Source organism: Ptychodera flava, chromosome 7 (genome assembly GCF_041260155.1).
Source record: "Ptychodera flava strain L36383 chromosome 7, AS_Pfla_20210202, whole genome shotgun sequence".
Taxonomy (NCBI): Eukaryota; Metazoa; Hemichordata; class Enteropneusta; family Ptychoderidae; genus Ptychodera; species Ptychodera flava.
In genome coordinates, this window is record NC_091934.1 from 11,231,194 (window position 1) to 11,375,372 (window position 144,179).

The 144,179-nt window shown below is 36.5% G+C and overlaps 3 protein-coding genes and 1 long non-coding RNA gene across 4 annotated transcripts; 1 reads left to right on the forward strand and 3 right to left on the reverse strand.

Annotated features, from left to right (window-relative positions):
* Positions 1-7,681: 7,681 nt before the first annotated feature.
* Positions 7,682-32,937, reverse strand: LOC139137815 (neurotrypsin-like). Its single transcript, XM_070706082.1, has 5 exons — positions 32,871-32,937; positions 13,830-13,968; positions 12,309-12,632; positions 8,366-8,704; positions 7,682-7,980 (listed from the first exon to the last, which is right to left on the reverse strand). Exons 1-5 carry the CDS (start codon positions 32,935-32,937, stop codon positions 7,857-7,859), a joined length of 993 nt encoding a protein of 330 aa, XP_070562183.1. The 3' UTR covers positions 7,682-7,856.
* A 5,485-nt stretch (positions 32,938-38,422) lies between these two features.
* LOC139137816 (neuronal acetylcholine receptor subunit alpha-10-like) lies at positions 38,423-56,728 on the reverse strand. The gene is made up of 8 exons (XM_070706083.1): positions 56,506-56,728; positions 51,089-51,225; positions 46,319-46,363; positions 45,847-45,956; positions 40,565-40,706; positions 40,194-40,350; positions 39,008-39,250; positions 38,423-38,568 (listed from the first exon to the last, which is right to left on the reverse strand). Exons 1-8 carry the CDS (start codon positions 56,579-56,581, stop codon positions 38,423-38,425), a joined length of 1,056 nt encoding a protein of 351 aa, XP_070562184.1. The 5' UTR covers positions 56,582-56,728.
* Positions 56,729-62,643: 5,915 nt separating this feature from the next.
* On the forward strand, positions 62,644-65,877 carry LOC139136781 (uncharacterized). The gene is made up of 2 exons (XR_011553241.1): positions 62,644-63,250; positions 63,791-65,877. It is a non-coding gene; the product is annotated as an uncharacterized lncRNA (long non-coding RNA).
* A 6,838-nt stretch (positions 65,878-72,715) lies between these two features.
* Positions 72,716-106,410, reverse strand: LOC139136782 (probable serine/threonine-protein kinase pats1). The gene is made up of 7 exons (XM_070704617.1): positions 106,217-106,410; positions 95,289-95,563; positions 81,744-81,849; positions 81,332-81,477; positions 78,347-79,607; positions 76,597-76,650; positions 72,716-75,426 (listed from the first exon to the last, which is right to left on the reverse strand). The coding sequence occupies exons 1-7, from the start codon at positions 106,350-106,352 to the stop codon at positions 75,161-75,163; spliced, it is 2,244 nt and encodes a 747-aa protein (XP_070560718.1). The 5' UTR covers positions 106,353-106,410; the 3' UTR covers positions 72,716-75,160.
* Between the last annotated feature and the right edge of the window lie 37,769 nt (positions 106,411-144,179).

Consider the following 144,179-nt stretch of genomic DNA (forward strand, 5'->3'; position numbering starts at 1 on the left):
TATCTATCTATCTATCTATCTATCTATCTATCTATCTATCTATCTATCTATCTATCTATCTATCTATCTATCTATCTATCTATCTATCTATCTATCTATCTATCTATCTATCTATCTATCTATCTATGTACTTACGTACGTCGTACGTACATACGTACGTACGTACGTAAGTACATAGATAGATAGATAGATAGATAGATAGATAGATAGATAGATAGATAGATAGGTAGATAGATAGATAGATACATACATACAACATACATACATACATACATACATACGTACGTACATATGTGCATAGATACATATATACATAGATACATATATTCATTCACACATTCATCCATTCATTGCCTGTCTGTATAATTTTAAATTGACACCGTTAGTGTTCTCGGGATAGTGATCTTTCTATGCCAATACTAAAGTTTTTCTAACAATTGTCAATCTCTTTTTCCGAGACAGGAGGTTTTGAGTGTTTTCCAAACCAAAGATTAAATGATCCATTTCGTGTGTATTATAGGAAGAAAACGCATGTGATGAATATGCAAGTGCACACTGTTAGATGCTTTCGTAGGGAAAACAGAAAATGATTTTCAGTCAACATCCGAGGCATGCGTACAAACATGCAACTACACCAGCGGATGCGTGATACAAACAGTCAGATAGTACCAGGAAATCACAAAGAAAGGAGAGAAACAAAGAGCCCACCATCAGGTTGGTGTCCTGTCTCTCATCTGGTAGACTTCAAGCACATACTAACAGGACATAATTATTAGCTTATTTCCAAACGTTCTCATCACACAGTGTAGCATTATAGTAGATAAATTTCCTGTCGTAAGACCCTGGGGTGCAGCCGTTGCCCTTTTCCCTGGCCCTTGAAGTCGTCAGAACATGGACATCAGATTATCGGTTGTAATAATACCAAGATAGCTGGTTCCTCATACCTATACGCACATCTTGAAATACCATCACAGGTTGGTGATAGTAACCATATATTAGGTATACGAATCGATTTTTTTTGCACTGAGAAAATTATTGAAATTAGGAGGGGATCTTAATGTTCCCTCACTTTTAGACAATTTTTTTCTCTCTCTCTCGCCACTCCCGAGCACCGTAGCATCAATGGCTAGTCACAGAATGAAGTCATGTTGTAATAATATAAAGATAGCTGCACTTTATTTTATTCCTGGATCAGCTTTGAATGCTTCTCCTAGACATATTTCACAGACAACAACAACCTTTCCGTTTTGTCACGGACAGCATATTATGGTTCTCATTTCTGCCCTCAAACTCCTGTCCTCTGTATTCTTTTTCTGATCTCAAACTCCTCTCCTCATATACACCGTTCTGTTCCCATACAATGTATTGACTAAGGCCCCTCCCGTAAGTATCGCACAACTCTCTCTCGCCTAATACGCTTGTAAGGACGTCTCGTCCGTATATAACTGTATTTTGTGATAACTCCATTTCGAACAATTTTCTATGCGCACATACGTACAATGGGTATTGCTATAGCGCAGTCACCTGTAAAGTTTGATAAAGCATGACATTTCGTAAAATGTTGGTTTATGATACTTTATTTTCAGGAAGAAAACAAATACATAGTTTTACACAAGTAGACTTTGCAGAACGACATACCAGTATATTGTAAAACGACAGATCTAACCATCTTTTTTTCTTTTAGGACTGTTTGCCAACGAGTCCTTAAATCCTAATCAAAAGATTAAAGATTAAGACTTAGATTAAAGATTACAGATTTAAGAGCACACAGAAAACGCTGTCATATCCAGCTGGCACAAGCTAGGTTTTCTATGTTTTATAGTATTTCTTGGTTTAATCGTCTAAGCGGCCATGACTTCCACCTCACACAAATGCAACATCTGGGTCTTGTCGATCAGCTGCAACCGATACATAGCGCCCTCTCATTGGTGTCTCACAACCACATCGTATTGGAATGGCATCTGCTTTAGCCATTTTTCCAATCACCATCATCCCACACACAGGGTTATCTTCATGTTTTCACTCTTACCGACACGGACCTGGGCATTCTTCAGACGATGAGCTGAAAAGATTCAGGAGCAAAGTTAAGAAATTTTCATTTTAATTTACGATTGTAATGAAGTGAAAATTTTGATCACACATTTCCATGTTATTTAGAAGTAAATGATCTCAGTCTGTGATACTAGAGTCAAAATATGTATTGTGAATTACCCCTGTAAAACATTAATTCAAGGCCGACAACTATGGAGGCAACATTAAAAGTGATTCATTTCAGAGAGATGTTAGCTATAGAGACATACATCCAGACAGCATATGTGTTGGCAGGCAGTTTCGATTTCGCAGAAACAAAAATTATTGAAAATAATTGAGATTGGTAGCTTTGGTTCGTCATTCTTTGTTCTGGCTAAACAATTTATATTCGGCTCTTTTGACCAGCATCCGAAGATTTACCATTACAATTTTTCGGTGTGACGCTAATCACATCCAATATTACACTACCTCTAAAAGGGTGCGAATGATCTGAGGTGATGATTATGTTTTAATTGATGACCCTACTCTAGTGAGCACACAACCATTTACTTACTACAGCAATCCTGTCTATTAGTGAGAATAACCTCGTATATGCTGTATACTCTTCTCAAATCTACTTTCCAATAAGGCTGGTATTCGTTTGCAGTCCAAGTACAAGATCCACCATTTATCAAGTCACTGTCCTTATTTCCGTCTACAGCCTTCTCAGAGCCGCCATCTTGTCTTGGTTTGTCTGAGCTCTGAGAGGTAGGCTTGCCTTCTGCAACATTATGCAAGGCAACAGGATACTCGCAGGCTGAAATTCAATTTGAAATATCAGTATACAAATAATATGAGGTTTCCCACGATATCAGCGCTTGGTTGGGACGTATTGCCACGAGTGGGGGTGCGAGCCGCATCACACGAGTCGAAGACGAGTGTGATGCGGCGCGCACCCTCACGAGTGGCAATACGTCCCAACCAAGCGCTGATATCGTGGGATAACGGATTTATCATATGCCCATGACCGTACACTAATGTAAAGGTAATTAAAAATAAAGAAATTTTATTAGTTTTTGTCAGTCTTTCGAAGGAACTATGTTTTTATTTTCTGCCGCTGGTCTGAGCGCATTGATACATGTTTGTTTACAACAGCTGATCAAGTCGTCGATCGCATCGTGTCGAGTGTATACAGTCTAAACAGGATTATTTCAGCGCAATTTATCGCAGTTCAGAAAAGGAATGGAGCCAATTTACTAATTCTGGTCACTGTCCCGGTGTTCTGGTGGATAATTATTACACGGACAATATTGTAAGTTTGAATTCACTTTAATTACTCTTGCTGGAATATGGCTGACGTGAACAGGAACGACGAAGTAGCGCGAAATACAACAGATTGTAACATCAACTTTTAATTTTCTACAACAACCTGTCCTGTAACTCTCTTTAGATCTGAATAAAGGAACGTTAAATTCATATGTACTAGTATTATGTTCGTTTTATATCGGTAAATTTTGATTGAAGTGAAAAGATGGATTTGATCATAACATCAAATCGGAAATAAACAACAATTGATGACGTATAACGTGCCGTATCAGACTGATGTTTTACGTTCCACGTCACGACGCGTCAGAGGAGACACGGATACGGTCATGGGTATATGATAATACATGAAATCAGATAATTCGAAATTCAATATGCTCCAGGAGACGTTATTCGTCTTATTGATGAATCTAATTTCAATTTTCCATCATAGGTCGGTAGACAGGGCCAAGTCTTGGAATGAGAAGCATGCTGTACCCTGTAAAGCTGATTCATTTCCCGTGTTTATAGGTTTTCTGAGCAGAATGACTGATGAGTGACTTATAATCCAATAAAATTAATTTGTGTGAGTTATTTGAATTCACTAGTTAGCTTTCCCCTTACTTATAAAAAATGAAACCTTGCAACGTCCATAGCCATATTATATATGTTCTGGTACATTTAGAGCGAGCATATTCTTTAGTTATTTTTCTTTCTGTAGTCGCATCTTTGTTATGATCAACACCATTAACAAAAAATCAATTTGATGCAGCCATTCATGAGCTAAATGTAACCAAGAACAATTTTAGCCGTATCCAATTAACACATTATTTTATATATTTTTCACATACAAAAATTGGCAATATATTCCTAAAAGTCGTACTGGGAGAAGCACAAAGATCGTGTCATAGTATATCTCACCTGCCAAAGTTGGAATGACAGTAGCTAAATGAAAAGATAAAGGAAAAAACAGCAGTATTATAGATCACGGCTATATACCAGTCGAAAGTATCACATCAACCTATCGAAAGGACATCGATCAGTGGACATAAACTTTCTAACCAAACATATGTGAATAAGTAAGTAAATCTAATGAAACGTTAAAGGAATGAATGTAGTAGAAGCTGTTATTTTTCCTTTCGCCACTTGGTCAAGTAAACAGAGAGAAACAGCGAAAGATAAAAACTGCCATACGCTATTTAAACACTTCATACTATCAATGAGACTTCATCTTGCAATATGCAATCGTAAAGCGACAAGTAAAAGTGCAGTGTCTACACTTGGCATTGCTATATAGCGTTTGAAAACGGTACAGTTTAATGTGTTACCCATCCCCTTATGAAAGGGTATCTGCCAACAACATCACTTAGGCAACACAAATATGGGAGCTATGCAATTGACCCTCAAGAAAACATGAAAATTGTGTGACAGATCTGCCAAACCTATCCTTGTATGACATATTCCCAATCATGGTCTTGGATGCAAGTAGTTTCGTGTTGGTCACTTACTTTTAACATACAAGAGATACTATCAGATTACATTTTCTGTCGAAAAATAATGTCTAGATTTTGATATTGGAAACAATAGAAAATTTTGATTTAGGATACTTACACCAGGGCTCGATGGTTTTAGGTAGTGGTGCAAGAGTGGGTGGAGCAAGTGTTTTTGGTGCTTCTGTTTTCGGTGCAGCTCCTATCGCCAATGTAATAGATATGCACAACAGAGAAATAATAAAACGGATTACCCACGATTTGGACAGTAAGTGCGTACAAGGCATTGTCATCAAGATTACACCACATTTCAAGAGGCACATGTCTTACATTATGTCTATCATCAGGAAGAAAGGAAAACCATTCTGTTGAAAGCTAGAGAATATTCATAATTCTTCGATAAATAGGTCATAGAACAAGGGCATTAGAGGTCAACATGCTTTCCATGATATTTATTGTTACATGCATTTAAATGTTCGGCACACAAGGGCTGTTTTCGAAAGTGCTATTCATACTTTGTAACTTACAGGTACGTTGGTAGAGGTATTTTAATATAGATAGATATTAAGATAATTAAGATAGATATATATAATTAAGATATACATTTAGAAAAACCAATATACGATAGATGCACAGTTACTCACCTAGAAAGGTTCACAGATAAGTACGTTTACCATAAATATGTAAACATATACACACATAGACACAAATGCATGCATGCATGCATACATTTTACAATACATACATACATACATACATACATACATACATACATACATACATACATACATACATACATACATACATACATACATACAGACAGACAGACAGAGAGACAGACAGACAGACAGACAGACAGACAGACAGACAGACAGACACATTCATATATTCATCGAGGCAGGTAGACATACTAAAAGACAATTGTTGTCCCGATGGTAAGGTAGAATAACCCTCGGGAATAGGTATTCAGACTCTCAACTTCTTAAGATTTTTGATTACTGTTTTTGTTTACTGCTTGTGAGGCTCATTTAAAGTGGAAGGAAGGAAGGAAAAGTCACTGTATCGTCGGTTTGTTGAAAAATGAAACTGCCTTTTTTGCTCATAGCGTTATAGCCATAATAATGGCCACTGTTTTGAATTGCAGATATCGGTTAACTTAGGTGCTTTCTTTCTATGTACAAAACTTAGCATAGTTATCCTGACTTTATATTTGTTTTTTGGTGAGTTTGAGCAAAAATATAAGTACTCTACTTTCAAGGCGCGTACTACCATAAAACGTAACTCCGTTTTTCTGCTAAGTTTTGAACCATAAATAAGGAGGCGATGTTGCTTAAATAGTTAACTTTCATCTCAGAAATAAAAATGAATCAATCAACAAAAAGGTCTCTATTAGTTTTTAAAGTGCGTTTTTATGAATTGTTCAAGACTAACAGGTTGAGAACTTATTCGAGCTATACTATAAATAACATAATTTGAAAATGACCGCCTTTAGAATTTTGAAATTGAAGAAAGAGCTGCGTAATAAAAGTAAACAAAATGAACTGTCAAGTACAGTCTGCGAAAGGCCTGGTATACTGCTATTGACTTTTCCTGTTGACAAGTTTGGTATATTTTTGTTTTTTCTAGGAAAGGTAAGTTATAACCTGTCTTTACTTACAATACTTAAGACATCTCTCAACATCTCTGCCATCACTTTTCACTGTGAAGCAAAGTAACAAATGCAGCAGTAACCCACCTGTACAAGATACGCCAACATCTTCGCTATGTTTACAATTGCTTACTCCCCAACCGGGATTACCACAGTCACTTAAACGAATTTCATTTCCAGTACAAGCTACTCGTCCAGCCATATTTCGCCTTTACCTTCTCCAAAACGTGCCCCCTGATATGACGTGCCACCACTGTTGGAGAAGAATATATGTGTAGTTGAATACGATGCAAACGATTTACCGTATGAATTAAAGTTATCTAAGAGAAAAATTATCGTGTTATCTTACTAGTATACCTTTGATATGTGCTGGTTAATTTTTAGAATCATTTTTGTAAATAACATACGCCTTGTGTATTATAATTTGTGTTGTTTCAAATGTAAGTTTGAAATACCTGAATCCAAGCTCTCGACAGACCACTGCTGCATCAATGTCTTCAAAGGAATCATCACAAACAGTACCCCATTCATTTGAATGCCATATTTCGACACGTCCTTCATATTTGGAAGAACCATCCACAAGGCGAATTTGAGCCTGGCAGGCAACGCCAACATCTTCGCTGTGTTTACAATTGCTTTCACCCCAGCCTGGATTACTGCAGTCACTCAAACGACTTTCATCTCCAGTACAAGCTACGTCGTCCAGCCATATTGGACCTGTCCCTTCTCCAAAATGTGCACCCTGATATTGAGTACCGCCACTGTTGGTACAAAATTCGTTTATATATATATATATATATATATATATATATATATATATATATATATATATATATATATATATATATATATATATATAATATATATATAAAATAATATATATAATATAATATATATAATATATATATAGACCCGCCAGACAAAATATAATATATATATATAATATAATATAATATAATATAATATAATATAATATATATATATATATATATATATATATATATATATATATATATATATACAGTATAATATTTCATAGACTATTAGTTTTCTTAGATATCGTCGCCTATTGTCTCCTGTTGTGTGATATGAAGAAACTGTCGACGCGAAAGGCTCTAAATAACAAAAACTATCATATTTACTTCTACTTTTTCGGTCCTCTCTCAATAAAAAGAATGAATCCGTACTCGTTAATATTCATGATCATTCAATCATAGTGACATACCTGAATCCAAGCTCTCGACAGACCACTGCTGCATCAATATCTTCAAAGGAATCGTCACAAACAGTGCCCCATTCATTTGAATGCCATATTTCGACACGTCCTTCATATTTGGAAGTACCATCCACAAGGCGAATTTGAGCCTGGCAGGCAACGCCAACATCTTCGCTGTGTTTACAATTGCTTACACCCAGCCTGGATTACCGCAGTCACTCAAACGACTTTCATCTCCAGTACAAGCTACGTCGTCCAGCCATATTTCTCCAGTACCTTCTCCAAAGTGTGCGGCTTCATATCGGGTTCCACCACTGTGGATGAAAATGAATATTAGTCGAACATTTTGCAGCCTATCGTTACTTTGTACTGAATTCATTACCTGTGAGAGATGACATTTCTGGAGAGGACATTTGTGAAGAAATCAAAATTGGTTTAATGTTGTAGAATCACTTCTTAGTTTTGGGAAAAAGTTTATTTGTGTGTAGATTGGAAAACAATGTCACTTCATTTACATTCGATGCTTTCATTTTTAAAGAAAATTCGTTGTCTTTAATGACTCTTCAATATTTTCAAAGACAAAAATGATTTTACTGACCCAAAGGGTTATGAACTATTTATTGTCTAGATTTTCGCTTTCTAAATACAGCAAACGTCTCTCATTTAGGCACTTAAGGGTTTGTGATTACAGTTGAATACCTGTATCCAAGTTCTCGACAGACCACAGTTGCATCGATGTCTTCAAAGTCATCATCACAAACAGTACCCCACTGATTAGCGTGGAAAATTTCGACACGTCCCTCATATTGAGAGGAACCGCCAACTAAACGAATCTGAGCTCCTGCAGATTGGTAGACTCCGGACGCAGAATCGTAGCAGGCAACGCCGACATCTTTGCTGTGCTCACAATTGTGAACACCCCATCCCGCACTCCCGCAGTCTCTCAAATGAGTTTCCGTGCCCCAGCAAGTTGTTTCATCCATCCATATCGGTCCTGTGCCTTCTCCAAAATATGCTGATGAAAATGGGATGCCGCAACTGTAAGTAAATAATATAGAATAATTGAATAACAACAGTACATGTAAAGCACGATGGGATTTTGTTTAGTTACAGTCGTATATAGATTTACCTGTGACCAGGCTGTGTTCACAATCACTTTGGGTGCTCGAGATTTCATTAGAGATTTGAAAAAAACTTGAAATTGACATTTCAAAGGGGGACTTATAATTTGTTTTGATATCATATTCCCTTTCTAATAACTTCTGGCACTTTCACTTCCTACCATTTCCAATTTCGCCGCACCATTAGGGCGCACATTTTAGGGTATATTAAACAATTCATTGATGCCCCAACAGCCAACTCGAGGCAAATAATGTAGGTTCTCATGATTTCTACTTACCAAACCCATCCGTTATGCGCTGTTAGCGTTCAAAAAGTCCTCTGTAATGACTTAAAGTTTCACTTTGAGTAACCTTTCAATAATAATTTGGGAGCTCATTCCTTCTTTGAAAATAATCTCTCACTGTCAATACAGTCTGTAATACACTCTGTAAATATATATATATATATATATATATAGTCTGTCAATACTGATATATATATATATATATATATATATATATATATATATATATATATATATATATATATATATATATACTGTAATACATATATACGTCAGTGTCAAAGGATAATGTCGCCGTATGAACATTTTATAGGACTTTGACAGAATGCAAACTAATTAGAATAGTGCATAGTGCCATTAACAGAAACTGGAGGATTCAGATCAAACAGCCTTTGAATAACAATTTGGGAGATGGTGACCTACATGTATGAGCCCCAACCCTCCCATAGACAATATCGTACTCAATCAGTATAGAACGACGTTCCCTAGGGTGAGCAAGGAGAACAGCAGGACATATAGAGATGGTCTTTATTTCACTCTACATGTTATATTGTCATTCACGCCTGTAAAATTAGATCTATAGAAAGTAGAGGCTTATGGCAAAACAGCCACTCTTTCCCTGTTTCATTTCCAAAATCAGGGATGGTACTCTGGTCATGCAATTATTCATTTATATTTGAAGTCCTTGCTCTACCGCACTAAGGTATGGTGCTATAAACGAATGTAACTTAATTTCACAAACTTATGGTAGGGGCTTATACATAGAAAGGGGACTATACTCAGTTGAGTACGATACATGTGCCTAGTCGATGTCAAATGTTCATCTTAACCGATGAAGATCTTCCTTTCTAGAGAACTCAAAACAGAAGACGTAAAATTTAGAAAACTACATAGTGTCATCAACAACAACAGAAAGTTTCAACTCGAATAACGTTCAATAATAATTTAAGAGATGATAACCTGTATGTCAAAATCCTCGTGAAATTTACTCAAGCCGGAAAAATGAATGACTAATGTCCCTTCACGAAGGATCGTGACCCTTCAAAGCGTTTGTAAGAATAAGAATGATCCTTCCTAATTTTCATGCGCAAAAACACTGACCCTCCCCTGCATGTCCCAGTCCGAATCAAGAATATCTCAATTGACATATCATTTCTCATTTGATCTTTGAACTTTCATAGAATACCTTTTAACCTCTACAAATAATCACTGGGTTGAAATTAAATATCACATTTGTTATTCACATCTGCTCTACCAAACATCGTATTCCCATCATGTACATTGATATAATTGTCCAACATTTATAAAAGCACAGGCTTAACTAGTTTTGTACTGTAAAGAAATTATTTGTACTTTCCTCATAGACTACTATATATGATGAATTAACATTATCAGTGAAATTCCCAATGGAATTTCTTGCACACACATGCACTTGTGACTACCTCTGTCTACACAAGTACAATAGTATCAATAATCAAGTATCTACAAATACATAGATTTAGTTAGTTTTGTATTGTAAAAATATTTCCATAGTTTTCTCATAGACTAAAATGTATAGTGAATCAAAATTCTACTGAAATTCCAAAATTAAACTTCCTGTGCAAGTATCCACTTGTAACCGTCCAATTCTTACGTACAAAGAACATGCACATTTACATCAATTATCAAACACATAGATAAGTGTACAGATATAGCTTGTTTTGTAGGTGAAAATTGTTAATATTTTCCCAATAGATTCCAATGGATTATGATTTTGACTTTTGGGTGAAGCGCTATATCGGCCACATCATACCTTCTTATAGTTGCGATATTTCCTCAAAAATTATGACCCTCCCCTAAGGTATGCATGAAATTTCATGACCCTTTATAATGCTTTTGCACAAAACAGCGACCCATCCAAAACACTAGCCCTTCCCCCGTAATATCTGTTCAGTTATTTACTCAAAAGAGTAGTTGTATCATAATCATAATGCTTACTTAATATACTGTTATTGCATCACATTTCATGCAATTTGCAGTGTGAACAGGCTCCTACAAAACATTTGCTGAGTGTTAACTTACGAGACATACCTTGATATTTGAACGATTTTCATATTCTTCGGGAACACAATGTCGGAAGGTTTGGTAGGGTACTTGAAATTTTCAATAGTGAGAAGGAGGATTTAATTTTTTTGGGGGGGTTTGCTTGTTTAACAAATTTTGAAAGATTCTCCCCAGAAGAGTTTGTGAACGCAGCCTAATTCAAATAATTCTTTAGAGACATTTTCCGAGTAATTGCATGATTTTTAAGTTAAGTTGACTGAGTTTACAAATGTTGTATATATTGTTATTTCAAACTATCATTGATGCATAGAAAGTATATATAAAAATTATGTTTGCATTTAGTGACCCAAAAGTGTTGTGATGACGTAGGTTTTTTGATATGAGCTGTTTATTCCTTAGGCTATACTTAATGTCTAAAGCAAACGTTTTATAAATTGAAATTCGTTGGGTTTTTTTGAAGTTAGATACCTGTATCCAAGTTCTCGGCACGCTACAGTGGCATCAACGTGTTCAAAGGAATCATCGCAAACGGTACCCCACTGATCAGAATGTAATAATTCGACTCGTCCTTCAGATTGAGAAGAACCTTCCACTAAGCGTATCTGGGCTTCTGCAGATTGGTCAACTCCAGACGCAGAATCGTAGCAGGCAACGCCGACATCTTGGCTGTGTTCACAATTGTGAACACCCCATCCCGCACTCCCGCAGTCTCTCAAACGATTTTCTGTCCCCCAGCAAGTCGTTTCATCCATCCATATTTGTCCTGTGCCTTCTCCAAATGTGCTGACTTATATACGAGTCCACAGCTATTAGTAAATAATATTTAACCAAAATTAATACTACAATGTATGAATATAAATGTATGAGTAGATTGTTGAGGACATTTCTGAAAAGCTTTTGTGTAACGCACTTTTTCAAATGAGTGAATGGCGTTCACTTAGTTGAACAAGTTTACCAAATCGTTGAGTGTTATTAAGTTATTGCTCGATTTCTTGGTTTCGCTCGAAATTATATCAAAGTTTGAGTACCGTATCGAGAACCAATTGTCGAAGGGAAAACACTCGAAAACCCGAAATTCTTGCGATGACCTAAATTTTTGATGATACTAATTTTACTAATTTCCACTCTTACTTCTCTGTATAGAGCTAGCGTCTTGTGTTATAGATCGTTGGGTGCGTGATTATAGTTAAATACCTGTATCCAAGTTCTCTGCAGGCCACAGTCGCATCAACGTTTTCAAAGAAATCATCACACACAGTGCCCCATTCGTTTGCATAAAAAATTTCAACACGACCTTCAGATGGAATTGCACCACCAACTAAGCGAATTCCGAGACCACTTTCGGTGGGAGGGCCATCGCAAGCAACCCCAGCATCGCGTTCATGTCCACAACCACTATACCAACCACTGTGACTACAGTCATTCAAGCTAGCTTCATTTCCATTGCACTCTAAACCGACCAGCCATTTACTTCCTACTGCTTCTCCAAAATAGGCTGAGCCATACGCGGTACCGCCACTGGTGACAGAGCAGAAATAGGTTGAATGTTATGGGGGTGATCACTAAAACGTCTCAACAATTACCATAATGTAGATTTCATTTCTTGATTAAAAAGTCATTCATTACGTTATGCGACAATAACTGCAATAACGCATTTATCTATTTATAAAGCTGCTTAGAAACGTTCTAGTGAAGAAGTTGAGAACTGTACACAAGAAGAATTTAGCTTAGAAATTTAACGTAGAAATAATTTGTATCGTTACTAAGCTACCATTGAGCACATAATATTTAACATTCCTTTCCATTTTACGTATTGTTCAAAACCACTGTTGTCTAAGACAGTTCACATATTATCGACGGGAAAAGACATGTCTCTTTTCAAGGAAAAATGTCATGTCTTATAATGTTTTATGTGTATTTTCTCAGCTTCTGATAGAACATATACACCTGGATGCATGTATTTGCAACATACTTTATATATGGTAACTTTTCAAAGTAAAGGGTTCACTGTATTTATTAAGTGTCAAGTAACCAGATAAGCTTATTATTATAATTGTAGTTTAGTTTGTTTATACTTTTTTATGACTTGTAGCAAATTCAATGTAATCTCCGAAGGGAATGATATTACATAAAAATTTCTGTCCTTTGTAAATATGATGCAATTTTCGAGGAAAAGCTTTTGTCGCGTGTGTACTATTTGCATAACAGCCTATGATAATGAATGTTGCCACTATTCGAAATTACAATATCCCGATTTTTACTGATTAAATAACCAATCAACTTATTTGAATATACAAATGACATGCCTCTTGTAAATAGCAGTTCCGTCTTGCGATTTATCTTTGGAAAACGTTACGGTAAAGTGGAATGTCGTCCGTCTTTTGATCGTTTGCTTACTCTCTGTTACTAAGTTTTGTTGCACACTACTTCACCGATTGTCTGATACAGGAGGCAGATTGTTTCAATGAGAAAACTATTCAATGAATGAAAAATCGAGTGATGACAAATGCTACACACACACGCATATATATATATATATATATATATATATATATATATATATATATATATATATATATATATATATATATATATCTGTGTGTGTGTGAATGTCTGTGTATGTTTGTATATATTATATTTCTCAACTTCTGTCTAATATGGAACGAAACAATGTTTTATTAATCAAATACACAACTTTATAAATCCTTTACTTACCTGTATCCAAGTTCTCTACAAAGCACAGTGGCATCGGTGTCATCAAAGAAACTATCACAAATAGTACACCATGTATAATCATGATATATTCTGACGGTGCCTTCGTATGGGTTTGAGCCGCCTTCTAAGATGATAAGATCTGCTTAGAGAGGGAATAAAATCATGTACTTGAGTAACAATGAAAATATGAACCATAAATAATCATTTATAGTCTTTACTCGATCTATTAAAATGAATGAATTAATGCATGAATAAAATGAATGAATGAATAAATAAATAAATGAATGAATGGGTGGATGAATGAATGAATGAATTAGTACTCCATCCGTTATTATGATGTGTGATAACCGTGCCTTCGTACCGGTTTGAACAAGCTTCAATCTCAGAAATAAGATCTGCTTGAAAAGGGAATGAAATCACGTAACTAAGTAATACACGAAAGGTCATTTCTTAAATATATATTAACAGTGACTTGTTATGTCTGCTAAATAAATAATTATAGTTGAATGAATGCAATGAATAAAGAATGAATGACGACCGAACGAAAGACTACTGTTGCCGAGTGTTTAATCTATTACAATTTACACCTATGCTAATGTAAATTAAGCAAAGGTAACCTCCGGTTTTATGTTATACCAATATGAACGGGATAAATTTAAAGCAATCTGATAGGTAGAGAAGCGAAAAGAATAACACTATCAGATTGTATATACCACAGTTTGACTCGGTCGGAGTGGCTCTCAGCATGAATTTCTTTTCGAAAATGTAATTTCTCTATCAGTAAATTATAAAGGATTCTAGAAAAGAAATGAATCATCGATTCACTGTATGAAATTAAATAAAAACATATTAACAGTATGCCTGTATTGATGTACATACAAGCATTATTGTTATATCTGATGTCGTTTGCAGTGTCGTTACTTCAATTGATAGGTATTCCGTGTGCAGAAAAAATATATTTGCTTTATGTTTACCTCGGTGCCAATATTATACACCAATTTTTTTCGATGTTCAAGTTATAAAATTCATGATGAGACCCAGAATTTTACCGATCAAAAACCCAAGCGAGTATTTTAAAGTTGGTTTTGAATGAAGAGCTTTGTCGAAAACTGGTCAAAAATATGATGTATTCCTGTCGCTTAGGTTTATCGCTGTAACAACTTTAAATTTGTCAGATCTGTTCAACAATGTCGCAGATTCGCTGTTCTTGTATAACCGATAATACAGAAAACGAAAATTTTTATGTTGGCGAGATTACTTTTCGTGACCGTGTAATAATTATTCTGGCTCCTTTTGATTTGCATGTCTCTTATTTTGCGTGACCAGGGTTTATTGATGACTGTCGTTCGAACAGGAAATGTCTTCGGGATTCCGTTTTCCGTGTTGCTAATATTGTATATGTTCTGATGCAAGAAGTAGAAACTCCATAGATGAATAGGAGCTTCCGTGTTGCAGAATTCCATTCGAGAACTCCGTCGAAACGTCACGTGACCGGTGTACGAAACGCACGCAAAATCTCCACTGGCCAAGCTGGCCAGCAACTTTAAAAAATCACAGGCCCTGAAGAAAATCTATTGGTCCGATTACCAGGTCAAACACAGACAAACCCAAATATAATGCACATTTTTCACCTGCGCTCATTTTGGGGATCTAGAACATTTGAATACACCACTTCAACATCCTAACATTATTTTTTGTGCTTTTTAATTCTTTTGAAAGAGAGCCAATGAAGTTGATTATCAGAACCAAACTTTGGGCAACTTATCTCAGTGCAAAAACATGAAATTAGCGAAAGGTTAAAAAAACACATAAACTCATCTTATTTGCTTACCGTGTGAACCGGCAACTTTTGAGGCTGCTACGATAGCACAGAGAGCTTTAACCAAACACTTTGTAGAAACGCCATCAGCAATACCTTTTGTGAAAACGAGAACATGTTAAAATGGCGGTCATAAATACACAACGGACGTTCTGTCCGACTCTATTTAAAAGACGTTGAAAGCAACCCATAGGTGCTGATAATTTGTAAAATTTATTAAAAATAAATTTATCTATAACAAAAACCGGTGTTCATAGCTTGAGCACTATGGCGTCAACTTCATCATCCAAAAAAGCAAACTTGTGGGGCATTGACAACCGGAGCACATTGTTTTTTTATCAAACAGCTTTGACCTGAAAGCCGTAATGTGCTGAAGAAATGCGCCGGAGTTTGGCAAATTGTTCACTTCATTGACGACGAAAAAAGTTGGTTGGTTCTTGATCACGTTCGCTTGTTTAATAAAATGCATCGAAGACATGTTTCGTTTAACGTATTCGAATATTCCGATACCGCGGGAAAGGCTAGCCACTTTTAAAGTGTAAATTAATAATTATGATGACTAGAATAAGCACTCCAAATACTTTAATAATGATTTAACACTTTCGGAGCAGTCTATCCATAAACATGGTGATAGATACATGCTGAGTATCAGTGATAATAGCCATTAAACTAGATAAATTCAACTGAAATCCTCTTATCCTAGTATCCTGTTCTTTTCCCAAGTGCTTGTCGTTGGTTAGTAAAGTTCTAGGCAAGTTAAGAACATGCGACCCCTGTTTGATGTACATAGCTGATACAACAAATGTCTGAGATCATCAAATATGTGCATGATGTGGTGAGCTTCCCCGTATAAACCATAATTACCATGAACTAATACCACCACCATTATTACAATAGAAAATGTGAGCCACCTTTTACTTATTTGTCTTTGTTTGTCTCAATCTATGGATTTTATTTCCGAAATAAATTTTAGTGCATCTCATGATACTTTAGCTTATCGGTGTTGTGGTAAGAAGCGCCTTGGCGCAACACCTATACGGTATACAAGAAGTCCGAAAAAGTGAATCACCAACATAACATACATATGGAACGCTCATACCATAAGATACAAAAGAGGGTCAACAGAATTCAATAAATGCATACATGATTATGCAACACAATACCGCACCGCTTTTAAACTTATACTTGGATAGCCGAAACCTGGACGGCCATTCTGCGTATAAACATAGTATTAACTCATCTAGCAAAGCAATGAAGGGTTGGTGGGAAGTTTGGTAGCAATCTTGGTTTAGATACTGTCATTTAGGCATAAAGTAAATGGTAGAAAACACATATACCAGCAGACCCCCTCAGAGAGCGCTAAATGTCAAGTTTGCAATTATACCAATGTTATTTCTGTACAGAGAGTGGCAAAATACGTCGTCGTTCAAAAGGTAATACGACATCGGCATCTTTCAAACTGTTTGCATGTGATGGGAACCTTTTCGGTCATTTACCCCTCAGCTATAACGCTGACACGATGATATAGATAGACACATTAATAGTGCGTGTGTATTTGTGCATGTACGATTTAAAAAAGTCTAAGAGCAGAATTGATAGAACTAAACCTCGGCAATGCCGTTGGAAACAGCTGTGAGAAGCGATATCAAATATGAAACTTATTTGATAATCAGATTATCGAATTCAAAATTTTGACCACACATGGTATCCTGCTACTGTTATTTAGAGAACAGTCAGAGAGCAGTACGCTTTTCAGTTTATTTCCATAGAACAATCGGTCTTGATAGTTTTTATTCTATTTATTAGTATAAATAAAGCTACTACGCCCAATCTCGAATGCAAAGGCTGTTTAACGTCATTATTATGCCATTAATTTAGCTCAGGATGTACATTTGTTCATAGTATATGGAATAAAAAAATTCAAGAGATTCGAACCTCTCTGCCAAGAATTGGCACTATAATACAATTTAGTGAATATTGAACACGATTAAAACTAATTTGGGATAATGGGATCTTCATATTTTTCAGATTTCTCAAAAATGTTAGGTATTCTATAGTTCAATGTTGCAATATCACAATTGAATTATAAAAACAAATGTGTAACGTAAAAAGAAAAGCAGATGAGGTTACATTTGTAGATGAATTTGATATTACTTTACCATCCAATTATCCCAAATTAGTTCTAATCGTGTTATTGAAAAGCCTCATCACTAAGCCCATCTGTATGGAGTAAAATATTTTTTATTTGTGAAACAATCTGAATAAATCATTCTATTAGATCAAATACATGAAAACAAAACATTTTTATGGTGGCTTTGGCTTTTGCTGATAATAATGGACAGTGAAATTGATCTAAATGTCATGACACTTGTGTAATTGGTTTGTAACATTGTTTCAGAATTTACTACAGGATCTGTAATTTTAGTTGAGTTGCGGCAAACAACAAACGGATGATATAGTTGTTTTACAGTAGGCTTCCACTGTAATTGTTGAGATAAAGCAATAAAGCCTGTCGGCCGGTAGAAACTGATTGGTGTCTGTGAGTTTGGGGTAAAGACTTCCCCACTTTCCATACCCTTACATTGCGACAACTTTCTCACGTACTGCTTCTGACGAATGTACACCTCATTCCTTGTGGATCAGCATTATTTTTTGCCAAAGAACTTCATACAATGCAGAGGCAACAAGAGTCTAATGACAACTAGACTCTTATAACTCAGCTGTGATACAATATAACTCAGAGTGGCCGTATATAAGGAATGTATATGAGTCTGTGTGTGTGAAGTCAAGGTGTTCTTTTAATAGATGTATATCAGCAATGTTACGACATTAACATAATAGGGCTTGGTGTTGACTTGTTTACATCTTTAATCAGCTACATGCTCTCAGTTATACAACACACTAAGGCCACTCCACACAAGTCAGACAGAGAAACATAAGCAAACCACCGCACTTTGCATTGTCATGTACGTTTTTGTTTTATTACTGATGAACAAGTGAGGGTGAAAGTTCAGGGAAAGTTTTGAAATTTTCGCTTGTCCAGTCTCAGTAAATCTTAATTTTAAACAATTTTGAACATTCCTGATTGGACACAATGACATGCTTTCTGTTACTAACAACGGTCTCATAATTGTGGTCCTTGTTCTTACAAATGAAACAAATGATGAAATACGGCGTAATACGGAACATTCTTATCACAGCATACCTCTAAAACAGAACGTAAAAGTGCTGTTACAACATTTCAAAAAACCTTAAAGCCACAAACAGAAACATTAGTGAATAAATAATTTTTTATAGTTGCATTCAGCAACAAAAATCTAAGCGGTAGAAAGGAATGGGGTAGAAGAAACATAACACGACATAATTACACCTATGCTATTGATCATTTATTCAAGGACGACCAAGGTCGTTGAAAACGGAAAAATATCCTAAAGAAGTAATCGTCTTTGACGTCTCATGATATGAGATAATATCCATATCAATGAGAGACTGGCAGAAAGAAAAGTGATTACAGAATAAACAAGACAACTTCAAATGTGAGTTGAAAAATTAAAAAGACGTTAATACAAATGCACATAGATAAGTGCATTATTCAAACGAGGGAAAAGCCGGTATACATATAGTGATACCGTATCTCTCGTCGGTCATAGAGAGAAAGCACTGAGCACTGAAAAAAGAAACCGGACATTCGACCTTATTTCAAATTCTAAGGTGCGTTTTCAAATAATACATATGGATATTTTGCAGCAACTCATGAGCATTAGTCATTTCCAAGCTTTGAAAATACTTAAGTCGTTGTTTCATCAGAAGAATTCATCACTCGTTAGTACAAGCATTTTCACTGATAGAGAAGAAATACTACTTGCCATAATAGCTCTTTAAAACTTATAGGGCTTCTTGAGTTGTAAGTAAACAAAACACATTCTGTCACGTTTTTCCTATATTTTACTTTAACCAATAAAATCTGAAATCGGTTAGTTTAATTGTTTACTTTTACATCTATATTGTTTTTACAATTTCGAGCATCGTTGTTTCATTATGTTTGCGAGTGTTTTATTAATAGAAATGCTTTGTAACAAACCGTATTTGATTTTCTTTCGTTTATTAATTAGGATCGCAATGTTGGAAAGGTTCTTGCAAAACAAAACATACCGTTCAGTACGATCAGTAATTCACAAATATTTTGAGCATGTAAGATTTATATGATATTCGTCCAGCCGATGAATTCCCAAAGATACCTGAACTTTCACGCTCACGTAATCAGAAATGAAGAAGAAACATACATGGAAAGGCAAAGTGGGGTGATTTGTTCATGTTCTCTGTTTCTGTCTGACGTGTGTTACTGAGAGCGCATGTAACTGATTAAAGATGTAAACAAGACCACACCAAGCCTGCTATGTTAATGTCGTAAAAGTCACCGATACACGTCGATTAAAATAACACCTTGGCCACTGAAGTTTTGCAGATTGATCGAATTTGAGTGTAACAAGTCAGTGCAACTTTTGAGGCAAGTTTTGGAACAACTTTACAAACCAATTACAAAAGTGTTACGACATTAAGATCAATATCACTGTCCTTTATATTAAAATTTTACATATCAGTGTAAAACAACAGTTAAGTATCTCGAAAACCTATATTAAAAGATTTAGAAATGAGATTCATAACTTGAAGTATTGTTGCATTTCACGATGTGTAAAGGAAAATAAAACATTTCCAGGTATAATTCAAATATTATTAGTTTAATCCAAAACGCAGGACACCTTCAGGGGTGTTCAATGCTCTGGATTCAACCAAATTTGTTCAAAACTCAGAATAGTTAGATTAATTATGTTACAATCACTGAAATATTTAGACATAAATTCGGGTGTGATTAAGCATAATGGTATTCATGAGCCATAATTCAAATATTATTAGTTTAATCCAAAACGCGGGACACTTCAGGGGTGTTCAATGCTCTGGATTCAACCAAACTTGTTCAAAACGCAGAATAGTTAGATAAATTCTGCTACAATCACTGAAATATTTAGACATAAATTCGGTGTGATTAAGCATAATGGTATTCATTAGCCATTAGCTAGACTACGTTTATTTAAGTTATCATTTATGTCTTTTTTCAGTACAGCATGGCTTAGTGGAGGTAAAATGTTGTGAACTGAGAGTACACTAAATATAGCAGACATTTTCGTTGTAAAACGTTTATCGTAAGTCTATGGTGGATATTTGTTCAGTCTTTTATCCGCCATCAAACTGCATGAATACCAACCATTATTTTACTCGACGATTCGTAAAGCACAAAGAGCATATGAGATGTGACAATTTAAAGCTCATGAAAATCTTTGGGACCACGGCTGTTTATAAGAAACGCACCATTCTTAGTTAGAGTCTGTAGGTTTTCATCTCAATGGATTTGCCTTTGTATTACTGTGTGTATGATACGAGTGTATCTTTCGATAAGACGAAGTATAAATAAGATAGTGTGCTTTTCAGCACAATTAAAACAACAAGGAAGGCTTTTCCACTTAGAAAGAATGACTATACAGACGAATACTTTGGAAAATTGAGGGCTCCGATGTAAATTACAATTACTTTGTAAATCAGACTACTCTCTTCAAATAAAATGTAGAAGAATATATAAAAGAAACTTAATACACTTGCAACTTGAGACGCTGTAAATTTAGAGTTTGTGGCACTTCTCTTTCAAGAAGAGGTAATGTGCTTACCTTGTGTCCAAATCGCCGATGCTGAGCTACAGTATGTCAAAAATCACAACGAATGTACGTTATATTGTTTCCAAATTCAAAAATAGTTTCAACAGAGGTCTAACTCTATTTATAGTGCGAAATAAGGAGCAAACATACAGCGAATGCTATGAGGTCGCCTTAGCTGATCAAAATTATTCCAATATATTCTTAGCCTCCAATTAAACGTTTGGAAATAAAACACTAAACATTAACACATGCATTGTAAGGTTTACTCAAGACAAGGGGCGAGGACTGCCTAATCACAAATGTTACAATGTGCACTCTGACAATATATGCTACGCTTGGGAACATAGCTATCAAAGCGAATAAGTAACAAATCACCAATTACAATCGTTTGAAATTCGCTGAAAATGGATATTTATCAGACAGACATGATTTTAATCCTTGATTTGGCAAATATGGTTCGAGGACTTTTTGAAATATTTGCACAAATCATAAAAAGAAGGGAAAACATTCGATGGGCACACACTTCTTTACCGATAGCTCTGCTTTTCATAAATTTGTAAACGTTGCCACAGAAAATTTAGTGACGATGAGAGTATCGCCGTGTTTTGGCAAAAGAGCCAACTTGAGATTTATGTTCATCAAAAATACTCTGCTGAACATAAACACAGGACCAAAGTTACTGGTATCCTTATATCTTGTTGGTTTGAACTTGTGTATATATCGTTATCGATGACCAGAGCCAGTGCATTCTACGCCAAAATGTGTTTATTTTGTTTGCAATTCATGTTTTCTCGTTTTTATTCTATTTACCTAAATGTTATTGAAATTACACAGTACTGGAATGTCTATAGGGATCTGAGAAAGCCACTAAATGCGACTGCAAATGCGATATAAATAGATTGCAATTGATTGCTATTAAATATGTAAGCAGTCTATTAGTCGCTTGTTCTTTTATGTATGTTCTGATGTAACATTATATATACATTTAGAGTAACATTTAATCGTTTTTTTAAGAGATAATAATGTTCGATGACTGAAATCATATATATTGTACTCCCATTCAACATAACTTTGCATTTCGACATATATTCGTAAAGATTGTGTGGCTGCTCATTCACGGTATTGTGTTGACTTCAGCGTTACGTTATTACTCTTCAGCTTGAATAAGTTGATCAAGTAGTGTTAAAATCAGACAAAAATCGCAAAACAGTAAGAGACGATCGGGCTTCTCAGATCACAACTACATGAGTGATTATATTTTATGGCCGTTTTTCAGTGGATATATCACGTTTCATGTGTATGTTAACGTTCACACAGAACCAAAAACTTTTTGACGCTAAAATCACTGATGACGTAGACGTGTTGTAATGACTTTGAATAGCCGAAGTAAACATCTGCTGTTGCTTTTATCAAGAGAGAATGATTACCCCTGTGTATGTTATAACTGCATTGTACCATAAAGATACAGTTTTTCATAGACTTAAAATGTAGCGGTGGAATAGGACGAATGTTCATTACAAGTTTTCACGTATGATTCACTTTAAAGGTAAACTTTCGACAGTTTCTGTAGTTACAATATGGATCCAAGATGTACGTTTGGCAAAAAAATTATTTCGAGATGAAAACAAAAGATATTTAATTTATTGAATTCGATTACAGTAATGGATTGCTATTGAATATGTAAGCAGTCTGAGAAGCTGTATATAGGGGTCTTGCAGATGTTGAACAGTTTGCTCGTTTGTAATGTTGCTGTACGTTGCAGTAGAATCCGGTTGAAAGCAGCCAAAGTCGAGGAATTAATGTTAATATAAAATTTTTGACCTATGGAAGGGTGGTGTTGTTGTGTTGTTGTAGCCTATGAAATTTATGGTTTCTAAAATCACAAAGCTGGCACAGAGGAAAACAATGATTGATACCTCTGTTAGTTTTAGTTTGAGCTTACATGCAAAACTAAATCAGTTGCTAAAGCTATTGCTCCCACAACTTGAGCCCCGGACTTTGCGGTTGCAAAGTACTTAATCACATTTGGTACACTTCAGTTTAGCGCACCGTCACTTTTCCTCACTTGTTCATTGTAATGGCCATTACAAGTAAACAATTGTTATAAAAACAGCACATACCACATAGTTGCAGTAAAGTTCCTCAGATATAGCAGGTTATCTGTTTATACTCATCTCCCCCCCCTCTCTCTTCTCTCTCTCTAAAACTGGCTCATCAGTTGGTCCCCATCATATGTAACATATTCCAAACAAACTTTCGCTGTCCGTTGTGTGCGAGTACGCCGAATTTCCCTTGCTTGCTCTCTTCTTACAGTTAATGCAAATGCATAGTCTGAAACCTATATTAACAAAATCCGTACCCATGACTGTCTACCCTCAGTATTAATTTAAAAGATAGAACAAGAATTGCAAAGAATCTAATTAATATTTATGCAGATAGCATGCCTACATTTCGACCTAAGGCCTTTTATCGTGTTCAAATTAAACAGTTAATGTTATTAGATAGACCTTTCTTCTGAGCTTATGAAATAGAAAACAAATAAGTGGACACGCCTACATTAGGGTTCACCCAAGGATGACGTCGTCGGAGACATAGTTCACATAATATTATTTTAAAAATTTATCCTGAGACTGTGGTAGACTCAATAAAATATTAACTATTGTATCCTGCATCACAGATCATAATTAAAATATCCCTTTACTCGACATTTGATTAAGATCGGCCACACGAAATAATACAAATTACACATTTGTGACAACAAGAAGCTTGTTGAAACATTCAGTTCCTTTTGTACAAAAAACAAGAAATGTTTGATCTTAAATGTATAGGCAAAGCGGCTATGAGATGTCAACAGTCCTTTCGTTGAACCACAAATAGGATGTTAGACATATATAATATACGGCAGCACGAGCAGAAACAAACTTTAAACATTGCCATGGCGAATGTACTTTTCTTTATACAGCTAGGTTGAGAGCATAAAATTGTAAGTTCAATATCCGTTGAACATTTGCACACAACATGGTTGGAAATAATTTGGGAGAAGTGGATCATATTATAGTTTAAATTTATCAAAATTGTGAGGTGTCTTATAGCTTAAAGTTGCAATGTTGCAAATTGCCCATGAAACTAGTGTATTGCAAACGAAGGAAAAGGATGAGCCTACATTTGGTAAATAAATCAACATGAATACGATATCCAATTATCCGAATTAGTTCCAACTTGTTACACCCAAATACTGAAATACACAGCGGGAACATGGACGACTCGGTGGAGATTGTTTTTACAGGACTTCGGAACAATATGCATTTGGCTTTGATTTGATGAAAACCTGAATTATTCATGTCTACGTCTGCTTGGCAGCCGAGCTATTGTACAACCAAAATCACTTTGCCAATTAAGAGCAAGTGCTCACACAAACCTATTGGAAATTATTGTGTACATAATGTAAGGTGATTTAAATTTCGAGTTTCTTGCACTATATGGGATACGTTACAATTCGATGGACGAAAACATACTGAAAATACGAATGTCGGACTCATGGTGATAGTATTTGTAAACATTACAACAAATTACATTTTATTGTTTTTTTTCAATTTCTACAAAATTGGCAATACAATTGCCTATCTCTACAGCAGAATATAAATGGAAACTGAATAAATATCTGACGAGTACTTTTAGAAAAGAAGGCATTTGACCACGTGTTTCATTGCAGGATGGCATTTGATCTCTAGCAAGGCATAATTATTTCCAGCATTTTCTAGATAAACGGCTGTAAAAAAGAAACGCGGGCAAATAATGAAAAAGGACGAATCGATGATTTTAGTGAGTTACCAATCAGTTACCAATCAGTTTGATTGGTAACTTTTGCAACCCTTGAAAAGAGATCAGAAGTGACACACATAATTACGGCATTTTATAGACTTTTCGAAACGAGGTGTGTGCATTACTAAATATCAAATGCTATAATATGATTTGTCACGCACGCAGCTATGCTTGTGAGGAAAACTATCATTCTATATCCGCGATCGGTCATGCGATGTGGTGTGATCGCCATGAAAATCATCACAAATACTAAGTATTATAAACAAATAAACATAGTAAATAATTTTCAGGCAGACATGTTGTCCGTGGTTCGGGAAATGTAGTTCTTAGAGGCTGGGCATAAATAATTTCTATTTCATGCATTCGTTATGTACATCACAAGCTATGTCGACTCCAGTAAATTTTTATATTATTTGTATTAAGTTTCATTAAGTTTTAGATAGTAGTATTTACAAATAAACATCTTGATAAGCATTAGTCAACGAGAATGTTATGTTCTCTCTTGCTACTAGCCCTGATATTTATAAATTTGAAAAAAAGATGAAAACATGTAGCAACAATATGGCTACACATGATACAGTCGGTTTTGGCATGTGAACTTTTAGATTTATGGGCACTAAAATCGTCAAGATGAACACAAAGCGGAAAAAATATTACAGGTACCCTTGTCTCTTGTTGGTTAAACTTCCATGTATAGCGTTGCCTGTGGCCTAAGTTTATACCTTCTTCGACTTAATGTTCTTGTTCTCCCACCATTTCTTCTTACTTAATTTTTGTATTCTCTCTAATGATACGTTATTAAAATGCCATGGTACCAAGAGAGTGATCTTGATTAATGGAAGACATCGCAGACACAGATTATGATAGTTCTGTTATGTATACTGTGATAAAGAATAAATGTTAATGTAACATTTTAGTCATATTTTGTGGAAACAGTATAAGGTTTAAGTTTAATGTTTTCAGCGTGGTTCTTATTAAAAAGACTGTGTGACTATTGCTCTGCTGTATTCTATCCTTAGTAGCGTTCTCTTAAAGGTATACTGTCACCTGTTCCAATTTTGCCACAGTTACCATAGAAAGAAAAAATCTAACCAATCACGGATTTTAAGCGGGTGGCCGCTTTTAAAAGCAGAGCCCTCATATGGGCATTTTGAATACAAGGAACGCCCCTTGACCATATATGGGCATATTTAGATTACAGATGACTGTATACCTTTAGGCTGGAAGTAGTTGATCAAATAGTGGTAGATTCCAAACAGTTACGCGGTTATATACGGTCAATCATGAAGGGTATAGTTTACTAACTATTACCCTCTGCAATTAGGTTTCAGGGCCCATAGCATAGTGATCATATCTATGAGCAGTTCAAATCTATACTCAAATCTTACTTTGTCAGTCCATTGATAAAGAAACGAACACTAATATTTGTTTGGCAACAGTGTAGAACGTACCTATTGGTTGTCAATTACCGAAAGCGAGATACTTTTCTAATTGGACAATGTTTTTTTTTGATAGACGGATATCAATTATTTTGTTTGTATCCTATAGATCCAATATATATGGTGTCTTTCTTACACAATCAGTGTTTCATCACAGACAAAAAGATACTTAGCTCACCGTCACACTGCAACATAAGTGGTAATAATTGTTTTCTTGTCACCGACATGCAACGGAAAGAACATGGGGTCGTAAAAAATTCTCGAAGATAGTTATGTTTGTAATCTTATTTTTTTCCGGGTTTACTCGTCAGTATTGTTTATCACTAAGATATGAAAATAGTAACAGAACCGACAATTTCCTATTCCTTAAAAAACTGTGATCTTAATACGCTTGCCTCTGATATATTACAAGACAATTATGACTTTTCCAAAAAAATTTCATAAGCTTTAAATATTGAACAATGCAAACGAAATTCTCTTTAATTTCCCTTCATACGCTACATTTATCGTTCAAGGTATTTTCCATCTTCACAGATTGTCCCCGTCAAGGATTTGTAGGAAAATATTAAAATCCAAACGAACCTCAATATCACTAAACTAATAAAAAGAATATTTCAACGTCGAAGTGACAAAAAGTTTTATTGCCTACATTGCAAGATACTACTAAGTGATTTGTTTCATGTAAATTTAAATTTTGAACACTGCAATTGAAAGGAAAAGTTGAATGAGCACACAGACAAAGAAACTATATTTAACTACGACTCACCTTATGTAGTACTGATACGCTTGTCACATGATAACAAAGTAATGAAAACAAGTGTATTGCACAAAAAGAAAAGTAGATGAGCTTACATTAAATCAACAATAATACATGATTCAGTCAACATGAATACAATATCATATAACTAACCCAATTAGTTCCAACTGTTACACCTAAATACGGAAATACACGGCGGGAACATGGACCACTCGGTGGAGATTTGTATTATAGGACATCGGAGATCAGAAGTGATGCTCTTAATTACGTGCACTTAATAGACTTTTCGAAACGAGGTGTGCGCATTACTAAATATCAAATGTAATGATATGATTATTTACTCAGGCAGCTATGCTTGTGAGGAGAACCATCATTCTATATCCGCGATCGGTCATGCGATGTGGTGTGATCGCCATGAAAGTCATCACAAATAGTTAATAGTGTAAACAAATAAAGAAATAGTAACTAATTTTCAGGCAGACATGTTTGTCCGTGGTTCGGGAAATGCAATTCTTAGAGACCGGGCATAAATAATTTCTATTCGATGCATTGTCGACTCAGTAAATATATACTATTTGTATTAAGTTTCATTAGGTTTTACTTTCGTAGTATCTACATCTTGATAAGTATCAGTCAACAAGGATGTTATGTTTTACTAACCTGATATTTATAAATTTGTATAAAAGATGAAAACATGTAGCAACCATATGGCAACACATGATACAGTCGGTTTTTGACATGTGAATTTTAGATTTATGGTCACTAAAAACGTCAAGATAAACACAAAGCGGAAAAAAAATATTACCGGTATCCTTGTCTCTTGTTGGATAGCGTTACATACGGCCTAAGCTTGTGCCTCCTTCGACTTAATATTCTTATTATTATACTCTGCCATTTCATCTTACAGAATTTTTGCAAAGCTTAAATGTTAATGTAACATTCAGTCATTTTTGTGGAAACAGAATAAGGTTTAAGCTTAATCTTTCAGCATGGTTCTTATAAAACAAGACTATGTGACTATTGCTCTATGGTAGTGTGCACCGTCCTCTTAAGCTTGAAGTAGTTGATCAAATAAGCTTTAAATATTGAACATGCAAAAAAAAATTCTCTTTAATTTCCCTTCATACGCTACATTTACTGATCAAAGTATTTTCCATTACCATTTTGGGAGTAGAATAAGAATTTACAATTCAAAATATACCAAAATCATCAAAACAAGCATTACTGGCCCTTTAGATTTTGTAATGGTGTTTTCAAAACAGGCATCATAATAACCTCACGGCCTTACGCAAAGATACTTTTCGTAGAGAGGGACACAATAGATCACTTTTGCAACATAATGTAACAAATATGATAAATACAAACTAAATCAAAAAAAATTTGACATTCATTAAACTATTCTATCAATAGCATGATTCATGACAAGGTAATATAATGAAAATTAGACATTAAACAGGACATCTGTAGCTTTTTTATTCAGAGAGATTTATTGGTAATAGTAGTGAAAAGTTACAGCTCATGGTCAAAGATGGAAGAGTGGAATTCAAAATTTTAAGTATATTGCTGATAACATTTTCATCCATTTTATTTCTTTCCATATAACTGTATATTATATATTATATGGCAGTGATATTTTGCCTGGAACAGATGCATAGCAATTTTTTCATTTTCATGTTAGACTCAATCGTTTTGCCGTTTGTATGACATATTTGAAAATAACCTGAGCATGCACCTGTGCCTGCAAAAGGCTACATAACGAAGGCTGGGTCTAACAAAAATAGCAGACTCTTTGTAGAAATTACGAAACTCGTCCCAAAAAGTATAAAACAATGTACATTAAAGAAAATAATTGTAACAGAAAGAATAGCGGTATGTGTGATGATCTATACATCTTAGAAATATAAATTTCTTTGCAACATATGTTGCAATATTCACAATTGAAATTGACTAGTTTTTGTATCAATGGCCACTCTGAATGGTGATTAGTAAGTAATAGCCAAGGCTGATCTACCTAACCCGAAAACACTTTCAAAATCAGTTTATTCCTGACTTTAGATGATCCTTTCTGTAACTTTTTTGTTGAGTTTATTGACTCCAATACAATTACAGCCATAGTAACAATTAGCTCGTGCTTTCACGGCGTTTCAAAGAGTTCGACTCTCAACCATTTTGGAGAAAGAAACTTAATAATTTCACGCAGATAAAATATTTATATTAAGAATTTCAGTTAGGAGTACCTCCAAAGACAGATATCAATTTCTAGCGATCAGAATAGCAACACAGTAGAACCGTTTTTGCATTTTCGGTATAATCCTTGAAAGGGAAATAATTCAAAATTTGTTCAGTGATTGTTTAATGCTTGGCAACATGACTTGTGTTCAAATAGCATAAAACGTAATCACCATAGCGAGTATTTGTAAGACTGTACTTCACCATCAAAGGGCCAACGAAATGGCCATAAAGCTAACCCTGGGATCGCTCCCGGTAGTCCCTTTATGTTTCTCCGTGGTCGTTCATCGCGCGCGTTCGTTAAAAATAGACCAATCAAAGTTTGAAAAGTTTGAAAGTCGACTTTTTTCGACCGGTCTGAAGATTGCTTCTTCGTTGAGAATGTATATTAATAAAGTATTCACCTCCCCTCAGTGTGACATGGACAACGGGGCCTCCGTTTTAACTAAATCGTAAGGTTGCTTGAGGTGAGCCATTTCAGTTTTATTTATGGTCCGCTATATGAATAGGGTTCATGACATGCTTTGTGGTCCACTACCGCCAGCAGAATCACACTGAATGCTCTATCTGGTGGCAAAAACAGTCGATATGAGGTGTCGTCAAATAAATCAAGGATTTGAAGGCGAAGACACGTTGTGGCAAAGTGCCGTCGTAAATACTTCCTATGAGGTTATTCGGACCCACATATACAAACACAAGATAACGTTGACCCTTAAAAATGCTTCTTACATTACTATATAGGAAAAAATACGGCAATTCATAGGAACTTTTCTCTAACATTCGATTTATTACTTAGCTTACAATATTGAAGTTTTTATTGCTGGAGTTCATTTACTAACAATGAAGTTAAGCAATGACAGTTTACAATTACTTAGATTTGCCTATAAAATGTTCCTACAGGTGTCGTATTCATAGATGGCAACATTAAACTAAATCAGTATCCGAGGAATGTAGACTTTATCAGAATTTGTCGAAAGTTTTTGCTTTATTGTAAAATCGCAATTAACAGCGATGGCAGAATCCCATTAAAACAGAATAAGCAAAGGAACTAGTATAGCGTGCAGTGTATGATTTACGAGAAAGCATTTCCTTGTGGGTGCCACAAACCTGAGATATTTCTGCTCAACGACAATAACTAGTACGCTTATCACTTTGCTGCTGTTTTGTTTAATGCAAAGCGTTAACAATCAATTTGAGCTTGTGTCTTCTTCAGCAATCTTCATCTTATTTTGACTTAATGTCAATAGAAAATTTAATAGTGACATGTCTAATGTAGCATCGAAGTACAGCCCTGGAATTCACACACATATACATTCATCAAGTTCTTTAATCAACAACCGGCTGGAAAGATTACACAGAAACAGAAACTACAAAAGATTTCTATCATACACTAAAAAGATTGTTTTCTTGCTTTCAGGAGAATTTGGACGTGGATTAAAAACCTACCTAATTGCGAGTCTCAGTGCAAAACGTTGTTTCACTTTCTTCTGTGTATTTTATTTAATTCACATTGTAATAATAGCCGTTGGTGCAATACGTAAAAACCAATGAAACAAAAGAATTAATAGGAATCATATTCCGAAGCTAAAATTAAGGTCTTAAGAAGGTACTGGTTTCCAAACTTTGTTTATACACTGGGTATGCATTTTTGAAAATGCCATTGCAATTACAAGGTAATAATTAATTTTACAAATGTGAGCCCTGAAATAAAAAAACAGACTGCAATGTGGTATTTTATATCCCTTATTTTAACTTGCTGTCAACAATAACATTTCATTGCATGGGTGTTTTCTAGTACAGTGGAACAACGGCACTTGTCAGTACAATTTGAAATTCCTAAATGGTACTGATTGTAAAAATCACTTTTGCTTGCTTAATGTGCGATTGGTGATGAGCAATGATGCCAGCAGTATCACTGAAGGTTTTAATTATAGAACGACACTCTTGATTTCAAGGGGTATTTTGGTAGTGCAGTGTGTTGGCTATGAGATTTATGGTAACCAAAAAAGTGTAGCTAAATAGGGACGCAGATGCAAAATTACTGGTACATGTACGTTGTATATTGAAAAAGTGAGTTTATACTGTATGTATCGGCGCTATGAATCCGTTTTCAAGGTCATTGCTTGGTCATATATAAGACTGACACACTTTCATATCATTTATAGCTTTTTCGAACACAAAAGTACTGCTACAGAATACATGGCATGTAAAACACTATTTATATATTCAAAATGTTCATTAAGAAAGTCAGGTATACCAAAGGACTACAATTGACAGTCTGACTGATGTGCGAGACCACATCCAAAAGACAACAAGATTATTTTATTCGCGTATTCACATAGTCTGAGCCAAGCCAATATTGTTATCAATATTGTTATTGTTATCGGCCACGTTAAAGGAATACTTAACAAAAGGGACACAATTATGAGCCAATATTTCAAATATTCCAATCATTGGTGCCTGCCACGGTCGCCATAGTAAAATAGGTTGAACGATCTGGACGTTCTGAAAAAGACAAATTCTGAAACTATCTACAGAGTACAGCCATTTATTTTCAACATTTTGACGCAAGGTATCCATACTTAAAATGGAGCCATGTTTTATTTAATGTTGATGATCTCGTTGATCACTGAAACTGAAATCGTGAAACAACTAAAGTACTGCCTTTTTGTAATTCAGTGCTTTGATCCGAGATCAAGAATGAAAATACATTGCTCTTTTACATTTTTCTGATGTAGTTGTACATTTTAAATACTGACGTAATATCAAGTCGCAGTCTTCTTTTAGCGAAAACCTTCTGGTACTGGACGGTTTAACAGTTGATATTCGATGTAAATACTTCCGACTGTAGTCTACAGTGGTGTAAACCTGCGCAATATGTACAAGCACAACCGAGGTACAGACAAAATAAATGTAAATTAATCCCACAGGCACTTCTAAAAATTTTCTAATGGGTTGTGACAAATGTATTTAGTGTTTTAATAAGACAATTTAATATAGATTTTAGACCTGGTGAAATTTAGTAATAACCTCCTCCGCAGGGTGGGGGTAGGCGTGGGGATTACCGAAATTTGAGGGAAACGTGCAACATCTAGCACCAGTCGCAAGGGTAGCGCTATGTGATTTAAACCACTAGTGATATACAAGTGAAAGGCCTCTCAACCAGCATACAACAAGGTTGATGTAGAAAACGAACGAATTGAATGACCAATGGTAGAATACATGCAGACAATGTAAAGAACTTTTGAAATTTTGCTTTTAAATTGCCTGCTTGAGAGCGTTTAGCCTGCTTTATAGTTGTCGCTATTGTCTGCTGTTTAGCTTCCACTGTCATGGCTAAGTGCGCATGCTCCGTATTCCCCTCGTTAATAATACTTTGTACTGGTCGCTGAATATCGTTAGACGGCGCTCTTGGAGCTTCAAAATCTGCTCTCTAAATTTTAAATAAACTATATACAGGAAATCTACTTTATATAAACCTAGAAACACATGTTAACAACACAAGAGCGATACCACACCCGGGTACCGCAGGCGGAGATAGCTCGAGGGGGTACACAACTCAATGTGGCAAGTACCTTATGGCCTATGCTGTATACCATGCATTATGCCAAGATCTTGTGTATACAGGTTTGTTGCAGGGGTTATTGTCCAATTTCATCATTTAATTGAGGCCTCTAAGACAATGGTACAGGTGCAGCCAAAGAAGCTGTTCATCGAAAAAGCTATTCCGGGAGCAATTTTTTAAAGGCTGGGAAAATCTTAATTTTGCTTGGGCAGGGGACATATTTTTATCGGACAGGGTAGATATTGGTTGATTGGCCTTGGGACCGGGATTTGGGAAAAATTAGGAGAGGAGAAATTACTTGTAAAACGGGGACAGGATAAGTTGAACTTATTTATAAAATTAAATATGGGTATGGTGTTTCCGGGGAGGGGACACAGGGCAAGTGCTTATGCCTGTTACGAAATTTGTTTACAGGGCAGGGAAAAATCGACAGGTTTTTTTCATCACAGACAGGGAAGCTTCATATTTGCAGGGAAATGATAACTTTTTAAGGGGTAATTTTTTTTCCAAGGCGGAGGAAATCGACAATTTTTTCGCCTTAGGGCAGGGGAACTTCAAAATTCACAGTGAGGTGGGAAAACAGGCAAAAATACGTGGAGAGTGGGTAAAGATGAAGTTTAAGTGCAGGAGGGTAAGTCGAACAATTTTCAGTTGGAGGGCAGATTATGAACAGCAAATTAATTACCCTCAGGACTTTAAATTAGGAAGTTCATATTACTTGTCCTGCACGATATATCTCATCATAATAAGCACCCCTTTAACAGTGCATTGTTCATTGGCTTCAACTGCTAGTATACGCTATGTTACCACAGACGCGTTAGCATTGGTCCCATCGGATGCAGACTGATCTAGAACGGCGCATTCATTTACATTTTTGACACAATGTGTGTGTTTCATATCACATATGTTCGAACCACCCAAGCCTTCCTGAGTTTTTCAATCGAATTTTAGCTCTTAAATGTACAACAGATTCTAACTTAGGACACGTTGTTACAAACAACAACAGTGCACACTCTGACCATTGAGCATGATTAAACGGGCCCGCAGCCGTCTTAACAAATCTTGTTTCGGCTCGCTTGACCAGAAATACTTGACTTCTCACTGTGTTGCGCTAGATTTAACATTTATCATCAACCCTTTGCCTGAAATTATCTGAAAGTACGGATTCAATTATGTGAAAGCATAGCCTCGACCTAGGGTCTATGATTTAAGTCAGGAGAATGCGTCGAAAATACATACACTCGTGAATTATGATGATTGCTTTGATTCGGGCTGTCACGGTGATTACAAGAACAATTGGTAATGGTATGTTAATGTTGCCCTCAAGTTTTGATCATTGCTACAATATGATGAATTATTGAAACAGTACAGGTAATGTATCTTACATACGATGCAAGTATAGCCGATGCATTTTGAATATTGCAACTGTAGAATGCTCATTAAATATGACAATCGTTAATATTGACCTTAGTATGGGATGTGCATATATGACGAATTTGTTCTAAACATCGTTACTGAATAATGATGATATCATGTATACATGTATTTCACTTACGATTAGGGGATATGTATCATATTGTCTAACTGGTTGAAATTTCCTGGAATGATACTACAATATTGCAAGAAAAAAATATTCAGGAAAGTCTACAACTCAGCTAATTGCTAACGATTACTGAAACTCGCTTTGTTACAAAGATTGTACATCACAAGTGAAAGCGTTCTTTAAACCGCTAGAGAATGCATAAACGCATCTGGACATATGACGCTAGCGTAGCCAATCAAAGGTCCTTGTGCTGTTATGTATAAAGCGTTGATCTCCTTTTCTAAAGATCATTGTGATCTTTGCAAATTAGAAAATAGTGCCACGCTCACATGATCATCATATTTACCCGTACGTGAGAACACTGACAGAACATGTCCACATGTGTACTGATGAAAGGACATTATTCTGTATTCCATGTCGCCGATGAAAGACATGGAATTACGAACTCCTCAAGGCAATAAGTTTTCCTTCTCGTCCGCACAATTCATTGGTGCTGGGGAAAATTAGAACAGGCTCCCAGATCATGAAATTCCTGACTGCTTTCGTGCAATGTGAATCACTACCGCATTGGAGAGCATTCGGTTTTTACGTTGGGGGGGGGGGTGGTAGGTGGATATCAATATCAAAGGGGGGATTAACTTTCACAAAACTGTTTTTAGGTTTGGTCCAATTTTACAGTCAATGATTGGAGGGGGTCAAACATTATGAAGGTCTGTATGGAGTTATGGAAAAGACAATCGAATATAATTGACTAAAATGTATATCAAAAACAGAATTCGAACATGGCTTTATTCTGTCTGACATGTGATAACAAGCAGAAAAGAGCCCTGTGTTTCACAAAAATAGAATTTTCATTTGACCAATAAAATGTAAGTGTTTTGCTATGTTTACAATTAACTTCTATAACACTTTGAATACTGGGAAAAATTTTTTTGAAAATATCTTGTGAAGATTTTTTGGACTTTGTAATTATAACGCTTACAGGCAAGCTTTGCCACTTCGATGCCTGGTATGCATGTTTTTTACACACACTAAACTGTTTTCATGTAATTAACAGGAAGGAACCTAATGACTGGATTGTTTGTACAGGATAAACAACAGAAAACCGACATCGAAATATATCTGACATGTAAGCCTTGAGACAGATTACTATCACCAGTCTGGGGTGCAAATTAATGTCCTTACGACCAGATAGCTATTGACTCACACACATCCAAATTAAAGTCAGGCACACTATTACAAACAATCCCGTCATTAGGTTCCTTCCTGTTAATGATATGAAAACGTTTAGGGTGTGTAAAAAACATGCATACCAGGCATCGAAGTGGCAAGGCTTGCCTGTAAGCGCTGTAAATACATTTAAACATGAAATTTGATTTTGGAATTTCACTGAAATGTCGATTCACAAAAGACATATTGTAGTCAAAGAGGTAACTATGAACGCTCTTTTTTCAATATAAAACTAGTTTAATCTGTCTATTTCTAGACACCTGATAATTGATGTTAATGTACTTGATTAGACTAGGGTGGTTACAGGTTCATGTCTCTGCAAGAGATTTGTTTTTGGAATTTCATTATACATTGTAGTCTGTAGGGAAAATATGAATAATTTTTTTACAATACAAAACTAGCTAAAGTTGAACTTTTATAAATGTTTGACAATTGATATAAAATGTACGTGATGAGTCTTTGAAAGAGCAGATGTGACACAAATAATATTGGAATTTCGCATAAGTGATTATTCGTAAACTTCAAAAAGGATTCTTTGAATGATCAAAGGTCAAATGAGACATTATATGTCTATAAAGATGTTATTGATACGGACTGTGACACCTTGGGAGGGCCACTGTTTTTTGTGCCATAACATTGGGGAGGGTCACTCTTTTTCTTGCTAACACGTTTGAAGGGTCAATATTTTTCACATTTTCATCCGGGCCTTAGGCTGCAAAGGGTTAATGAATCAAATCAGATGAAATTTTTCGGGGGTCATATTTTACAAATTACGAATGGTGGTCACATTTTAGAAAATAATTTTTGCATATTACTTGTACCTTAAGTTCCATCGGACCCCCCTCCCCGTAAAAAAACGAATGTTCCCTTACGTCGAGAAATGTAATGCGTATCATACATTATCCGTCACACGGATAAACTTATCACGGATAAACTTATCACGGATAAACTTATCAGTCAAACGCTTTTAGCATAGCAACTAAACTCATCGTAAATGAAGTAAATTAAAATCGGAAACCCATTGTGTCTTGTTTCAAGGAATTTTCAGAATAAACTGTTCCTTAAAGTTTGAATTATCGCAGACGCCTGTGACGCTCAAACAACCAATGCTTATTTATTTTTCGAATCCGCCAATGACCCTATTACGTGTGATCAACAAATCTTTACTCTTCGTCTTCATTTGCAATAAGTAGACTCTGCAATTCAACAGATGGCACGTGCAAATAAATCCTCTTTGCGAACATCAACTCATGCATTCATACGGTCGGCGTTGACTTTTCGTTACATGCATGATGCAGCACGGTCTTCGCATCCATGGCATCTGTTGACTTACATAATGTTCCAGGAATCGGTATTATTGAAGTTTGCATACGAGTCTACAAAGACATGTGCTCTGTGCACTGTATAGCTGTTAACAACTACTATTTCAATCAGGTAACCCACTAGAAAAAACCTGTCCAGCATTTTCGCCACCATTTTCCATTCTCCATCTACACGTGCTTTCTGCGAGTCAGATCGCTCCTGTTTGAGTAACGTATCTGATATGCCTTCTGTAATGGCCTCGATGTTGACTAGTGTATGCTCCAATGGCGTGTGTTCTCGGGTAGACTCGACGGACTGTCGTCGCATCCGCATGGCAGAGTGATTGGTTAGTTTACCTTCAAAGCTTGCTGTCTGTCTTCCTTTACCGACGTTTTGGCACGACGAGTCAATACAAAACATTTTACGGATCAAACAAGGCACCTAAAGATCATTAAAAGTATAGCAGCACTGTTATTATCATCTTGCATAACTAGTTTTCTATCAGCCACATTGAATTGTTTTCTTTTTACTAATTTATTCCTAATATCTACAGAGTTTGGAAATTGTGTTAATACCGGGCCTTTCTTACAAACGACATTTACTGGGAATGTATCTGTTTAGTAATTTGTAACTTCACGAGTGAAGATTTTTATATCGTACTTCCCCAAATAAAATAGTTATGTTAAGAAGTCAAATATTAAGCACGGGTTTTCCGACAGTAAATCACTCCGCGATATAGGCAAACAAACTGCTGTTGCAATTCTCGACGAACAACCTTGGCAAGCATATCTTGGAGGCGAACATTTAGAGAGAATCGTTTAAAGAATTCCAAGGTCATGATCGATTTCCAGGTGTTAATCTTACGTTATTGATGAGAAAAATATATCAACAAAATCGCCCAGTGACCTACTTTGATAGTGTTCAAAATAAATAAGCTGAATATAGCGCACGGACAGCACATCGTGTCAATAATTGATAAAAATTGCTCAGATAAGCTGTGCAGCCGAAGCAAGCATTACTAATGCTAAATCTCATGAAATGTCAGCACGTCTGAACGCTATACGCTCAAGTGCAAGATTAGATATACTTGAGATTGTCAGTGGACGCCATCTATATAAGTCGGTGTGCCACGCTCTGATACACCAGTCAGATATGTTGGTTAGCGGAAACAACACATGACTATCTTGGTAATGTTGCGAAGAAGAAATAATAAATAAGACGCACCTCTCGTTTACCGTTTCGTCCACTATGAGCGACTATCAGTGAAAAGACATTTAGCAGAGTGCCAGATGAAAGAACCATCAACATCGAAAGGTAATACTCGCCTGCAATTAAAATGTCGATTGTCATTTACAAAACACTAGAGATTCTTGTTATCTGCAAATAAGCCGTCACTCATACTATGGATAGGCAGGTAATGTCAAATCCTAACTAATTTCTCTCTACTTTATTCATAATTTATCGACTGAGTGACGAACTTATTCGTTCATTCAAAGTGAAAAATATCAATCTTTATCTATATTATGCTAGCACATCGTTTAAGTCACATCTTTCGCTACAGGCAGGCCTACAACATTTGCAATGTCCGTAGTCTGTACAGAATCGACTAAAAGACAAGCCTGATGCTAAATTTATCAGCCGCTTTCATAGTGAGAGATGGCGCCCTTCAAAGAGAGATGAGAGGTCTTATGACTACATGGCTTTCTGTGAAGTTTGTCTTTCGTTATGAGAAAGTCCAAGTGCTTTAGGTTTCGCTGTACTTACTCAGAAGTATTTGCTGATCAGTTGTGGCCGGTAAAATCTTGATAAGTGACTGCAAGTAGACGATGCCAGTGAGAAATAATGTAACTCCCATGCTTATCTTCTGAACTCCATATTGGTAAGGGATTATGAAACTAATCACCATCATCAAATCGATGAGGATGCACGGGATTAGATAACAGGTGATGTATAGCTGCTGCTTCCGCTTCAGAATGACTGTTGTGTGGACAACCCTGAACGCACGACCTGAGATCAGAAGAAATAAACAAAAAGCCCACTGAAAAAAAATGGATTATGTTGTACTAGCAAAACGAACTAACTACTCCATTATGAGTACCGGCCACTCTGCTGATTCGGTCGTATCTGTTTGACATATACCAAATATCCCACTTTTGAACGAGATGGCATTTAATTTGATAGAAGAATTACTTTAAGCTGACAGAAATATGTAACGCTATAACAACAGTTCTCACTGTTGCTACACTAAAGTGTCAAAATATTCCATACAGATAAGAAATTTTAGCTCATCCCCCTTGAAAATGTAGACGTTGCCATGTATAGTTGTTTCTCGATAGTGTCTTGAAGTTCTGTCGATAAGGAATCTCCAGTCGGTAAAAGAATGTTGATCCTAAGAATAGCTGTTTTTAGCGTTACCCCTCCGTTAAGAGCACGGTGTTAATGTTGTCTAGTTCTCCCTTTTTACTTTTAAATAATCTTACATTCCTTTGAAGTGTTATGGCAGTGATCAACCCTCGGTAATCGGTCACAACAAAGTGTACGATGAACTTGTCATGTGACAGTGTGTCTCTATAGACGCCCTCTTGCTTTAGCATATCTCCACTTCATGACGGCAGGAACATGCCATAGAACAGTACTGTCTCCTTTACCGCGTTATACCGGAGAATGCTCTTGTGCCACATCAAAGACAATCTTTACATGATTTTGGCATGCAGGTCGATCTCAGCGTACATGGCTGAAGGCCGAGCTTGGGATTACGCTAGCAAACGATAGTAAAGTATCATTTTCAAGTTCACGTTCAACCGTACTCATAGTTTCCTTGTTCCTGCCTCTAATTCAAGGACCAATAATCCCATTGTCCCTGCGTTGCGCACTGAGACGCAAGCTGCTGAACAGTTTCCTGTCTTGAGGGAGAGATGAGTTACGTCATATGGACTGATATGGTACTTACCGTCGTTTGCAAGTTTTAGACTTGTTCTAGAGGCAATGTTACCAATAGTGAACTCCCCAAGGTCATTGAAATCTGACACGTTGGCAGTGCGGGGACCGGGTCGTATGTCTAATTGGGTGACGTCGTATGCCCATGAACCGAACGGAATGTCACACACCTGCTCCAGGAAAAGAATAAAACAAGTTTTCATCAGTAAACAGGGTTAACATTGAGGCAGATTGTCCCATTAAAATCTATAGAACATATGTTTGAAGATTTCAACAGCTGCGCCGGATTTCTACATGTGACTTATCATATTCGCTCCCAGATTTTCCACACACAATATTTAGTTTTACAGTGACAAACATACTGGAAGAAAACTATAAGCCTACCTGAGAATCTAACGGGAATGACCGAACAGAGACTCGGCATGCAATTTCCACGAACAGAGGCCGCCATGCCAATGTTACCATTCCGTTGGATTTGACACTCACCAACACATTAGCAGCAGTATTGTCGACGCTGTCTGCAACACTAAGAAACGATATGTACAACAAGGGGAGCACAGTTAAGGTTAACGTCAAAAATTAGTGCGTGATGTGATGTGATGTGATGTGATGTGATGTGATGTGATGTGATGTGATGTGATGTGATGTAATGTAATGTGATGTGATGTAATGTGATGTGATGTGATGTGTCAGGCGATATCATGTCATGTGATATTTTGATTTGAAACTGAGTATTTCGACATAATACGGAATCGCCCTAAATCGACCTTAAGGTGACTGCAAAAACTGTACCATTTTGCTTATCCTATCTCACATATGCTTATCATGATAAAAACAATTGTCGGTGATGTGAAAAATTAATCGGATTTCTCGAAAATGTAGTTGGGTGTCAGCCCCACCCGCAAAACGCAATTTGAAAAGCCCGCAAACGTCCTTACTTCCGGTTCTGTGGTCAGTGACGTCATGTAAGTCAAACACAAGTGGCATGCTTGCTATTCACGGCGGCGGTCTAGCAGAGTGTACAGGTCATTTAGGTTGATCGTTTACACTCGCATGTTCATCGCACATGTTTTCTTCTAAAGTACACACAGAATGTGTTGATAAGCCAGACATCAACGTTGCCGACTCATTAATCATTGTGTGTGAGTGGTCAATTTGCATTTGTATGAATAGTCTGAACCGTTCTCGCTGTCACTGAGCGATATATTATTTGACTCATACGACGTCCCTTAACGCCCTCTGGTAGCGAATTTGAGGAATCGATTGACAAACTGATTCTAGGTCAGTCTTGCAGATCGAGTTTTTGGCGAAACGAAAGGGTGTTTTCTAGATGTTTTCTTTGTACTTTTTTTATCTCAAAACTTCTTGTACATACTTGATAGGTAGAACAGGGTAATTTTTTGGCTAACTTTTTTTCTTTTATTTCATCTTTAAAATCGTTTGTCAGAAATTTTAACTTTCGCCTGGACTGACTGATGAGCATAATAAAGTGAGAGAAGAAAAAGAAATACTATTAAAGTATTTCTAACACGATAGGAACTAATTTGGGATAATTGGATTTTTATATTTTTTAATTTCTCCAAAGTGTTAGGTGCCGTATAGCTGAATGTTGCAATAATACAGATTACTCATTAAAAAACGAGTGTACAATGTAAAAACAGAAGCAGATGAGATTACATTTGTACATTAAATCGGCATTAATTCACCATCCAATTATTCCGAATTAGTTCCAATAATTTTTTCTCTTTGTAGAGTCTCCAAAATATTGTAAATCAAAGTTTTGAAGGTAGTAGTTTCGTTTTATCTTTGAAGCTTTTAAACTCGTCGAATATATAAATAAACCTAGATGTTCCTTTGTTTCGATAACGTATAGTACATTGGCCTTCGAATTTAAGTAGTAAATGTCCGTCGTACTCAGTACTAATGATTTGTCATTTCATGCTTAACTTTGGTTTAGTTTACAGTTACGGTTACGCAAAAACAGTATCTACGCTAGTTTTGTCCACCCGCATTGCAATATAACCAAATTGAAATCCATATCAAATTTTAAAGCGAATGTTTGTTCAAAGTATCACGCCGTGGCCATCAAACATTCTGAAACGTAAGTTGTTAAAGTCCAAAGGTGCTGTCTATTCACCTTGCATTTCTGAATATGTGTATGTATGCTACTTGAACGTTGGCATTTACAGACCTATTTTAATTTAAAAATCGTGCTAATTTGCTTACACATCAAGTGCATACTGTTTAAGTAAGTTACGTAAGTTACGTATATCACCTTCAATGATAAATCTCTGTCTAATCACAAAGACATTGTAAACGCCTTCAATGCTTATTTTACTAGTATTGTTGTTAAGTATCGCCATAGTCTTCCTGATAATTCAGACTTGGTTGTTACGCTGTTGTTTTCAATTGTTGTTGTCAATTCACAAATGGGTTCAATTTCACTTTCTTTTCAGTTGCCAAAAATCTCACTTAATTTTGTATTGGAGCAACTTTCATCGTTAGATGCTACCAAATCATGTGGTTATGATAATGTCTCCCCTAAACTTCTTAAAATTGGGGCAAATAGTATTACAGAAATCATTACCAATATGTTTAATGTGTCAATAGTAAATGGTACTTTCCCGGATTGCTTTAATTGGCCAGAGTTGTACCAATACACAAGGGCGGACCTAAGCATGTCATTAGTAATTACAGACCTATTCCAATACTGCCAGCTTTAGAAAAGCCTTGAAATAACAAAACATACCACTGATATTCAGTAAAATTATTTTATTTTACAATACACAAAAATTCCTTGAGTAAAATATCATTATTTAGTGTAAATTTGGCAAATAAACATGGCCACTTTCATAAGTTTGTCAGAGGAAAACATCAACGGTGTTAACACCTTCCTATCAACATATAAACAAAAGAAAATCTACATAAACACTGTAGATCGTTTTCAAACAATATGAACAAAGTAATGACAAAACAGATTTTACTTAAATATTGTGGATTACGTTATATTTTCATACTTGTAAACATACAAAAAAACATCTGTTCTGAAAAAGCTCAAAATTTGGTTTACTTGAATATATCACATCAAAGTTCTTATGTCTTAAAAATGTCTGAAATGTCTTAATGTCTCAAAAATACAAATTTGCGTATTTCATCATAACTGTACATATATGATTAGGATAATCCCTTGAAACCTGTCTACCAAATATTAAAGGAATCGTGTGGCCAGTTTGAAGAAAAAGCTTGTGATGTAAAAAGTTGAGGACACACATTCACACACATTCACCTATGATATAAGCTCTGCGTCCTTAACGGCAAAGCTAAAAAGTAACAAATCGAGAACAAAAGACGTGTTGATCTACAATACAAGATTTGGTAGCATGCCATGATCGACTAAATATTACTGGATCATAAGCCTTCAAAGACGTGACGTCTCCTTCATCAGATGCAAGGCTGGAATGAAGATTTGAAGCAGAAAACGACAGAAAATTCAGAGTGAAAATTTCAGAAAATTCAGAAATTCAGAGTGTACAATTTTCACTTTGAATTTTACGCCACTTTCTGCTTAAATTCTTCATTCTACCTTGCATCTGATAAGGGAGACAACACGTATTTGAAAGCTCATTCTCCAGTAACATTTCGTTGATCATAGCGTTCTACCAAAGCTCAGATAAATTCAGAACAAAAATACAGAAACTTATCATAATTCAGTTACTGAGCCTCGAAAGTTTCAATCAACATTAGAGATGAACTGAGGTTCTCAAGCTTGTTTCCAGACAGCTACCTGTACACTCATGTTCTTTAATTTCTGTACCATCAGCTTCTGTAACAACTCTTCGATTTCACGTTAATCCAACTTTTCACATCCTGAAAATAATGCAACAATAGGTAATATGGCGACATGAGACTTCAAATGAAAGACAAGGTGGCCTTATTAGGTCAAGGAAAAGGGAAGACTTTGGTATACCATGCCTCGCTTCAATAATGTTACAAAATTGGCTTCTTCTTGTCATCAACTGATGAAAAGTAAAAGAAAAGCCAACTCTCATATGCTGAAACAATAGAGTGTACACTTTGCGATGTTTAACTAATGTTTTAAATTTACATGCGATTGTGATTACTAAAAGACATATGTTAGCTGTGAATACGCAGCGGTAATGTGGCATATCGATCGCGCTCGGGGCAAGGGTCATCGCTACAGTTCTGCCGTGATGACCCTTGACCCGAGTGTGATCGATACGCCATGGCCCAAAACACCGCTGCGTATTCACAGCTAGTGTATGGTCTACCACTGTAGTACCAGCCACTGAAAGAAAAAAAAGGATTCTTCACGTATTTTAGCTATTCAAAAGTACTATACAAATAATTTCAAAGGATAATAACACAGATGCTTCATAATTTAACACCTTTTACTATTTTGGAGAGAAAACTTACCCTTTCTAGTCTTGCTTCCGTACGATCACGACTTCAGCGTGCGTTTTCAAGAAAAATGTCGCAACTGCCGTTTTGATGCATGACGGGATAAGAAAAGGCACCAAACTTGAACACCAAGTGTTTAGATGTAGAACGCCTCTTGCACGCCGATGTTAAAATTAAAACGTTCATGGTGGTTATCTGATTTTCTTTTCAAAATTTCAAAATTTCAACCCGTAATAAACGTGTAAAATTATTTTGTATACTTCCTTTTTCAGAGAAAACATGCTTTCAGCAATTTTAGACCGGAGATATTTTTCACGTAGTGGGAAATTCGTTTCATCAAAGTCCGTGTACGTTTGCCGGACAGCGAGGCAGTAGTACATTTAATATAGCCACAGTAAAGTGAAAAACACAAAAGATTGTTAATTGTTTCACAGTATTGTAAAATTTCTGTAAGGCTGAGTTTTTGAACACTTGAAGGAGATGGTTGTTAACACACAGTGTTTAGGTTTTGAACATCAGTGTTAATAATATGAACACTAGTGTTAACAGTATGAACACTCGCAGTTCAAATTTGAACACCGAAATTTACATTTTGAACGCGTAAAGACGCGTCTGGCGTCCGCTATTTTTACAGTGTGGACAGAGAACTTTTGCGTTTCGTGCAGCGAACATCTGGAATGATATTCCTTTTTCCATAAGAAATACGGAAAGCCTTTCTCAATTCAAGGCTCAGATACGTAGTTTTCAACACACTTAATTTATAAATGAAGGCTCTTCACTGGACTAGATTTGCTCAGACTTTAGAAAGTTGTCATATTTTCTCACTGTATTGTTACTATTTTTAATAATTATTTATTTTATCCTGTATTTTCAGGGCTCTGGTGTGAATTACAAATCACTTTGAAACTCAGACTACCCTCTGAAAATTAAGTATAATAGTACTCGACCAAACCGGTAATACTGCATCCATCTCTCTCTCTCTCTCTCTCTCTCGCCTGATTCATGCGCCTTTTTCTTCCTTCTGTTTAAGTCTGTAAAGCTACATGTCATAAATCAATGGTTTAGTAGGAGAATAACTCGTTCAAATTTGTGCTCAAAATGTATACAACACTGCAATAATACATTTGACACTCTATATCACCACGTCTAGTGCCAATCTTTCTGTTCAAGAACATTATGCAATCTGTTTGTATCTATTTCACTAAGCTGCAATGAAGTTAACGATCGAGTTATAAGAGTGACAACACCTGTTCCAGAGTCTTATATCTGGAATCCATATATCTGAAGCCGGAACAACGATCCTATCCACATTGCCATAGTCAGGAGGATACCAATGGAGATGTTCATCTTCCCAAACCTATTTTGGAATAACAATGATTATCGGAATTCATTAAATGATACATAGTTGGTGTATAACTAGTATTTAAGTCGATGTCGCCCTTATTTCAACTTCTGAACTAGACAAGACCTTTTGCAGAACTACTGTCACTCAGTCTATAACTTGAATAAAAGTTAACGCACTGGAAACGTAGTTGGTTAGTAAAATGGATTGGGTCAGATCCTGATTTCATTTTGCGTGCATCACAATTGTAAAAAGGATTCTACTATCATAACAAAAAGATAAGCTAAAAATTTAGAACGTGAAACCATAATAAATACGATATTTACAGTGCAACACATGGACGCAAAACTGAAGAGAGGTACTCGACTTGGACTTACCAATGTCATGTATACCAACATATTTAAGACTTGCTTCTTGTTTTGCTGTGACATATTGAAAAGAACAAAAGATGCAAATATTTTAACGTTCAATGTGTAATGATTGAACATCAAACATTTTTATTTCACTGAAAAATACTCACACTAATGGTCGTTATTCTCTCTTGTACACTTCCATTAAACTTTCCGTTTGTATATGGAGTAAGGAGCAGAAAAAATGCCATCAATGATAAATTAATAACATTATATTTGATTAAAAATTTCGAAATTCCTATTCTGTTTTGGTTTACTTGTTCGCCAACTCTACACTCGTGTAAACTCCGTGGTATTTTTGAAAACTTATTGCAGCATGTCCATAGGTGTATGGGTAACTAGATAGGTATGTAGGTAGGTTAATTTGCGCTTTGGTTGTTCTGTGGTTGTGTAAATAGATAGGTTGGTCGGTGGATGGATGATTAGGTCGATATGTACTTTTCCAAACAACTATGACTGTAGGTTAAATCATCGAAGTGTATTTAAAATTGGTGAAACGTTCGTTTGAGTGTCATACACTACATGGGATATTTATTGGCCCGATATTTACTCTTACATTGACAACCATTTAGTAGATATATAACTTAAAATGTGTGCAATCCGTCGAGTAAAGTTCAATGTTTCAGTTGTTCTTTAACGTTAATTTACTGTTTTGCAACATATGGTGGGCAGATTTTTTAAAAATATGGCAACTTGCTAGACTTTGTGACAATGGCTTAGCCTGCTAAGACCAAACCTGGATCCAGCCATTTCATGCTTTTAAATGACTGTCTTTTACTCAGCGAGGGCTTCTCGGACCGCACACTTATCAAATTTTCGTCCATATACTTTTCATTACCATAAATATGTTTCGAGAGCTCGTATGATATTTATTCATTTATATTTATCCAGTAATGCATCTTCAGGTCACATTGATAGACCACTCTAATGTTAACGCTAAGGAAAAGAAATTCTCTAATCATGTTAACACGTTATGCCGTCTCATAAGTAATTTCTAGTGATTTAACGGGAAGCGATGTTTGATATACTTGTTTGAAATTTCATCCTAAGTGAAGTCAATGCAACATATCTGCAGAATCTTTTCCAACCTGCAAACGTCCGTTTGTCAACGTCAATGCGCTCAATGCCGATAAACAATTTGGATTTGCCAAAAATTAGAACCGAAATCAAGAGAAAAAGCCTTATTCAGGTGCTCTTTTCTGGAACGACCTCCCTTTGTCTTTAAAAATAGCCCAAACCTTAAGTGTTTCAAGTCGCATTTTTATAAAAGTCTCAATTGATAAGCTTAACTTGTATTTTTCTTCTGCTTTGTTGTCGTATTTACTGTTTCTCTCTTGTACGTTTTCTGGTGTGTTGTCGTTTGTTTTGATACTTTTATTGTTCTTTTAACTTTTGTGGAATATCGGCCTTATTGACCGAACAAGTTATCGGCACTAAATAAAGTTTCATAAATAATAAATGCCATCTATGAACTCCTTACTATACAAAATGACTGACATTATCATCATTGTCATCATCACCAGTATTTGCAACTCTATGATGAATTATCTCGAACACAAATGAAATTAATTTAGAAAGAAATTCTTTCTAGAAGACATGTTGGTTTATTCAAACATCGACGTCTCTTTGCTTGATTTCAATGTTTAAGGAATGAGTATTTATTTCTATATAAATACCCGCGTGAAAAAATGCGGACGCAGCTGGGTTTTTCAAATTCCTAATGTGACATATCATGTTGTGCGTTCCTTACTTAATCTGCCATCCGTGATGGAAAACTATATGTACAGAAATGTCATGGAAATTTGTACACAAAGAAAACGACTTCTTAATTCTTTGAAGAGCGATACTTGTGCTAAATTTGTAAGTTGCACAAAGACCTACAAAATCAAAAGTAGAATTCTATTTCAACGCAGTGTATATCTGTGGGCGCCATTGTGTTTTTCATTATTGCTCCTATCCAGTCATTTCTGCCGACAACATGCAAGGGTATAAATAGCGACGTTGTTTTGCGCGAGCCGCGCTTTCGAAAGTGGTGGGATTCTGTTATTGTTGTGACTTAGACATATTGTCATTCAAACAAAACAGCCAGCGCTTTGAACGCCAGTCGCCAGTGTATAATTGTACCATTTATTGTCTCCGGAGCTGTTAATTAAAATAGCTAATGCAATTCTCAAAATGAATGTCAGCTTCATTTGAACTTAATACTGCCGTTAGCAAAACGTTAACTCAACATAGCATGGAGTTGAATTTAACAGAACAAGCATGCTGTTCTTCTTAAGTAGCAACAGTAAATTTTAATATTTCAAGGCAATAAAGATTTACAGCACTGAAGAACATTGCAACCTTTTTACCCTCAGCCGCAATTAATACCTCACTAATAAAGTCGACTTTGATCCTTCACGCACACAAACGCACCAAGCTATAAAGTATGATATATGTGTTAGCTCCGAGCAGTGGAGTCTGGCACGCTTGTTTATCATTCATGCTTTGTCTAGTTTCAAAGGATATCACATGTTCAACGCTCGCGCCATGACCATAGTATACAAGCCGGCTTTTTCAATGCTTTGATATAGCGATGTTTACTGGACAAGAAGCAGCTTATTCACTTCTAAATCCAGCCACTATTTCTCCGAGTTCAACTTCTAATACCCCGATACTGTGTCACCATAACACCACTTGGTCATTCATAAGATGTACCAATGCGAAGATTACCATTTCAAACCTTCAATGTTTCCTTCAAATTAACTAAGACAAACTACCAGTGCCTGTTACCCATTTGTATCGGCCATACTTTGAAACGTCGTAGGGAAAGAATTGTTGGTATCGAATGTCTGAATATAGAGAGCTCTTCATCAAATAAAGGAATGACATAACAGATTTTAAAATTATGTGGGGTTCTATTGTGGTAATTTTCGCAAATAACGACCATTATAAATAAAAGGTAGGGTCATATCGACGCATCAATGATTAATATTGCTTGATAAATCTGCCAAATCATGTCAAATGAGTCTGATAAACCTTCATTGGTACTCGTTCTGAATATTTAAAGAGTTAAGTAATCTTAAAATTTTGAAATGAACATACCCCGCCTTCAGACTAATTCTCAAACTAATGCCTATCAATTCATTCTTTCTCAAATACAAGTCATTGCATCGCTTACATTGGTGCTATTTTCTAGAATAATAAATTGCATTGGCAAATTAATGAGTTCAGATATTCATCTGTACTCAACAGATAGACTACGCCAGAGGCAAAATTTCCCTTTGACAGGATGGATGGTCTGTATGAGATTGCGGATAAGATATATGGGTGATTTACGACGTCGCCATGTAACAAACAGATATTCGATTACAATACAGTTCATATTTGTGTTCGTTTTCTTCTGCTGTGAAAATTTGATCATCTTTGCCAACATTGTTTTATCTTCTCATTACAAAAAACGGCCACACATTACCTGGAAATCTGCACAGGAAAATTAGTCGAAATAAAAGACACCAAAAGAAGGATGGATACACGGTCGCATACATATATGTATGGTTGAATAACCGTACATTGCCATTGAGCAGGTGTTTCCTAAGCGAGGAGGATATTAATCCACTGATCGCTGCTAATCACAAATAAGAAGAAAGGAATCACCAATCATCCATTTTTCTTCTCTACTCTAGCTGTATTTGTTGAAAATAATAAAATATCGGGTGACAAAGGTATTGCTGACAGGCTTTGACTGTTGTGTTGCTGCGCAGGACAATGAGGCAATAGGTCTGAGATGTAACACTTGAGATATCTCTGAACCTACATACATGTAGGCTCCATTTCAGAGCACCATGTGGATACCCTTCAGCACTGACAAAAACATCTAAATGTCACTTCTGCTATCTCGTAATTTACGTCTTTTTGTGATGCTGGGGTGTCAAATAAGGTTAAAAAATATTCTTTATGATGTTTGCGTGTCAAATAAGGTTAAAGATATATGACGAGAGAAGCGCCCAAAATGAGCATGCCGATCTTCGTCAATATGCTGTGAGGTGTAATTTCTTACCCAAATGGGAAACAGAATGCGCAGAAATCATAGTAAAAACTTTAACGAAACTAAAAGCAAACGTATAGATCTGACGTAATTCTTACATTAATTTTTGTGGACGAAATTGAGTGTGACTATAATATCCTTGGAGCCAAATTACCTTGCGTTAATCACCTAGCAACAGAAGGTACCGGGTCAACAATTGACGTCAGAGCCTCGTTATGATGCAAAATTAATTCACCAAGATGTTGTAAGATGCACTTTGCTACTTTTGTTAAGGTAGCTAACCACTCATGTGTGTATGTTTTGTCGACATGTCCCATTGACTTGAACACTTTTAGAAAGTGATTTTCCTGACACTTAAATAACCACGTACTGTAGCAGAAGAGTTAATATGAATAAATGTACTGAAAGCAGTTTCGCCTCTCTGATATCATGTCGGTTTAGATTACTAATAAAATTTTACCTGGAAAATTGTTTCTGAGCAAAAATTTAAAGGAACAGACATAACTTTAATCTCAGTCTCGTTAGGTCAAAAGAGTACATCACGTATTTCTATGCAAATGCGATGCATCTCAGTGTGCAGCCGACAGCATAAATTGTTTTTATCATTTACTTTGTTTACGATGGGAAACAGAATAACAGCTCTAAGTGCCCATACTATTTCAAAATCACATTCAGGCACACGAAAACTAATCAACATGATGCATAATTACCATGTCAATAATATGAGTAAGAGTTAGGTCCAGAGTCACCATGGTGACAGTGCTATCAACACTCACAGGGCGCACACGTTTGTCATAATCGGCAAGGATCACATCGATGATTTTCTTTTCGTTTGATTGACTTCTTACTGAAAATTAATCGGAAATAAAGCAATCGTTATTAACTTAAAGGAATTAGTTTCTAGCCAGAACCATAAACTTCGTCAAAAGTGTGTAAAATACAATCCTAGTAACCTACGTAGATTATCTTGTTTGCAACTTACTTTTGAATTATGATAAATTACACAGTAAAGGTTCCAGAAAATTACCTTCTTGATACATTGAATGCAACCAGAGCAAATGAGTGCATTTCCAAAAACGTGAAGTGCAATTTTATTGACATGTCTTAAACCTCTGTCAGGAATATGAAGGCATACAGACGATTAGAAAATCAAAAAAACGGGTAATAGTACCTTCTAAAGATCTGCATAAAATTTAGTTTGCGTACTCAACTAATACTTTCATGAATTGTACTATTTCTGCTAAACCTGACTACGTACGGTGTTGGTAATTCACTACACTTCACATCAGTGGCACAAAATGCATTGTATTAGTCGGCATGATAAGACCATGCCGAATCATTATTTTCTTAGTATAGGATAAAGCCCGAGTACAAGGGCTCTTCTGGTATATAAAGTCCAACCCAGGTTGAGTACGAGGGTTTTATCCGACTTAAAAAACTATCGCCCCTAACTGATATATTTTCGTTTTCAATGTGTTTACGTCAACCGTCCCCTTTGTCAAGGTAACATGTTTAGGATATGAATTAAACTTTTATTTGTGAAATAGCCTGGGGCACCTTAGTTTATGTTTATACCACCGCAGATTTTGTGTTGCAGCTGGTTTCCGCTGTTACCAAATTTGAATATTAGGGAAAAAAAGTACCAGATGTCTACAAAATATTACATGTTCACTTTTGATTGGACAGTACTTTACTACGGCGCTGTCATTCGTTTCTGGAATTTGGTGACCCAGCTTTACGAGTAAATAAAACACCCTGAATTGAGCACTCTGATTGGTCAATTAACAGTAGATAGTTTTTAAATATAATTAAATCATTTTAAAATCAAACTTGCCACACACAACTAATGTACTTTATATGACAAAAAATTATAACTAGATGAGTATTCCATCAAATAACTTCTAGTCAACGTTAACGAATAAAGCAGCAGTCCAAAAAATAAACGGTTTTCGTGTCGTAAAGAATTGTAGCCACTCATCACATCATAAATATGTATATATGAATGTTTGAAATAATGTTTAAATTGGTCCTGACGTTATGCTGTTTTGTGTATACACTATTTGATCTCGGAATGAAAATGTTTAAGAATTACACCATAGGAAGTAAAAGAATACACAGAAGAAAATGTGGTTTTCATGGAACTACAATGATACAGTTCCCTTTCCTCCCCCGGAATATTTAATTTCGACCCTTTCTCATCCTGAACAACTTCCCTAAGTAAAAACGCCTAAAGACAGAGAGCATATGCAGACTTTTCTGGCTTCGTATAGGATTAAGTACTTAACTAAAAATAAAAACAAACAAAACAACAGTTCCAATGAAATTTAGTGCAAGCTGTAGTCTTGTTAAATCGTTCGTTGTCTGTGAACATGCAAACTTAACCTTCTATATTATTAACACTCATTAAAGAAGGAAGAAATACAGAAATAAAAAACGACATCAATCATCGCATTCGTGTTCAGTTATACATTGAATGGTTTACATAATATAAGTAGAATACAGTATGTTCAGAGTCGCCTAAATGTATGTATGTTGTTCTACACGTATTCCTTGTCATTGGCAGTCGTCAGTTAATGATATTCGAAAGCAAATGCATGGTACCTAATTACCCAATCGTTTGGCCAGGAAATGAGTGTTCTCATTGACTAAATGCATTATGTGTTAAGACAGATGGGATATCTGTCAAATGAATTGACACGTTTGCGATACTTCAACTTTAATGACGTCGTTGTTGACAATAATGTAAAAAATACTGGATATACTATTAATATTTTGACAATGTGCGCACTGACTCATATCCAATTAAAGGTCGACTAATCAGCCTTGCAGTGTGTACAGTTTGTTTCTACTAATATAAATATTTAATATTGCTGTCCTTCATATTTGTATTTATGAATGCATAGATCCTCTTTTAAACAAGAATTGCCTAGAACAAATACTGAACAGTTATGCATAAAATGTAAAATCGTAAAGCATGCTGTATTCTTATTATCTTATATTTAAGAGTTCCCACCGTCTCCTGGTGTTATTATAATACACCCCCATCACTTTTGAATCAATTGCGCTATGGCTAACTCATTGTATGTCTTTTTTGTGATATATCCATATGCCGAGACTGTTTCCTTGAAACAGTTGCCAAGCAACCTGATCCTTTTAGCTTTCTGGTTTGCTTAATGTCATTAACAATGATAAATTGTTCCTTTATGAAAAAAATCGACTTAGGCTCGATTAATTTTCCTAATTAGATCTACATTTAGTCAGGCCTTCTAAAGTCAAATTCTCCGTGGCAATTTTTGCCCTTCTAGATCGTAAATAGTAAACGGTATAATACCAGGGTCAGCATTTGTAACAATAGCAGACGTAACATAGGTGAACGGTATCGCACTAAACGTTATTCAGCAATGTATTATTACAAATGTAATATGTTTGCTTGAGGCCGGCGTCACACGCAACAGAATGGCAATTACATCATATTTAATCCTTCAATATCCCTTTAACGCGAGTTCTTGCTATGTGTTCAGTTAACGTTTGACAAAAAACCGAAAAAAGTTTACTATACTTGGACGTGTATGACCCACTCTCCTAAAAAAAGTGAGTCAATGATAGGTGTATTTTTTCCGGTTAAGCCGCGTGCTCACAGCATACCAATATATTGTGTCTGTACCTAATCGAAAACCGGCTGAGTCTGTCCTGATAGGAATGTGGCTGTCGAGAAGAAAGCGTTTTACTTCCAACAGCCAAACCATGAACTAAAATTTTGTTGCATGCCACAGTGTATATGGTCTAATGTTTTGATTCGGTAGCGAATATGCAGTTTACATTAATGTAGAGCAACACTTTCCCCATGAGTTTCTATAAAATACCAGAAAGTTATTACCTCACCGCTGTCATAATCTATGCTCCCTATAAGCGTGTTTTTGTTACATGTATTGCTAACCAGTATTTCAGCAGTTTGTAAGTTACCGATGACCTCAGTATAACGCAAAATCGACAAAAATGATAGTAATTCACAGCAATAACGTCTTATTTCATGCTCATGTATCACACAGAAATGTCGTTTATCTCAGCTAGTGATGATCACAAGCTCAGACAAAAACATATTGCTATTCAAGTACCAACCACTGAACGTGGTAACCACACCGAAAATTTCACCTATTAAAGCGCCCATTATGAAATAAGCTTACAATCACTGTACAAAAGAAATCACTTAAGACGATATTTGTGCTGAAGACGACCCGATGTCAGATCTACTTTAAATAGGTTTTCATAGCTTTGCTTGGCATCCACGGAGCGTCACATCGGGTACAATATGGTTCGTTAAATATAAATATGGAAAGCTGCTCAAAATCAGGTATGGCATCCATTTGTGTTGGTTGCCATCTGTTTCACACTAAGCATGCGTAAAGATAATGGAAGGGAATGCATGTTGATATGGTGTGTAGCAACAGATGATTAAATGACGGTATTTAATTATTAATGTTCATTTTCAAAACATTTTTATCGCGCCTGAGCGTTCTCCATGACATCGAATTTATTGTACGGAATAAGACCATAATTATTGTGGACATTGGTTTTACAAGATAGAAAATGGCAGATTATTTAGGAACGTAGCATTAGAGAACATGATTTTCTTCATAAGCTGAAAATCGATTGGTGTAATTGTTGTTATTGTTTCTCATTGAAGGAAAGTCTATTATGATTGAGTCTGTCACTGACCTTCGTTGTGGACGATTCCATCTTACTTTTTAAATATTTAGTCATTAGCTTGCCTTAAAAACATCCTAAATTGACTATTGTTTTTTTTCTTTTGTCGGTGTTCAAGAATATTTCTTTTCCCGCGAAATGCGTACGACTGTATAGTACACATACAAAAACTATTAGTGAATGTGAAATTAACATACAAGTATACAAAACATTGATAAAACAGCAACCCGTGTTTTAATTTTGGTGTTTTAAATAACCATGTGCAGTCTTTTTTATATATGTTTAACCTTCCACTCATAGTTAGCTACATATGTCATTCCCAAATTTAAATATTTTGTGTACTTTTAAGAGACCAGTAAAAAAGACAAATGTCGGAAAATAAAAAAAATGATAATAGAAGGATGTAGGCCACATTTAGACCCGTATTTATTATGATTTAATGTTATAAAAAGTGCAGTTACATTAAAATGAAGTCTAACATCTGCGTATTATGTGCAATTACATATTGGAGGTTCGCTAGGTTTTATACGCTGGTATTTTACATACATTTTATTCGGAAAATGTGTCTGTTGAATTGAATATAATTACCGTCCGTTTAAATTGTTGTAAGGATATTGTGGTGTTTGATCAAAGTACATGTGATGAATAACGATTTCGTATGGAAGGCTGGTTTGATAGGTAGTTACTCCAATTAAATTGAACACATGTGTGGGATTTACCCGCAGGCATGCCATGAAACCAAATAGCAGTGCTAGTTTCAGGCCTGGCTTGCAAAACAGCCACGTATGATGAAAACACGAAAAGATAGAAACGTGCATAGGAAGAAAGTAGGGCGAAAGACCTATCATGTTCATCGTAAATTTCGAATTTGTTTGGTTCAAGTAATTCAGTGTTGTGAAGTATATATGTCCACTAATAAAATGAGTCATGGACCATATTCTGAGTAACCAAACTTATACAAATTAACAAAATCCAATCGTAGAGAATGATTTAATTATGTCAGACTATCGTTTTCTACGTAGACCTCTCTAAGTCATTTTCTGGTAAAATGTTTTCTTCAAGTTAAACATCTCGTTAAGAGTCATGCATCGAAAGGAGACCCCTCAATATGTTTTTTGCCATTAATTTTATCTAAAAATGACACTGCTATATTTTGTAACAAACGCGCGTTTCATCTTCAACGTTGTCATTTAACAGTGCAAACCATCTAATCACCAAAATGTCCATGATATCACTGTGATTAGGACACATCTGCAAGCAAAAGTACTATTTATAGAGTTTAATACCGAATTTATTCTCTCTTTCTCAGCTATTGCTCATTAACATTACAATTAAATATTGCGTTTTCTCCTCATTGTCTGATTAGCTTGCGAAAATGGACACAATTATTTTGTATTACAGTAACAACCACAGCAGGGCTTACCGTGTCCACCCATGGTCAGGAGCGTCATGTATATCACCATGGAGACCAATTTTCTTCTGACGAAGTATCTCGCCATGTTCTTCCCATTAACGTCTGTGTCTTCACTTTCGTATATATTATTCTTGAACCGACAAATCAATACAATCGGTTGACGTGGTGTACAGCGTAGAGTCGCCGAAGCTTCGCCAAATTTCCTGTCATCATGGATACTGCCTGCACGGTTTTGTTTATGCGGATCTGATGGACCCTCTAACGCACTTAGTATTATCAATGACGAGCATTATATGTCGTACCATTTCAATAAGGCAGACTTTTATAGAAATTATCATTCAACAAACGTCTGAGCTGAATACTTGCACCGCCGTTTCCTCAATTACCGGGCTCATTGTATCGAACAAGAGGTTTTACGTCTCGAATTCCATCACATGTTTTTATTTCGCAGAGAATAGTGTTGTCTGTGACGCGTTATTTCGAAATGCCGGATTTTAAGTTACATGATCATAAACATTTCACCACTTAATTTTTATGTAAAGCTTTGTCAGAAATACTTAGCGTGTAGGAATTGTGTGAGTCTGAAGTTATTTTCACACATATCAGAAACTCGATTTAAAACAAAATTATGCTGGCCATCTGCTGTTAGTTGGACATTTTCCAATTCCTTTGACCTAGCAAGATCATTTTATGTAGCAGATGTGTCAGTACAAAACGAAGGCCTGCTATATCGACATTATGCACATTCTTTGGATCAAGGCAGCACCCCATTTGCAAATGCTAGAGACGCTTTCTTTAGAACTTAGGTTTTGCGTGAGAGAGAGAGAGAGAGAGAGAGAGAGAGAGAGAGAGAGCTTCTAAAATAAAATACAACAAATATTCTTGCGAAGAGCATAACGCATTATATTCCTTCAGCGCCAACATATGCAGACTTCCCATTATAAACTGTCGTTGTCATTATCTTTTTCGACATCTTATTCCTTAGAAACAACACAGTAGTTAAACTTTCACTTAATTTCTATATGCATAAGCAAAAATAAAAAAAAACACTCCAGACTGCAACTGTCTTCCGTGGAGCAAAGGCAAAATATCGCTCCAACGTATTTAAATAAAGGGGCGATAAAACTTTATTGATACTTTGTATTCATAAATATGCTTGATGTGTACATCCAGTCACGCTTTGTCTACTTACTGGTAGTTGATAGACGAAAACACGTGATCGTCTGGATATCAAAACACCTAAGGGTAGTGACGGTCTCAGTAACCCATTCGATCAGACTGTGCCGCAAATTTTAGTTCTCCGATTTTGGAAAACTGACATCAACGTCCCCGTACCAAAGCTGTCTAGCCTGCCTGGAAATCTGGGCAAACATCATTCTAGTACACAAACAAGGGGGCTCGTCATTAATTAAACGGTTCCTATTACGAATACTAGTAAGGATTTTTGAATGTTTCCATTAATAACATATACCTTACATCAGAGTCCACAATTTGTAAATTAAAAAAGGTATTAAGGAAAATAAACAGCTCAAACCTCGCCATCTTACTAAAGACAGCAAGTAACAGGCGGATATTGTATGATTTTATGTAAGTATTTAATGAAGTGAATCTTACTCTGTTCTTTAACGAGCTGTATCACCATGGATAACAGTACAGTAAATGGTTCAACGTTACCAATCCAACGGCGGAAGATATCAATTTATCCTCGATGTATCCTGATACCATTCGTGTGATGTAATTTCAGATGGTCTAAATATTCAGATAACTAGATTCCTTCAAAATAGTTAAGTTTTCTCCCTCCAGTAAATCAAATCAAATAGTAATTTTTGCAGACGAGAGCAAATATTACACCAAAATTCACAATATTGATTACAGTAGAAATCTACAAGATTTCTTTATTATTGGTTGAGTAGTGTGGAGTAGTTTGCGTAAGAACTGTCCTTCAGTATAGATAAGCGGTTCAATTACCATCCTTGGAATTTTAATAACTTTTAATTGATAACTTGACATTGAAAGTATCCTCGGACAAGGGCATCATCCCGGACATTGTCATGCTGACTCAAAAGCTATTTTAATCCAACTGTGTTCTAAGTACACCATTCAGCAGACTTCTTTTTAACAAAGTTTATGTTCTTCACCATTTGTTTGCTATACTGGTTTTACGATTTTGGAGTGCCATCAATTTAAGCTCAACTTCACAAGCGGACTAGAACTATTTGTTGGATTGTTGCATGTTAAATAAGGTTTTAGTAGGGATCGTAAATTTTCTGACTGTGACTATGGCCAACTCCCCCTCCATTATAACATACCAGCACAACATTTGTGCGTAATTTCAACACGCCTTGCTTTGGTGCAAGGCAAAGATAATTACTTTATGTACCGTATGTACTGTCTTTAAGTTACTGAAAAAGGTTTTATTTGATTATTTTCTATCCTTTATGTGCGTAACAGTAACTTTGACCGTGTTTGAGAATTGTAAACATAATTTTGGAAAGTTGTTTCGTTTGATTTCGCCAATATGATTTAAATGTTTTGTGATGCTTTATGTGTACATTATTTTGGGTTTTTTTGCTGCTATTTTCTTGGTTTGTTCTTTATCAAGAAAATGAACTCATAAATTCGTTTGTAGGTACTCGTAGTGGAGAGTGATAAAATGAATTAAAATGAAGTATAATACAAGATGCTTGGCACCTTTGTCCTCACTGTGTGTATAAACAGATAACGGATATATAATTTGGTGCAACTGTACCGACTTGGATAATGGTAAAATTAATTTACCAGGGACGTTTCTGGATGCAAGAAGCATCAAAGGGCGGTTTATTGTTCGTCATGTAGCAAGGGGATTGCAGAAACGAGGACAAAAGAGATTAAGCAAGCGTGTCACAGCTGGCGGAAGGTCATCAATATTTCGTTCATTGGTTTTTCGTTGGCACAGTTAGTTATCGAAACATTTTCAATATAAAAAGTTATAACAAAGTAGAGGTTTGGTCTATAAAAATCGTTGGAGAAAGAAACTTGACACGAGAAAGACAGTCTATGACTGGAAACATAAACCAACTTGACTTAAAATATCTGATTGAAACACCACTGTGACAGCTGTTTTATGCATTAAGCAATCTCCACGAGCTTCGGTTGCCGAACGGAATTAAGATTACATATCCGAAGATGGCAAGCATATAACGATGATAATGATCGATTTTTACAGTTGTTACAGTCATGTGCCCTTTAACGAAACGTGTCGTTTCAATAGCTTGGTATGACTAGAATTGTCAGTAATATTCAAGTACTGGTCCTGAAGCTTTAGACTTAAGCGTAACAATATGATGCATAACCACTTCGTGCAAGCCAATGTGAATCTTCATGAGATAGTGTATGGAAACACGGATACTTCAAAAACTTAACTCTTTATCCTCTAAGTTGTCAAACTTGATTAGTCCAAATCTTCACCAGTAAAACTTGGAAATCTTGTGAAGCTGAGCAAGAGCCATTTCCGAAGACTATGAACGTCAGGTTCCTTGTCCCACTATGCCAAAGGTTGCGACGTACTTATACATAGCTACAAGAACTCTGGTCGTCTGTTTAATTTTAGCATGTAAATGAACAATACAAAGCATGCCGTTTTGCGGAAAAAGTTTTCAGTCAGAATGTCAAATAAACTAACCATCAAACACGACAACAGTGGTATATACAATGAAATCAAACAGTGATAAAGATGCAAAATGAAGTGTTATAACTCATATTTGATGAGTAGCTCTTCAAAGCAGAGTGTTAACTTAATTTTGAAATGACATTTTGAACGTGTTTTAGTCAAAACTGTGGGTAGCCATACTTCTCAGTAAGTACGCCATTAGTTACAGATGACCCGATCAACCTAATATGACATGTGCCTAAAGTGTTTTTGCCTTTCATCGTTTTCAGTTTTGCTTATGGCGTTGGGACAAGAATTTATGTTTGAAGTGAAAATACAATAGTTCCATAACCCTATTCCTTTTTTACCATGAAAGATTTCACAGGGATCGATGGAGTAGTTACACAAAGTACAAACCATTGTTTAAATAAAATGATTCACTGCATAAAATGCGTGTGCAGCTAAATACATGAATGTGTGTAGATAGAGAATTAGTCTCCCACATCACCTTGTATTCGGAGTTTTATACATCTGTTCTTATGCTGGTGATATTTAGGTATTTGTCTTGTGGAAGGAACTATCAATTGAATATCAAGAAAGTTATCACATTCTCAAACAATAAACTATACAAAAGGTTTTTCGAAATCTAGCTTTGCCTATTTTTTCATCATTATTCTACAATACGGTCAAAGATATATCTGGTAGATAACGTGTTCCAAGGAGGGTAACATCAGATTCGCCTTCTATCAACATTCGGTCTTATGGTACATTCAACTCGGACATTTTTATGCACTACCCTCTGCAGAGGCACTATATGTAATCCTTTCATAGTTGACCTTCAGATGATTTGAAGTTGTCACTTTCTTTTTGTTTTTGTTTTTTCATTTTTTAAACTTGATAGGTATTTATTGTATACAATCAAAGCATTCTTATTGTGTGGATACCATTTCAAGATGGTTGTAATTGAAAACCGTAAGATTTCACAGGTTAAAAATCCTCTGTAATTTTTATGTGTCCATAGTGTTTATTGTGTAAAAGTTCAATTAAATTTACCCTCTACTTGTTCTGGACCACAGTTGAGTTTTTTGCTGTTCCGTGTTATTCCAAAACATTGATTATTTTTTACTTTATGTGTCGTCTGCATGTGTTGCCGTACACATTGAGATTACTCTATAACTGAACTTTAGAAGAACTGCAAATTATATTTAATTTGCATAGATTGTAGCATGGTGAATTAAGGTTACGTAGAATGCGCATCGGAGACAGATATTCAGACTCTCAAACCTTTACAAAATCTGTTTTGGCCACCAATTTGCAGCTCTTGGAGTAAGAGAAATTTTACCTGGCTTAATCCTGTGAAAATTTGAAATTTTATTTTCTCCAATAGAGATAACACAGGGATGGCGGCCATTTCGAATTTCGAATATCAGTAAATATTTGGTAATATGATTCTCTAGTACCAAAATTTGCACGGTGACCCAGATTTATATTCTTGATATTGAAAGAGAATGTTGAAAGTTTGCTTGAGGAAAGTTTGAGCAAAAGTGAAGATCTTTCGTTTTCGAAGCGCGAACTACCTAAATATGTGTAGTATTTAAATGCTAAGCATCTACGATAGACGGGCGTCCTCCGGAAAGACATACATTCTCGCGTAACTAGTGGGCATTACACGGATTGTGCTTCCTATAGTTGACATAAACATGTTCCAACACTTGTAGGTAGGGTCCCATTCATCAATAGCGAAGATTGAATAAACTGACAATAATCTGATTACTCTATATACGGCCCATATGTTCACATACATAGTCGTACCATCTTCTCTATACACCCTTTGCGCCTTTCGCGAAGGAGCATGGAATTATGGGAAAATACTAACCGGAAGTGCGGTAAAACAGACGACGACTCCTATACCTGTACACGGAAAGGTGTGATTTTTGGGTGAAAAAGCTTGAAATACAAAGTGCATATTTATGCCACCAAAAGAAAACACCTATTGGTGCATAGAACTAGCTCTGGTAAGTGTTCGTGTGCATTGGCTAGCACCGCAATATTTTGTAACTGTAGATATCGGCGATTTTCGGCCCGCGAAGCGGGCGAGTTGTAGACTTTCACTGCGCTACGCACAACGTATGCCGGCGTAGCATAGCTGGTACGTCAAAATCTTCAGAATTACGAGTAAAAACATCAAAATTTTAATGAATTCATATCTGTTGACTTATATTTTCATTGCTGTGTTTTTATTTTTAAAATATTTGGAAAAAATTGAACGTTCGCGAAAATTTGTTTCCGCTGTGCTACTACGGGTCCCTTGGGTACGGGACGCGCACGGTCAACGTACCGGCGCCACTGTCAGCAGGGCCATATGAAAGAGTACGCGTCACCCGCTCTCGTATCGGGAGAGACATTTTCCCTCTCATTCTAGTTGCGCGCAAGAAATATTACGGGTTTTACTTTGTACTTTGGTGAGATCATTGAGAAACATGATAACTGAGTCAATACCTTCTCGTACGCATCAACAGGTATTTGAAGGAAGATGGACGGGTGTAGTCCAACGCTGGAATACTTCCATCATGGAAAGTTGATTCATTAAAGTGCTTTTTGACGAAACGCGGACTTAAACCGACGGAAATAAAGCTACTCTTGTAGCTCGCGTCTTCTCTGCCAATGAAATGAAAATACCAATAGTGGAAACGGAGTATGAGTTGAGAAACAGAAGATGTTAGATCATAAGGCGTTGCTTCAAGTAAACGATGACAATGGTGAAGTAATTTCTCTTCCTGATCCGAGAACGGAGATAACTGACTGGATGAACGAGAGAGATGGCATGACGAGATGGCCGCCCGTATATTTCGATGACATCTGTATTTTTATTCTAAGCAGACATGGAGGGGAATCGGATGTTGGAATGAGGAGAAGACTATTGAGCGAGTATAAGGAAGGCAAAGCCTTCAGATATTTTGAAAATAAATGGACGATAGAAGTTTTTTTCTTTAGTATTGGAAACTTTTGTTTTCTGAAAGGAGAGTGCACACCGTCACAAAGAATCGGAGATATCCACCACCATATGTGGGTTTGTGTACACAGAACTGGAGACTTACGGAGTGCATTTTGCACCTGTGCTGCAGGGTTAGTATTTCGTACAGATGAACTTTTTTAACTTCAAATATATATTTAACGAAAGTACGGGCTCAATGAACGTATACAAGACAAATATCACCTAGTAGTGAAAGTATACCTCAATCTGCAAATCGTTTCCCAGCTACAAGCTATAAGCAGCTGCCTGCATCTACTTGATGCAGTCATTGTGTCTTTTCAACAGTAACAGCGAATTCCAATCTGACTAAAAACCGATGTACACTGCGAGTCGATCTTTACCTTTCGTTTAATGCCTTTACATGTCCGCCATCGTAGCGGTGCCAAGATCGCTGACATGTAAAGGCACTCAGTGAAAGGTAAAGATCTCCACATCGGGTTTTAATCAGATAGTGAGGAACCAAGAGCAATATTCGATTACTTTTTTTATAAGCACGGAAATATAGCCGTCCTGATAAACAACTTCTGAACTCAATAGAGTACGTTTATATTGCACATTCCACTCATCTAATGCTGTGCCCTTCCTGTATTCACCTTTGATCGTATGTTTTTATTGTTTTTGGGTTTTTTCAGATTTGGTGAAACGTGTAATCACATTGCTGCTTTACTCTTTCGAGTTGAAGCAGCGACGAGACATGGGATAACTAATCAGCCGTGTACGTCTGCTTTATCGAAGTGGCCGATACCATCGAAAAGAACCAGTGTTGGTCCTAAACTGGTGTGTGAGATGAATTGGAAGCAAAGCAGATATATATATATATATATATGAGGGTGTAAACAAAGTGCAATCAAATTGGCTTATAAGTATTTCTTAATTTCTTACTTGCTTGACAGGTGAATATGAGTATGATGAGAGACAATGTTATAACTTCCTTCCAAGAGGATTTTATTTTGTTTAATTTTAAATAACTGTTGCCGCTATAGTAACCTTTAAGATTTACGTTTCCTTCACAACTATTTGAATTTATTCTTTTCATTCATAGGAAAGAGACCACTGAATCACCCGAAAAAGAGGTTGTTTGCTCCGCTGCCGGAAAAGGAAAACGCAGACTGCCTTCAAGCCCGTCATAAGTTTGCGAATGTTATCGCAAATACTGTACCGGCGTCATGTGTTAATAGCGTGTTCAAGGCTATGAATATGGTGATAATGACAGTGAAATTAATAACAACGATGATAATAATGACATAAAGACAACAATAGTAGATGCAGAATGGAATGACACTATGTGTAATACAGACTCTGCAAGCAGTATGACCTGTGCCCCATCGATGATTGATATTGCTAAACCGTTCAAATGTGATCCTGGACAATGCAGTGAGGACCATGTCAAAACTTTTATTGCTTCGATCCCAAAACTTACAAATGAACAGGTTCATATCACTGAACAGTCTACAATTGGCCAGTCAGAAAATGAATTGTGGTTTTATGCGAGAAAGGGGAGAATTACGGCATCCAAATTTTATAATATATTTACAAAAGTAAACACGTTGAAAGATAACGCTTCAAAAAGAAGTAAAGATGTCAGCACTTTGATCGACGCGATCATGAGTGATAATGCTCCAGATTTACCGGCACTTAAGTACGGACGAAATATGGAATGTGAGGCAAAACAGAAATATTTACAATTAAGAAAACATCACAAAGATTTACAGACAAATAATTGCGGGCTGTTTTTAGACAAGGACAAGCCCTATATCGGTGCGTCACCTGATCTGCTAGTTTATTGTTCATGTTGTGAATACGGACTTGTTGAATGTAAATGTCCGTATAAAATCAGACATACGGAGCCATCCAATGTAAATCTCGATTACATCACCTTTGAACCACAAAGCAATACGTACAAATTAAAAAGAAATCATAGCTACTATGCCCAGGTTCAGGGTCAAATGGCGATAACACAGCGTCCTTGGTGTGACTTAGCTTCCTTGTATATACCGCTCATGGGTATATACTTGAGCGTATCTATTTTGATGAAAAGTACTGGAACGGTATTTTGCAAAATCTCGTTTATTTTTTCGAAAATTACTTAGCTGAAGCTTTGATATTGGAGTCTGTGAAACCTCTCTAGAGAGTAATCAATATTAGAGTCTGTGAACTTGACTTGTGTAGAAGTTTTACGATTGTATTTTTCTTGCATAATGTATTTTTCTTGCATCTCGACACTGTGTGAAAAGAGCCTTTGGGCTCAATAGTCTATCGAGTTTAAATAAAGTCTAATGAGAATAATAATAATAATAATATTAATACAATTATCTCAAATTTTATAGTAAACCTTTATTTGAATGCTTTGATGAGAATAAATGCATATGGCAGGACTGATTGAAGCTCGATTTTCTTTATGAGAAATAGATAATTCAATGACTTGCTTGCACTATGAATTTCAAAATTTTAGACCAGCTTAGCTCTTTCTCATTTAAAAAATATACGCGTGGGTTCTGAATTTTGTCCTTTGTGTGTGTGTGAATCGCAGCCATACAGTCCCCGACATAACAATCCTCTAGTTTTCAGAGGCAAGTTACTGGAAACATGATTTTTTTAAGATTATAAATAAACTTGTAAATCGAATCAAAGTTTTGGAATATAATTTCAACACTTGTCATGTATAATAAGGTCAGGTTTAGTTCTGTTGTGAGCTTTTAAATAAAAACCTGGAAAAGTTTTCATGTGAATTCTGAGTGACTGACATAGTTAGGTCAATATTTCTGTGAAATGGGAGCACAGTATCATATTGACATTGTTTTTATTATATTATTATAAATAATTACTGAACATGTGTCTCTCTGATATACTGCTCCTGGAAAATAGTATTGATCTCGGTTTCATTTGGTGGGTGTGCGGGATCCACAAAAAAGGCAAAATTTAGACAACTATCGCAATTTTTGAAAATGCGAAAAAATGTCCACGAAAATTGAGGGGTATTTCACTAATTTCTAAAGATGAGTGTTGTATTTTGACAACGCACCCTAGAAATAAAATCAACCATCCCTTGGCATCCAAGCTCATACTGCTTAATGTTGCATTGTTTTATGAAAGAAGTGATCATGGTTTATCAACTTTTATGTTTCTCAGAGAGTTCCGTTTCATTAAAACGTGCTAACAAACCTCGTTCGAGTATACGCACAAATATGTCATTATTTGGACTGATGTTTAGGCTTACCTGATGTTTAGGCTTACATGGAATGATTGAAAATCACATGAAAAACGTTTCTCTCATGAAACAAGAATAACAAAACACGATTTGAACTAATTTGGGATAATTGGATTTTCACATTTTTCAAATTTCTCAAAAGTGTCAGGTGCCGTATAGCTGAATGTTGCAATATTGCAAATTACCTAAAAAACAAGTGTGTAACGTAAAAAGAAAAGCAGATGAGATTACATTTGTAGATAAAATCGGCATTACTTAACCATCCAATTACATCCCAAATTAGTTCCAATCGTGTTACCATTGAAATATACTCACATACTCGATTTTTTCAAATAAGGGCCTCGATATTACAATTTAATTTACATTAACAAAATCAATTACATACTCTCAAAGCTACAACCAGTGTAGATCTCAAAGATGGGCGCCGTCATTTTAATATCATTTTGAAATATCGGTTGTTTAATTACTGTCTCGATAAAGGAGGACATAGATTGCATAGTGCTGCACATATACGGATGATATCATCAATGTGGCTAATGAGGGAAATGGGCAATTCATGTTTCAAAATTCGGAAATTTTTTAGTCTCCTTAGGCCTATGGCCGTTTCAATGTAAATTCTTCTATTTGCTATAGCCTGCGTTTTCCGAACGTCAGCTTTGTTCATTTGGTCGGTCCCTCTTCGTCCAGGCGGTACATGTAAATGGGCTAATTTAAGCATAAGATCTTCTCTTATCTGAAATCCCCGATCAGCCATAACAGCATCTTGAACTTCAACGATATCTAAAAACCCTGAGTTGCGCGTGATGTTGACATCTGATGCTCTACCGCCCCAAGCCTTTGACACAAAGTTGAAAAAGCCATTCGGGATGATTGATACTAAGAATTTGACTGTTTGGTGATGTTTGTAGCTAGACCACGTCAGCGCTTGTAGCTCTAAATCCTTGGGCCTTTCAATGAAAAGTTCCGTGCAATCGATTATGTGTCTTACATTGTTATATATTGGGGTACGGAATTTCTTCGGAAGAGTTGCAATGACAGCGTCTCGCGGAGGATTGAACAAGAGGTAAGGAACCAGGTGTCGAGAAAGGAATTTCGTCCATGTAGTTATGATCCTAGACGTCGCCGATGCTGAAATACCAAAGCGGTCGGCTAAATCTTGAACAAGGAGTGCCAGACGAAATTTCATAAGAACTAGGAGTAGTTCATCTTTCGCCGTCAACTTTCTGGCAAAACCCGTCTTCTTTGGTGAAGCAGAGGCGAATCGTCTTATTGGCGTTGACGTTCTCGATGGTCCGCGCCAGTATCTTATTTTCTTAATTTGAGGAAATAGAAAGTCATAGAGTCCGTCAAAAGTATCAATAGAAGGTATTCCGGTGTAGAATTTCATTTTTTTTATTCGGTTTTTGTTTCTTATCTTGAAGTTTTCGCTTATACAATTTGCTTTGCTCGTTTAAAGAGTTTATTAATCTGGTCAAATTTTCTATTTTCCTTTCCATTTGTTGGCACCCACGACAGGACACATTTTCATTATCAGAAACTATCCCTGCATACGAATGGTCCTGTAAGTGATTTCCGATAATGTTCGTACATGCACATGAATTTTCATTTTCATTTTCTTCGCTAGTCGACGGTGATAATTCTTCAGACTGTTCTTTTAAGCTATGAAGGTTGTTTTCCGGAGTATTAGTTTTCGGTGTTACGAAGACATCTTGCGATTGCGTAAGAATTTTCTTCGTTTAGTCGGCTGAGTTGTATCGATGTTTTTTCTTTCCGATGGTGATTTCCGCGCGTACATTACATGTTTGTCCGAATGGCCAAGCTTTAGTACGGGGTCGGGATTCTCATTTGTCGGTCTGGCTTCAACAAAGTGAACACTGCAAATTCTAGTGTTATTCGATGGCCTCCATATTTTGTCCACATTGGAAGGACACACCCTGTTGACAAGTTTTATCCATCGTTGTCTAGCACATTTGTTTTTCTTTTCACCTGGAAAAGAAAATAACTGGAAGGGTGGCTTACAAACGCAAAAGTCCCTCTGAGGACAGAAATGATCGCTAACCCACTTTTTCAGTTTATAATCGTTGTTCCTACAGCCGACGACGCAACAGTTTCGTTTACTTTTACCGAGGCTTTTATTCATGGTGCTCTCTTGCTAGACCTATTGAAAACCAATATATGAAAAAGAATAGGCTATCACCAAAGTACAAAGTAAAACCCGTAATATTTCTTGCGCGCAACTAGAATGAGAGGGAAAATGTCTCTCCCGATACGAGAGCGGGTGACGCGTACTCTTTCATACGGCCCTGCTGACAGTGGCGCCGGTACGTTGACCGTGCGCGTCCCGTACCCAAGGGACCCGTAGTAGCACAGCGGAAACAAATTTTCGCGAACGTTCAATTTTTTCCAAATATTTTAAAAATAAAAACACACAGCAATGAAAATATAAGTCAACAGAGTATGAATTCATTAAAATTTTGATGTTTTTACTCGTAATTCTGAAGATTTTGACGTACCGGCTATGCTACGCCGGCATACGTTGTGCGTAGCGCAGTGAAAGTCTACAACTCGCCCGCTTCGCGGGCCGAAAATCGCCGATATCTACAGTTACAAAATATTGCGGTGCTAGCCAATGCACACGAACACTTACCAGAGCTAGTTCCATGTACCAATAGGTGTTTTCTTTTGGTGGCATAAATATGCACTTTGTATTTCAAGCTTTTTCACCCAAAAATCACACCTTTCCGTGTACAGGTATAGGAGTCGTCGTCTGTTTTACCGCACTTCCGGTTAGTATTTTCCCATAATTCCATGCTCCTTCGCGAAAGGCGCAAAGGATGTATTGGAGATACTAACAAAACTAAAGCGGAAATCCCAGTGCGTAAGTGTTTTCCTTCTATTAATTTGTCAAGGTATCGATGGCACACCTTCCTGGAACCATAACAACGCGCAAAAACTAAATGGCATTTCTTATCTAATATTTCACTACGAGGTTAATCGATAATGTCGAATGGCATTTGATATACCAATCGAGATCATGCGCTCTCAAAATACACAAGTTAGCCTATAGGTACTGTGAAAATAAGAGAAGTATTAAGAAGGTAGTAGAAAATGAAGGAAGTATTCAGAAAGTATTATAGTCCATTACTTTGAATCACATATAACACTCTGGATATCAGTGGACGTGTATATATATATATATATATATATATATATATATATATGTACTCTTGTCAATATTCTTTAAGAATTCCGTTTGATATCAGATTTGTAGTTGTCGGGCCACTAACACTCCAACCTTGAGCACCTACATATAGCACGTTCCTTGCTCGCTGGGCATTTAGTAATCGTTCACACACTGATATATAATACGATCTACATGGGTTTGTCTGCCGGCAGAGGGCGTACGGTTTGCACGTTCAAACAGCATGCATCCGAGAAACATCTTGGAAAAGGAGTCTTGCGATCTTCGAATAAGCATATTCTTATGGGGAGCGTATCAGTAAAAACTGTTTGCTTCTTACCTCAAGCGATATATATGCATCACCGTATAAATTGAGCAGCGACTGTAAATAGTGCATTTTTCTCCTTCATATATTGAGCACACATAGCTGAATAAGGTATAATTCTCCTTCATATATTTAGCACACGAAGCTCAATAAGGTACATGAAGGCCATTTGCATGCTCGAGCTCCAGTACACGAACGCCATACGCATTGTGAACAAATGAATTTCGATAATGTTAAATTTGAACTAGAGTTCGCCATTAGGTTTGATCCTAAATCAATATATGCAACTGGTACATACAGCAGACGTCAACATGCATATTGTAGTTTTATATATTGTAAAACTGATTGTTAGTATGGTATTTTGATAGTTAGGAAACAACACTATTATTTATTCTATATGTATATGCATATCCAGTTCACTTGATCGATGTTGTCACAATTTGCCGGAAACTTACTTTATACGATCTACTTGGGTTGGCGCCCGGGTACATACATGTCCGCTTATCGAAATCTATAGGGAGTAGTAGCTTTCATGACCAAGAAAACCGTTCCCGCTATCTCTGTTTACTTGGTCATGTCGCAATACATAGACTTACTATCCGGTGCAGCAGTCTCAATTTCTCAATTGAGCAAATTTCACCAGCTTTGTTTTCCCTTTTACGTGTATAATCATTAAAGTGTCTCTGTACCTGCTTGATAAGCTGCTTGGTGAGACATCAAACTAGATAGCTTGACATGCCCAAGTCGTATGTGTCACTATCTGGACATATTCATTCAATTCATTCAATCATTCGTCCATTCACACATTCATATGCATTGGTTTAGGAATCATGCTGACATTTATTGTTGCTACTGTACTATAAAATTACATGATTTGTTGTCATTCTGAAAATGTTTGGAAAAGTTCTTGTGAAAACGATGTAAGTAGCCTTGTTCGAAATAATGTATATTTCATATTAAGATATCCAGTACACCTTAAAGAGGCACTCCCACTTTGTAACATTTTGAAAACACGCTTTTTTAATGCCGACGTTCAAAATTTGACGTGGCGACAGCGCGCGGATCGCGAGATATCGATAAAAACATGTCATTTCCCGAGCGTATTTTTCACATCCCGAAGTTTTACGATCGTTTCTAATTATGACCCGAAATCCCCCAAATGTTTGCTGTTCTGCTGATTGACGATATTCTAGGGAGTCCATAATAAGTTCGAACGACGCAATTAATTTACCTCTCACTGCGAAGATTTTACTATATACAGAATTATGCCTTCACTTCAGGTAAGTTTTTTTTTAAAAAAAACTTCTACTTAGTTTTTGTCGTTTTCATTATTCTCATTCAGTTGTATTATATTTTTAACCAATACCACATAGATATAAGTTTTTAGGTGTAAAATATTAGCCGCCTCTGATGACTACATTTTGTCGTCTGCCACACAGTAACGCGTGGTTCGATACATAGCGGCCGCCGCGTGGTAAGCGTGCATAACACGCGGCGGCCGCTATGTATCAACCGCACGTATCTGTGCTAGTCACCTATGCGAATTCTGGTGGAATCAGCAAACTTTGTTATCCGTTTTTTCTATGAGTCAGTAAGACTCGGCTTTCCCCCAACGGGGCATGACCGATCACCGACACGAGTGGTACTTTGGCGTACAGCAGCGTTAGCGTAGACTCGTACTTCATAGCTTAGTTGACAATGGCCCCATTGCCGAACTTTCGATGTTCGGAAGCTGAATTTAGGTGGGCCACCGGAATTCAAACTTTTACTTTTTATAGGACATGTTTTTATCGATATCTCGCGATCCGCGCGCAGTCGCCACGTCAAATATTGACCAATGGCATTAAAAAAATGTGTTTTAAAAATGTTACCAAGTGGGAGTGCCTCTTTAAATTCAGTTTACTCAATTAGTTGGTAAATTTTTTCAAATGTGTATGATCAAGAAAACACCAAATAACCAAACTTAGGGTAAAAAGTCTTTTAAATACACAAATACACAATCTTGTTTTCCTTACAAATATACATTTGTAATTATCGCTACCGAACAGGATAGTAGAACTGATTGATGTTAGGTAAAAGACAACATTTGAATATTTCTATGATAGTCACAGTCAACACTAAAGTGACATGTTTCCCGAATTACTAAACCAAAACACTTTAAAACGAAGATATATTTAGTAATCAGTAATATACCAGACCGCTAATACAATCCGTACATTAAAACATTTACAAAAAACGGAAATATACTTTGGATTCAGTGATATGTGATATTGCTAATAATTCGACATTCATCATAGGTATACGATTGAAGCCACGAAGAAACTGATATCCTCTACCATATTGGATAAAGTAATCAGTGACTGTTTGTAATGGACGTACTTGCCAGTCGTCTGATAAACTATTCTAATAAAAGGTGAGTAGCTATAAGTTATTTGATAGTTAATCGATATGTCGGGTACAGCGATGTCCCAACTTCCGGTATTTTTACTTTACAAGGAAAGGAGATAAGAGAAGTTATCTTAAATCAACTATTAACATCACTACATCTAAAACAAGGATTTATTACACACTATACATTCATTTTGACTATTCATAACAATATGATGCGAATGTGACATATAAATTGCAGGTTAACTAGACTATGATTGTTCATAAAATGCTAAAATAATAAAAAAACCATCTCCAGAATTACGCACAGTCAACATTAAAGTAATATGAAATAGTTATTATAAAGGAAAATGGAGTACATTAAAGTTTAGTTTCCTCTAACCGCTACACTAAAACATCAAAAACAAAGATATGCTTGACAATCGGTAATTTATGATACCGTTTACGTGTCCCCTACATTAAAACATTACAAAATAACTAATGAAATACCTGATTATCAGGGATACATCATATTCTTAATAGTTTCGTTCTTTTCGAGGCATTCGATTGAAACCACAGAGCAAGTATATTGAACTGTACTAAAACTGATGCAGCATGTGGTTTATTAGTAGGATATACATATGGTTAAACACAGCAGACACAGGAAGAAACTTTTCCAGATTATATATATTACATATTTGCTCTACTGGAATTACTCCTGTATTATTATATTTCTGTTTACATTTTCATAGGAAAAAATCTCACAGACAACAAGGTAATCTGAATTCCTCTTTTGGTAAAACAAGTAAAATGTATCGGACAACAGATCTGTTCTGTTAAAGAAAGTCTTTGTCTTGGGCCAAACCTCTGCAGGAAGATATGCCAGTGAACAGGATACTACTCAAAATGGGAAAAATTGTGATGTATACGATGCTATAAAGGCTAATTGTCCACAACGGTCCAACTGAAGTACCAAGTACAGTCATATCATGACATATGAATAGAATATCAAGATTTACATTCTAGTACCTATCATGGAACTAATGCTGTTTTTCTTCTCTCACGTTATATCATATTCTACCACATTTGATAAAATTAATCAGGTACTGACCCGTCATTAACATACTTGCCAGTCATCAATAATCTTTCTGATATACTGATGAACTATTCTTATTAATGGGGATTGACTGGAAGTTATTCGATATGCTGGATACAGCCATGTCCCATCTTTCGGTATTTTTACTTCACAAGAAACGAAAGATGAGAACATGTGTCATTAATCAATAGTCAATATCAAAATATCTCTCACTAGAACATGTTACACACTACATAGTCAGTTAAACTTTTGATAGCCATATAAAGAGGATGTTACACATACATTCCAAGTTACCCTTTGGCTTATATTGTTATTAAAATGTGTTATTAAAGTGTTATAATAATAAAAAGCCAACCCCAGAACTACTAACAGTCAACACTAAAGTAATATGAAAATAGTAAACATAAAAGAAAGTAGAGTACATCAAACGCATAGTTTCACTAATAGATACATCATAACGTTAAAAACAAAGATACAGTTGGCAAGCAGTGATATATCAGACCGCTTAGGCCTATATGACCCATAAATAAAAACAGTAACACTAACGGGATGGTAATCAGTGATATAATGTTGCTAATAATTGCTGTTTGTTGGTGGCATTCAATTGAAACCAAAGATGATATGTCAGTTTAAAGAATAATATTCAAAACTGGAAATTTTATGATGTATGCGATGCCATAAAGGCTAATAGTGCAAGAAAGGTTCAAGTATTGAACTAAGCACTTTCCCATGAATATAAAATCAAGATGTGCATTCAAATTCCTCTAATGGAACCGATGATGGTATATTTTCCAGGTTACATCATACTCTATCACATTCGATGAAATAATCAGTGACTGTTAACGTTACTGAAATGGTCATCTTCAGTTACAGGTAGCGTAATATACATATTTGCCGATCGTCTATGATTATTCTGGAACACTGATAAAATATAAATGGGGAGTTACTTTATGCAAGCTGTTCTGTACGTTGGGTACAGCCATATCTCAACTTTAGGTATTTTTACTTTACGAGAAAGGAGGGATAAGAAAGCTATCATAAATCTACTCTAAACATCCCATTATCTCTAACAAAGAACTAATCACACAATACAAATTACATGAATTTTTCACAACGATATTATGAGGATATTCCGTACGAATTGCAGGTTAACACTAGACTTAGATTTATATAATATGATAAAATAAAAAGGTCAACTTGAGAACTACTTCCAGTCAACACTGGAAACAGAACAATGGATTTTCCCTTACCTCTACACTAAAACATTAAAATAAAGATATACTTGGCAATCAGTGATATATAATACCGCTGATAGTTTTGTTTTATGGCTTTTGGTTGGCAACACAGATTAAATACTACAGCATATAATAAAACTGATGCTCACGTAATAAAATTAAACTGATACTGTGTAAGAAAAGTACATGCATACTCACGGCACATTTTTTAAACGAGATTACAAATGAAATTAAGGAATCTCTCCTTGGTATGTAAATAACAACACATATTATGTTTATAATTACACTATGAATTTACTGTGCTTGAGTAACTTCTTCATTATAATGTTGCTATTTACTTTTCTCAATGGCATCATACAAATTACAAGGCTGTTTACATTCCCTTTGAATAAAACACAACGATAAAGCAGAGAACTGCGAGCATACTTCAACAGCAAGCCTGTCTTGCAAAAGAAAGACATAATATGGTTTGACATTCTACAAGACGTTTGTGAGATTAGACGTTGTAGTTATTACAAGAAAAGTAGCCATAGAGACATTATTAGGCCATCTGTAGTGAATGTTCCTTACGAACTCTTTCAGAATATATTTTATATTTGTTGTAGATATTCATCGATCATTTGCAACAGTGGGGGTCTCTTCATTCGACGAAATACGTCCTTCAGTAGGTCAAGATTATTTTCCAAAACACGTCCGTGCTTTCGTAGATGGTTAAAGACATCATAAGGGGTCTCGAGCTTCTCAGCATCACGTTCGTTGATTTGTCTATGTAGCAACAGGTTCACCATATGACGTTTGTCACTTTGTGTCAGCTTCTCGTCCAGAGTGCAGAAGAGTTCGTTCAGCTGATCTACACCTATCATGTGATATATGCAAATATGTTTCCGTGTGAATTATTCTTATTCCACATCAAACAATGAAAATCGTTGATGTCGGAACGATTAATTATGAAAGTATTAAAATGCGAAATGAGATAATTCTAAAGTATATAGTAAAAGTGATCCCTCTCACGAAATCTGCCACAACTTTGGCCGATGCGTGGCGTGCTCGCAGACAATTTGCATCTTTAGCTCAAGAAAGGTCGGATGCATATATACTTGTATATGCAACAAAAGCGTCGTTTTTGGCAAATTTCTATTCTTACATGCCCAATGCGCCGAAAAAGCTTGTCTCGTGCTACCTCATTTTCTATGAAATTTCCAAATGTCGTACTGGGCATAAAGCTGCATGCAATACTTGATGTAACTTGACCTGAACTTCTTTTCCTAACTGCAGCGTACATTTAATATATAAATCGATACTTCGTGGCGAGTTTGCGTATAGATATGGTATCGACAAATCAAAATGAAATGAAAACTGCGAGTTGACTGGACATGCAGTCGAGGGATCATGCGGATACAATTGCTGTGATTGTAGATTACTCGCGTAAGGCGTAAAACACGACAAAAAGCAATTGGAACAAATTTTTGTCTGTAAATCGGTTCATTTTCGGCAGATTCCAGGTTTCTTGAGATAAGTAGATAAGGTAACCCTAAAAATATATGACATGAGAGTGCGAACCAGCGCAGTCGCTTTGCTTTACGCATAGACTTTACAAGTGAAATTGTCACCGTGTGAAATGAAGTAACGCGTAAACTTGCCCTGAAAAATCCATTTATTCCCTTCACATGAAAAATATACCAAATTCAAGTAACATGAAAATAATCTTGTGAGTTTAAATGCATATAATAAAAGTGTAATAGACTAACCATGCCAGACATTTAACTCGCGGCAGAAGACAATGAATCCTCTTGATGTCGGACAAGCTGTCACAGTTGACGCAAAGTTACACTCACCTGCTAAAATTATATTCGATGTCGACATAATGGATGTCAAAAGAAGAGGACAATCTTGTCTATCTGACTATTTTACTAAACGTGTGTCTGTCTGTCTGTCTGTCTCGTAGGTAGGTAGGTAGGTAGGTAGGTAGGTAGGTAGGTAGGTAGGTAGGTTTAATGTGCTAGAAAAAGTCCGAGAATAACCCCACCTTCAAAGGCTTGATCAGCTGCCCTTTCGTGACGTTTCATCTTGTGCTGGCCTTCTGAAATCGAGTAGGGTGGATCCGATTAACGCTTAAGCGATTCATTACCTTGCCTTTTTAACCTATTAATTACGAAAGACGCCTTTGATGTGATTTTACAATGTATTTCGTTTCAATTAATATCTGATAAAAGTAGCAAACGCATACAATAAAGAGCTTTAATCTTGTAATTCAGTTTTCTCATGAAAACTATCAATATTGTAAATGTTGGAAATCATCCAAGCTCTTAAATACGTAAATGTTGCAAATGTTGGAAGTCATCAAAGCTCTCAACTACGTAATCTTAACTATAACTTGCTACCACTATAACTTGTTTTGCGATAAAAACATGCAGTTCGATTACTGGACACGATCGGTTATTCTCTTATTTCGGAATCGGATTGTTTGTATGCCAGATAACATAATAAAAAAATACCTTTCCTACGGAATTATTTATTAAAGTATAGAAATATGCACCTTGATCAATTATTTACAGATATAAGCAAGGTTTTTAGATTTAGAGGTGGTAAATTGGGATAGTACTTTGTTCAAACTTTGATTTTTGCAAGGAATTTGGTATTTTGTGAAACATTCAGCGAGCCAAAATAAGAACACATGTGATTTTTAAGAACATAAAACATGAAATTTCGTGATACATTCTTTATCAAGACCAAAATGCTCAATTATTGAACAATCCAGAATAGGCATTATACATTTAAAATAGAAACAGGTAGATCTCAAAATTAAAATGTTGAAGCCATATCTTGTGATTTTGTACAGGAGTGATAATGAAAGCACTGTGTTTTGCACTTGAGCTAGTATAATGATATAATAGCAATATTTTTTTTAAATTTGTAAAATTTATCCCAATGTTTACAACTTGCAACTTCATGATAAGATGGAACTTCTGATGACCAAGACCCCGTTTTACTAGTGAATTGTATGAAGCTTATAACAAACGAAATGATTCCGAAGCTGTATATGAGAAAAATTTTGATTAAGTTACTCAATCACTGCTGGTCTTTGTGTTTTACTTATTCCTCTGGTGACTAACTCAATCTGATATTCTCCTCATTGAAGTGCATGCTTTAGCTAAATGCTTGATGAAATAATTTCTTATGAGATCGGTATCTGCTACAAATTTTTCACTCCTGATTTTAAAACAACCGTTTTGAAAATTTTATATGTGTATGTAATGCACTGCCAAATGTAATTCTGATTAAACATGTTTATGTGAGCGTGAATGCTCACGCAAACGGGTGCAGTGATTCGGTTTATTCTGCGTAATCACACAAATCCATTTGTCGCACATACACGATATCAATAATCAATGCACAGCTAGATTTTGCAGACCAATAGCTGCAGCAGTTTTTTCGTCTTGGATGTGCAAGTTTTCAGGATGGACTTCCCTTTTAGCAAAGTTTTATTATATGAACGCTAGATATTGATCAACTTGGAATCTGCTAATTCGCTTTCGATGCTATCATATCGGGCCGCTATTAATTTCTGTATTAATATAATATTAATCTTGTGCATGTATTGTGAGAATCTCTGACATTTGTGACTAGCAATACTTCGTAAAGGCCACTAGAATCCTTTCCTAAACGCAGTGCTTCAAACCCTTATGATGCTCAAGGAAATAACACCACAATAGTAGTATTTAGTAATTTCGCGTGATGTACTTACAAAGTAATCAGTTTATTGTTTTGACACTCACCTGGCCAATACCACATATTCAATTTCTGATCTTTCAGTGACATTGCACATATCGAGCAGACAACTACCGTTTCGCCCACTGTGACGGGAACACATCTATCATCTGTATCTTCACAACTCGGCAGCAGCTCTCCCTCTTCGTGATTCGGGCCTTCGCACTTGACACAGGCTTTGTATTCCAGAGTAGGGGCATAGACTCCAATGACTATATGTAACTCTTCCTCAATTTCCTGTCTCAAAATGGTCACGTCCTGTGCACGTGGCGGAGATGAATGCTGACCACCGACAGGAAAAACCAGAATCTTCAACTGGATATCAGCTCCTTCCATGCACATGGTTAAATGGAAGTCAGAGTGCTTGAAATACAGCCGAGCCATGTGCTTTCTTATAACCTCTACACAATTCGGCCATCGTCTAATGCATCGAATAAGTAAACGATAGAAAAGGCCTTCAGGCAGGAAATTGCCAATGAAGTGGAAGTGCAGTTGGCACCACACTGAACTGCTTGCTGGGAGAATACAGCTTTTTTCCCCTTCTGCATCATGCCGTATCAGGCTTGGTAGATAATACATACGCCTTTCTTCGGATTTTACAGGCTTCTCACAAATGATGTCATAGATTTCCATTATGTTCAACAAGATCGTTTTGTCTTCCAGGGGTTTGTCACCTTTCAAAAGATAGTCGAGCAAATCTTCGTGTAAAATGCCTTCTTGATGCAACTTGTCTATCAGGCCAGTGACTCTGATACGTGTTGTTGGCTCTTTCTTGAGCTTGAGAGATTGGGTGATCAGTATCTTGAAGAGATTCACCAACCATACAGCATTTAAAATTATGGTGTTTTGCATCTCGGGTATCGACTGGAAATGTATTATTTCTCCGATACCATGGTAAAACGCAAGAGTTTCCATGACTTCTGCTTCTTCCATGGAAATGCCTTTGCCCATTTCCTTTACTTCATCCAGAGATATTTTATCCTTTCGCGTTTCCCTCATCAATACTTCCAAATGTATCCACTTCGCTGGCACCTCACCTTGAAAACATTTTTCCGCCGCCAAATTCTGTAATGTCGTGCGAAGATCTTCAACCGAAGGATCAGCAGTAGTACCATCTTTATTTCTTGACAGGTTATCAATTGCAATCATGTCGACAACGTGGGCATTAACTGATCGAGTAGCATGCTTAGTTAGGTATTCCTTGATCTCACGAAGGCGTTTATTTGCTTCCTCGTTGACGTCAATAGCAGCACCATCGTCAGTCTGCAACTGGAGTATAAGGTATAAGGTAATACTATGAGGTTATATTACGAAAATGCCATTGAGGATGCTCGACAACATTGGCACAGCGTATCGCTGAACGTAAAGAGGACGACGATGCGCGGTAACAATTCGGAGAGCATCCTTTGTGGTTTGTTATGATAACCTTATTCTACATTTCACACTCGTGACTGGGGCATCATATGGACCTAATGATTTCCTTTTTCGTGCAATATCAACAAGTTTTTCTTCCGATTTATAGCTCAAGTGAAGCGTGGAACGTTATCTTGGACTTTGTCTCACTCCTGGATGGTCCAATTGATGTTCATTGATTGCCTGTACACTACACACGTACAGAGCATGAGACGTAGCTTGAAACCGTGAACGGTGAACGCACAGTTACAGGACGGAGGCGCCTGAAAACTGTGAATGTTATGGAACAGGCTTTACGGACGGCTATTTTAGCTCACGCAAAATTGTATGTACTTTCCACAGAAAATTGCTATATCAATGCTGTCATATTAGACTATTTTCATGGTCCCCACAAGATTTTATAATACTGCGATGTTCTTTCTTTTCTTTGACTTTGTACAACTTCAGTAATACACAGTTTCTTACAATTTTCATTATTGTACATACTGTGAAGCATCTGGTGAAATAAAGCATTCATTCATTCATTCATTCATATTGCCATATTAAGATTTTTAAGTGAACCACAATAACTCATAAGACGTGCTCTCCACATTATTCTCCACTTCATAATGTGACCATTGATATCAAAGGGATTGTGACTGTTGAAAAAAGATATCTGGTTTATATATACATGTGAAAGTAAAAGAAGCGTGAATACAAGTAGATATGCAGTATGCAGACATTCGTTAAGGGATTAGACACGGATGAGGCATAGAGCAGCGACTTAGTGTAACCAGCAGACGCTGTGATGTTGTGACATGATATGAAGATTATGCAATTTTGAAAGTAGGTTGATGTATAATGGACTTTATACATCGTCGTGCTAAGCTTGACTGAGTCTTGTTTTGTTTTCTGTTTTACTTTCCGATAACTATCCGTATAGACTCTCTTGTCGCCCAGATTTTAAAGCAGTTAAACTGAATTTTAGCGTTTGACTTGTGAGTCAATGTCGGTTTTCTCCAGCAGATTTACAATATATCGGAGGATCTTCTAAGCTAATATGTTTATTTTATTGGCATTTCCAGATGGTTTCAAGGATATGTCATTCCTATAAGGAGAAATAACTAAACTAATGAAACGCTGGGCCATGTGTTTCCCTTTACTTTTTACAAGTTCCAAACGTTTCTACGAAACCCTAAGTTTGATGGAAACTTTGAACGAATGTAACAATAACATGAAAAATTATGTCAAAAGCTTAAGTACTTTTGATGTGTCTGATTCAGTGAAAACGAAATGTGCTCAACTTTGTATGTAGTTTTGGTTTATTTGCCTAGATGTATATTTTGAAAGATGCGTTAGCTGCCGACGCAAATCACCCCTTGATATCATCTGTATAAACATTGAATTATTTAAGGAAAATGTTTATAAAAATGCAATATCTCAGAATAATAACGAAAGTTCTTCGATGAGCAAACCACCAATGGATTGAAATGATAGCATACTTTGTCAAACGAATTTATGGTTGATAAAATATACACAACTACTTTTCAAAAATCTAAAACTAAACATTAAGATTACCCGTGTGTAATTTGTAATCCTACCTGTCGTAAGCGGTCTTTCTTTGTTCCCAAAATAATGACGGGTGGTGCAACTGCTGTCTTATAACTTCCGTCCGTTCGCTTCAAATTAACATTAGATCCTTTGCTTGCATGTGTGTGTATGGAATTCATCCAGAAAGTAAGAAATCCTACAAAAGATGGGTAAATTAGATTAGGTGAAACGGGAAAGGGAACATGAAGCATCATGAACTGTTTTATTTGATATAGACAGCTTGTTTGTAATTGATATTTGATCGACTGACACAGAATAGTGGCCATACGACTGACACATGTCAACCTCAAAGAAAAAATAAGACACTTTATAGATATCGACTATCAGGATACTATATGTGCCATTTCGAAGGACCCTTATCAAGACCAGGACGTTTTAATGGCACTAAGTTTCATTACTCACGTTTTACTGTCCATTTGTCACCACTATCATCGACATGTATAATGTCATCCAGAGACTTAGTGAGATCAGTTACAAGGACGTAGATTACCTGACTTGCAAGGAACACCTTGGGGGGGAGAGAGAGAGAGAGAGAGAGAGAGAGAGAGAGAGAGAGAGAGAGAGAGAGAGAGAGAGAGAGAGAGAGAGAGAGAGAGAGAGAGAGAGAGAGAGAGAGAGAGAGAGAGAGAGAGAGAGAGAGAGAGAGAGAGAGAGAGAGAGAGAGAGAGAGAGACAGACAGACAGACAGACAGACAGAGACAGAGAGACAGGGACACAGAGACAGAGAGACAGACAGAGAGACAGACAGAGAGACAGAGAGACAGAAAGATACACGATTTCAATTTTATTTATACGCATTGTGGGGTTGGTAGGTATTCAAACCACTTTTTTATTTGCTGTATTAGTTCTTTTGCGATGCACAGCATAAGATTCAGATATAAATGCAAATTTGAGGCTTATTAATCCTTTACCTTTGCCTTAATCCTTTCCCGCAAAACGATTACCAAACTGTTTTGTTGTTATAATGTTTAAACGTTAACAACTTTCTCTAAGCCAAAGACTTATTGGGACTCTTTTGAAGCTTACTGAATCAATAAAGTTTTCACAAGCTTAATTTTTGTTTGAAAATAGGGAATTTTGTTTTCCCTCTTGCGATAAAAAAGGGGATAGCGGTCATTTTTAATTCAAATATCCTCGGTAAGGTGTCTCTCAATTACCAAATGAGCACGATAACGCTCGATTCTTATTTTTGATTATAAAAGAGTAGTGTTGAAAGTTTGTTTGAAGAAAGTTTGAGCAAAGAATGTCATTGGATAGACGCAAACTACCTTAACAGCGGTTAAGTACCATCGGCAATAGTTGTTTATTTTTGCAACACGTAAAATCAATAAGAAACTGGTGAATTTTGGGATGAGATTGCATTTTGATTGCGTACAGAATTTTTCGTTCTTGAGGTTAAGGTTTGTAGTGGGCATACTTTAATCTAAGCTGCGGATGACTGCGTACAGTGTGCGATTTTGAAGTTGCGCACTTTGCTTTTTATATCATTCAGAATGTGTCAGCTGCAAATCGGGAAAGACGTGAAACGTTGGATTCTTAAGGACTCATCCTAAATTTGAATTGAATTCATTTTATTTATTAGCTCCGTTGTCAACGTATCAAATACGCTGATTTTCCGTCTGCGTCCAACGTCCATCCATCGACCGTCAACAATTGCCTTCTTCTCTGAAACGGCAAGTCTCATTGCTTTGAAATTTTACATGCAGATCACGTGGAGTAATCACTTAAGTTTGTTCAAATCGTGGTGAAATTTGCATATTTATATTTTGGAGCATTTTTTACTGTTTTTGGTAAAAAAATCTTCTTTGAAACCACTTTTCCGATGGCTTTGCAATTTGATATGCAGTTTACATAGGGTGACTTCAGTCAGATTTGTTCAAATTGTGGTAAATTTGCATATTTATATTTTCAAGGCAATTTTTGTCTTTTTTGGTCAAAAATCTTTTAAAATCTTCTTCTTCAGAATAACAGGTCAGAGAGCTTTGATTTTTGGTACGTAGGCCCCCAGGGATGACATATTTCAGATTTCTTCAAATTGTGCAGCAATTTTGTCATTTTTGTTCAAAAAATTTGTTTAATCCATATTTGATATACAGGTTTATAGGTATAAGAAAAATTTTATGTATTCAAATTATTATGAAATCTACAATTTTGTAATTTAAAGGCAATTTTTACCATTTTTTGTCAAAAATTTGTTTCTCAAAAAGTACAGGTCTGATAGCTTTGAAATGTGGTATAAAGGCTCCTACAGATGAATATATGTGATATATTGAAATTATGACGAAATCTTCAATTTTGAATTTTGGGGCTATTTTTGCCATTTTTGGTCAAAAATGTCTTTCTCAAAGAGTACTGGTCTGACAGCTTTGAACTTGAGTGTACAGGTTACTACAGATTAACTTCATGTGGTATATTGAAATTATAAAGGAATGTGCATTTTTTTATTTGTAAGGTAATTTTGCCATTTTTAGCCAAACAAATTGTTTCTCAAAAACAACTTGTCTGATAGCTTTGAAATTTAGTATACAGGCTCCTACGTGGGCTGCAGGGGCCCACCGTGCACCCCCAATCCCTAGTACATGGGTATATTTTTGTTCTTTAGGACCTGCTGAACAAGAAAAAAGATGTTAACATTCGATATTTTGGGATGCACTACCAATATGGGCTGGATTTTTATTTGCATGTAACGCGAAAAATGGCGAAAATATATGCAATGTATTCTATAGTTGTCATGAAATAGGACCAAAATTTACACCATACCCCGAAGGTTTATGTCGCAAATTACTGTCAAAACCAATCTCAAATTCTACCAATTATTTACTTAGACATTACAAAAGGCAAGGTTTTGTATGAAATCTGTTTCATTTGCTACAAGGACATGTCGAAAAAATGAAACAGACTTTTAACCAAAATAATATTAGGACTGAGTAGCCGTTACTGGCATGTTTTGAAGGGTACCGTGTAGTCACAGTATTGCCGACTCGCACATGTTTTGTTAAATGTGTTGTCTTGTTAGTCATCTGTTGAGCTTACTTTTTACTATAGCCTAGCTTATGGGCTGTCATTGCAAAAGCAATCTATTGTGCCTTAAAATGACATATTTTAATATGCAATATATTATATACTTTTCATGAAATAGGACCAAATTTCACCCCATACCCGAAAGTTTTATGTCACAATTTACTGTCAAAACTAGAATTTAATTTAGATAAATTCTAAAGAAAAGGCAAACTTTGTATGAAACCTACTACATTTGTTAAAGAGACAATTCCAAACTATGAAAGATTTATTATGAAAGAATTATTGTAATTTAATTGCTTTTAGCATCATGTTTTGAAGGATTGCAGGATATATATTGCTGAAACCCGTTAAATTTTATTTAACAAGTTTCCATGAAAGTTATCTGCCAACCTGTATATAATACTTGACCATAGACCCTCGAGAAAAACGGGTTAGGCAACTGCGATTGAGAACAAAGGGTCTATGGGATTAGCAGCGTGCGATATCACTTGGAATAATTAAGAGGTGTTAATGGGTCGGGGACGGAATAAAGCTGGACCCGATCGACTGCACAACGTCCGGTTCATAGACACGTGCATATGGGTATACGGTAATAATGTTTTCGGATTACAAGTTATTTCGGATTTCCCGCAAGTCCATTTTTCGACAGAAAAGTGTTACAACTATTTTGAGAAGAATTCGTCAAAATGTTGTTTAAGTACCTTTTACATATTGGTAGCAAAATTCGATGCAACTAGAAGTCTGCAGGGAGTCAGTATGTTGCTGTAAAGTGACAAAGTTTCGAATAGAAATCCGAAACACATACCGCTGCAGTTCCAGACTTGACAGCAGTTGACATCACAGAGTTGTTTACATTCCGAAATCGTCCGTGTATCTCCGAATTTTCTCTCGTTTTTGCAGTTTTTCAATCGTCGGAATTTTCTGTGCGAGGAGTGCGCCATGATTCGGTAAAGTGTGTATGTTAAATACAGAAATGTTGTTGTTTGAAAACTGTGAACGGCCAAATTTGCGAGGACAGCGTTCAGCTTTGTGTAAATGCATGTCTACCTTACCGCTTCTGACTCCAACAACCGTTGTAGAGTCCTGATTTATCGCAAAGTTTCTCCTGACAGCGAAAGTCAGTGTTACAAATGTATTTTCTAGTACTTTGCGGATGTAGACACTTGTAGCTTATCCGAACTTTGGTGGTTCTTTTTGCTACAACAGTACCAAAATGTTAGAGGTCGTGTATTTGAGCTCCGATTGAGTAGTCATTTTTTCTGTACCCTGAATTTCATCAAATGTTGCGTGACAGATGAAGTAAAGGTCAGATTTTTGTTTCGCATGACTGGGGAAGTGTAAACCTGTCTAACTTGTAAATGTTTGTTGTTATCGGAGATTTTTATGGTAGGGAATGTAAACTTGTATTGTCGATACCTAGCAAGAGTTTTCTGTAGCGTCTATGGCTAAATGTACACTGTTTTTATCGTCTGGTGTTTTCCCGTTGGCTTCGGCTGGAATCCAAAATGTGATCTTCATCGTTACAAGAACATTCACCATGACTAGTATCAAAAAACCCTCAAAATTCTCTGTGTCATTACTCGGAACGTGCCATGCAAGAGCAAAGTGCACATATTCAGAACGTCAGTTTGATCGTTAATGAGATTCAGTGTTAAGTACGAAGTCTTGTTTTCGAGGACCGATTGGTAAATAAACTTTAATATATTCCAAGATAGATCACACAAAGAAACAACAGCAGTTGCCTTCCCCGTTTTTCTCGAGGGTCTATGACTTGACCAAGATTGTAGGGTGTTATTAAAAAGCTTCTATCACTCTTTATTTTAGCATATCATAAAGTGCATTATCATCTAAACTTGTAATGAAATATCTGTTCGAAAACTTACTATAGATGAAGTTTGCGCATTCGGGAAATGGGGTAGGGTTTGGTCCTATTTCATGAACACTATAGAAAATATTGCATATTACAATAAAACAAAAGAAATAATATTTCCAATGATAGCCCATAAGCTAGGTTATAGTAAACAGTAAGGTCAGCAGATGACTGACAAGACGATACACATACAAGTTAGCAATATCGTGACTTTACGATACCCTTTAAAACATGACAGCAACAACTATTAAATCCAAATATTTTGTCTGTTTAAAGTAGTTTTCATATTTGTTATATGTCCATGTAGCAAATTAAATAAATTTTATACAAAGCATTGCTTTTGTAATATGTCTTCGTAAAAGTTTGGTAGACTTTGAGATTAGCTGTGATACTAATTGGCAATACAAACCTAGGGGTGAGGGGTAAGTTTTGGTCTTATTTAATGAACACTAAAGAAGACATTGTATTTTACACAGTATTATACCAAAGAAGAATAAATTGCCTTTCTAATGATAACCCAGTAGCCAGGTTATATTGAAAAATAAGCTCAGTAGACGACTTACAAGAAGACAGAATTAACAAAAAGTATGCGAGTTGGCAATAAAGAGATCTTGTGGTACTCTTAAAAGTATGACTGTTACAGCAACAGCATTCCAATATTTTTTCTGTTTAATGTTCAATTCAAGTTTCTAACATGTTCCTGTAGCATATAAAATAAATTTAATTCAAATCAATGCCCTTTGTATGTAATAAAATAATTGGCAGAATTTGAGATTAGTTTTGACGGTAATTTGCGACATAAAACTGTGGGGTGTGGGGTAAGTTTTGGCTCTATTTCATGAAGAATGCAGAAGATATTGCATTTTGCAGTATATCACTTGAAAGAAAAATAAATTTCCTTTCTAATGGTTCCCAATAAGCCAGGTCATAATAAAAAAATAAGCTCAGCAGACGACTTACAAGAAGACAGCTTTAACAAAAACGTATGCGAGTCGGCAATACTATGATTTTGCGATACCCTTCAAAATACGACTATTTCAGCTACAGCATCCCACAAAAAATTTTCGTTTAAAAGTTCATTTCAAGGTTCTAACATGTTCTTGTAGCAATTAAAACGAATTTAATACAATTCATTGCCCTTCGTATTATGTCCTGGCAATTAGTTGGCAGAATTTGAGATTAGGATTCACAGTAATTTGCGACTTAAACATTGGGTATGGGGTAAGTTTTGGTTTTGTTTCATGAAAGTTATACAAGATATTGCATATTACAATATAGCATTTTGAAAAACAATAAATTGACTTTCTAGCGATACCCTACAAGTCAGGTCATGTTAAAGAGTAAGCTCAGCAGATGACTTACAAGGAGACAAATTTGACAAAAATGCATGTGGGCCGCAAAATCGTTATTTTCAGGTACACTTCAAAACATGACCGTTACAGCTATTGATTCCCTATAATGTTTTTGTTAAAATTCCATTTCGTATTCTAGGGATCCTAAGGCTTCTGTAAAAGACAGCTTTGTTACCCTGTGGGGGAGGTGCATTTAGACGCCCCCTCGGGCCCATGGCCTAATTGTTTGTTAGTAATGCTTGCTGTATCAGCAAGACAAGGAGGCATAGAAAATTTTCCAAATACATCTTATCAAAATTATTTTACAGAAAAATATTTTCGAAATATATTTATAAAAATAGACAATCATTAACAGTTTATATGAAGAAGACATTTGGACCACATGGTTAAATTCTTATTTTTATAGCTGTTGATTAGTTCATTGAATATGAATAATTGCTAAATCACGATGAACAAGTATAGCAAAAGTGTCAAGTTTAGTGACTAGATACAATACTGCATGGTAAATACCCAATTTTGACATTTACCTTCTTCTTGAGCACATTGGAATAAGAAATAACAATCAGGGAAAGAATGTTGTACCCCTACCCCGAGCTTTTATGCACCCCATACCGATACACGCAATTCAAAATTGACTCCAGAGATGTAGTGTATTGTTAACTATCTAATGTTAACACTTATTTTCTTGTTTCTTATGTATATATAAATCATGTTTACACAAAAAGCTGTCAAAATTTTGCTTCATAAAAAGTAAATAACAATTGTTACATGGTATTTTGGGTAAAAATTTTCAAAATTTCATTTTAAAGCCGTACTATTCTATGTACACAAATTTATTTTGCTAAAGTTGGTGTTTCTCATAAAGAGCAGTATCTGAGCTTTCGAACTGTAAACTTTGTGTTATTTCATGCTAGTTTACTTAAAGTCCATATATTACCTGATTTGTTTAATTTGAACCTTATACTATTGTTTAGTAAAAAAGCCATAATACTCAAATAATTAAAAATTATTTTTGGTATCATTTCTAAAATATATATTTCATACATAAAACACTCGAAATACTGGTCCTCAGAAAAAATCTGAATTCATATTGGCCGCAAAATGGTCACGTGACATGACGTCATGCGAGGCCATCAGTGCAGTGGGTCGCACTAGCGCTTGCCACATTCGCAAAATGCGACAGAAAGTGCCGGGTGGCGAATAAAATGTCTTCTTGGTTCGCCACGCTCATGAAAATGTGGCGAACTGGCCTCAAACTAAAAGACCCCGGTCAAATTCACGGTTGACGATGCGATACTATACTATCAGGTGATTAAATCAATGTAACAATACTCTCGCTCTCAGCGCCACGTAAGTTTACGATACCATACAACGGTTGCGTACTATGCGTTCTGTCCAGCTTAGGTACGCATTGCCGAACTCGGCGAGCCATAAAACTTTTTGTTTACCCTTTGAACCCAGTTTAGTACCATATAAGGACTAAAGTAATGATATCATCCATCCTAACAGCAGAGAGATCCAGTAATTTATGCGAACTTTCCGAGAAGGGGTCAGTGGTTTACGTGAATATTAATTCAGGTCGGCTGCCCCGCTGCCATGCCGTGCACTCAACGAGAGCCGAGAGACTTTATGATAGCTTTTCTACAACTCAGACACAGAAGACGATTATATCATGTACAGCTTTTGCTCTCTGAGTGATAGAAACGGTAGCTTTTACCTCTGTTTTGATAATATTCTATGGAAAAAGCGAGCGATTTGCTAGCCATGTTGATTACGATTGAACTTAGTGTTGGATGGCAGCATGGCATTGCATTGCGTGATGCTGAATGCTCCGGTCCCCGTGGTTGAGGTTTTCTTTCAATGTGCATGATGAAGAAATTTGTAAGATTTTAGTTATACTGAAGTGTATTCTGTTGATTTTCAAGTGACTTGCAATCGATTAGGTCATACAAACTGTTGATATCGTGCCTTATCCAGCCTGTAGCGAGAGAGCCGTGACCTACTTTGTTTACAAATTTATGTGTTTTTACTGTTGACATCGTGACATATTTCCTACTTCGCGTCGCGTCTGACGTGTGTCTCTTGCATCTCCACAAGATGACTGGAAACCGTATTTTTGTGAGTTTGAAGCCAATTGAAAAAACTATTTTTTAACTTCAATAAACCGGGCATGAAACTTTTATCTCAATACTTTGTGGTTTCTTTCTATCTGAAGACTGCTTTTGGTATGCTTGTCAATACGTGATCCAACTTTGAAAACAGATTGGCTAACACAGTATGACTGCGAGACACGATTAAATCAAGGCTGTATCGATGTCGCGAAATGCGTACGACGGTGCACAGTGTCTGGTAGGTATCAATGAGTCGGAGAGCCCGCGTACCTGGTCCGGCTAGGCTCAACATACTGTGAAGATTGGCGGAGATACACGAATTAACCTGACTCCATTACAAAATCCTGCGATACAAAAAAATATGGTCAAGAGAAAAAAACTTTCACAGATCGTTTTGTTGGTCTTTCAACAAGGAATGAAGGTTCAAGGAACTAACGCAGCGCGAATATCAGTAGTTATTTCCGGAACGCGGGAAGGTCGTTTGCTGTGCCAGTACCGTCTGATAACTTTGGAGAAGCAGATCAAAACTCCAGCAACGATGATTATATTCAGGTACATCACGGACAAAACGGCCCCGGGCCACTACAGCTGCAGAGAAGGTGATGATGACTAATTGTACCGGTAAACTTCCGACACAAATAGCGTGTATGTTCTGTGCATACAGCAGTGTAGGTTTATTTTACGTCCATGACACAGTGGACAACAACAAGGGAAATAAATAATCGTGGTTTCATCTCGTTGTTTATTACATAAATGTCAAAAATGATTTTTAAGCGTTTTTAAAACAATGTGCATACGCAAGACATTTTAGTGCGTTGCTGAGTTCAACGTGGCGCGTATATCGTACCGGGTGCTCTCTTCTGAGTCAGACTCGTATTGGCATCTGATGACAGACAGAGTTATGAATTCGAGTTTCACACAGCCGCTTTCAGAATATTTCGTTTGGGCATATTTATCATAAAATCGAAGGCCTAAATGATTCTTATTACTACCTATCTGTGTTTCCCGCTCGTGAAGGCTCGGGTGAACATGGGTCTGAAGGTATTTCGTCGCTTGGCCCATTGATCCGCAGGTTGGGGAGATACTCGCACCTCGCTGACTCAAAACCTATACGGCCGTGGCTCTGAATTTCCTGAACAATAGTCATGTACCGTAGAGCCCAAGACTCCCCATTATCATCTAAATCATACACTCCGAGTCCAAAAACTATCTCTTCATTCGCGCTCGCCGAGTTTAAATTTGACGCCATTGTTGCTTGTGTTTGTACAGCAGGAGGCATAGATTGATTTGCACAACGATTGCCTCACGTGACGTCACAGGTAAGGGCGTGGTTCAAACAGAATTTTTTTCTCAAGCCGTGAATTTATAGCAAGATTGCATTTATTTATTAACAGAAATGAATAAAATGACACCAGCATTTGACACATGACTCCAATAAGAGTTTATTGTAAAAAAATAAAAGAATATTTTTTCAGAGGTAATATATGGACTTTAATGTAGGGGAGGATATAGTATCCCCTTCTCCTACTAATTTTTCGCCACATGCAAATCAAACACCAGCCCTTATAGGTAGTGCATCCTAAAATATCCAATGTTAATATTTTCTTTTCTTGTTCAGCAGGTCCTAAAGAACAAAAAATACCCATATAGTAGGGATGTGGGGTGCACGGTGGGCCCTCCAGCCCACGGACTATGAATGCGATATAGTGAAATTATGATGAAATCTGCAATTTTGTATATTTTGGGCAATTTTGCCATTTTTAGTCAAAATATGTGTTTCTGTCCGAGTACATCGTGCAGCGGAGGTATTGTCCGACATGCTAGTGTCGAGGACAATTCAGAAGCGTACGATGTACGAGGACATAAATCTCGGTACTTCGGGAATAACCTTATTATTATACACCTTTTTAATCCAACTTTACAAGAAAAAAGTCGAAATTAAGGCGTGTTTTTGATGCTCGTCGCGCACTGCTCTGAGTGGCCGCAAACAGAATGGGAATGCGTTGAGCGCGTCTGTAACGGTGCACGTGGTTTGAAGTAAAAAGTCACATAGTGTCCATAACACCTAAAGTTATTGCACTCTGTGTCAAAATTATTGGACTCCGCGTCTTCTGATACCAAAACTTACTGTTCGACGAAACTCCATAGGTTACAGATGCAGGTGTGTAATAAAAATCTCCATTTTAGTTTTGGTATATCTATAAATACTGCTTATATTTAAGTGTTTTATATTTATCCTAACTTCAACTGTTGATTTAAATTGCACAGCGTATACTTTTGAATGCAAAAACAAAAATACCGTCAAGGACAGTGTGCTCACATTCGGTTTGAATTGGTCCATTCGAGAATATTTAAACCAGGAAAAACAAGAATGACAAAGCAAATAAAGTCTCCATCTTAGGTATTGGAGGTCATCTTTAGGAACATGCATATCAACTTCTATAGCAATGGAACAAGCAGATCCTAAATACATGAGCAAATGTCAACAACAAAAAACAAGACAGAGAAGGTTTGATAAAAAGAAAAGGTGGGAGTGGGTTAAAAAATGTACAAGGGATCTGGTAAAAAGTAATGCTACCTCATCAATCTTCTAGACCCTGTCCCTTCTGAATATCAAATGATCCATTCCTTGGTATTTACAACCTTGTGGTTGTAAATACAATGTGAGTGTTATCATTCTAATGTAAACAGCACTTAAGTTAGTTAGAGATGGTGAAATGCCTTCCACTGCGGGCGGTGATTACAACATCTGGAAAAATTCTGGATCCAAATTTATCATCAGTTCTTGAATGTCTTACATAGAAAAGTTGCAAAAATTGGTCTGCAATGAAAAATATCACCGCAGCTTTGTTTTCTGAATCAAATTTTCTTACAAATTGATACCAAATATGACAACATTATGTTCACAGCCTTCAAAACTGTCTCACAACATATCCTGGGGTGATGTAGGTCATTTAAGGTCATAAACTGAGAAAATTACCTAAAATATACAAATTTAGGGGTTTCCCAACACTTTGAGCAGAAAATTTAACTTATAACATCCCTCAGGACTTTATACCAAATTACAAAGCTATCAAACAAGTTATTTCAAAAACAAGTTTTCTTGACCAAAAATGACAATATTGTCTTAAAAATACAAATTTGTATATTTCAGGACAATTTCCACATATCTAACTATTGTCATCTCTGTACGTCTGTGTACCAAATATAAAAGCTGTCTGTCCAGGAGTTTTTAAAAGAAAATACTGTTTAAGAATTTTTGACCAAAAATGACAATATTGCTCCAAAAAAGTAATTTTCCCAATTTTGTCATAATTTCAACAAATTAGAAGAGTAACACCCTAGCAAAGATCCAACTCAAATTTGAGAGCAATTGAGCTGGTGGTTTCAGAGAAGAAGAATTTTTATTAAAAATGAGAAAAAATCACCAAAAAATTCAGTAAAAAAATACAAAATTAAGGATATCTTCACAATATTCATGAAACTGTATAAGGTTCACCTAAGGTACTTGCACACAAATTTTCAAAGCAATCAAAACAGTGGTTCTCGAGATATTAATTCTTAACCATTTTCACATTTTGTAAGCTCATTTGCATAATTTTGGCAATGCAGACTTCATTCGAAGAAAATCCCATCTATAGCCCAGGATGCATCCACACACCAAATACAAAGCTGAAACGTGCAGCGGTTTGCATGTTTTTGATGTTGACGGACATACTGTACGTACATACATACATACATACATACATACATACATACACACATACATACAGACGCCATCGACTTCAGCTTGTACAATAAACTCACATTGGTATAACCAAATGTGAGCTAAAAATGGATGAACAGAGTTTATCAGAGATTTGGCAAATTTCTAGCTTTTGGTAATGGTTACTCTTGAAAATGCAACATATTTTCTTTACAAAAGTCTATCCTCGAGCTTGAAATACGAATAACAAGTGGTAACTTGGTACGGTGTTGTAAGAATATCAGTCAGCATGGAATTAATTCTAAGATTGGAATCATTGTATAAATTCGTAACTCAATGAGGTAAAGTAAGTGATAGTGCCATTTACTGAGTAAATGAAAGTGTACATGTCATTTACTACCTGTTATTAGTACTTTAGTTTTGCTTCATAAAAGTAAACTAATAACTTACGGGTCTTGTTACATACGTAGTTGTTTTAGATGCCAAATGTGTTTATGAAGTGAATAAAATGCTAAAATTGCTACATCTTCATATGACATCTATTTAAACGTAAGAGATAATATGACAGAACCCCATGGCCTGTGAGTGCAAGCACGCTGTACTAGGGGTATTTGCACTAGTGCTGCGGTGTATTTGGCGGCAGTCCTTTCACGAGCAAAGCCACGGCCATGGGGTTCTGTTATTATTACATATCTTCTATCTTTTATTTGCATCATTTATCGAGAGAATCGACGATTAGTCGTGCGTACTACTTGTCTTTGAAAGCTTCAGGGCGACCCTGCTGAGTTATATAACATTGACATCACTGTAATGAGGCATCGAATCAGCTTTCACTTTTCATTAATCAACACCGCCACACCCTCTATTTTGATTCGGTAAACTATTGTTTACTTGTTTATCAAGGATGACGTAAGAGGAACGTCAGAGGGCTGGAATTCTGCTTGCGATCGCCCCAACGTACGTAGCAACATGCCACCGATAGCCAAACGAATTGAACTTTGAACATGGAACACTTTTGATTTTTTTTGACATTTTGAGCTTGAAATTCTTCTGAATAATCGATACAAATAACAGTTCGAAGATTTTTACAAGAATTTTAAGAATAAGATACGGCAAACGTAACTTGTCGAACGATCAAATTTCAGTGTTCACCGTGGCACACAAGCTCTCACTGTTAACAATAGCGTGTAGGACACACAAGCACAGAATAACTGCATGCGGAAGTGTTCACCGTGGCACACATACAAGCACAGAGTAAAAACTGCACGCAAAAAATGACTTTCTTAACATTGAAAACGGGAAATGTCCGGAGACAAAACTACTGGCAAAACGTCTCTGAAAATGTTAACCGTTTTATTTGCACCGCTGCGCCAACAGTTACGTGTGGTTCGCAACATGATAGTCGCCGTTCGCCCGTCGGAGCGGCCACCACGTACCGAACCACACGTAACCGTGGCTGCGCCGACGTCGCCCGTTGTCAATATTTTTGCTTCTCTCATGACAACCTGCTCTTCTGGATCATAAAAATCGACCTCACACTACGATAAGTACATGCAATTTTCTTTGTTATAATTTTTTATCTGTAATGTCATCCATTGTACGATGATCCAACAAGAAATGAAATCTTGTAGACGACATTTTTTGTGTTTACAAACAAAAATAGTTCTGGGTAAATACTCATTAACATAAAGGAATGGCATGATGTTTTTGGTATTGCACTGAAGTGCAAATACCGGTAGTACGCGCGCGCTTCGATGCGAGTAAACCGTGGTACATATGTAATAATATGAATTATTCATTTTAAATCAGGATTCATTTAATAATCATGATATAATTTTGTATGTTGAGATTTTTACACAAAAGAAAGGAAAAAACAATGAAACCAACCTGATGTGTTATGTAATAGATAGTTTGTCCTGAAAAATCCCACAAACTGAAGTAAACATCCGATTCTTGGCTCCTCAAGTCATGTTTACGGCTCTGACTATGCAATCTCATGAACGTGTCAGAAATTCGTTCCCCTTCCAGTTTTACTGCATCCAATATATGTGCGACTTCTGCTTTGGTGGCTTGGTGTTCACGGCGGTCACCTTCCATTCTGTTAAATCCATGTATGAGGACTTCTCCTAGTAATTTTCGTGTCTCCTCAATGGATTTGTCGCCTTTGTAACATAACGGGAAAGCTCCATTAACTTAGGAATACCCTACTTCCCTAGAGGATCAATTTCACAGACCTGCCTTTCCTACAATGGCACTACAATGGCGCCAGCTTGATTAGATAAACATAACAATGGAACATTCACACCTTTGGGGATTAAAAGTCTTCTGTTTGTCACCCGAGTTGGTCTGGCAAGGACTCGGGTTTTAGGTACCGTGCAGGTGAATGCAGTCTTCCCTAATGATCGGCAGTAGACTCTAATTGAAAACAGAAACTTATTTATTTACCGTTTCTTATAACTTTTTGATTTTCCAATGTTTTGGTTGTTTTATTTCTTGTTAACACGTCTTGGCCTGCTAAGAGGTATTTGAAATCTTCGAAGTATTGATGGTTCTAGACATTCAGACTTTGTTAATACTACATAGACTTTATTTCTCAGTAGACAAGCTTGACGGGTGCCATTAATACTCTTCTCAAATTGTCTAAATGTCTGGGGTTAGTCGTTGGTCGTTCTGTCCTCCTACCGTGTCTTTTGTATAGATCTCTCTTCCAGTATTGTTTTCGAATGGGATTTAAACGTTATCGTTAAGGCATGGCTTTGATCACACGATAAAACAATACATCCATCGTTAACTCCGATAGAACTCTTTGTCTTCGACGTATGTACCACAATTAATATGTAAAAGTCATTGTGACACGTAACAAACTCATCTCGAGAATTTCTGTTGAAACCTTCATCAAGTGTTTACTACCTTCAATATTCTTAATACATCTTGTTTTTGTCCAGACTTCGTAAATATCCTCGTAAATCGTAATTCGCCGCCAAAGTGGTGTGTTTATGTAAATCAGCAGATCTTGTTATTTTAATTAATATTTTTCCTGCTGCCAATGACTGCTGGGTACATTGACATTTATGTGAGATAAACTACCTTCCCAACATTGTCTTTTACCATTGTTGATAAATAGAACATCGCGAGACCAGGAAAGCATACTCAGAGAAGGAATATCTCAGAATTAAATTATCGATATTTACATAATATGACAGAACCCCATGGCCGGTGACTGCAAGTGCACCGTCCTTGCGGTATTTGCACGAGTGCTGAGGTGTATTCGGTGGCAGTCCTTTCACGAGCGAAGTGAGTGAAAGGACTGCCGAATACACCGCAGCACTCGTGCAAATACCGCTAGTACGGAACGCGTGCACTCACAGGCCATGGGGTTCTGTTATTATTACATATGTTCTGTCTTTTATTTGCATCATTTATCGAGAGAATCGACGATTAGTCGTGCGTACTACTTGTCTGTCAAAGCTTCAGGGCGACCCTGTGGAGTTTTATCACATTGACATCACTGTAATGAGGCATCGAATCAGCTTTCACTTTTCATTGGCCAACGCCACCACACCCTCTATTTTGATTCGCTAAACTATTGTTTACTTGTTTATCAAGGATGACGTAAGAGGAACGTCGGTGGGCTCCAACTCTGCTTACGATCGCTCACACGTACATATACGTAGCAACACATGCCATAGATAGCCAACGAAGAGAATTTTGAACAAGGAACGCTTTTGATTTTTTTACATGTTGAGCTCGAAGCATCTGATAGGAGAGCAAGGTGACACCGAAAATACAACAACAGAAATTTATGCCAGTTGTTGTTTTTCTGATGTAACGGCCTAATGGGATTTTGGTGTGTTTTCTGTTGATTGTGTTTCTCGTTTTGTGTGCTGTGCTAGTATTTTGAGTTTTCTAAATATACTAGCATAATTCATGACTTTGATTCGTACACTCTTATTAACCAATAGAAGTTATATTGAACTTCTATTGTTACCCCTCGCTCACATGAAATCACCTGGATGTTTTATTCAACCAATAGAAACTTACCTTTTATTGTTGCTCTCGCTCACATGAAATCACCTGGATATTTTATTTCAACCAATGAATAAAGCTAACCTGGCATTACCACTTGGATTGCCAATATTAAAGCACTCCACGCATAATTCGGTTCAGTTCACCTCTGTAGCCGGACAGGCAGCATACAAGGAACTGACAATGTCTCTGTGTTCAATTTTCAAGTTAGTTTCTTTTCTTTGACTACATTAATTGTACCGTACGGTAGTTTGGAGTATTCACTATGTATTTTGTTGCATTGTTACTGCTGTATTTTAGTATATGTAATTGCTGTATTTTGGTGTATATGAATTTCTGTAAATTTTGCACTCATGTAATTTTGTTCAGTTCACCTCTGAAGCCGGACAGGCAGCATAAAAGGAACTGACAATGTCTCTGTGTTCAATTTTCAGTAATAAACGCTATCACTAGTGAAATGCATTTGAGTGTCGGGTTGTGGTTGACAGCCAGGACCATGACAAATGGCGTAGTCGGCAGGATTGGCAAGTCCTAGTCCTTTTCCTGGTGTTTTGGATGGAATGGTGAGCGGAAGATACTGACAAGTGCCACGTCATAACTGGTCAGAAGTGTCTGGGCAGCGGACAACGCCAAACCAGGTGTGTGTCTTTATTCCGTTGGACGTTTTTGAGAACCACCCTGACTGCACACAGACGGGGAGCCAGGTCCGTACGTCGACGGTGAGGAAAATTCTCTGCGCACAGTACCAAGTGTTGAAGCTACAGAACTGTTGTCCCGGCCGGAACCGTTTTGTGAGAAGTGTTCATCATTGTATTCAAGGTATTGTGTGCCCAGAACTTGACAGTATTATTTAATGTGAATTAAATTTTTCCGTCAGTGATAACTTTGACTATGAACTGCCCGGACTGGGTGTGTTTTTTTTGCCAACGAACTATTGTTACACTTTCCGATTATTCGCTGTTACAACCTGACCTATGTAGTGTTCAATAGTGTAAATGTCATGTAATATTTGTTAATTTTTCAATCGGAAATTTTCAGTGTTTTGTGTAAACAAGTTGATTTCACGTTACAATTGTGACTGAAGTGTTCTATGGCAATAGAGACACCTGTTTTGTTAAAAAATTTTGCTCACGACTTTAAAAAAAACCCAAACATGGTTTATAGACATGGTAATTTGGGTTAGTTGCTGGACTATAAAAAAATTAATTAATTAGTTTCAAGTTCAAAACTACTGGAAGATATGTGAACAATGAGTTTTCGATTTTTTTTTGGAAATTTAGTATTTATTAGTTGATTTTGTTGAAATTTTCTATTAAGTCATTGTTGATTCGTTAATATTGCATATTGCCTAGTATTTGTTGAAATTTCCCACTAAGTTAGTATTTATTGATTCATTAAATTTCTCCTAGCATTGAGTTGGGTCTAACACTACGTTAGTGTAGTGTAGATATATTTTAAGTATTCAGTGTTCAAAAAAAATGTTGGTGCTAAGTATTTTTTTTGGTAATTTTTGAGTATTTAATTAATTTCGTTAGATATTATCTGTACGGTATATAAATTATAATATTCATTCATATCACACCTTGGTCTGAAGGAGCTTTAACATTTTAGTCATCATACAGTCTCGTGCTACATATTTGTTGAGATATATATATATTCTTTGCATGTTGATATTTGTCATAGTGTAGTTTTGACTTGATCATATTCCTAAGAACACTTAGCTATTTTTGTTCTATATATCCCAACTTGCACTTGTTTCATAATCCACATTTATATAATTAGAAGGAGTTCCCTTTTCAGTGCCTTATCATTTTCCTGTATTTTTAGGAAGATAGACATACAATTTTCATAAAATGGCTTCCAATGTATCAATTCAAGAGCAAAGCATTTATGTTCAACATTTGCCCATTGCATGTACTGTCGAAAGTGTCAAAGAATTCTTAGAACAGCAGCTTGGTGTGGGAAATCTTGAGCAAAATTATATTTCTGGTGAAGATTCCGCTTTTATCATTTTTGAGGATGTAGAGTCTATCACAGCTGCTTTGCCAGTCATACACAAAAGCACGTTTAAAGAATGTAGGTTACGGGCAAGTCATATGACAACAAGTCGAGCGTTGGAACTGGGACACTTAATGGAAGAGGTCAAGCAGAGTGCTACACCACAGCATACCAAACCAAAATCGGAAGATATACAGGAAATTATAAGAATGCTGAGTTTACTATCTGAAGACGATAAGAAAGCAGTGGTGCAGGCCTTAACTCCCATTTCATCGAAGCCAACAGCAAAGCCAGAAATACCCACAACTGTGCCAAAACCAATCCCATTTCCATCATTAGCAGCATCAATACCTACCTCTGTTCCAGGGTCTTCTCCAATTATTGCGTCATCAACTGCTGAAGCAGTTGCTCCACAAACCCAACTGCCTTTCATTCAGTGGAATTCCCAAGAATAGTTATTTCTCTGGTAAGGGTGATGTCACTTATGAAATGTGGCGCTACGAGGTTCGGGCACTATAGAGTGAAAATATGTTTCCTGAGGCTATAATAATGCAGGCTGTCCGGAAATCATTACGATCCTCTGCTGCCGAAGTCCTACTGCATATGGGTGAAGACATCACTATGTCGAGATTGATCAAGAAGATGGATATGGTTTTTTGGAAAGTGTTGCCCCCTGAAGCAGTTTTGGAAAAATTCCATACAGCACGTCAAGGCAAGACAGAAAAAGTAGCCAAATGGGCATGTCGCATTGAAGGGCTGTTGGATAAGCTGAGATCAAGTCAATCTGTGACTAAAGATGCCGAGGAAACCATGCTCAGAAACAAGTTCTTTTCTGGTCTATCAGATGATCATGTTAAGAGTGCTATAAGACACATGTATGATACTGATGAAAGTTACCCCGAGTTATTACTTGCTGCTAGGAAGCTAGAGGTAAATAAGGAGACCATCACACGTGTTCACCAGAGAAGTGTGGCTGACAAGGATATGCTGGCCAAAATGGATGAGATCACCAAAAGTCTGGCAAGGTTATCCGAAAAGGTTGCTGAACTGGAGAAGCAAACTTCAACAAAAACACAATCCACTCCCCGTCGACGTGGTAACAACAGAGATGCCCAGGGACGACGTAACAACAATAATTCTCAACCTAAGCGAGCTTTTATTGGTAAGTGTGAACTTGGACACAAAAAAGCAGACTGTCCTTTAAATTGGGAGCGGCCAGGCATAAGGAGGGACATGTACTAGGCCGGGAGGGAAGCAGTCCCTCTAATATAATTGATTCCTTGGTAGGTGATGCCAACAAAAGTGAGATCATGCTTGGAAGATTCCCTTGTGTAGCTCTCATAGACACAGGATCAATGGTATCGACTGTTTCTGAAACCTTCAACAGAGATAAGCTACAGAAACCAATCTCGGAATTGAACAACATAGTGAGGGTAGAAGGGGCTAGTGGTACAGAACTTCCTTATATTGGTTATTTTGAAGTCAAAGCACGTTTGCCTGATAGTCATGGATGGGAAATATCCAAAGATATCCTTTTGCTTGTGGTTGAAGACACAGAATATAATAGATCAGTACCAGCTGTTATAGGCACAAATGTTCTCCAACTTTTTGTGGTTGAGCCGGAAGAAGTACAATCTAAACCAGAACTGTTACCGGAATGGAGATTAACATACCAAGCAATTATCCATCAACAGAAGATTGAAGCTAGGACATTTCCAGTCACCACTACTAAACCTATAACAGTCGGGTCATATAAACGCACAGTCATCCATGGATTTTGTAGGGCGGACATAAGGAATTGTGGATCAACTGTTGTGGTGAAACCAGAGAATGATAAACTTTTACCTGGTGGCTTACTTGTTACTCCTGCAGTGTTGATGTTAGAGCCCCAGGTAAAATCATGTCAGATACCAGTAGTAGTGACAAATCTTGGAGCACGAGCAGTTACAGTCCCCCTGAAAAGCACCCTAGGCAACATCAGCTTGGCATCCAATGTCTCACAGCCTTAAGACCCATATGGAGAGGATATTGATGCACACTCTAAGGACGCCACTTCACAAAAGGTACCCAAATGGTTGATGCAAGATCTGGAGTTAGAGGAGGCAGGTGCCGAATTATCTGATGTCCAAAAAGAACAAGCCCTAGCTGTTATTGGAAAATGGCAAAATGTGTTCTCAAAGGGTGAAATGGATTTAGGATGCACAACATTGGTAACTCATACTATAAAGTTAACAGATGAAACACCCTTTAAGGAAAAATACCATAGAATTCCACCTGGTATGTACGAGGAGTTACAACAGTACTTGAATGAAATGCTACAGAGTGGTGTGATTAGAGAGTCAAACAGCCCATGGTCATCAAATGTAGTTTGCATAAGGAAATCCAATGGAAAGCTGAGGATATGCATTGACTATAGACGCCTGAATTCCAAAACAATCAAGGATGCATATGTTCTGGATACACTTGACAACCTTAGTGGGGCGGAATGGTTTTCATCACTAGATCTCCGTTCGGGATATTTCTAGGTAGAGATGGCAGAAGATGACAAACAGAAAACAGCCTTCACAATTGGAAACTTGGGCCTATTTGAATTCAACCGCATGGCAATGGGACTAACCAATGCGCCTGCAACATTCCAGTATCTCATGGAAAGGTACTTTGGAGAACTGACCTTCAGAGAATGCTGCATATATCTGGATGATGTTATCGTTTTTTCTAAAACCTTTGAGGACCATCTTGTGAGATTAGAGCGTGTATTCCGGTGTTTGAAGTCAAATGGTCTAAAATCGAAGGCAAGTAAATGTGCTCTATTCCGGAGGAAAGTAAAATACCTTTGACACATAGTATCTGCTGATGGAATTGCAACTGATCCAGATAAGGTAGCAGCTCTACAGAACTGGCCAGTACCAACCAATATAATGGAACTGAGGCAATTTCTTGGGTTCGGTGGATACTACAGAAGATACATACAAAACTACGGCAAGATTGCTAAGCCACTGAATGACTTGTTGTGTGGAAGACAATCAAGAAATGAAGCTGAGAGATTTCAAAAACTCCAATGGGGACAACATGAACGGCAAGCCTTTGATTCACTTAGAGAAATCCTGATGGCTTCATCAATATTAGCTTTTGCGGACTACACACTACCATTTGAACTCCATACAGATGCAAGCTCAAAAGGTCTTGGAGCTGTACTATACCAACGTCAGAAAGGTATCCTCCGGGTGATCGCCTATGCAAGCAGAGGACTAACTAAATCTGAAAGTAACTATCCTGCTCACAAATTAGAATTTTTGGCACTGAAATGGGCTGTCACAAAAAAATTCAGTGACTACCTATACGGAAGCAAATTCACTGTGTATACTGACAACAATCCATTGACATACATATTGACTTCTGCTAAACCTGATGCAGTTGGACACAGATGGCTGTCGGCTTTGTCTTTGTACGTCTTCTCTATTGTTTACCAGAGTGGTAAGAAGAATATAGAGGCCGACACTTTATCAAGGATCCCATGGCATAGAGAGAACTCAGAAGAGGAAACTATTTTGGGGCCCAAGGTAGTTCAGGCACTGTGCCATACAGCAGAAGTTCCATATGTAGAATCACTCGAAATGATAGCAGATGTTGAGGGATCAGTAGAAGTTCAAGGTGGAGGTAAAGTTGACTGGAAGACAGAACAGTCCAAGGATACAGCGATGAGGTATATCATTGATGAGTTGAAGAAGGGTTACAAACCAATCGTAAATGGTCATACAGAGGATGTCAGATTACTGTTACGTGAATGGAAACGTCTTGTTTTGAAGAATGGTGTCTTGTACAGGAAATGTTTAATTGATGATGTAGAACACTTGCAACTTGTACTGCCAGAACAACACAGAAAATATGTCTTGGAGGAGCTACATGATAAAGTTGGACATTTTGGGCAAGCTAAAACCTTGGACCTCGTAAGACGGAGATTATAATGGCCTAGAATGGCAATGGATGTTCAAAAGAAAGTGGAATATTGCTTACCTTGTATTCGTCGGAAAACTTCAAATTCCACACCCAGAAGTCCGCTTGTGAATATTTATACATCACAACCAATGGAAATGGTTTAATTGACTTTCTCCATATGCCAACCCCAGATAGAGGATACAACAACATATTAGTGATGACAGACCACTTCACTAGATATGCGATCGCTGTACCCACAAAGAATCAGTCTGCCAGAACAACTACCAAGGTACTATTTGAACATCTGATCCTACATTATGGCTTCCCTGGAAGATTGCACAGTGATCAGGGGAGAAATTTTGAATCATCGACAATTCAAGAGCTTTGCAGAATTGCTAATATCAGGAAATCCAGGACCACCCCATACCACCCTGAAGGAAATGAAATGTGCGAGCGTTTTAATCAGACTCTACTACAGATGCTGGGAACCATGTCTGAAGAAAACAAGTCATATTGGTCCCTTCATGTGAACACACTGGTTAACGCCTATAATGCTACGAAGCATGAAGGCACTGCATATTCACCTTTCTTCCTGATGTTTGTTCGTGAACCAAAACTGCCTATTGACGTGTTGATGCATACTGACCAGATTTACCTACAACATGGTGGAACAGTCTCGGACTATGTAACAAAACTTGGAGAGAGGTTGGATTATGCTTATAAACTAGCAACTGAACGGTCTATCAAGTCTGGTGAATGGCAGAAGAAATTGTATGATAGACGTGTGAAGGAGGCAATAATAAAACCTGGAGATACTGTGTTGGTAAAGAATACTGGACCTAAGGAAAATTACAAATTGGCAGACCAATGGGAAAAGGATCTATATACGGTACTTTCACAGCCAACAGAGGATATCCCTGTGTATGTGGTTCAAAAACAAGTTAAGGGTGGAAGAAAGATAACCCTACATCAAAACCTACTACTACCAATACCAATACTTCCTGATGAATGCAATGATTTCCATGATTCTTACATCAATGTTAGACACAGTGGACCAGACAAAATTGATAATGCTGATGAGGATGAAGTGGATGATGATGATACTGGTAATGGTAAATTGCAACTAATTTCAACGGTCAACATACCTTCAAAACCTCCATGTCTAAATCCTGCTGCTGCAGAATTTATCTCATCCAAGAATGTAAGAGCCCCTATGGATAATGCTACAATATCAACTAGTACGGATATTGAAGACAACTATCAACTACTTACCTCTACAATCACATCAGATGAGGAGAGTCAAAGTCAACATACTGATGGTTCATCACCCAGAAATGGAGATGTCAGCACTTCAACCGACCCTATTTCAACAGACACAAGTTTTAGTACACAAACTGAACCATGTTACCCAACACGCCAGAGACAACCTCCAGACAGATATAATCCAGCTCCATGGGGAGCAAAATATTTTGTTCATACAACATTGTGTAATATACCGTTTATTGATTGCAAATGTGAATAAATTTGTTTTCAGAATGTCCATGGCCAGTACGCCATTTTTCCTCGCAGGGGTGGATGTAACGGCCTAATGGGATTTTGGTGTGTTTTCTGTTGATATTGTTTCTCGTTTTGTGTGCTGTGCTAGTATTTTGAGTTTTCTAAATATACTAGCATAATTCATGACTTTGATTCATACACTCTCATTCAACCAATAGAACTTACCTTCTATTGTTACCCCTCGCTCACATGAAATCACCTGGATGTTTTATTCAACCAATAGAAACTTACCTTTTATTGTTGCTCTCGCTCACATGAAATCACCTGGATGTTTTATTTCAGCCAATGAATAAAGCTAACCTGGCATTACCACGTGGATTGCCAATATAAAAGCACTCCACGCATAATTTGGTTCAGTTCACCTCTGTAGCCGGACAGGCAGCATACAAGGAACTGACAATGTCTCTGTGTTCCATTTTCAGGTTAGTTTCTTTTCTTTGACTACATTAATTTTACGGTAGTTTGGAGTATTCACTATGTATTTTGTTGCATTGTTACTGCTGTATTTTAGTGTATGTAATCGCTGTATTTTAGTGTACATGAATTTCTGTGTAATTTTGTTCAGTTCACCTCTGAAGCCGGACAGGCAGCATAAAAGGAACTGACAATGTCTCTGTGTTCAATTTTCAGTAATAAACGCTATCACTAGTGAAATGCATTTGAGTGTCGGGTTGTGGTTGACAGCGAGGACCGTGACAGTGAGGAAAATAACTCGAAACAAAACGAGTGATACAGCAATTTGTGAAAATTGGTGGTTTTTCGGATAAAAGTAATATAGTCTTATTGAGTGTATTGTGAGTGAATTATTTTTAAGATGATTTATTCTACAGTCTTCATCACAGGAACTTACGATTCGAAAGCCATCAGGTTTGATAAACCTTTTTTTATGTTTCTACATTGAAACAACATTCACTTCGTTATCATGATTTACTGATCAGTATTTAATTGTATTTATTGATAACTGTATATATTTGTCGATGAGCAGTCTATGTCGAGAGCGTATGCGATAAATGGTTAGCTGTTCACCACATCGCGTGATTGGTGATGTACTGGAGAGGGATACCGACGTTTGCTTTGAACATGGTCTAGTTTCTTAAAGGACACAATTTTGTTTCCCCTAACTTGATACACACATAAAGATAAAGAGTTTGTGAAAGGGTAAAGTTAAAGTCTGCTGTTCTTAACTACCACTCTGTCCATTCTTTCGAAATCGTTTTCACTGACCTGAGTACTGATCGTCAATGTGATTTTATGAAATAAAATGTACCCTTAATAATCCATTATTTGTTTAAACTTACCTTTAACAATCCATTCTGTGATCTTTACACTATAGACATCAGCTCCATCGGTGCTGAAATGCTTTGCTTCGGGGGGTTCATGAAAAAGACTTCTTTTTGTTGATGTCTTCCCTGCACCGTACGCACCAACTAACATAACACGTCCTCGGAAAACCTTTATGCGCGTGTCATCACTTTGAGATGATTCTTGAAGTCTGTTAAAAAAACCCTGGTAAAATAAAGGAATTACGAATTATGCATTTGCTTGAGATAAGGTATCTTCATGGAAATTATCACATGGGATGTGCGTGCAACTAAAATGTAATGTTGGTGTAACTAGTGGGGACACTTTGTGTTGAGATCTGATTCAATTGCGAGTTCTGCCTAGGGGATTTGAAAGGGAGTATAATTGCTCACCGTCTACTTTCGGAGGATAGCCAGCGAGAGGACGTGTGCCCAATAAAGGCGCTCTTCTCAATCCCTGGTTCTCGCATTAGCGAATGTGTCAATAGCCCATTAACAGTTTGTCATTCTTTCGTTTTCCATTGAATATTTTATCAAGGAAATAATATTTATATTAGATAAATCTGATAATCGGGTGGGGGCTTTAAGACGAAACATGCAAAGTATTATTGTTTGACTTCCCATTAGGGAAGAGGTCATCTTCAAATAGGCGGTACCGCCAATACCTCCCGCGGTATACCTCTAACCCTGGAGGGACTGGCGATAAGGCAGTTAGCAGCTTTTAATGAGCTTGCATGCATAATGAGACCGCGGAAAACCGCGCTACTTAGTACATCATTAGTAAACTATTGTTTTCAAGTCTTTTGATTTTGCGGAGAGCCATTACATTTGGAAACTGAGTGAACGAAGGAGAGTTGGCGTCATGCATGGCCACCTGGCAGTGTCTGACTTGTAATGTCAGTATCACAATTCCCAAGAGTGCTGTTGCCGTTGAATGACATTTTGTGTCAGTATTCAACAACACATACAGCACAATAGGCTCGTTCTAATAATGAGAAAATTGAAACGTAAACATTTATGTCACTCTTTTCTTTTCTGTATTGGAAATACAAGATTGCAACGATGTAGCACAATCCGTACTGTACACATACAATGACTTTGCACTTGCGGCATATATATTCATATGTATTGATAAAATTTGCCTATGTGTCACCGTCATCGGCAAGATGCGCGCAGTTGTTTTAGGATGATAAAATGCAATACAGATACTTGCCAACTATAACATCAAGAGTTGGTCATAGTTTTAAAATAGAAATGACATGAGTCTAAAGTGACGTCAGAAAGAAACGTGGTGTTGAAAAGTTGGACACCAATTTTTTATGTTGGTGGCAATTTAAGTATGGATGTGTTGTTTTGCAAAGTTTATAACCACTAAAAATTGATCATGCAGCAATAAACACGGTGAATAACATGTAGGTGTGTGATTGCTAGTGATTTTTCTTATGATTCTTAAATCGCCAAATAAAAACATTTATATATACGATTATGAACAGCTGTGTGTCAGCAACGGCACTTGCCTCCGGTCGCTTGGCTTTTCTTGGCATAGCAACAGCAGTTACTGGCTGGCCGAGCAAGCCAATGCGTTCATCCCACGATCCTACGCAACAACCTACCACTAATGCGACAGTCTGCTTAAGTTTATTCCTTCAGTTTATTATGTTTGGTATTTATATGCCCATAGACTTTGAGCAAGTCTTAAAGCATGGTCCCTCCACAAAAATCCCGTCAGCTTGGCTATACCATACTTGGCTAAGGCACCAATCCCGCACGCACGTTCAATAATGATGCTACAAAAATCAGACTTGCCATCAAAAGACCCTTTGGGTTGAAAGGTCAATTTAGATGTTGCCTGAATGAAAACATTGTTCTAAAAAGAGTGCAACCATTACGGTCCGGCAATTTGTTTGTTGACCCATAGTCCATAGTACGTGAGACTATGTGATGATCGATTTTTGAACGTGGGATTCTCAGCAATGACAACGTCGAGTTCGGCCCTGTGATGTATGTGATTTGCATAATTTATGTCTGGGTCACACTCTCCGAAAGTCAGCAACATTTCATTGCCCAAACATTGTGATTTTACCATATTTATTTAAATATCAGCATCCAACTTTGACGTCCCACATATTTCTGTCAGAAATAACGATATATAACGTGATGTTGAGTCTGTAAAATCACCAATATATGTAGGGCTTTTTTAATTCATTTCTCCATGCTTTTCAATTACATTACATGTCATGTATATCAATGCATATCAATGCTAAATCATTTATCCGTGACGTGCACACTCCCTCTGTGAAATCGTCTATCTTTTACATCTGACCATATTCCCTCTGCAATTTGGCGGATACCCATAAACAAAAACTGAAATGACGTGCATTTTACCTTGACGCTCCAGTACGTAAAATCGCCGAAAGAAGATTGCATTCGTAGCGAAGAACGCTATGCAGAGTGGCTTACGCGTTCTACGCACTTTACTTTTTGCACAGATTTGGATTGAGACGCGCCGTCTCACACAACCTGCTCTAATCAATGCGGTGTATGTCCGAAATCAAACTTTCATTCATTCATTCATTCATTCATTCATTCATTCATTCATTCACTCTAACTAACGGTGTTTAACAGTTTGTCAAACACCAGGTGAGTATTTGGTCGTCCCTTGATGCGTCACTCTCACCTCGTTTTTCGTTTGTACATACAAACATGTGCGATGAAATGAATATTAAATGTGGATTTCCAGTTTATTCTATGCCTTCACCCATTTTTGTTTGCTCAAAGTTCAAAGAATACCTACCATGTTCTGTAATCTTGAATGCAAAGATTCAGACGTCAAACAATTATATCAGCAGCATGTTTTATTGAACTGAGCTTTATAGCAGAATGTTTTATTTATTGAACGAGTTCATGAAGTTTATTAAATAAACATGTGATCGTAGACTTGCTCCAAGTCTGTGGGCATATAAATATCAACTCCGCATGCCGGTTTGTGGTAGGCTGTTTACGTAGATCGTAGGGTGAACCCTTTTGGGCACTTATGCTGCTATCAAATGCGGATGAATATTAGACGACAAACTGTCCCCCAAGGCAATGTCGATATTTGCTATCACGGAATGGTCCCATTCTGCCGATGTGCGACCCGAGATTTACTTCCCGATCTCGGACAAATCGAACAAATTTTGGGTGTCGTAACTTGAACCAAGATATACGTTCGCTCTCTCTCTCTCTCTCTCTCTCTCTCTCTCTCTCTCTCTCTCTCTCTCTCTCTCTCTCTCTCTCAAAAATACTGCAACCTGTGTTTAGTACAGCCATTCAGGCCATTTACCTCTGTGACTGCGGTATTACCGCGATCATTAGGAGTAGTAGAGGTGTTAATGTTTCACCTCAAGTCCACGGTAATGAGTTCTCATGAATATTCACGGTCTCTGAGCGGCGGTAATGCTGGCGGTAAGTGAAGTAGAGGTATACCGCGGGAGGTATCCAGCGATACCGCCTATTTGAAAATGACCTCTTCCCTTAAAGCCCCAATAGCTGCATATGTTTAATAAACCGATCACAAAGTATCCTTAGTTTCCCAAGAGGTTTCTTTAATTAAGGCTAGTTAGAGACTGAACAAGTGCATAACGCTGCCATGAGTGTCGATGGCGGCATGTAAATTCAAAGGTTTTAACATCATTTTAGATTTCCCGCCATTATCAAAAACTAATCATATGACAGAGAAAATAAAGATTACAACAACAAAATGTTAGCCATCGTGTGTTGTGCATTAAAGTAAATGGCATCATGCTTGTTTCTGTTATGATCACGATGTGTATGTGCAGGAAATACTGTTATTTTGTATTTTTCCGTGGGGGCGCCATTTTATAGGTGCGGCGCCCACTTATTATTAAGCCTGTTAAAATGTGTAGCCATGGTCAAAATCAGCGAGCAGTGACTTCAATACACGTCCTTTAGTGAGTACATATAAACGAACCAACTCTGGTTTGAAAATAAAATCATGAAAATAATGCAGCAAATTTGCAGCTATTGGGGCTTCAATATAATATATCGCTACCATAGCCTAAATACTATTTTCCACATCTTACATTCTAATTAATTCAAAATACCGTTACCATCATGCTGTATAAATAGAAAGAGAGATAACTGTCGTGCATATGTACGAGGACTCACGGCAAGAATGATCGGATTTAACTAACATTAAGAAAAGCGCCCTGTATGTCAATAGCAAGATGCAAAGTCCCAGTTTATAAACAAAAAGTTTTCAGCTTGCAATACTTGACTTAGGGCAGTACAGTTGCTATGGCAACGATAATTATGGCATAATATGCCCTTTTTAGAACACGGTAGATTGTTAGCATGGTAAATGCAAAACGTTATGTACAAAAATTTGCATTTTTATGATTTTATCCCATTTTTGATATATTAATCAGGAAAGCTATACTTGCCCAGGTCTGACAACTTGAAGTGTATGTGCACTGTGCGCATCAGAGGTTGACCAAGTAAACTGGGTGTTTGAATTTAATATTTTACGCAATGCATAGTGGAACTACTAAAGTATATAGCAAGTAATAATTATTCCTATTTTATTCTTTCTTATCATGAATCAAGACTATTATTGACCTCGTCAACGTTGCTTGTGCATCTTCAGACGGAAATAAAATTTCTAATTATAAACTCTGGCGCAACACCAAGGGCTGAGCCGTATATGATATTATATAATACGGTGCTTTTTATTCTTTGGAGGGCAACGGCCATCGAAGGACCACAAGCTTATGATCTTGGTAAGCGTAATGCAGACGGCCAAGAGAATCACATTCGCTAACTTATGTTAACGGTGAGACATCTCGTCAATACTTACATCTTAGTGACCATGAGATATGATCCCGCGATGTTAACGCGCAGGATATTGCTCTTTCAATTTTCTCGTTACGAGAAAGTAGACATGTTTTTGTTTGTTCACAAATCAAGAACATTCAGTCTTTACAGAGACAACTAGGTTGCTGTACATACTAATTTGCATTCGATGAAGGAAGCTTATCTACATTCGTTTTCTACCTGAACGTTATGTCGTCGCTTTTTTATGCAGGTTGCACTAATACACACATCCACTTTATTTACCGAAGAAAACAAGGTGAACCTTTTGGGTTTGAAGAAGTAATATATCACGAGTAACAATAAGCACATCAGGTTCTTATAAATGAAATGAAAGTTTGTTCAAAGATAAACTATAAACATCACGTGCATAGTAATTTACGATGTAATTGAACATATTATATTTTTTTCAAGAATTTGCCAGTAAACATACGAACATTCGAACACTAAGTCAAAGTAAACATCATAGGTCAATACAAAGGGTCACTATATTTAAATTCACTTCATTTAAATTCACTCAGAGTGTTGAAATGACATTAAACATAATGCAGTGAGCTATTTAAAATATAACTTGGTTATACTTACGAGCTATTTTCAAAAATGAGAGAGAGAGAGAGAGAGAGAGAAGAGAGAGAGAGAGAGAGAGAGAGAGAGAGAGAGAGAGAGAGAGAGAAGAGAGTTCGTGAGGGGAGAAAAGATAAGTGAGAAAAAATCAGAAATACAGTCACATGGTATGCGTTTTCATATTTAGCTAATTTACAGCAATACATTAACATTTTTGCTGATAATGTTGTTATACAATATAAATATAGGATAAATATCATGACTTTAATAATTAATATTAAGTATCTTTTTTCAGAAAGCTATATACCTATGAGCTAGGTGATTTATATCTCGTAAGTTTTAATAAATCGCAATTCCAGACTTTTATGACTATACGTAGTTAAGAATTGTAATTGTAATTGCCATGACACGTACATCCTATTGAGAGAGAGAGAGAGAGAGAGAGAGAGAAGAGAGAGAGAGAGAGAGAGAGAGAGAGAGAGAGAGAGAGAGAGAGAGAGAGAGAGAGAGAGAGAGAGAGAGAGAGAGTGATCATCTTTTGGAGTTTTTTAAAGTTTAAAGTCTTTCAACTAAATCACTTTAATGCGTAATTTGTTTATGTTAATACATTTCAGTTTGTTGACGTATCTTTATACCCTTTTCTCCGGGAAGAACAGTTTCACTTCATTCCTTTTATATAACGACTGTGTAATAATAAGGGAATTTTGCAATGTCATTTAATAATATTAATAATGATAATGCATTATATTCTCCACTATTACGGCACCGGATTTTCCTGCATCCAAATTCACAGGCATACCAAGAAATATAAATATAGTAATAATGGTACAAAGCAACTTTGTACTAAATTCTGTACCCGGTTTTGCCTCATACGTTATGAACTGCAAAGATGGCTTCCTTCAATTCTTGGCTTGCAATGGGACGTCAATTGCTTAAGAATTGCTGAAGACGTAATCCTCTAATAAGACCAATATTATATTAAATATTAAATATCTAATGTAAGACTTGCTGCCGACAAATATACAATGCCAAATTTGCCAAGAAAAAAATCATATGTCAGCATAGTCCTATCGATATTAGCTCCTGGTGGTGTGATATTTCTGTAAAATAAGACAATTGCATGTAAGTAATTCAATAGTGCATGTACTTACGACCTATTCATTTGCAGAGAGAGAGAGAGAGAGAGAGAGAGAGAGAGAGAGAGAGAGAGAGAGAGAGAGAGAGTGTGTGTGTGTGAGAGAGAAAGCAATCATTTTGTTGAGTTTTTAATGTTTAAAAATCTTTCAACTATATCGTTTTTGTTCGTATTTTGTTGATGTTAATACATTTAAGTTTGATAACCTATGTTTATACCTTTTTTCCCATACGAAAAGTGTGACTAAATTGCTATTACATAAAGAGTTTGTAAATATCAGTGAATTTTTATGTCATTTAACTATTTTAATGATGACTTATTGCTGACAAAAATACAATGCCAAATTTTCCAAGAAAAAGAAGCACATCCTATCGATATTTGCTCCTTGTGTCGTGATGTTTCTGTGAAATAAGACAATTGCATGTAATTTATTCAATAGTGCATTTACTTACGGGCTATTTATTTGCAGAGAGAGAGACAGACAGACAGACACAGGAAGACAGAGACAGAGACAGAGACAGAGTGCGTGTGTGTGTGTGAGAGAGAGAGAGAGAGGGAGATGGAGAGGGTGTGCGTGTGTGAGGGAGAGAGAGCAATCATTTTGTTGAGTTTTTCACGTTTAAAATCTTTCAACTTATCTTTTTAGTTCGTATTTTGTTGATGTTCATACATTTAAGTTTGTTGACCTGTCTTAATACCTTTTTTTTCCAATACGAAAAGTGTCACTTCATTGCTATTACATAATGACCTTGTAAATGTCAGTGAACTTTTATGTCATTTAACTATTTTAATGATAACTCGTTGCCGACCAATAAACAATGCCAAATTTGCCAAGAAAAAGAAAGTCATATGTTAGCAAAGTCCTATCGAGATTTGCTCCTGGTGTTATGATATTTCTGTCAAATAAGACAATTGGATGTACTTACGGGCTATTCATTTGCAGAGAGAGAGAGAGAGAGAGAGAGAGAGAGAGAGAGAGAGAGAGAGAGAGAGAGAGAGAGAGACTACAGGTTTTTTGCCAGGCAATTTGATGTACGCGTAGTCGTCCTAATGAATTATTCATGAGTCCACTACGGCAGCGACACGCTGTGTCATGAACATTGACGCCCGACAAGAATATTTAACGCTATTGCCGCCGTTTCGCGCTAGCATTGTCCTAAAGATTCTCTAAATATATACATAAAAACGTATATGTAAGTTTATTACTTATACATGAAATAAACTACGAAAATTCACGAGAGTGAAATGTAAACTGAAACGAAACAAACATCGAAAATAACACCCTTGTAGTACAGTAGATCAAGATTATAGATTTAGACATAGATTTTTACATTCTAAGCGGGGGAAATAACTATTTTGAAACAAGCGATTGGCACGATAGTGGCGAAGAATTTAGCCTACAGCTGTAGATCATCAGCGCCCATCGTTTTCTATCGGGCGCGAGTATGTGTGTTGCCGAACAACAGAAGGTGTTTAACAGTTTGTCAAACACCAGGTGAGTATTTGTTCGTCCCTTGATGCGTCACTCTCACCTCGTTTTTCGTTTGTACATACAAACATGTGCGATGAAATGAATATTAAATGTGGATTTCCAGTTTATTCTGTGCCTTCACCCATTTTTGTTTGCTCAAAGTTCAAAGAATACCTACCGTGTTCTGTAATCTTGAATGCAAAGATTCAGACGTCAAACAATTATATCAGGAGCATGTTTTATTGAACTGTGCTTCATAGCAGAATGTTTTATTTATTGAACGAGTTCATGAAGTTTATTAAATAAACATGTGATCGTAGACTTGCTCCAAGTCTGTGGGCATATAAATATCAACTCCGCATGCCGGTTTGTGGTAGGCTGTTTACGTAGATCGTAGGGTGAACCCTTTCGGGCATGCATGCTGCTATCAAATGCGGATGAATATTAGACGACAAACTGTCCCCCAAGGCAATGTCGATATTTGCTATCACGGAATGGTCCCACTCTGCCGATGTGCGACCCGAGATTTACTTCCCGATCTCGGACAAATCGAACAAATTTTGGGTGTCGTAACTTGAACCAAGATATACGTTCGCTCTCTCTCTCTCTCTCTCTCTCTCTCTCTCTCTCTCTCTCTCTCTCTCTCTCTCTAAAATACTGCAACCTGTGTTTAGTACAGCCGTTCAGGCCATTTACCTCTGTGACTGCGGTATTACCACGATCGTTAGGAGTAGTAGAGGTGTTAATGTTTCACCTACAGTCCGCGGTAATAAGTTCTCATGAATATTCACGGTCTCTGAGCGGCGGTAATGCTGGCGGTAAGCGAAGTAGAGGTATACCGCGGGAGGTATCCGGCGGTACCGCCTATTTGAAAATGACCTCTTCCCTTAATAAAATATATCGCTACCATTAGCCTAAATATTATTTTCCACACCTTACATTCTAATTAATTCAAAATACCGTTCCCATGATGCTGTATAAATAGAAAGAGAGAGATAACTGTCGTGCATATGTACGAGGACTCACGGCAAGAATTGTAGAACGACATCTAAAGATTACGGATTTAGATTATTACATTCGTAGCTGATGAAATAGATATATTGAAGCAAGTGGTAGGCACGATAGCGGCGATGAATTTGCAGATAGTAGATGCCATTGTTTTCCTATAAGGCGCGGGCAATGTGTTTTTTGTCGGACTACAGACAAGAATTTAAGCATATATTTAAAAATCGTACGTTACTCCCTCCCGCACCCAGTACAAAACAATGGCATTTTTACCGGCTGTAAATTCTTCGCCGCTGCCGTGCCGATCGCTTGCCTCAGGATAGTTATTTCTTCAGCTATGAATGTAAAAATCTAAATCTATAATCTTCAGATACTGTCCTGCAAGGGTATTACTTTCGATGTTTTGCTGTTGCGTTGGTTCTATTTAAATTTACATTTTACTGTCGTGATTCGGCGATGTTATTTATTACTCTCAAGCCCATACCAATACAATGGCATATTTACCGGCTGTGATTATTCACCGGTCCCGAGTCAATGGCTCGCTTGAGGATATTATTCCTTCAGCTATTGATTTAAAAAAATTACACCAATAATATTGATGTTGTGCACTTCAATTGTATGGTTTTAGATTTTTGAAGTTTTGCTTTATTTTTTTTAAGTTTACATTGTAACAAACGCAAGTAATTTAGCGCCTTACATGCAGAATACCCTATAGATAACAACGGCGTTTTCACAGGCTGCAATGCTTTACCGACCCCATTTACATTGCTCGCCTCTTTATGCTTATTGCTGCCACAATGTATATAAAAAAATACACATACTATCTGGAGATAATATGCTTCCATTGTGTGATTTTCGATTTTTGAATGCATACATAATTTGTTCACTTTTATGCATTTGTATGGCTGGTGTTAGGCGACATCAACATGCGTTGCGCGATATTGTAAACATTGACCGTATAATTAGTCTGCAGGTGTATTTCAACAATCTGACATATCTTCGGCAGTATATCTAGCGAAAACAACTACAGCAGTGTCATTTTCTACTGTTCGTCTCCTACATTTACAGCTGTTTATAGATATTGAAGTACTACAACTCGATAATTGCAGCTTCTCTTTCTGGGCGCCGCCTTCTTGAAAAATCTGTTTCTATTGACAATAGCAATGGCAGCGGATGGCGGCGCTGCACTCAACAACTAGAAGGCCTTTTTCCCCGCTAGAAAGCAATCATTTTGTGGAGTTTTTAAAGTTTAAAATCTTTTAACTATATCGCTTTAGTTCGTATTTCGTTTATGTTAATAAATTTAACTTTGTTGACTCATCTTAAAGTTTATCCCTTTTTTCCGATACGAAAAGTGTCACTTCATTGCTATTATATAATGACTTTGTAAAATAATATCAGTGATTTTTTTTGTCATTTAACTAATAAATATTAATAATCCTAATGTATCCGATTTTCCACTTAAAGGTTTACTGTCACCTGTTCTAGTTTTGCCACAGTTACCATGGAAAGAGAAAATCTAACCAACCACAGATTGTAAGCGGGTGGCCGCTATTTAAAAACAGCGCCCTCACATGGGAATTTTGAATACAAAGAACGCCCTTTTGACCATATAAGGGCATATTTAGATTACAGGTGACTGTATACCTTTAACGGCACCAGATATTTCCTGAACATCCACATTAAAAGGCATGCCAAGAACAAAAAATATAGTAATTAAGTATCACCTGCCAGCCGTTAATAGTGAGAAGCGAACATTGTACTTCATTAGCTCACGTGTGTAAACACGTGGGCTATTGTCATAGCGATGTCTGTCTGTCTGTCCGTGTGTGTGTGTGTGTGTGTGTGTGTGTGTTAGTGTGTGTGTGTGTGTGTGTGTCTGTCTGTCTGTCTGTCTGTTTACACGATAACTCAAAAACGCCTGAACTGATTCAAGTCAAATTTGGTACACAGGTACCATATGCTACTTGCAAGAACTGATTAGATTTTGGTTAGTGTTGCTTGCATATTAATGAAGTTATGCAATATCATTTTTTTCCGTACAATGGTTTCCCTATGGAGACGGTAATTACAGTGTTGACATATATCAAGAAATACTGCACAAAATTTCATGAAACTTTTCACAGATGACAATCTAAGAACATTATGATGATACTGTGAGTGTCATGTCAATTATCTTCTCATTTGCATATTTAATGAACTTTTGTTATTAGTGAGATAACTCTGAATTTCCTGCATTAAACTTGATGATACTTGCAACAAATATTGATCTGATATATATCTAATTATACTTAGAAGCATTAGGAAGTGTTAAGTTGATAAAAAGCTCATTTGCATATTTTATTAAGGTCTGTAATTAGTCATATAACTCCGTTATAACTTCACCAAATGTGATGAAATCTGCTGCAGATACTGATCCGACTGATATCTAACTGTAGTGTAAAGCATTTAGTAGTGTGAAATTAATTAAGGGTTCATTTGCATATTTCATGAACTTTGTAATTATGTATATAACTTTGAAATTACGGCACCCAAGTCAGTGAAATTAGGTACATATATTGATTTGATAAATATCTAATTGTACTTAGAAGCATTGGCAGTGTCAAGTTAACAAATCAGTAATTTGCATATTTTATGAAGTTTTGTAATTAGTGATATAACTCCAAAATAACTGCACCAAATGTGATGAAATCTGCTGCAGAGACTGATCCGACAGATATCTAATTGTGGTGTAGAGCATTTCGTTGTGTGAAGTTAATTAAGGGTTCATTTGCATATTTAATGAACTTTGTAATTAGTGATATTACTCCAAAATTACAGAGTTAAATTTCATGAAACTTGCTACAGATGTTGATCTGATAAATATTCAATTGTACTGAGAAGCATTGAGCAGTGTCAGGTTAATAATTAGCTCATTTGCATATTTCATGAAGTCTTATAATTAGTCATATAACTCCGAAATAACTGCATCAAATGTGATGAAAACTGCTGCACATACTGATACGACAGATATCTAACTGTGTTGTAAAGCATTTAGTAGTGTAAAGTTAATTAAGGGTTCATTTGCATATTTAATAAACTTTGTAATTAGATATATAACGCTGAAATTTCGGCACCAAAATTTTGTGAAATGTGCTACAGATATTGATTTGATAAATATTTAATTGTGCTATGAATCATTGAACAGTGTCAAGTTAATTTAGGGTTTATTTGCCTATTTAATGAACTTTGTAATTAGTGACATTACTCTAAAATTACAGCATTAAATTAAACAAAACGTGCTACAAATGTTGATCTGATGGATATCTAATTGTCCATAAAGCATTGAGCAGTGTCAAGTTAATTAACAGCTCACTTGCATATTAAATAACGTTTTGTAATTAGTGATTAAACTCTGAGAGTACTGTGCGAAGTTGAAAAAACCTGCTACATATAGTGATAACATATATCTCATTGTTCTGTGAAGCGTACTACTATTGATGAACCTGTTGTAAAACACGTGAGCATATTCAGTTCATATCTGGTTTTGTACTCGGCTTTGCCTAGTACGTTATGAAATGCAAAGATGGCTTCCTTCAATTATTTGCTTGCAATTGGAAGTCAATTGCTAACACAATTGGAACTATTTTGTGATTATAAGATCTTGAGCATTTTGTTATAATCTATTTAAAAATCATCAATCTAACAGTGTTTTTGTGTGAAGGCGGGAGCAAATTTCATAAATTATTGATAATTGCACAATCATCAAATACACCTCGAACAAATTTTACATTTTTGTCTAGCTTTTCGCTTGCTTAGGAAAGGAGAACCAATTAAACGTAACTAATTTGTCAATTTTGTTTAGTTTAAGTCAAAATACAAATTCCCTTTCCAAGGTTGATTTGTAGGCATTTACTGTTGTCACCAAACTATGCATGATAAAATTTTAAATTTTCGATGGGAAAATGGCCTTCTACCTCTACCAAAATTAGTTCTGCTGTAGTGTATGTTTTTTTGGTGATCTCTCTTTCAAATGATTTGGTAAATGTTAAGAAAATGTCTTGTACATTTATTTATTTCACATACAAGGAAATGAGACCTGGTAAATTTGATAAAACTACCCTTTTCTTGTAAGTGTGCTAATTAATGCTGGACAATTTTACAAAATCACTGAATTATTTCAGCTCTTCTATGAAAAATGAACTATTTTTGGTAGATGCAAAGAAATGTAATCAATATCATCTGTCCGTTGAAACCTTAAAATATCAACGGCGGAAACCAAGTTTTTGTCTGGAATTTTTAGGGACTGTGCAGAGATGTCTTTGCAGCTTTCAGGGACCACCTAGATGTGACCCTGAATCTTTCAAGGACTATCCTGGTGTGACCTTGAAACTTTCAGGGACCACCCAGATGAGTCCTTGAAACTTTCAGGGACCATCCAGATGTGACCCTAAATCTTTCAAGAACTACCCTGGTGTGACCTTGAAAATTTTCAGGGACCACCAAGATGAGTCCTTAAAACTTTCAGGGACCACCCAGATGTGACCCTGAATCTTTCAAGGACTATCCTGATGTGGCCTTCGCTCATCAGCTTGTGCATTCACAAGCATTACTTGGTAAAGCTGACAGGCAGAAGAATCACTGGAAAGATTTGGTCCAACTTCCTGCACATAAGCGTCAATATTCAGCACCTCGAAGCTAAGATTATGTAACGGCTTAACCCGGCGTCCTCATGGCTCCGATGTGTGACTGGTCGGCCAGCGCTGAAACACGTCTTTGCGTATTAATCACGCGATGAGATCTACAAGGCATGTTCTCCCTGGCATAAATGTGATGAACTGGGCAGTGGCTGAACCTTCAGTCGATTTAAACGAGCCTCTTGACGATTAATGGCAATGTACTCGTTTGTTGAATATGCTGTCCGAGCCGACGCGACGCTGGTAAACAATTTGCATGATGGCATATTCCATTTTAATCAACAGGGACACCTAGGGCGCATCGCGCGATTGTGTAAGGTCCCGGGTAAGGTACATGTTGCTCTTTTATGCTGTAAAGTTTTCCCACCGTTTAAAATACTGTGGTTGTATGTTACAGTCTTAATGATTAATTTGGAGATGGTGTCAATGATGCTTTTCTCGTTAAGCGAGACACCGAATCGTACTCCAAATAATATGGTCCTTGCTAATTAACATAATAAAGGTCACAGGTCACATTTTGTGAGACTCTGCATTGTTTCAAGTCGATTATGTAAACGACGCGACGTTCGAATGAATTTTGTCCACTGCACTAATTCCTTCGTCGGGAAAGGTTACCGATTGTAGGACGTCCATTACCTCAGTTATTTAATGACAGGACTATATGGAAAGCAACTACATGGAAAGCAACGGAATACTGGATATCGCCGATGAATTTGATGTATGTTACCAAGGTCCTTTGTGGAGTGACAGTGCTGTTCCCGATCTCGACAATGATGTCAACAACTGTGATCGTAGCGCGAACATGACTAAGTCTATGAGTCCTTGAATCTTTCAGGGACCAATTGATTGTCCCCGAATCTTTCGAGGACTATCCTAATGTGACCATGCAACTTTCACAGACCGCCAAGACGAGTCCTTGAAGCATTCAGGGACCACCCTGATATGTCCCTGGATCTTTTAGAGACCACTCTAATGTGACCTTTAAACTTTCAAGGACCACCCGAATGAGTCCTTGAAAGATTCAGGGACCACCCGGATGAGTCCTTGAAACTTTCAGGGACCAACCTGAGGTGTCCCTGAATCTTTCAAGGACTATCCTAATGTGACCTTGAAACATTGAGGGACCACCCACATGAGTCCTTGAAACTTTCGGGGACCACTCTGATGTGTCCCTTGATATTTTTTAAGGGACCACTCAGATATGACCCCTAAACATTGTTTGAAATAGTAAAGAACCAATCAGATACGATCCCGAAACCTTTCAAATGCATCCAGGTCCTCTAAACAATACAGCAATCATGAAGTTTTGGCCTTTAATCTTGACATTTTCAAGAATGTGTATCAATGAGATGAAATATCCTTAAAAAATTGTCAAAAAGGATACATTCACAATTTTTGAATAGCAGATGGCTTTAAATACTACAATTTTTTTTATACTACTTTAACATTTAGTTCGATAATTATAATTTTGATATTTTCACTAGAAAAATTGATAATTACTAAATGATTTGAGTAAACCCTCTCTTAGAGAGCATATTCTGTGACTTTTACTGTTCATCTTATAATCACAAAATAGTTCCAATTGTGTTTGCTAAATAATAGCAGAGGATGTAATCCTCTCATAAGACCAATATTAGATTTAATGTGACGGTGAAATACCATATCTAATGTAAGACTTGTTGCCGACAAACATACAAAGCCAAATTTGCCAAAAAAAGCAAGTAATATATCAGCATAGTCTTATCGATATTTGCTCCTGGCGTTGTGATATTCCTGTAAAATAAGACTATTGGATGTAAGTAATTCAATAGTTCATGTACTTACGGGCTATTTATTTGCAGAGAGAGAGTATGTGTGTGTGTTTGAATATGTATAAGAGAGAGAGAGAGAGAGAGAGAGAGAGAGAGAGAGAGAGAGAGAGAGAGAGAGAGAGAGAGAGAGAGAGAGAGAGAGAGAGAGAGCGCAATCATTTTGTGGAGTTATTAAAGTTTAAATCTTTCAATTATATCACTTTAGTTCGTATTTCGTTCATGTTAATAAATTTAACTTTCTCGACTGATCTTTAAGTTAATACCTATTTCCAAAACGAAAAGTGTAACTTCATTGTTATTATATAATGACTTTCGTAAATATCAGTGAATATTTTTATGTCATTTAAGTAATAGATATTAATAATCATAATGTATTCGATATACCACTTTACGGCACCAGATATTTCCTGAACATCCAAGTCACAGGCATGCCAAGGACTATAAATATAGTAATAATGCATCACCTGCCCGCCCATAATAGTACGAAACATAAATTGTACTCCATTCTGTACTTGGCTTCCTTCAATTATTGGCTTGGAATGGGACGTCAATCGCTTATAATTGCTGAGGATGTAATTCTCTAATAATACCAATGTTAGATTTAATGTGACGATGAAAAACCATGTCTAATGTGAGACTTGATGCCGACAAATATACAAAGCCAAATTTGCCGAGAAAAAGGAAGTAATAGATCAGCAGAGTGTTATCAATATTTGCTCCTGGCGTTGTGATATTCCTGTAAAATAAGACAATTGGATGTAAGTAATTCAATAGTGCATGTACTTACGGGCTATTTGTTTACAGAGAGAGAGAGGGAAAGAAAGAAAGAGAGAGAGACAGAGAGAGACAGAGAGAGATCAATCATTTTGCGGAGTTTTTAAAGGTTAAATTCTTTCAACTATATCACTTTGGTTCCTATTTTGCTTATGTTCATAAATTTAAGTTTGTTGACTTATCTTTATAGCTTCTTTTCCTATACGAAAGTGTCATTTTATTACTATAATATAATGACTCTTTAAATATCTCAGTGATTTTTTTTCATGTCATTTAATTATAACAATAATGATAATATATCCGATTTTACACAGTGCAGCAATTGATAGTTCCTGCATATCCTAATTCACAGGCATGCCAAGGACTATAAATATAGTAATAATGCATCACCTGCCCGCCCATAATAGTACGAAACATACATTGTACTCCATTCTGTAGTCGGCTTTGCCTTTTACGTTATGAAATGCAAAGATGGCTACCTTCAATTATTGGCTTGAAACGGGACGTCAATTGATTAATAATTGCTGAGGACGTAATCCTCTAATAAGACTAATATTAGATTTAATGTGACGATGGAATCCCGTATCTAATATAAGATTTGTTGCCGACAAATATACAATACTAATTTTGCCAAGACAAAGGAAGTCATAAGTCAGCATTGTCCTATCGATATTTGCTCCTAAAAGTGTGATACTCCTGAAAAATAAGACAATTTCATGTAAGTAATTCAATAGTGCATGTACTTACGGGCTATTTATTTACAGAGAGAGAGAGAGAGAGAGAGAGAGAGAGAGAGAGAGAGAGAGAGAGAGAGAGAGAGCAATCATTTTGCGGAGTTTTTGAAAGTTTAAAATCTTTTTCGATACGAAAAGTGTCACTTCTTGCTATTATATAATGACTATGTAAATACTAGTGAATTTTTTCATGTCATTTAACTAATAGATATTAATGATCATAATGTATCCGATTCTCCACTTTACGGCACAAGGTATTTCCTGAACATCCATATTCAAAGGCATGCCAAGAACAAGATATATAGTAATAAGTATCACCTGCATGCCGTTAATAGTGAAAAGCGAACATTGTTCTTCATTTTGTACTTGGCTTTGCCTTGTACGTTATGAAATGCAAAGATGGCTTCCTTCAGTTATTGGTTGGTAATGGGACGTCAATTGCTTAATAATTGCTGAGGACGTAATCCTCTAATAAGACCAATATTAGTCTGACGATGAAAAATAATATCTAATGTAAGACTTGATAACGACAAACATACAAAGCCAAATTTGCCAAGAAAAAGGAAGTCATATGTCAGCATAGTACTATCGATATTCTCCTAGCGTTGTGATATTCCTGTAAAATGTGACAATTGGATGTAGGTAATTCAATAGTGCATATACTTACGCCCTGTTTATTTGCGGAGAGAGAGAGAGAGAGAGAGAGAGAGAGAGAGAGAGAGAGAGAGAGAGAGAGAGAGAGAGCAATCATTTTATTGAGTTTTTAAAGCTTGAAATCTTTCAACTGTATCATTTTTGTTCTTATTTCGTTTATGTTAAAAAAGGTATTTGACTTATCTTTATACCTTTTTAACCGATAAGAAAAGTGTCACTTCATTGCTATTATATAATGACTTTGTAAATATCAGTGAATTTTTCATGTCATTTAACTAGTAGATATTAATAATCATAATGTATTCGATTTTCCACTGTACAGCACCATAAATTTCCTACAAAACCTTATTCACAGGCAAGCCAGGAACTGTACGTATAGTAGAAAGTATCAACTGCCTGTCCATAATGGCAAGAAGCAAACGTTTTACTTCATTCTCTACTCGGCTTTGCCACAACGTTGTGAACTGCAAAAATGGCTTCTTCAATTATTGGCTGGCCATTGGACGTCAATTGCTGAGTTGTTGCATATTGTTATAATATTTGTATCGATATTTGCTCCTGGCGTTGTGATATTCCTGTAAAATGTGACAATTGGATTTAGGTAATTATATAGTGCATATACTTACGCCCTTTTTATTTGCAGAGAGAGAGAGAGAGAGAGAGAGAGAGAGAGAGAGAGAGAGAGAGAGAGAGAGAGAGAGAGAAGAAGAGAGAGAGAGAGAGAGACAGAGAGAGAGAGAGAGAGAGAGAGAGAGAGAGAGAGAGAGAGACAGACACACAGACATAGACACACAGACAGACAGACAGACAGTGAGGTGAGAGACAGAGCGAGCAATCATTTCATGATATTTTTAAAGTTAAAATCTTTCAACTATATCACTTTAGTTCGTATTTCGTTTATGTTAATAAATTTAAGTTTGTTTATTTATCTTTATATTTTTTCCGATACGAAAAGTGTCACTTCATTGCTATTATATAATCAATTTGTAAGTATCAGTGCATTTTCCCATTTCAGTTATCTATATTAATAATGATAATGTATTCGATTTTCAACTACTACGGCACCGGATGTTTTTGGCATCCGATTCACAGCCATCCAAAGAACTATAAATGTAGTAAAAATGTATATCCTGCAAGCCCGGGATGGCTTGATGGAAACTTTGTACTCCATTCTATACTCGGCTTTGTCTCGTATGAACTGCAAAGATGGCTTACTTTAATTATTGGCTGGCAATTGGACATAAGTTGCTTAATAATTGCTGAGGAAGTAATTCTCTAATAAGACCAACATTAGATTTAATGTGACGATGAAATACCATATCTAATGTAAGATTTGTTGCCGACAAATATACAATACTAAATTTGCCAAGAAAAAGCAAGTCATATGTCATCATTGTCCAATCGATATTTGCTCCTGGTATTGTGATATTCCTGAAAAATAAGACAATTGGATGTAGGTAATTCAATAGTTCATGTACTTACGATCTATTGATTTGCATAAAGAGAGAGAGAGAGAGAGAGAGAGAGAGAGAGAAGAGAGAGAGAGAGAGAGAGAGAGAGAGAGAGAGAGAGAGAGAGAGAGAGAGAGAGAGAGAGATCCTTTCGTGGAGTTTTTAAAGTTTGTAATCTTTCAACTATATCACTTTAGTTCATATTTCCTATATGTTATATGTCGAAAAGTGTCACTTCATTGCTATGATAGAATGACTTTTTAAATATCAGTTATTTTTTTTCATGTCAATTTACAAATAGATAAATATAATCATAATGTATCCGATTTTTCACATTATGGCACAAGATATTTGCTGCCCAACCACATTCACAGGCAAGCCAATAACGATACATATAGTAAAAAGTATCGCCTGCCAGCCGACAATTGAAAAACGAACATTTTACTATTCTCTATCGGCTTTGCCTCATGCATTATAAACTGCAAAGATGATTTCTTTCAATCATTGGCTGGTAATAGGACGCCAATTGCTTAATAATTGTTGAGGACGTAATAATCTTATTAGACCAAATTAGATTTAATATGACGATGAAATACCATATCTTATGTAAGACTTAATGGGGACAAACGTACAAAGCCAATTTTGCTAAGAAAAGGGAAGTCATTTGTCAGCATAGTCCCATCGATATTTGCTCCTGGTGTTGTGATATTCCTGTAAAATACGACGATTGGGTGTAGGTATTTCAATAGTGCATATACTTACGCTCTGTTCATTTGCCGAGAGAGAGAGAGAGAGAGAGAGAGAGAGAGAGAGAGAGAGAGAGAGAGAGAGAGAGAGAGAGAGAGAGAGAGAGAGAGAGAGACACAAACAGAGAAAAACAGACAGACAGACAGACAGACAGACAGAGAGACAGGCAGGCAGGCAGACAGACAGATAGACAGGCAGGCAGGCAGACAGACAAAGAGCAATCATTTTTTTGTTTTTAAAGTTAGAAACCTTTCAACTATATCACCTTAGTTCGTATTTTGTTTATGTAAATAAATTTAAGTTTGTTGCCTTATACCTTTTTTCCGATACGAATTGTTACTTCACTGCTATTATATAATCACTTTGTAAATATCAATGCATTTTTCCATGTGTTTTACCTAATATATATATATAATGATAATGTCTTCGATTTTCCACTCCGACAGCACCGGATGTTTCCGGTATCCGATTCACAGCAATGTCAAGAACCATAAATAAAGCAATTATGTGTCTCTTGCCAGCCCGTGATGATACAAGCAAACATTGTACTTCATTCTGTACTCGGTTTTGCCTCGTACGTTATGAACTGCAAAGATGGTTTTCTTCAATTATTGGCTGGCAATGGGATGTCAATTGCTGAGTAATTGCTGAGGACGTAATCTTCTAATAAAACCAGTATTAGATTTAATGTGACGATGAAATTCCATATCTAATGTACCACTTGATGCCGACAAATATAGAGACCCAGATTAGCAATGAAAAAGGAAGTCATATGTCAGCATAGTTCTATCGATATTTGCTCCTGGTGTTGTGATATTCCTGTAAAATAAGACAATTTGATGTAGGTACTTTAATCGCGCATATACTTACGCCCTGTTTATTTGCAGAGAGAGAGAGAGAGAGAGAGAGAGAGAGAGAGAGAGAGAGAGAGAGAGAGAGAGATACAGACAGACAGACAGTCAGACAGACAGACAGACAGACACAGACACAGACAGAAAGACAGACAGACAGAGAGCAATCATTTTACGGAGTTTTTAAAGTTTAAAATGTTTCAACTGTACAACTATGTCACATTAGTTCGTATTTTGTTTGTGCAAATAAAATTTAAGTTTCTTGACTTATTTTTATACCTTTCTTCCGATAAAAAAGTTCCATTTCATTGCTGTGATAGAATGACTTTGTAAATATCAGTGAATTTTTTATGTCATTCAACTAATAGAAATTACTAATCTATTGTATCAGATTTTCCACTTTACAGCACCGGATATTTCCTACACAACCACATTCACAGGCAAGCCAAGGACTATAAGTATAGTAAAAAAGTATCAACTGACAGCCCATAATTGTAAGAAGCAAACATTTTACTTCATTCTCTACTCGGCTATGCCTCATACATTATGAACTGCAAAGATGGCTAAATTCAATTATTGGCTGGCAATGGGATGCCAATTGCTGAGCTCTTGCAGAGGACGTTATCTTCTATGAAGACCAATATTAGATTTAATGTGACGATGAAATACCATTTCTAATGTAAGATTTGTTGCCGACAAATGTACAATACTAAATTTGCCAAGAAAAAGCAAGTCATATGTCATCATTGTCCAATCGATATTTGCTCCTGGTATTGTGATATTCCTGAAAAATAAGACAATTGGATGTAGGTAATTCAATAGTGCATGTACTTACGATCTATTGATTTGCATAAAGAGAGAGAGAGAGAGAGAGAGAGAGAGAGAGAGAGAGAGAGAGAGAGAGAGAGAGAGAGAGAGAGAGAGAGAGAGAGAGAGAGAGAGAGAGAGAGAGAGAAAACAATCATTCTGTCGATTTGAAATTTTGAAATCTTTTTATTGTATCACTTATGTTCAGATTTCTTTTAAATCGATAAATTTAAGTATTTGACCTATCTTTATACCTTTTTTTCCGATACGGAATGTGTCACTTTATTGCAATGATAGAATGACTTTTTAAATGATTTTTTCATGTCATTTTACTTATAGATAATAATAATCATAATATACCCGATTTTCCACATTACGGCACCAGATATACCACATTCACAGGCAAGCCAATAACTATACATATAGTAAAAAGTATCACCTGCCAGCCGATAATGGTAAAAAGCAAACATTTTACTCTGTTCTCTACTCGGCTTTGCCTCATACATTATAAACTGCAAAGATGACTTCCTTCAATCATTGGCTGGCAATGGGACGCCAATTGCTTAATAATTGCTGAGGACGTAATCCTCTAACAATACCAAATTAGATTTATTGTGACAAAGAAATACCATATCTTATTTAAGACTTAATACGGACAAACGTACAAAGACAAACTTGCCAAGAACAAGGAAGTCATTTGTCAGCATAGTCCCATCGATATTTGCTCCTGGTGTTGTGATATTCCTGTAAAATAAGACGATTGGATGTAGGTAATATCAATAGTGCATATACTTACGGCCTGTTCATTTGCCGAGGGAAAGAAAGAGAGAGAGAGAAACAGAGACAGACAGACAGACAGACAGACAGACAGACAGACAGACACAATGACAGACAGACAGAGAGCAATCATTTTGTTGAGTTTTTAAAGTTGGAACTTTTTCAACTATGTCACTTTAGTTTTTATTTTATTTATGTAAAAAAAAATAAGTTTGTTGACATATCTTTATACCTTTTTGTCCCTACGAAGTATTACTTCACTGCTATTATATAATCACTTTCTAAATATCAATGTATTTTTACATGCCATTTACCTATATCAATAATTATAATATATTCGATTTTCCACTTCTACGGCACCGGATGTTTCCGGCATAAGATTTACACATGCCAAGAACTTTAATATAGCAATAATGTGTCTCCTGCATGCCCATGATGGTACAAGCAAACGTTGTATTCCATTCTGTACTCGGATTTATGAACTGCTAAGATGGCTTCCTTTAATTATTGGCTGACAATGGGACGTCAATTGCTGAGTAATTGCTAAGGACGTAATCTTCTATTAAGACCAACATTAGATTTTATGTGACGACGAAATCCCATATCTAAGGTAACACTTGATGCCGACAAATATAGAGACCCAAATTAGCAAAGAAAAAGAAAGTCATATGTCAGCATAGTCCTATCGATATTTGCTCCTGGTTTTGTGATATTCCTGTAAAATAAGACAATTGGATGAAGGTAATTACATAGTGCATCTACTTACGCCCTGTTTATTTGTAGAGAGAGACACGGGGACACAGAGACACAGAGACAGACAGATAGACAGACAGAAAGACAGACAGACAGACAGAGAGCAATCATTTTACGGAGTTTTTAAAGTTTAAAATGTTTAACTATACAACTATATCACATTAGTTCGTATTTTGTTTGTTGACATATCTTTATACCTTTTTCCGATTCAAAAAAGTGTCATTTCATTTCTATGATAGAATGTCTTTTAAAATATCACTGGATTTTTCATGTCATTTAACTAATAGATATTAATAATCATAATGTATCCGATTTTCCATTTTACAAAACCAGATATTTCCTACACAACCACATTCACAAGGCAAGCAAAGAATTATAAGTAAAGTATCAACTGCCAGCTCATAATGGTGAGATGCAAACATTTTTGGACACCGTGGTGCGAAGCACCAAAGGTGTCCTATGTCGCCACAATGTCTGTGTGTGTGTCCGTCTGTCCGTCTGTCCGTCTGTCCGTCCGTCCGTCCGTCCGTAGACAGATTTTGTTCCGCTCATAACTTAAGAACCCTTAGGTCCAATGTCATGCAATTTGGTATTTGGTATTATCATGATGAGACTTAGATCTGATTAGATTTTGGTGGGTGTGGCTTATTAATTAATTGCTCATTTGCATATTTTATGACTGTTTTCGTTCACGCAGATATCTCACAGACGCCTGGAGCGATTTCGTTCAAACTTGGTAAAAGGATAGTACTCTACCTCATACAGATGCAAGTTGATTTGTTTCACAATGTGATCAAATTTGGCCATGTTAGAGGACTTTTTAGTTTTCGCCTCCATAGACTCCCCTGTATAAGGCAATCCATAGACTCCCATGTATAAGGCAGTCCATAGACTCCCATGTATAAGGCAGTCCATAGACTCCCATGTATAAGGCAGTCCATAGACTCCCATGTATAAGGCAGTCCATAGACTCCCATGTATAAGGCAGTCCATAGACTCCCATGTATAAGGCCAAGAAAAATAAAAATTTAGTTTCTCATCGTATTCATATTGCAAAAGGATGCAGTGACACAGTTTTTAGTCCCCACAGATAAAGTCCAGGGGGCTCATAGATTGGGTCATGTCAGTCCGTCAGTCCATCCATGTGAGTCCATCCGTTCACGCAGATATCTCAGACGCTTTGACAAAATGTCACGTGACCTTTGACCTCAAATATACATATTTGTCCATAACTCGGTAACCACAAGTGCTAAACCTTTCATATATGGTATGATGGGACACCCTATGATGCCACATATTGTACCTCATTAATTATGTGCATATCTAATTTTGAGCAAGCCAATACAGCTAGAGGTCTGATTTTTGGTATATATGGATAACTAAGCAATACAATTTTTTTGACAAAATGTCATGTGACCTTTGACCTCAAATATACATATTTGTCCATAACTCAGTAATCACTAATGCTACACCCTTCATATTTGGTATGATGGGACACCTTATGACGCCACATATTGTTCCTCATTAATTATGTGCATATCTAATTTTGAGCGAGCCAATAGAGCCAGAGGTCTGATTTTTGGTATGTACGGATAACTTAGCAATGCTATTTTTTTGACAAAATGTCACGTGACCTCAATTACCTTTGACCTCAAATATACATATTTGTGCATAACTCGGTAACCACAAGTGCTACACTCTTCATATTTGGTATGATGGGACACCTTATGACGCCACATATTGTACCTCATTAATTATGCACATATCTAATTTTGAGCGAGCCAATAGAGCTAGAGGTCTGATTTTTGGTATATAGGGATAACTTAGCAATACAATTATTTTGACAAAATGTCACGTGACCTCAGTGACCTTTGACCTCAAATATACATATTTGTCCATAACTCAGTAACCACAAGTGCTACACCCTTCATATTTGGTATGATGGGACACCTTATGACGCCACATATTGTACCTCATTAATTATGCACATATCTAATTTTGAGCGAGCCAATACAGCTAGAGGTCTGATTTTTGGTATATAGGGATAACTTAGCAATACAATTATTTTGACAAAATGTCACGTGACCTCGGTGACCTTTGACCTCAAATATACATATTTGTCCAAACTCAGTAACCACAAGTGCTACACCCTTCATATTTGGTATGATGGGACACCTTATGAGGCCACATATTGTACCTCATTAATTATGCACATATCTAATTTTGAGCGAGCCAATAGAGCTAGAGGTCTGATTTTTGGTATATAGGGATAACTTAGCAATACAATTTTTTTGACAAAATATCACGTGACCTCGGTGACCTTTGACCTCAAATATACATATTTGTCCATAACTCAGTAACCACAAGTGCTACACCCTTCATATTTGGTATGATGGGACACCTTATGACGCCACATATTGTACCTCATTAATTATGCACATATCTAATTTTGAGCGAGCCAATAGAGCTAGAGGTCTGATTTTTGGTATATAGGGATAACTTAGCAATACAATTATTTTGACAAAATGTCACGTGACCTCGGTGACCTTTGACCTCAAATATACATATTTGTCCAAAACTCAGTAACCACAAGTGCTACACCCTTCATATTTGGTATGATGGGACACCTTATGACGCCACATATTGTTCCTCATTAATTATGCACATATCTAATTTTGAGCGAGCTAATAGAGCAAGAGGTCTGATTTTTGGTATGTAGGGATAACTTAGCAATACAATTTTTTTGAAAAATGTCAAGTGACCTCAATGACCTTTGACCTCAAATATACATATTTGTCCATAACTCAGGAACCACAAGTGCTACACCCTTCATATTTGGTATGATGGGACACCTTATGACGCCACATATTGTACCTCATTAATTATGTGCATATCTAATTTTGAGCAAGCCAATAGAGGTAAATGTCTGATTTTTAGTATATAGGGACAGACTATAGGATAGAAATTTTTTGACAAAATGTCATGTGACCTCGATAAATACACGATTATGTCAATAAATAAATAACCACAAGTGCTATGTCCTTTATATTTAGTAGGATGGGAGACCTTATGACAACACATGCTTTACCTCGTTAATTATGCCCATATATAATTGTGGGCAAGCCAATAGAGCTAGAGGTCTGAATTTTGGCATATATGGATTAATTAGCAATACAATGGGTTTTTTTCCAAAATGTCACGTGACCTTGATGACCTTTGACCTTGAATATGCATATATATGCATAACTCAGTAACCACAAGTTCTTTACACTTCAATTTTGATAGGATAGTAGACCTTAAGATGTCACATCTTGTACCTCATTTATTATGCACATATGTATTTCTTGGCAGGCCAATACAGCTAGAGGTCTGATCTTTTTTCCCGATTTAGAACCATAACTTAGACATGCCTCTTGTTTCAAAATGGGAACAATGACATCGACCTATGTGTCCATAGATCTGAACATATACACTCCAGTGATACTTCTTAATGACCTCATTTCCCTGCCCCATCAAGACTAATACTCCTATTACAAGTGGGGACTATGTCAATGTCAATGACTTGTTACTTCTATACAGAATATTATCTCACATAGTGAGTGTCTGAATATTATTCTGAATTGTATTCCAAAGCACATTCTGAAAGGACTCTTCTGGAATATACAGAATATTATCTCACATAGTGAGTGTCTGAATGTTATTCTGAATTGTATTCCTAAGCACATTCTGAAAGTAACTCTTCTGAAAATTTCACATTCTTTGCCACTGCACCATCTCCCTAATACATACTGATGACCCACGGTGTCAACTCAAGTCTCACTTTGATTTACTTCATTCTCCACTCGGCTTTGCCTCATACATTATGAAGTGAAAAGATGGCTAACTTCAATTATTGGCTTCCAATAGGACGTCAATTGCTGTATAATTGCAGAGAACGTAATCTTCTACGAAGACCAATATTAGATTTAATGTGACGCTTAAGATACATATCTAATTTAAGATTTGTTGCCGTCAAATATACAATACTAAATTTGCCAGGACAAAAGAAGTCATATGTCAGCATTGTAAATTGATTTTTTCTTCTCGTATTGTGATATTCCTGAAAAATAAGACGATTGAATGTAAGTAATCCAATAGTGCATGTACGTACGACCTATTATTTTACACAGAGAGAGAGAGAGAGAGAGAGAAGAGAGAGAGAGAGGAGAGAGAGAGAGAGAGAGAGAGAGAGAGAGAGAGAGAGAGAGAGAGAAATCATTTTGTTGAGTTTTTAAAGTTTGAAATCTTTTAACTATATCACTTAAGTTCATATGTCCTTTATATGAATAAATTTAAGTATTTGGCTTATCTTTATACCTTTTTTATCTACTTGGCTTTGCCTCGTACATTATGAAGTGCAAAGACCGCATACGTAAAATATTGGCTGGGGATGGGACGTCAATTGCTTTATAATTCCTGAGGTCGTAATCTTCTACGAAGACCAATATTAGATTAAATATGACGCTAAAATACCATATCTAATTTAAGATTTGTTGCCGTCAACTATACAATACTAAATTTGCCAGGAAAAAAGAAGTCATATGTCAGCATTGTTCATTGATATTTTCTTCTGGTACTGTGATATTCCTGAAAAATAAGACCATTGAATGTAAATAATTCAATAGTGCATGTACGTACGACCTATTATTTTGCAGAGAGAGAGGTGGAGAGAGAGAGAGAGAGAGAGAGAGAGAGAGAGAGAGAGAGAGAGAGAGAGAGAGAGAGAGAGAGAGAGATCATTTTGTGGAGTTTTTAAAGTTTGAAATCTTTTAACTATATCACTTTAGCTCATATGTCCTTTATACGAATAAATTTAAGTATTTGACTTATCTTTATACCTTTTTTATCTACTTGGCTTTGCCTCGTACATTATGAAGTGCAAAGACCGCATACGTGCAATATTGACTGGGGATGGGACGTCAATTGCTTTATAATTGCTGAGGAAGTAATCCTCTAATAAGACCAAATTAGATTTAATGTGGTGACGATGAAATACCATATCTTATGTAAGACTTGATGCGGACAAATATACAATGCCAAATTTGCCAAGAAAAAGGAAGTCATATGTCAGCATAGTCCCATCAATATTTGCCACTGGTGTTGTGATATTCCTGTAAAATAAGACAATTGGATGTAGGTAATTCAATAGTGCATGTACTTACGGCCTGTTCATTTGCAAAGAGAGTGAAAGAGAGAGACAGAAACATAGACAGACAGACGGACAGACAGACAGACAGACAGACAGACAGACAGACAAAGAGCAATATTTTTTTGAATTTTTAAAGTTAAAAATCTTTCGACTATATCACTTTAGTTCGTATTTTGTTTGTGTAAATAAATTTAAGTGTGTTGACATATCTTTATACCTTTTTTCCGATACGAAGTGTTACTTCACTGCTATTATATAATCAATTTGTAAATATCAATGCATTTGTCCATGTCATTTAACTGTATTAATAATGATAATGTCTTCGATTTTCCACATCTACGGCACTGGATGTTTCCGGCATCGGATTCACAGCCATGCCAAGAACTATAAATATACCAATAATGTGTCTCTTGCCAGCCCATGATGGTACAAACAAACATTGTACTTCATTCTGTATTCGGCTTTGCCTCGTACGTTATTAACTGCAAAGATGGTTTCCTTCAATTATTGCAATTATTGGCTGGCAATGGGACGTCAATTGCTTAATAATGGTGGAGGATGTAATCTTCTAATAAGACCAGCCCAGTTAAAGCGATGAAATTCGTTTCTTCGCTTCGATAAAGTGTGTATGTGCGATGTATGATAGTGAGCATGCGTGCGTGAGTGCTTCACGAACTCTACAACGAGCTGAGCGGTCTCAGTCAGAAAAATGTAACAACTTAGCCGGCTATTGAACCACTCTTTTTTGAGAGTGGAGATTTAGCCGAGTGGTTCTGTCTGTGGCCTCTCAGCTAGGCGACTGATGCCGTATGTTATGGGTTCGAATCCGATTGAAAACTATCCGTATTAGATTAAATGGGACGATGAAATTTCATATCTAATGTAAAACTTGATGTTGACAAATATAGAAAGCCAAATTAGCCAAGAAAAAGGAAATCATATGTCAGCATAGTCCTATCGATATTCGATCCTGGCGTTGTGATATTCCCATTAAAATAAGACAATTTGATGTAGGTAATTCAAAAGTGCATATACTTACGGCCTGTTTATTTGCAGAGAGAGAGAGAGAGAGAGAGAGAGAGAGAGAGAGAGAGAGAGAGAGAGAGAGAGAGAGAGAGAGAGAGACAGACAGACAGACAGACAGACAGACAGACAGACAGACAGACAGACAGACAGCAATCATCTTCCGGAGTTTTTAAAGTTTCAAATGTTTCAACTATACAACGATATCACTTGAGTTCGTATTTTGTTTATGTTAATAAATTTGTTTGTTAACTTATCTTTATACCCTTTTTTTCCGATACGAAAAGTGTTACTTTATAGCTATTATGTAATCAATTTGTAAATATCAATGCATTTTTCCATGTCATTTAACTGTTTAAATAATGATAATGTTTTCGATTTTAAACTACAACGGCACCGGATGTTTCCAGCTCTTGATTCACAACATGCAAAGAACTATACATATAGCAATAATGTGTCTCCTGCCAGTGAATGATGATATAAAGCAAACTTCGAACACCATTCTGTATTCGGCTTTGCCTCGTACGTTATGGACTGTAAAGATTGCTTCCTTCAATTATTGATTGGCTGGGAATTGGACTTCAATTGCTTAAGGAAGTCATCGTCTTATAAATACAATGTTAGATTTAATGTGACGATAAAATACCATATATAATGTAATACTTGATGCCGACGGACATACACAGCCAAATTTGCCGAGAAAAAGGAAGTCATAGGTCAGCATAGTCCCATCAATATTTGCTCCTGGTGTTGTGATATTCCTGTAAAATACGACAATTGGATGTAGGTAATTCAATAGTGCATATACTTACGACCTGTTCATTTTCCGCGAGAGAAAGACAGGGATAGAGACGGAGACAGACATACATACAGACAGACAGAGAGCAGTGATTTTGTTGAGGTTTTAAAGTTTGAAATCTTTCAACTATATCACTACAGTTCGTATTTTGTTTACGTAAATTAATTTAAGTTTGTTGACTTATCTTTATACCTTTGTTCCGATACGAAACGTGTTACATCACTGCTATTATATAATCAATTTGTAAATATCAATGCTTTTTTCCATGTCATTTAAATATATTAATAATGATAATGTATTCGATTTTCCACTACTACGGCACCGAATGATTCCAGCATCCGATTCAGAGCCATGCCATAGCAAAAATGTGTTTCCTGTCAGCCAATGACCGTACAAGCAAACATTGTACTCCATTCTATACTTGGCTTTGCCTTGGACGTTATGAACTGCAAAGATGGCTTCCTTCAATTATTGGCTGGCAATGGGACGTCAATTGCTTAATACATGCTGAGGACATAATCCTCTCGTAAGACCTATATTACATTTGATGTGACGATGAAGTAGCATATCTATGTAAGATTTGTCGCTGACAAATACACAGAGCAAAATTTGACAAGAAAAAGGAAGTCATATGTCGGCATTGTGTTATCGATATTTTTCTCATGTTGTTGTGATATTCCTGTAAAATAAAACAATTGGATGTAGGTAATTCAACAGTCAAATACTTACGGCCTGTTCATTTGCACAGAGAGAGAGAGAGAGAGAGAGAGAGAGAGAGAGAGAGAGAGAGAGAGAGAGAGAGAGAGAGAGAGAGAGAGAGAGAGAGAGAGAGGAGAGCAACTATTGTGCGGAGTAATCATGTTGTGGAGTTTTTAAAGTTTAAAATCTTTTAATTATATCACTGTTGTTCGTATTTCGTTCATGTTAATAAATTCAATTTTGAAGATTTATCTTTTTAACTTTTTTCCTATACGAAAGTGTCATGTCTATGCCGTTATATAATGACTTTCTAAATATCAGTGAAGTTTTCCATTTAATTTAACAATATTAATAATGATAATGTATTCGATTTCCTTCTTCTACGGCACTGGATGTTTCCGGCATCCGATTCACAGCCATGCCAAGAACTATAAATATAGCAATAATATATCTCCTTCTAGCAAATGATGGTACGAAGCAAACTTTTTAATCCATTCTGTACTCAGCTTTGCCATGTACGTAATGAACTGCAAAGATTGCTCCCTTAAATTATTGGCTGGGAATGGGACGTCAATTGCTTAATAATTGCTGAGGACGTCATCTTCTAATAAGAACAATATTAGATATAATGTGACGATGAAATACCATATCTACTGTGAGATTTGTTGCCGACAAATATGGAATACTAAATTTGCCAAGAAAAAGAATGTTCTCATATGTCAGCATAGTCCTATCGATATTTGCTCCTGGTGTTGTGATATTTCTGTAAAAATAAGACAATTGCATGTAAGTAATTCAATAAGTGCTATTCATTTGCACACAGAGACAGATTGAGAGAGAGAGAGAGAGAGAGAGAGAGAGAGAGAGAGAGAGAGAGAGAGAGAGAGAGAGAGAGCGCAATCATTTTGTAAATTTTTAAAGTTTAAAATTTTTCAACTATATCACCCTACTTCGTATTTTTTTCACGTACTAAATTTAAGTGTTTTGACTTATCTTTATACCCTTTTTCCGATACGAAAAGTGTCATCTACTGCTATTATAGATGGACTTTTTATATATGAGTGAATTTGTTCATTCATTTAACTATATAAATAATGATGATGTATCCGATTTTCCATTTTACGGCATCAGATATTTCCTGCACATCCACATTCAACGGCGTGGCAAGAACTATAAATATGGTAATAATGTATCTCCTGCCAGCCCATAATTATACGAAGCAAACATGGTACTTCATTCTGTTCTCGGCTTTGCCTCATACATTATGAACTGCACAGATGACTTCCTTCAATTATTGGCTGGCAATGGGACGTCAATTGTTTAATAATTGCTGAGGATGAATCGTCTTGTATCACCAATATTAGATTTAATGTGACGATGAAATACGATATCTAATGTAAGACATTTTGCAGTGTTGTCCTTATATTTAAAAGTAGCCGGGTAAACTAAGAAAGTAGACGGGTAGACTGCGAGTGAGCGAAGCGACCGAGCGGCGAGTGAGCGTAGCGAACGGGGGGGGGGGAGAGCGCGAGAGGGGGTGTCTCCCCTCTCGCTAGGCGAAAAATGAAATTTTGGAGTGGAAATGGTGTTCTCTGGTGGCATCTGAGGTGACATTTAGCCGAGACAGTACTTTTGTTGTGTGTTTTAGACGTGGCTCACATACAAAAAAACAAACAAACATGATTTTTGTTTTGTTTGTATTTATTTGCAGTGAAGATGTAACATTTAATCTTAAATCACCCGCAGTCTGCTCATTTCATTGCTCATTTCCAATTCTTCATTACCACATAGTAGTTTCCCCAAAACCATCAAACTCATTCTATTCTAATCAAAACAAATTCGCTTTTGTTAAGAAAAACATCGGTAAGATAATTCACTGTTACAGAGTTCGCATTTACGAAAAAAAATGCGTATATAGAAAACTCATAACAATGAAAAAATGCGTAGAGTCGATCAATGCGTAATAATATTACGCATTGGATTGAGTCTCTACGCATTTTTTCATTGTTATGAGTTTTCTATACGCAAACGATAATAGTAAAATGTTTGCGAAAGGACTCTCCGCGACTGAGCTTAGGCGACAACCAGACGAGATGAGTGCGTGAGATGAGTGAGATGAGTGAGTGTTGCAACATTTCTGTCAATCATTCATTTTGTGTTGAAAGTTTCAGATTCTCTGAGTGTAGTCTGAAAAATCGGCATCGTCGAGTCCGAGGTACGTTACCATGTCAGTTGTGCCTATGAACTTACTACGTTGCTAATTTTCAGGCTAGCGATAGTTTCTGAAACTTCTGACACAAAGTGAGTGATTGACAGAAATGTTGCAACAAATTAAATGCAAACCGCGCACGATCATCGCGTCTCGCCGTCCCCAAGATTTGATCAAATCAGGTGTGCAGCATGGCGTCGGAAGGAAACAACTCTATTTTCTTTCAAATTTGCTCCACGAGTCCGTGAAAAAATGATTCAGAGGGTCCATGGAAATACACTATCGGGCAACCCAACACGGACAACATGGTGGAGAGGCGCAGTGAAATTGAACCCAGGGGATCAGCGCCATGGTGAAGCCGTGAGCCGTGACGATGATGTGCCGGTCGGCAACGGTCGGCAACACACATACCTGTGACCGTGGATTCTAGTACGTAAAAATAATCAATGCAAAAAATACCAATTCAAATAAACAGTTGCTTCTAAAAAAATCAGTTCTAGCTCATTTTGTTTTAAATCTAGAAAATGTCGGTATTGCTCTGAGAATAACTTGACTTGTTAAGAAGATCATACTCGTAGAGTCTCATGAACTTCGAATCGTCGATCAAAATCACATCTTTTCGGCGCTTTTTTCTAACAAATTCAGCGAAATTGAAGTTTTTCATACATAAACTAAATATATTTTTGGAATTAAGTATACCTTTTGAACCGGCTTTCTTCGGAAAAAAATTTTCCATCGGCAAGATGCCAGTGGTCGACGCCACATTTCTTTTTGACGTCATCGCTAAAAATCATGACCTAAAAGATGACCTTCATACTAATCAAACCAATTACACTGCTCGTAACAAAGACAACACCATCGGCGCGTCCATCAGCCAATCACACTATTTGACAAATAAAAGATCGGGCTCAAAAAGCCACAAACGGGTATTTAGAAACTGTTTTATGTTTGTGCAGTTCCATGCGGGAAAAGGGGTCGCGAAACTGCTGATCGTACGTGTGCCGTCTAACAGCTGGCAGTGCAATCCCGAAATTACAGGTCTATGACGTTAAAAGTAGCCGGGAAAAAATGCAAAACAGCCGGGTTATTTCCCCGGCACCCGGCTTCCAAGGACAACACTGCTTTTTGCCGAGAAATATACAATGCCAAATTTGCCGAGAAAAAGAAAGTCATATGTCAGCATAGTCCTGTCGATATTTGCTCCTGGTGTTGTGAGATTCCTGTAAAATAAGACAATTGGATGTAGGTAATTAAATAGTGCATATACTTACGGCCTGTTCATATTCAGAGAGAGGGACATAGAGAGACAAACAGACAGACAGACAGACAGACAGACAGACAGACAGAAAATGAGATATAGAGAGCGTATTTCGTTTATGTTAATAAATTTAAGTTTGTCGACTTATCTTTATACATTTTTCCCGATACAAAAAGTGTCAGTTCATTGCTATTATATAATGACTTTGTAATTTTTTCATGTCATTGAACCAATAATGATAATGTATCCGATTTTCCACTCTACAGCTTCAGATATATCCTGCATATTTAAATTCACAGGCATGCCAAGAACTATAAATATAGTTATAATGTATCACCTGCCAGCCCATAATGGTACAAAGCAAACATTGTACTTCAATCTGTACTCGGCTTAGCATTTTACGTTATGAAATGCAAAGATGGCTTCCTTGAATTATTGGCTGGGAATGGGACGTCAATTGCTAAATAATTGCTTAGGACGTAATCCTCTAAAAACACCATTATAAGTTTTAATTGGACGATGAAATACGATATCAAATGTAAGATTTGCTGCCGACAAATACACAATGCCCAATGTGCAAGGAAAAAGGAAAGTCATATGTCAGCACAATCCTATCGACATTTGCTCCTGGTGTTGTGATATTTCTGTAAAATAAGACAATTGCATGTACGTAATTCAAAATAAAGTCGCAGGTCAGGACAATCCTATCGATATTTGCTCCTGGTGTTGTGAAATTTCTGTAAAATAAGACAATTGCATATACGTTATACAGTAATGCATGTACTTACGTGCTACTTATTTGCAGAGAGAGAGAGAGAGAGAGAGAGAGAGAGAGAGAGAGAGAGAGAGAGAGAGAATTAGCGATCATTTTGTAAAGTTTTTAAGGTTAAAATCTTTCAACTATATCACTTTAGTTCGTATTTCGTTTGTGTTAATGAATTTAAGTTTCTTTACTTATCTTTATACCTTTTTTCCCATACGAAAACTGTTACTTCATTGCTATTTTGCAATCAATTTATAAATATCAATGTATTTTTCCATGTCAATTAGCTATATTAATAATGATAATGTATTCGATTTTCAACTACTAGGGCACCAGATGCTTCCGGTATCCGATTCACAGCCATGCAAGGAACTATAAATATAGCAATAATGTATCTCCTGCCAGCAAATGATGGTACAAGTAAACTTTGTACTCCATTCCGTACTCTGCATTGCCTTATAGATTATGAACTGCAAAGATGGCTTAATTTAATTATTGGCTGGCAATTGCACGTCAAATGCAAAATAATAATTGATGAGGACGTAATCTTCTAATAAGATCAATATTAGATTTAATGTGACGATGAAATTCCATATCTTATGTAAGATTTGTTGCCGACAAATACTAAATTTGCCAAGAAAAAGGAAGTCATATGTCAGCATTGTCCTATCGACATTTGCTCCTGGCATTGTGATATTCCTGAAAAATAGGACAATTGGATGTAAGTAATTCAATAGTGCATGTTCTCACGGGCTATTTATTTACAGAGAGAGAGAGAGAGAGAGAGAGAGAGAGAGAGAGAGAGAGAGAGAGAGAGAGAGAGAGAGAGAGAGAGAGAGAATGAGATACAGAGATAGAATCATTTTGTGGAGTTTTTAAAGTTTAATATCTTTCAACTACATCACTTTAGTTCGTATTTCGTTTATGTTATTAAATTTAAGTTTGTCGACTTATCTTTATACATTTTTGTTGTTGTTCCGATACGAAAAGTGTCACTTTATTGCTATTATATAATGACTTTGTAAGTTTTTCATGTCATTTAACTATATAAATAATAATAATGTATCCGATTTCCACTCTAAAGCACCAGATATTTCCTGCATATTCAAATTCACAGGCTTGCCAAGAACTATAAATGTAGTTATAATATATTACCTGCCAGCCCATTATGGTACAAAGCAAACATTGTACTTCATTCTGTGCTCGGCTTAGCCTTTTACGTTATGAAATGCAAAGATGGCTTCCTTTAATTATTGGCTGGGAATGGGATATCAATTGCTAAATAATTGCTTAGGACGTAATCCTCTAAAAACACCGATATAAGTTTAACTTGGACGTTGAAATTCGATATCTAATGTAAGACTTGTTGTCGGAAAATATACAATGTCCAATTTGCAAGGAAAATGGAAAGTCATATGTCAGCACAATCCTATCGACATTTGCTCTTGGTGTTGTGATTTTTCTGTAAAATAAGACAATTGCATATACGTTATTCAATAATGCATGTACTAACGAACTACTTATTGGCAGAGAGAGAGAGAGAGAGAGAGAGAGAGAGAGAGAGAGAGAGAGAGAGAGAGAGAGAGCAACAATTTTGTGGAGTTTTAAAGTTTAAAATCTTTCAACTGTATCACTTTAGTTCGTATTTCGTTAATGTTAATAAATTTAAGTTTGTTGACTTATCTTTTTCCGATACGAAAAATGTTACTTCATTGCTAGTATTATAATCAATTTGTGAATATCTATGCATTTTTCCATGTCACTTAACTATATTAATAATGATAATGTATTCGATTTTCAACTGTTAAGGCACTGGATGCTCCCGGCATCCGATTCACAGCCATTCAAGGAACTATAAATATAGCAATAATTTGTCTCCTGCCAGCAAATGATGGTACAAGCAAACTTTGTACTCCATTCTATACTCCGCTTTGCCTCATATTGTATGAACTCCAAAGATGGCTTCCTTTAATAATTTGCTGGCAATTGGACGTCAATTGCTTAATAATTGCAGAGGACGTAATCTTCTAATAAGACCAATATTAGATTTAATGTGACGATGAAATTCCATATCTAATGTAAGATTTGTTGCCGACAAATATACAATACTAAATTTGCCAAGAAAAAGGAAGTCATATGTCAGCATTATCCTATTGATATTTGCTCCTGGTATTGTGATATTCCAGCAAATTAGACAATTGGAGGTAAGTAATTCAATGGCGCATGTACTTACGGGCTGTTTATTTACAGAGAGAGAGAGAGAGAGAGAGAGAGAGAGAGAGAGAGAGAGAGAGAGAGAGAGAGAGCAATCATTCTGTGGAGTTTTTAAAGTTTGAAATCTTTCAGCTATATTACTTTAGTTCGTATTTCTATATGTTAATAAAATCAAGTTTGTTGACTTATCTTTTTAACGTTTTTCATATACGAAAGTTTCATGTCTTGGCCCATATATAATGACTGTGTAAATATCAGTGAATTTTTCCATTTCACTAAACTATATTAATAATGATAATGTATTCGATTTCTTCTTCTACGGCACTGGATGTTTCCGGCATCGGATTCACAGCCATGCCAAGAACTATAAATATACCAATAATATATCTCCTGCCAGCCCATGATGGTACAAACAAACATTGTTTTCAATTCTTTACTCGGCTTTGCCTCGTACGTTATACAAAATACAATACTAAATTTGCCAAGAAAAAAAAAGTTATATGTCCTCATAGTCCTATCGATATTTGCTCCTGATGTTCTGATATTTCCGTAAAATAAGACAATAGCAAGTAATCAATTGTGCATGTACCTTCTAGCTATTCATTTGCCTAGAGTGAAGTTTTTAAAGTTTAAAATCTTTCACTATGTAATCCTAGTTCGTATTTTGTCCATGTTAATAAATTTAAGTTTCTTGACTTATCTTTATACTTTTTCCGATACGCAAAGTG

Coding starts and splice junctions, on each gene's coding strand:
- LOC139136782 (XM_070704617.1), bottom strand. CDS start 106,352: ATGTTAGTTGGTGCGTACGGTGCAGGGAAGACATCAACAAAAAGAAGT. Junction 95,564..106,216: donor CACAGAATGGATTGTTAAAG/GTAAGTTTAAAC, acceptor TATGTTACAAAG/GCGACAAATCCATTGAGGAG. Junction 76,651..78,346: donor GAATATGTGGTATTGGCCAG/GTGAGTGTCAAA, acceptor ACTCGATTTCAG/AAGGCCAGCACAAGATGAAA.
- LOC139137816 (XM_070706083.1), bottom strand. CDS start 56,581: ATGGCGAGATACTTCGTCAGAAGAAAATTGGTCTCCATGGTGATATAC. Junction 40,707..45,846: donor GATATAAGACTCTGGAACAG/GTGTTGTCACTC, acceptor ATCGTTTCTTAG/TGTTGCAGACAGCGTCGACA. Junction 38,569..39,007: donor TGATCAGCAAATACTTCTGA/GTAAGTACAGCG, acceptor TTTTAATTGCAG/GCGAGTATTACCTTTCGATG.
- LOC139137815 (XM_070706082.1), bottom strand. CDS start 32,937: ATGACAGTGGAAGCTAAACAGCAGACAATAGCGACAACTATAAAGCAG. Junction 12,633..13,829: donor TGTAGAGAACTTGGATACAG/GTAAGTAAAGGA, acceptor CTCTGTCACCAG/TGGCGGTACCGCGTATGGCT. Junction 8,705..12,308: donor TGCAGAGAACTTGGATACAG/GTATTTAACTAT, acceptor ATTTACTTACAG/TTGCGGCATCCCATTTTCAT.